A 144,179-nucleotide genomic window follows, 5' to 3' on the forward strand; every position below is an offset into this window, starting at 1 on the left:
CACAGTGCTCCCGTCTCTTCTTTCATATTGTTTTAGGGCAAAAAGTTACTGTGTTCTTGATATGGAAGTGAATAAGATTGACAGGTTTATCTAAAAGCTGGGAGACTGCCTGCAAAGTTTACTCCCTTGGAATATTAAAAGTGCTGTTTTCTAAGATTAAACCATCTGGTTTTGCCTTTGATTGATTGATTGATTGATTGATTGATTGATTGATTGATTGAGCGATAATTATTTCATTCATTTATTCATTCATTCATTTGTGTTGTCTTCTACTGGTTGAGACACTTCTGTCCCTAATGATAGTTACAAACTTTTCTGGTCTGCTTCCCTCTTTCTTCACACAGCTGCCAAGATTGCTGGCCTCTACAATGACTCCGAGCCGCCACGCAAAACCATGCGCCGTGGAGTGCTGATGACTCTTCTCCAGCAGAGCGCCATGACTCTTCCATTGTGGATTGGGAAGCCTGGAGAAAAGTAATTGCTGGGAAGGTGTGGGGGGTTCTGAGCACCTGAAGTCCCTCTTCAGCCATGGATTAGACCCGTTTGTCTGGTTTTTTATGCAGGCCACCTCCCCTTTGCGGTGCCATCCCTGCCTCTAGTGATTATGTGGCCAAACCAGGAGATAAAGTGGCAGCTCGTGTCAAGGCTGTTGATGGGGATGAACAGTGGATCTTGGCTGAGGCTGTGAGCTACAATCATGCCACCAACAAGTAAGTATTCGTGGGACTAGGATAGTGGCATTGAGAGTCTTCAGGTTGTTGTTTTTTACTTTAATAGACAGTGTTTTTACGTTAATAGATAGTGTTTTGGTAATTAAGAACAGTAGTTGTTTGTCTTGGAAACAGTCATTTTGAAGTATGTAGATATGGTAGGTAAAGGCCATCTTGGTCTAATGATTAAGGTGCTGGATTAGGAGTGTCACACCTGCCTTGAGCACAGAAGCCACCTTAGGCCATCATTGTCTCAGTCCAAGAAAAAGACAGTGGAAAACAACTTCCAAAAACGTTGCTGAATGGGCTTGCCCATATACCGTATTTTTCGGAGTATAAGATGCACTCCCCCCCCCCCAAAAGAGGGTGGAAATGTTGGTGCATCTTATACAACGAATACAGCCATTTTTAGCCTCCCGAAGCCCCGCCCTGCTCGTCCTATTTTTGCAAAAAACGGGGGCGCTTTTGCCCTCCCCCAGCCTTCAGGAGCACTCTGGAGGCCTCCCAAACCCTCTGTGTGCCCCGTTTTTGTTTTTGTTTTGCAAAAGCAGGCCTGTTTTTACGAAAAATGGGGCGCAGAGAGTTTGGGAGGCCTCCAGAGTGCTCCTGGGGGCCGGGGAGGGCAAAACCCTTTTTTTCTTACTTACCTCTTCGAAATCCTGGTGTGTCTTATACGCTGGTGTGTCTTATAGTCCGAAAAATATGGTAGTCACCCAAAGTTTAGATTGGCATTAGATTGTTGTGTGGTGTGTATGTGTGTATTCAAAACCAGTCTGTCCTGAAAGAGAATAAATTTGGCAGTACTACAGTATGTGTGGGTGTGTGCACGCATGGTGTATATGGATACTTGATTTCCTTATTGATAGGACCCGGTTCGTGCAAGTTGAAAGAAAAGTTTCCAATTCCATCTCCTTAAGTACAGGTTCCCCACAGGGTTGTGTCTTTTGAGTCTGTTACTGTTCACCTAGATGACTCATGACTGCTGTGCCAAGTCTGCTATGAATCATATTGTGAAGTATGGATGACACGGCAACGGTGGGTCTTATCTGGGATGACAATGCAAATTCTTATAGGGAAGAGGTGAAGGTTTTGGTTGATGGGTGCAATAAAATAACCTGGCTTTGAATGTTAACAAAACAAAGGAGATCATTGTTGATTTTAGAAAGAGATGGCATAATCATACTCCACTTTGTATCAAGGCTATAGCTGTGGAGGTGGCTCAATAGTATCTGGAGGTGCAGATAATCAACAATCTGACTTGGTTTCTTCATACGTTACTTTAGTGAAGCTTGCAAACCAGTGTCTGCATTTCCTGCGTCTGATGAGGAGAGCACATCTTTCTCCTTTTGTCCTGGCCACTTTTTACAGGAACATGCTTGAGAGCGTTTTAACAAACTGCATCACTGTTTGGTTTGGTGGCCACAATGCCTCAGCTAGAAAGTCCATACAGAAGTGGTAAGGACAACTGAGAAGATTATAGGAAGCTCGCTTCCAATTATTCAGGATACTGCTTATAAGCACTGTGCACTTAGAGCTCAGAGCATTGTTAGAGACCCCACATATCCACTTTACAGTCTGTTTCTGTTGCTTCCCTTGGGCAAGAGGATTCAAAGTATTTCTAGCAGGACTACCAGATTCTATAACAGCTTTGTCCCTTATGTCATCCATCTTTTAAATTCGTAAGATTCGGGGAAGGTTTCTGCCATGTATATGTGTACATCTGAACTGGACTGTGACGTTTCTTTGCATTATACGTGTGTGTGACTGTGGGTATATGCATAATGGTTATCTTTTGAGAGCTGAATGCAACAAAATTTCATTTTAATGTATGCTGATCAGTGTATATTTAAAGTGACAATAAAGTGTGTTTTTTTATTCTATGTGCTTCATGCCTGTTGAGCCTAAACTATTATATGAATCGGTGCAAGGGTCCAAAAAGAGATTCTTGTCTGAGAAGTCAGAAATGTGTTGCATTGATTTTGAAGACATGGGAAAACCATCTTTTTTTAAAAAAGGCCTTCATAGACCGTGTATAGGTTTTCTATGTCATCCCAGATCTTTTCTTCTTTAGCCTTCAACTGCCACCATTTTCTCAAGTTGAAATGGAATGATCCTAAGACAGGATGAGAATAGGAGAGGGCAGAAAAGAGAAAATAAGTTGATTGACAATTTAAAATCATTGGTTTTCTGGGATCCTTTTTAGTCAGGAACCCCAATTTTCCTAACCTAAATGTTGCTAACAGAGGCTCTAAATTTAGGTTCCAAAGGGTTTTTTGTTTTTGTTTTTTAATGAGGGGAGTGGCTAGTTAGTCCTGCTTAGTCATAGCCTTTGGTCTATCAGTCATGTCTCCCCATGCTAACATAAGATTCTTATGTGCTAAATCATTACAATGTTAAAGAAGTCAGTACTAACCCATTCTGCAGGTTACACCTACTTTGAGGAAGGTCTCTTTCCTTTCACTGCAGTACCAGAAATAGCTGCAGAGCTTCATTGAGACACATGCTAACATTTGCACAAATAATAGACAAGATTCTGTGCTGGTAATTGTTATTATTGGTTATCTTTCTAGGGTGCATTAACCACATTTTTCTGGCAGGTTGCAAAGTTTTACTAGCATGCTTTAACTTCTCACTCTAATCTGAAGAAATAAATGAACCAAAGGAAGGTGGGTTTTGACCTTTTAACTATCTCATGGACATGTTGTGTGAGAATTCATCTTGGTTACTTTTTCTCTGGGGGCATTCCATTTGGATTTCTTCAAACTCTCATTCAACATTTTCTCTTCTTCAGATATGAGGTGGATGACATTGATGAAGAAGGAAAAGAGTAAGTGATTATAGGGATTATTAAAGGCAGAGGTATGCCTTGTCAGGCCCAGGACCTAGAAGCTTTGAAAGAGATTTTCAAAATACTTCTCAAAATTTCTAATGTGATTAGGGGGAGAATTAAATATATGTCAGTAGTGCATGCATATTCACTTTATTTAACCTTAATTATATTTATAATTAAATGAAACGTATGTATATTTTATTTAATTAATTTCAGTAGGCACCTATCTCAATCAGTGACTCTGGGCGGCCTACATCAAAAAAACATTAAATAATCAAGAATAAATATATATAGCTGTTAAGTAAAACTATTGCAATAGATATGGGGCCCTTAACACACTTGGGGACCCAGGCCCCAGTACATAATCAAGTCTTTGTGGCCTTGTGAGAGTCCAGCAAGGTTGGGGTTATCCTGATCTTTGATGGGAGAATGTTCAGAAGAGAATGTTGCATGTTTTGGCCTTGAGTGTTCCCCAGTCTGCTTCCTGAAATTCACCTGTGTCCCTCAGCCCTTCCCCCCACATATTTTGGCCCTGAATTATGGGGCTTTTGTGAGAAATCTGCTCATCTTGACTTCTGCTTTTCCACAGGCGTCATACCTTGAGCCGACGTCGCATCATCCCTCTGCCTCAGTGGAAGGCCAATCCTGAAACAGACCCCGAGGCCTTGTTCCAGAAGGACCAGTTGGTCCTGGCCTTGTACCCACAAACCACCTGCTTCTACCGAGCCCTTATCCACGCTCCACCTCAGCGGGTAAGGAAGAGACTGTAGGAGTTTTCCTCAATAAATTGCTTCTTGTCCTGCCTTCAGGTGCTTTGAAGAATAGCTTGACTTTCTCTTCTTTGTGGCAACCCCTTGTCCTCCAAACCAACTACCTCTGAAAATTCTTTATAGAAAATTGCTCTGAACTTATTTGTTCTCTCACCATCTCATTTTGCCAAATACAAAACCCTTGATGTTTTCTTCAGCACTGGAATTTCACTTGATCAGTGTTACATTGCTTTATCCCTTAGTTATCATATTCCTGGTTTAGCAGGAATATCCGTCTCTGTCTTAAATTAGAAGTGCAGATAGAAAGGAAATAGATTTGAAAGTCAAACTTTCTAAGAAAAAAAAAAAGAAGCTAAATCATAATTAGTTGAGAAGCAACAATGGGAGATGTTGCATTCTGGATCAACAACAATTATTGTAAATGTGTTGAGGCATAATGGTGAAGTAGCTAAGTTGCTAGTGTGTGGAAGGAAAAATATTTTATTATTTTGTAATTATTAAATAATTAAATTAAATATTAATTAAATAATATTAATAAATAAATATTAAATAAATAAATAAATAAAAATATTAAATAAATAAAATTAAATAATTATTAAATCTGTGAATGCAGAGGTATATAATTGTAGTTGCTACTTCATTACATGTTACGCATTACGTGTTTTATGGTAATTATGAAATTTGGGATATAACCTTCAAGAGATAGATAGATAGAAGACAGATAAGACCTTTCCCGAAAATAAGCCCTAGCTTGATTTTTACATGTGTACCCAATATGGCTAGGTAAGGTCATGCCCACTCGGGTTGCACCTGGTTGCACGGGGTGAGGCGCACAGGTAAAAATCAAGTGGGGATGGGGGGGGTTGAGCTGCTTACCTTCAGACAGTTGCAGCCAAGCCTCGGACACTCTGACACCTGCCTCGCCTTTCCGGCCCACTTCTGTGGCTGCTTTCTGCCGCTTGTGTGCATCATCCCCAGCTTCCATTTCACCATCAGGGGCCTTCTGGAAAGGCCTTTGAAGCTGAGAAACAAGCTCCGGATTGATGCCTTTGAAGGCCTCTGACATCTAAACAGAGGCTGGGGGCACTGCGCGTGTCAATCCGGAGCTTGTTTCTCGGCTATAAAGGCCTTGCCTGAAGGCCTCTGATGGCGACGTGCGCGAGCAGCAGCAAGTGGCCACAGAAGAAGTGGCCGTCAGCCACAAGGGCTCCTGCTGGGCGGGGCCGACGGTGTTGCCGCTGCAAGGTGAGACAGTGGAAGACATCTCCTGAAAATAAGACCTGGTGCCTCTTTTGGAGGCAAAAAAAAAAGACCAGTCTTATTTTCGGGAAAACACGATAGATAGATAGATAGATAGATAGATAGATAGATAGATAGATAGATATGGAGAGAGAGAGAGAGAGAGAGATGAAAGAGATGAAGTTGGCAAATGACTGTTACAAAGTCATGTATGAGAGTCCATGTTCTTTGTAGCTCTGGATACAGGAAAACAGGAACATCTCTGAAAATTTCCCCAATCCATTCATAATTAGGGTCTAAGAAAGCTTTTGTTTGTATTAGTAAGATGCAATTTTTAGTAAGATAGTTCAGTGCTGCAGGACTGAAATGTGGAAATAGCCAGAAAAGTGTGGGAAAGAACAGGAAGAAGGGAGATAGAGACAGATGAGGTAAGGAGAAGACTGAGAAGAAAAGGAAGCTGCTTAATAATCTAGTGGAGAGGATGAATGAATGGCCATCCCTCTGTAAGAGGTAACTAAATCCATTTTCTCTCTTGGCCTCAGCCCCAAGATGACTACTCAGTCCTCTTTGAAGATACCAGCTATGCAGATGGCTACTCTCCCCCACTCAATGTAGCTCAACGCTACGTTGTGGCTTGCAAAGAAACAAAGAAGAAGTGACTTTGCCCTGCATCTGCAGGTTGGTGTGGAACAAGATCTATCCCAGTGGACCTCTGCAGAGGGACAATAAGTGAAGTAGGAAGCAACAGAAACCAATCAAGAGCAGGAGTCTAATTTATTAACCTAAGAAGCTTGCATTCCAATACAACACAGGCAGAGAAATAATTATATGATTGCTTCCAAAAGTTAAAGACTGTGGCAGGAATCGATAGTTGCTTTGGAAGCAGCAAACTACAATTCTTTGAGTAAAGAACAGACAATTGTTTGTTATTTGTCAGTTTTTGTTATTTGGATTTTTAAACTTGCAGCTGTTTTATTTTATTTAGGCTGCCTTTTTGGCATGCCTCAAATTAATGAAGTGCTGCGTACTTTACATTCTTTTCCAGTTCTTTTTTTCCCCTGTATTAAGAAGATTGCAAAATGTCCTGTCTTGGAGAAAAGATTTGGAATTAAATCCAGCAATTGAAACATAAGGACTTGACCTGAATTTGTGACTTTCTAAAGGAAAGTAGGAGAGGATTTGGGTTTTTTTTAAATTTCATTTTGGGGTGAAAAAGATGACTGGGACTACTGGTCAGCTATAGAAAATAATTTTACTAATTGTTCCTATTGCGCAATTTCCTATTTTATTCATTTCACCACTTGCAAAAAAAATTAAATCAAAGGGGTGTTGTTATTCTTATGTGACTAGAATTCCAATAGAATCTTTTTTTAAGGATTGGAACATTTTCAAAACCCGGGGTGGTGACTTGGAACTAGTATCAAAACAACAGATTACATAATTTTATTTTATTTATTGCATAAATTATAACATTTAAACCACATAAGAATAAAAATACAAAAAACAAAGTAGAAAAGAAGTAACTACTAATCAAAAACATGTTTTGAAGAAGAAGAAAAAATCATAATGCATTCAATAATAATTGCTGTCTTCAATAGAAATTATACAATTGATAGTTTTCTGAAATATATCAAAGCAGAGCATATCTATATAACATTTTTTAAAAAGTTATTGGTAAGTACAAAAACCAGATAATAGTGGCTCTCAATCTCTAGAATTTTCACCGGGAAGAATTATGGAGCTAGAAATTATATTTCCAGAAATAGGGACATTATAAACATTTGATTTCTTTCTTCTTTTCTGACAGTTTTAGTAGAACCCTTAAGTGGCGTAACACCATTCTCCATCTAATGAGACTCAGTTTGCATCCTAAAAATTTTCTCTTAGTTTCAGATAATACTACCTAACACAGATTAGATATTTTTTCCTTTCACTTCACCATTTTTTAAAATTAGACTTCAGAATATTGTGATGAAGTGTTCTTAGAAACTTAAAAACTTGCACTTGTGTCATAAAACATTTTGGCCCAATAAAAATAGTCCCAAAGATGCTTTTTAAAAAGATTATTGGACTTCCTTAGTTTTTTTTTCCTTGAAAATGTTTCACTTCACTTCACTTCAGAATTGAAGAATCCGCTTCTCGGATGAGAAGCGAAACGTTTTCAGGGGAAAAAAACCCCAAGAAAAATCCAGTTGCTTTTTGAAAAGCATCCTTGGGACAACCATGACTTGGATGATTAAAAATCCATAGATATTTTTGCCCAATAAAAATATTTATAAATTTAGGGGGAAATGGGAAAAAGGACAGCATTGTTTCTTTTTAAAGAGAGATGTTTATGCAAATATTCAAAAATGAATTCTAGTTGGTGTCAGCTAGAAATGTCTTTTTACCTACCAATTTTTGAAGTGATTTTTTTTCTTTAGGAACAGAAACAATAGCTGTCGTGAAAACGTTTTATGTGACCCTTTGTTGATGAGGAAATTGGAAAAAAAAAATGCATAGCACAATGTTCCTCAATAAATCAAGCTTGAACTCAGAATAAACAAAACCTTACCAAATAAACCTGGGCCTGCTATCACCTTTCAGTTTTCTTCTGTTTCAGGAGGTTGTGAGATGATAGGAAAGGTTGGGAGGGAAGAAGCGACCCAAGGTTGCTCCCTGAATAAAATTAATCAATAGACCACCAGGTTGAAAGGCTACTGCTGTTACTGTATTGCTGACTTTGGGACTTTTCTCTTGGTACCACATACCAACTTTACTGCCTACAACTTTATATGCTTTCCTTTGAGAGCTATTTTTTTCTCCCCCCCATTGCTTGATTCCACAATGAATATTCTCATTTCCCATTGTGTAGGTAAGCTCCGTGCCTTTCTGCTGGGAATGAACTTTATCCAGTGGCCTCTTAAACTCATTAAAGTCCATGAAATCTTTTATATGGTTTGCTGATTAACTCAATGAATTATATTAGGAAGATTTGGGCAGGGACTTTTCCACAGGTGCACGAAACATTTGCTAAGCGTCAGGTGGTCACCCCCTCACTTTGATCATTTTGCCTTGTGTGTAGCAATGGTTATTACGATTGGACAGAAGGGAAGAAGATGTCCTACAAGAGGGAGAAGTGTGAGGTATTATATTTAGCAGTTTGAAATGTAGGGCAAAGATAAGAAGAAAGGAGATTCATGGCTTGAAAGCATTACCTCAGAAGTACTTTAGTGACCTCAGGTTGTAAGCAGCCCTGAGTTGGAAAGAGTCCACAGCACATACATTTAAATAAGACTAACAATTACTAGTAGTGCTAGTATCACTCCCTCTGTTTTTATTAATGTGTTAGTGACAGTCAGCTCAGCTTTTCAAAAGTGTATTTCTTTGCATCGGCTAGTATTAGATTGACATATTGTTAGGTAAGATACTGATATGAAAATTAAACTTCTGATTCCTGGATTCTCTCCCACGTGCAAATTGATGCAGAAACTGCCTACTTTTCTTCCTTGCTACACAGATTTGCTTGCATGATGGGCCCCCCTTCTCTTTATCTTACAGTAGACACTGGTCCATAGCTGGCTGGAGAATTCTGGGAGTTGAAGTCCAAAAGTCTTAAAGTTGTCAAGTTTGAAGACCTCTGGTTTAAGGGCTGATATTATTCACTTCCAGGTACCCAGCCAAGCAGAGTGGCAAGCCCTGTCCCTAGTAACATCCTCCTAGTTGTTCTCTCATTTGTAAGAAGCCAGTAGCTGTATTAACAAAATATACTAAGCTGACTTCAATGCCCGATGATCTCAAAAGAAATAAAATATTTAGCATCACCCAAATATAATTTGCCTTTCTGTTTACTCTGTTGAATAAAGCCAAGTTTGGGAATTATAAACAATGGTTTATAACTTACAAGTAATGTTAACATTGTAGTTAGCAAACAAAACTTGGCTTCATGTAGTGTGCAATAGAGCCAGTATCAAAAAAAGAAAGGAACGGGGGGCGGGTGTGTGTGTTTCACATCTATTGTCCTTTCTATGTAAATATAGTCCTTGACTTACAATCTCAATTGAGTCCAACATTTCTGCTGCTAAGCGAGACAGTTTCTAAATGAAGTTTGCCCCATTTTATGACCTTTCTCGACAGACTTGTTAAGTGAATCACTGTAAGTGTTAGTCACACGGTTGTTAAGTGAATCTGGCTTCCCCATTGACTTTGCTTGTCAGAAGGCCACAAAAGCTGATCACATGACTCCAGTACATTGCAACCGTCATAAATATGAGTCAGTTGCCAAGCATCTGAATTTTGATCATGCGACCATGGGGATGCTGCAACAGTTGCAAGTGTGAAAAATGGCTACAAATCATTCTTTTCAGTGGCGTTGTAACTTCGAACAGTCACTAAATGAACTGTTATAAGTTGAAGACTATCGGTACTAGTTTGGTTCCAAAAAAAGAGAAAAAAAGCAAACTGGGAAGAATCAGCTAGAATGAAAGGCAGAGATTTTATTACAGTGGAGAGTGTCACTATGAACATCTCGCCTGGTGCTACCAGTCCTTAAGATCTAGAATAGTCCTTTTTCCTCTTCAAAATTCCTTCCTCAAAGCCCAACTTTGGTTTTTGTACAGCCTCCTAGTCTTCATTCCTAACGGTAACCCTCCACTCCAGTAGTGAAATGTAAAATTTGTTACTACCAGTTTTGTGGGGATGGCTTTGGGGGGTGGGTGGGTGGGGTGGTAATATGACTGAGTGGGCGTGGCCAACTTTTTTTTTTTTTTACTTTTAAAACCATTTTTTCTACAACCTCTGGATGAAGATTTTTTTTCCTTGTGCTAATCAAACTATGCTGAAAATGAAACTGAAAGTAAAGCAGCCTGTTTGCTGTTTGCTGCAAAATTGCTCAGAGGCAGAGGGAGATTTCTTTTTCTTCTTTTCCTCACCAAAAAAGGTAGGTGCGTCTTATACTCTGGTGCGTCTTATACTCCAAAAAATACAGTAACTGCTGGGAGGCAGGGGCCAAAGAGGGGGGGCCAGTGGGTGGGCAGGGCTACATTTGGTGTATAAGACACACCTAAATTTTCACCCCCTTTTAGGGGGGGAAAAGGTGTGTCTTATACTCCGTACAGTATGTACAGTGCATTCAGAAAGTATTCAGAGCTCCTTCACTTTTGTCAGTTTTGTTAAGCTGCAGCCTGATTCTACAGTTGTTGAAATTCATTTTTTTCTCATTAACCTGCACTCAGTATCCCATAATGACAAAGTGAAAAGAGAATTTTAGAAATGTCTGTAAATTTTTTTTTTAAAAAAAACTGAAATATCACATTGGCATAAGTATTCAGACCCTTCACTCGGTACTTTCTTGAAGCACCTTTGGCAGTAATTACAGTCTCAGGTTTTTTGGGGCATGATGCAACAAGCTTTGCGCAAATGGATTGGGGGATTTTCTGCCCTTTTTCCTTACAAATCCTCTCAAGCTCAGTCAGGTTGGGTGGCGATTTTTTAAAAAAAATTAAATAAATTTACAGACATTTCTAAAATTCTGTTTTCACTTTTTCATTTTGGGGAACTGAGTGTAGATTAATGAGGAAAAAAATGAATTTCAACAACTGTAGAATCAGGCTGCAGCATAACAAAATTGTCAAAAGTGAAGTTGGTCTGAATACTTTCTGAATGTACTGTAAATATGAGGACCAGTTGTTACTACCACTGTTCAAGCACTGTCATAAGTTTGAATGGTTGCTGAATGTCATTAAATGAGAACCACCTGCCACACTAAAAATAGCAAACCTTTTAGAATTCAGAGAGTTATTCTGACTATTTAAAACAAAAAGTATTTACCTTAATATTATGGTGGAGCATTAAGCATCATATAAACCAGGCGTCCCCAGACTTGGCAGCTTTAAGACTATGCTATGCTGGCTGGAGAATTCTGGGAGTTGAAGTCCACAAGTCTTAAAGCTGCCAACTTTGAAGACCTCTGATATAAACACATTACAGGTAGTCCTCCACTTACAATCACAATTGAGCCCAAAATTTATGTCAATTTAAATCAAGTTATTTTTGCTCCATTTTACGACCTTTCTTGCTACAGTTGTTAAGTGAATCACTGCTGTTGTCAAGTTAATAACATGATTGTGAAGTGAATCTGGCTTCCCCACTAACTTTGCTTGTCAGAAGGTCACAAAAGAGGATCACATGATTCCGGGACACTGCAACCGTCATAAATATGAGTCAGTGTCTGAACTTTGATAACATGACCATGAGGATTCTGCAATAGACATAAGTATGAAAAACGGTCCTAAGTAACTTTTTTTAGTGCTGTTGTAACTTTTGAACAGTCACTAAATGAACTGTTGTAAGTCGAGGACTTCCTGTACTTAGAAAAGTTCTTCAATCATTAATTTCTATCTTTAAATGAGCCTGGTACTGGAAAAGAGGTCTTTATTCAAATTTTATTTTGTTTGATTGAAGCTGAAACTATGTTATGACATATTAATGATGTTTTAAAAGGTGTAATTAAAGCATCTACTTTTCTATTTTGAAGAAAAAGCACCTGGGACCCCAATCCTATCAAAAGCCTTCCACCTCACTTTTCCATTTGTTCCTAAAAAATGAGAGCAGCTCTACCAAGGGCTATACAATTCCACAGTTGCTTTTCATTCCTTCTCAAATAAGTACTTTAAGCATACTTTTAAGAATTGAACCATGAAGTGAAATTTGATCCTTGCAAAGAAAAGTTGGAGCCTGTCAAAAGCTTCTGGCTTAATTTGGCCGGCTCCTCTTTCAATTTGCAATTTGGATTTGGACTCCAATATGGCTGTGGGCCATTTCTGTGGTTGAACCGCAGTGGGAAGATTTCATAGTTTTTTTATTTCCTTTCTTGTTACACAACTCTTGGTTATTGGCCTTTGAGCTATAATGATGGGTGTTAGCTTGCCTTTTATCATACTGAGATGTTGTAGATGCTCCAGTTATACCTTAGGGCCTGGGTGGAAAAAGGAGAGCTACTTGCTGAAAGATTGAAAATGAGACAAAGGAGATAAAAGGTTTTGCTCACTTCAGCCCCAAGTCTGGAAAAAAATCCCTGACCACACCAACCAAAGGGAAATAGAACTGAAAAGTAGGAAAAGAAAAGCAGCAGGGAAAATCTAGCAATATCTTGTTGGAAGCCATCACAGACAATTTGTCTTTTTCACACTTGAGCTTAGCCTAAAGTTTGAGAAGCCGTATATACAAAGTCATATACATTTCACTTGCAATCCAGTTCAGGCTAACGAATAAAGAATATTCCTAACTAAAACAATTCACCAATGGTTAAAAAAAAAAAACATTTTGAAACACCTGGGAGAATTAATCTTTTGGCTAAAACCCAGAGTACCAGTATAGGTAGTCCTTGTGTAATGGTGCTATTTGGGACTGGAAAATCTGTCATTAAGCAATGCGATCGTAAGTTAAAAAGCCACCTGACTGCACCATGGAATAAGGGCAGTTCTGGCAGTCTTTGCATGTAGGAAGCCAGCAGGAAAAGTTGACAATCGCAGCCATGTGACTGGGGATGCTGCAATGGCCATAAAGGCCATGAGGTCCAATTCTAACTACCACTTGTTCAGCACCATCATAAGTTCAAGCGGTCACTGAACTAGGGGTTGTTAAATGAGGACTACCTGTACAGCTTTGAGAGTGAGGTTTGTTTTAAAAAAAGTTTGTTTAAAAAGAGCTTCTCCTTTTTCCTGCAATTATAAAGTCTGCCTTTGTTTTCTGATCAACTAAGTGTTGATTCATTGGTTCCAAAAGGAATTGATTGACTGGCTTGTTGTCCAATCCTGACATTGTGGGCCGAGAGAGAAAGTGACTGTCTGGCATAAGGAACCTGGCCTACACCATGAGTTGTTCATATTTATTTCTTTACTAGCTGTACCCGGCCACACGTTGCTGTGGCCCAGTCTGGTGCTTCCGCTGGGCTAAAAGAGTGAGACTGGAGTTCCAAGCTCTCCACGAACATTTGGTGGGCGTGGCCAACTTGACGTCACTCACTTTCATCAGTCACATGACAGCCCCGAGCCACACCTACCCAGTTGGTGATTAGGGCAGAGAACTGGTTGCTAAAAAACAATGGGAACCACAAAATCCTCCCTCTCTGTTTCCCCCTCTCTCTTTGTATCTCTCTATGTCTCTCTCTCTCCCCTGTCTGTATCTCTCTGTCTCCCTCTCCCCCCCTCTGTATCTCTCTCTGTGTCTCTCTCTCCCCCTCTCTCTGTATCTCTCTCCCCCCTCTCTGTATCTCTCTGTCTCTCCCCCTCTGTATCTCTCTATGTCTCTCTCTCCCCCCGTATCTCTCTATGTGTCTCTCTCTCTTCCCCTCTCTCTGTATCTGTCTGTCTCTCTCTCTCTCTCCCTCTCTTTGTATCTCTTTCTCTCCCCCACCCTCTCTCTCTGTATCTCTGTATGTGTTTGTCTCTCTCCCTCCCCCCCCCTCTGTATTTCTCTATGTTTCTCTCTCCCTCTCTCTCTGTTTATCTCTGTCTCTGGCCCGGCCTCTTGTGCATCCCCCGCCATCGCCCTTACCTTTTAAGGCCAGGCCTTCGCAGCTCTCCGCACCACAGCAGAAACTCGGGGGGGCCCCTCCATCCTCCCTACACAGATGTTCTCTGGGGGCTCGGCGGGGAGACACATAGCAGGGAAGGGAAGGGGAGGGAGGGAGGGCATGTGGCGGGGGTTTGAGGCTGATTTGGGGCTTCCCGCTCGAAGGAAGAAAGCGGCAAAGCCAGGAGTCACGCACACGCCACTGGACCCCTGCTGTGCAGTTCTCCTCCCCCGCCTGCCAAGGGCAGGGGAATGATTAACCCCCCCTCCTGCGCGAGCTGCACTGGCTCCCAGTGGTCTTCCGGGTGCGCTTCAAGGTTTTGGTTACTATCTTTAGAGCGCTCCATGGCTCAGGACCAGGATACTTACGAGACCGCCTCCTGCCACCAATAGCCTCTCACCGACCAGTTCGCTCCCATAGAGAGGGACTCCTCAGGGTGCCATCGGCCAAACAATGTCGACTGACTGCCCCCAGGGGGAGAGCCTTTTCTGTGGGGGCACCTACCATCTGGAACGGGCTTCCTCCGGAGTTACGAAACATCCAAGATTTACGCATATTCCGCCGTGCCCTGAAAACATTTCTATTCCAACAAGCTGGTCTGGCCTAACTCTCCCTTTTTAATTGGCTTTTAAACTGGCTTTTAAATTGGGTTTTAAACCTCTTTAGATAAATTTGGATGTTTTTTTAATCTTTGAGCCTAAATTACTTAATCTGTTTCTAAATAGTTTTTAACTTCTATATGTATTTGTATTTATTATGGCTGTTCACCGCCCTGAGTCCTTCGGGAGTAGGGCGGTATACAAATATGAAAAATAAATAAATAAATAAATAAATAAATAAATAAATAAATAAATAAATAAATAAATAAATAAATAAAATCCCCCGCTCTTCCAGGTGAAACAGAGGGCCATCCATCCTCCCTCCTGGCCGTTTCCGCCCCCCAAAGCCTTCCCAGAGCCCCTTTTCTGGCAGAGGCCAAAATTTTTGTGTAGGCTTGTGAACTGCCAGAGTGCCCACCTGGGAATCAAAGGTGGCGCTAGTCAAAGGCGGCCCCCGAGGCTCCAGTTGCCTCCATCTCCCGCTCACCGACCGGATTCGCATAGCGCCGGTTAGCGGCTGGTCTTTCTGACCTCAGGGCCTGTGGTAGCACTGGGCCAGGCGCGATTCAGGCCAGGCGAGGGACGGAGGGTTCCCACTCGGTGGATCCAGGCAGCCTCGTTGCCAGGTGTTCTTTGGAGGGAGCCCCGGGAGCGGCTGGTGAGGGGGATGGGCAGCAGCGGCAGGCGACGCTAGTTCGCGGGGCAGCCGGGAGAGGGGGAGGTCAGAGCCAGGCTCGGGCGGGCCCTGCCCAGCCCTAGAAGTGCCGGCTGCGAGGGTTTCCCGGCGGAGAGCCGGCTGCCTATCTGCTGAGCCTGGTGGCAGGATATGGCCCTTGGGCGTCTCTGCCTTCCAAATGCACAGTTTCTTGGAAGCAATATGGAGAGTCTAAATATAAGGAGCAGAAATTTGTTGAGCGTAATCAGGGCTGGGAGGCTGCCATGTTGGTTTTTCGTCCAGCAGATGGTGCTGTTTTTCAATGTTTGTCAATGTCTTTCAATGTTTTTCATGTTTTTACCTGTCACAGATGTGACTTGTATATAATATAGGTATATAAAAACACACCTGTAGTCGAATGCAACGATGTGTCAAAATTTGAAAGCAATCGGTGAAGAACTTTCGGAGATGTGCAGTTAGGTACAAACGGACATTTACATTTTTATTTATATAGATTCCTGCAATGTCTAATTACAAGAATCTCGCCAGACTGACTGCAGTCTCTTGAGAACAATCAGATGAGGCTTACTTGTAAGGGAGGTAGGGCCTGGGGCATTTTCTGTTGTGCAAGGACTATAAGCTTGGTCCTCACTTCATACCTCCCCCAATTCTAGCTGCAGATTCCACCACAGGGATTGACCCAAAGTCACCCAGCTGGTTTCCATGCCAAAAGTGGGACTGGAACTCATAGTCTCCTAGTTCCTAGCCTCATCCCTTAACCCCTAGACCAGAGTTCCTCAATCTTTCCAGCTTTGCAGACCAGTGGGGGGAAAGGAGATAGTTCCACGTGAGTGGCAGGCAGGCATATGCACATGCAACTCCATTTGTGTAAGTGGTGGTCACATGTGCCCATTGCTCATGCAAATGGAGCATGCACACATGGTCACCAACTGCTTGTGCAAGTAGGGATGCGTGCCCTCCCCCACCACTTCCCTGACCCGGTTCGAAATGACTCAAGGCCCGGTAGTGGGCTGTGGCCCAGGATTTGGGAACCCCTGCCCTGAACCAAACAAAATATAGATACGTACATAAATCTGTCTTGCATTCTTCCCTTTGGGATAGTGAAGGCTATGCAAATCACATAAAGTAATTAAGGAACAGTAAGCCAAAACAAATTAAGAAGATAAAAGGGAAAGGAAAGACACTATGTTTATATCACCATGATCTACTGTATCCTTCCATACCATCCTACAACTACAATTGCTTGTGAAGTGCAGTCACATCTATTGCCTTTTGTTCTTTAAACTACTCTGCTTTCTCCTTTTTTTGAGAATGTCATCAACTCTATCTCCATCTCCATGCATGTGCTCACATAGAGTATCTGTCAGTGCCTTTGTAAAGTTTCCGACAGATGCCCTAATTAATTCATGAGCCATGATCCAAACTTCAAAGGAAATATAGTGATTTATTAGGAGCAACATTCCGGCAATACTCGGATGCAGTCAGGACTGATCCCACATAGATTTACGTTCCCCTATGACCCCATCTCTCCCCTCCCCCCCCGGCCATGTTATAAATCACATTCTCCAATTAACCACTTTGGCTGGCTATGAAACCTAACATCCTCCTTCTGATTGCGGTCAGAAAAATGTATGGAATTCACTTCAGTTCTCTCTCTCTCCTGCTCATGGCAACTTGAAAGCTTTGCAAGTTGACAGCCTTCTTAAAGAAACAATGTTTTTCACAATGGGAGGGTGTGTGTATGTGATCTCTGGAAAATAAGGTTAAGGAAAGAAGACAGAGGGGAGGGGGAATCATTTGCTTGGATTAGGAGAACAGATATATTATTGGAGCTGAAATATGCATTTCCCTGTAGTAGTGGGACTACAATGATAAATACCATTTCTTTAGGAGGTGCTAACAGGTGTGATATTTGGCAGTCATGAGCTCTGCTCCAAAGCATCCCATATTGTTAGTGTCTCTTCCTCAACCATATTTATAGGAAAACTCATGTTTTCAATTTGGATCCAAAGCATGGCAATCCCTACTGTCATGAATGAAGGCAAATATATGTGTCCCAGGATAATGTTGCAGGGTCCAATCTGGATCTGTCACCAGGACCAGTGATTTTGTCTTCCGAGCTTTCAGACTCTGCTGGAGCCCATCTTCAGGGAACTTCTCTCTAGCAGAGAATGTGTTGCTCGGTGTGTGTTATACCACAATATACCCAGAGGTGAAATCCAGCAGGTTCTGACAGGTTCTGGAGAACCGGTAGCAGAAATTTTGAGTAGTTTGGAGAACCGGCAAATACCACCTTTGGCTGGCCCCAGAGTGGGGTGGGAATGGAGATTTTGCAATATCTTTCTCCTGCCATGCCCACCAAGCCACGCCTACAGAACCGGTAGGGAAAAATTTTGAATTTCACCCCTGAATATACCACAATACGCTTTACAATGTATGATCAAAACACAGTATTTCCTTCATATTGGTATTCACGTTTGTATTCAGTCCATATTAATTCAGCACTTATTTATTCTTATTTACCCCAATCATGTCCACAGACATTTTGCCTTCTGTCACCAACAGACCACAAACTACCCACTACTCTTCTACCAGTGTCTGTCTTAAAAAAAATTTCCATTGGTTTTCTATATATAGTAAGGTATACAAATCCATCTAGTTGCTCTTGTGTGTGTGTTTTTTTCTTTTAAGTTCTGTCATCCATCATAATGGTCAATTAAGACTTTCACTTGACATGTTTACTAAGGGAGAAAATCTCTATTAGCATTATCAGCCTTGGGTGGCACACATTCCACATTTTTTGCTCAATGATCATTTCATTTCATTCATACTTTATCCAAGATGCCACATGCGCAACCAAAATTTCTCCAGGCGTGCTCTTTTATGCAAGCTACAGTCTAGAGCACAGGTGACAAACTCATGGCGTCATGTTGCTGTCACGTGATATCGGGATGTTTTTCTCCTTCGTGGAGCTGGGGTGGGTGTGGCCTGTGCGTGACGCATCCGGCTCGTGGGCCGCCAGTTTGACAACCCTGGTCTAGAGACTACCTTGATAGCCTATATACTGTTGGGCTGTATAGTACCATATACTATCAACTAGGAGGCATATGCAGTGTACTGACATACATTTAGGGCACATATACAGAGTGTGTAGGATTTTTTTTTTAATTGTGAGTGAGAGAATGCAAACTCAAGGAGCATCTCATTTGCATCTTGAAATTCTCATTGAAATATTCATTTTGTGCCACTGTGAATTGGTTCTTCCAGTCACCAGCAACTCCTAAATTGAGGAAAAATAATACTCAGCATAACTAAGGAGTCCTTAGTACTTGTTGAGCTTGCTTGTTTGCTTGCAGGTATTTCATTAACCAACTAAGTAACATAGTTATGTTGCAATAGAATATATGTAGCTCATGGTTCAATTATGAAACCTTTTGATGGTTTTGGGGCTAGGTCGGGCAGACATTTCACTACCCAACTAAGAAACATATGTTATCCACTATTTCAACATCACTATATTTAAAACTGGATAAAATAAAGTTGGATCCATAACATACAGTATGTTCCCTAGAGATAAAAATTAGCAGAAAATGGGCAGAGGGGAAATAAAAGACTGATGTACAACATACTGTGTATTTAGGAGAATGTAGAAGCTAGCACGAGGCAAGCAAAATCGCAATTTCTCGCTCCCCCCTCCCTTTTTTTTTTCCATCTTGGTTAGGGTTGTCAGATCTTAAGATCTGACTTGTCTGTTTCCTACTTGGAGATTTCTGTAGAAGCAGAGAAATCCCTAGGAAAAGGGTAAAAAATATGAGAACCATCTAGTTGCTCAAGTCCCCAGCCACAACCTTCGCTGAGAATGGTGCATGTTAATCTTCCCCAAGCCATTGTACTGCATTGTCAATTGTTGTTATTCTTTCCTGAAAGTTTGACACTTCCACATCTGCAAACTGCTTAGGTTGGTGAAGATTGTTGTGCATATAACATCTACATATAAACTACTGAAGTTTGCAGACGACACAACAGTGATTGGTCTTATTCGAGACAATGATGAATCCGCATGCAGACAGGAGGTTGAACAACTAGCCTTCTGGTGTGACCGGAACAATCTGGAACTGAACACACTCAAAACCATAGAAATGGTGGTAGACTTTAGGAGAAACACTTCCATACTTCCACCTCTCACAATACTAGACAACACAGTATCAACAGTAGAGACCTTTAAATTTCTAGGTTCTACCATATCGCAAGATCTAAAATGGACACCTAACATCAAAAACATCATCAAAAAAACACAACAAAGAATGTTCTTTCTGCGCCAACTCAGAAAGCTCAAACTGCCCAAGGAGCTACTGATCCAGTTCTACAGAGGAACTATTGAGTCTGTCATCTGCACCTCTATAACTGTCTGGTTTGGCTCTGCAACCCAACAAGACAGACACAGACTTCAGAGAATAATTAGAACTGCAGAAAAAACAATTGCTACCAACCTGCCTTCCATTGAGGATCTGTATACTGCATGAGTCAAAAAAAAGGCTGTGAAAATATTTAGAGACCCCTCATATCCTGGACATAAACTGCTTCAACTCCTACCCTCAAAACTACGCTATAGAGCACTGCACACCAGAACAAATAGACACAAGAACAGTTTTTTCCCGAACACCATCACTCTACTAAACAAATAATTCCCTCAACACTTGTCAAACTATTTACTAAGTCTGCACTACTATTAATCTTCTCATTGTTCCAATCACCCATATCCTTCCATTTATGACTGTATGAATGTAACCTTGTTGCTGCTATCCTTACGATTTATATTGATATTGTTTCCTGTTTGCTTATTTATACCCTATGACTATCATTAAGTGTTGTATCTTATGATTGTTGATGAACGTATCTTTTATTTTATGTACCAAGACAAATTCCTTGTGTGTCCAATCACACTTGGCCAATAAAAATTCTATTCTATTCTGTTCTGTTCTGTTCTGTTCTGTTCTACAAAGAGCCTGCAATAATATTTGCCTGCAACATCATTACATTTCCATGCTACAATTATTGTTGACCTCTCTCCCACCTTCTTTCAAGTGGTGATATTAGAAGTAGGAAGCTTGACTTCAAATTCCATAATCCCTGACTGGCACAACAATTAGCCCTGATAGCTGGAATTGCAAATCTAACACATATGGAGCTTGTCAGGTTGGAGAAGGCAGCACTACTATTTCATCCTTTTATGAGCATTAAAGATGCAAATTTCACTTCATGCAGTCCCAGTTTGGTTGATTCATAGGTTTACCTTTCCTCATGAAAGGAGAGATGGTGTGATCCATAAAAGAAATGGGAACACTTGTATAATTAGATATTGGGTTCTGACTCATCTCTTTGAAGGAGATGTGGTATGCAAACTTCTTAATTTTTTCATCAGCTGGTTTTTCTAGGAATTCCATTATCTTTTGAATCTCTTGTTCTAGATCCTACAAACAGTGCAACTATCAAATAGCGAAACCAGGAATTTTGCACTAGGTAGAGCGAGACGTCATTAAATAAATTTTGTCTCATTTTACAACCTTTCTTGCCAATTGAATCCCACTTTCTTGACAAGTATAGTGGCACTTTCTTGCCACTTGTTAAGTGAATCACTGCAATTGTTAAGTTAATAACAGTTGTTAAATGAATCTGGCTTCCCCAGTGACTTTGCTTGTCAGAAGGCTGCAAAAGGTGAACACATGACCCTGGCACATGGCAACCATCATAAATACATGCCAGTTGCCAGACATTCGAATTTTGATTGTGCTAAAACGGTCATAAGTGTGAAAAATGGTCATAAGTCTTTTTTTTCAGTATTGTAACTTTGAATAGTCACTAAATGAACTGTTATAATTCAAGGACCAGCTGTATAACGAGGTATTAAATGAATTAAAATATGCTATGCATTTTCATCTCCTGCGTCGGATGAGGAGAACACATTTTCTCCTTCTGTCCTGACCACTTTTTACAGAGCATGATTGAGAGCATTTTAACAAACTGCATCACTGTTTGGTTTGGTGGCTGCGGTGCCTCAGCTAAAAGTCCATACAGAGAGTGGTAAGGACAATTAAGAAGATTATAGGAAGCTCGCTTCTCGTCATTCAAGATACTGTTTATAAGCACTGTGCGGTCAGAGCTCAAAGCATTGTTAGAAACTCCACACCCCCACTTTATGGTCTGTTTCTGTTGCTCCCTTCTGGGAGGATTTTTCAAAGTATTTCTAGCAGGACTACCAGATTCCATAACAGCTTTGTTCTTTCCCATCCTTTTTGTAAACTCGCAGGATTATTTTTTTTCTGCCATGTGTATGTATACATCTGAACTGGACTGTGATATTTCTCTGCGTCATAAATGTCTGTGTATGTGGATATATGCATAATGGTCATCTTTTGAGAGCTGAATGCGATGAAATTTCATTTTAATAAATGCTGATTAGTGTACATTTAAATGATAAAGTTTTTATTCTATCCTAAGCTATCCTTTGCACTTAGAAAGTATTTTCTCAAAACTCCGTATTATCTCTCATTCAGAAGGGAGTAATTGTAGAGGATACGTTTTTCCTTTCTCATTGTCTAGAAGGCATCTTTTGCAATTAAGCCATAAATCTGGCGTGGAGATGTAATCAACTTAAACCTCTCACAATCTTCCACCTACAAGCCTGTTTTTCCAAATTACCAGAGCATAATTAGAATTCTTCACATAAGAATTTCTTATAAGAATTTCTTGTTAATATTTTTAAATTCAATAAAGTTTGTTTTTTAAAATTAAAAAAAAAGAATTCTTCACATAATTAAAAAGGCATTTAGCTTCAGGATAGCTGCCATGGCATGTTTTACAGCATTTTGTGATCGGTCCCCACATGTATCTTTGATTACTGAAAGTTGAAAATATATGCAAGACCTAGACAGAACAGGAGGAGGTCTACACCTTGTATCAAATTCTTAATGTGGGGAGAAGAAGTGGACAGTGGAGTAGCAGAGAATAACAGTGTTAATAGAAGGAGCAGAAAGAGTTTTACCTCTTTCATATCTTCATAAAAGAGGCAAAGAATCCTGTATTTCTCCCTGATGTCTCACCAGTCTTTGACATGATCAAATCAGGATCCAAAAGACACTGAGGAAAGAAAGAATGCTTGTGAATGATGGGAATTGTAGTGCAACAGCATGGAGAAACCTACATTTTGCTTATATTTACTTTGGTTTGGTCATCAGGAGTATGAAACAGAACTAGAAACTCTAGTATAAGTTCATAGTCAACTTTATACAAAGAATCATAGATTTACATGAAATTATCTGCCAACTGAAAAGGAATGGGTAAGGAAGAGATGGCCCAGATCTGATCTTCGCATTCACAGAACTTCAAGCTGTGAAACCTGTCATTAGTAGAAGACCTCAAGCAGCTTCCCCCACAATGGTACCCTAAGAAGCGTTAACCCATCCCTATAATTTGCTCTGCTAACTCACTATCATACTATCTCTTGAACTTAGCATACTAAGGACAGTTAATATCCAAGCTCAATGCCTTGGAAGGGTTTACTATCCACTTACCATTTCCATCCATAAATTTCTCCAGAAATTCTTCCTATGTTCCAGGCTCTGAGTGCACTTTTGCCATTTGGTAGAAGTAATAAAATGAGACAGCCACATCTTTGGCATTTCTGGCTACATAGATTATCTGTTGTGCATCAAACAAGAATGCTAATTAAGCTGATCTGTTTAATAGCAATAGTGCTTAGACTTATATACTGCTTTACAGTGCTTTACAGCCCTCTCTAAGTGGTTTACATTTCAAAGGTAGAGTGAAAGGACAAGCAGAAGGCTTTTCTCCAATACAGGTAGTCCTCAATTTACAACCGTAATTGGAATCTCGGTTGTTGTGCAAAGTGGTTGTTAAGTGAGACACCAGTGTGACTGCTTGGCTCAACAATCGCAATCCTGGCACTTCCACTTGAGGTAATTAAGCAGAGTGCAATTCTTTAAGCAAAGTGCAGATGTTCCTCTGGAGGGGAGGAGACTTTTGAGGCCCACAATAGGCTACACCAGTGTTTCTCAACCTTGGCAACTTTAAGATGTATGGACTTCAACTCCCAGCATTTCCCAGCCAGCTATGCTATGCTATGCTGACTAGGCAGTCAGCTATGCTGATTGGGGAATGTTGATAGTTGAAGTCCATACATCTTAAAGTTGCTAAGATTGAGAAACGGCACCAACATGTAGAAGCCTGCTGTAGCTGTGAGGCATCAATGGGTTACAGGGCGCACCAGTACATGGAAACATGCTGCAGGCTGGGAGGCCAGGGCCCGGTCCCCACCCCACCAGGTCCAGGAGGCCTTATCTGTTATAGGGCCCATCAGTGCAGGCAAATTGCTCCAGTTATCTTTGTTTTTTCTGTAACAAGCATGGCCAGCCTCTACAAGAGACAGCCTTCCTACCAAGGCCGTCTTGCATCATACGCAAGCATATGCTATCCTCACAATATTTTTTGGAAGGCTTCCAAATGGATTGCCAAAATGGTACCTGCTCTCACAGTGCTTTGGAAGCCTCCCTTTGAGAGGAGAAACTCAGTAGGAAGGCTTCCGCTTTGTAAGGCTTCCAAACCATTGTGAAAATGGCACACACTTCCAAAATGGCACAAGGTAACATGGTTGGGTAGGCCGTGCCTATTGGCCATTCCCGTCAACAACTGCAGAAACACTATAAATTTAAGTGAGGCAATTTGAATATGCTGGTTGGTGGGCACTGTAACAGATAAGGCTTCTGTTTCATTTAATGACCGGCTGACAGGACTCCATCAGAAGTGTAACACCCAATCTTTATTAACTATTAGCAACGATGTATATGAACAGAACAAAACCCGCGCTTGACATCTCTTTTATACTAACCAGCTGACTATTAGAACCAATCAGCACTGAGCTTGCAATAACCAATAGGAATACCCCAGTAACATAACATAATATGTAACACCCCTTTCCACCTAGATGAGCAGTCGCCGACGTCAGGCGCATGCGTAATCGTTTAGGTAGGCTGGTCTACGCCGGACTCTCCCTGATCGTCTAGGCTCCACCCCTATTCCAACATCCGGCGGTGAATTTGAACTCTCCTCCCGAGCCCTCTCACTCCTTGGCGGCTGGCTATCTGCACGCCCTGCATCCCCGGCTCGGTCTCCCCTAACCGGCGAAGGTAAACCCCCCTCGCTCTCTTCCCCCGGAGTGGTTGGTCTGTCCTCCTGAACTGACTCTGGTTGTCCCTTCTCGCGCCTAACCTCCTGTGGGGTGGGCTCCCCCGTCCCACCCTGCCAAGCCGCTCCCTTCCTTAGTGCCCGCAGCTGATCCTTGTGTCGCTTCCAAATTCTCCCCCCCTCGATTTCAATGTGATAGGAACAGGGTCCTGCAATCCCAACCACTATGCCTGCTAACCACAATGGCATTCCCCCATAATTCCTGGCGTATACACGGTCCCCGATAGCGAAGGAACGGTAGTGCCTCAGTGCGTCTAAAGGCTTGGCATGGCCATACGTGGGGTGTAAACGATCTAAGGTTGTGCGGAGCTTCCGACCCATTAGGAGTTCGGCCGGGCTCCTGTTAGTTGCTTGACACGGCGTAGTATGTTGAGCTATCAAATATTCCTCCACCCGCTCAGCCCATGACCCGTGCCCACTCTTCTTAAGGGCATCCTTCGCTGATCTTACAGCCCGTTCCGCACAACCATTGCTGGATGGATGAAACGGCGAGACTAAACAATGCCGTATGCCTCTGTGAGCCAAGAACCCTTCGAATTCCACGGCCGTAAATTGCGGTCCGTTATCGGAAACGATGCTGTCAGGCAGCCCGTGTGTAACAAATAATGACCGCAATGCCTTGATGACAGCCTCAGCCATGGTCGACCGTAAAGGGACGACTTCTACCCACTTTGAAAACGCATCGGCGAGGACCAGGAAAGACTGGCCCTGCATTGGGCCAGCGAGGTCAATATGTAATCGAGACCAAGGTGCCCCTGGTGATTCCCACACTCCCGGGGGGTCTTTTGGCGGCATTGGCATGTTTCCCTGACATTGCGAACAGCCCGCAACCCAGTCAGTGATGTCACGATCCAATAGAGGCCACCACATATAACATCGTCCCAAAGCCTTCATCCTAACCACCCCCGGATGGCCCCGATGTAATTGTTTCAATAACGAAGAACGAAGGGGAGGTGGGATGACCACTCGATGGCCCCACAAAAGGCAGCCCGCTTGCGTAGACAGTTCCAGGCGGCGGCTTGCATACGGTTGGAATTCTGCAGAGAATGGCCCTGGAGGCCACCCTCTGGCCATCCAGTCTAACACCTGCGCCAGAGTAACGTCCTTCGCGGAGAACTGTGCGACGTCCAAAGCGGTGAGTAGCAATGGTGAATCTTCCAGCAGGAAAACCGATGATACAGGGACAGGGTCCTCGAGCAGATCAGGGCTGGGGCAACGGCTCAAGGCGTCCGCGTGTGCGAGGTCCTTGCCGGGGCGGTGAATAAGACGGTACGAATATGCAGCCAAGAACACAGAGTAACGGGTCATCCGGGGAGACAATATTTGAGGAGCTGGGCGATCGCCTGATAAAATGCCTAATAACGGTTTGTGGTCAGTGTACAAAAGGAAAGGTCGCCCATAGAGGTAGTGGTGGAATCTTTTGACTCCAGCCACCAAGGCAAGAGCCTCCTTATCCAGCTGAGAGTAGTTACGCTCAGCTGGAGCCAAGGTTTTAGAGTAATAGGCAACCGGCAGCTCCCTTCCGGAGGGAAGGACATGGCTCAACACCGCCCCCACCCCATAAGGGGAAGCATCACAAGCCAAGGTCACCGGCAGGTGTGACGAAAATTGGGTAAGTACAGAGTTGGAAGTTAGTAGGCGTTTGACGGCCTCAAACGCGTGAGCCTCGCGGGCACCCCAATGCCAAGTCACGTTGTGGTTTAACAGACGGTGAAGAGGCTCGGCAACGGAAGCTTTATGCGGAATAAAAATTGCATAAAAATTTAGCAATCCCAAGAAGGATTGGAGGTCAGCCTTACATTTCGGGGGAGGACAGTCCATGATAGCCGCAGTTTTAGCTGCCGTTGGATGGATTCCTGAGCCATCTACCAGGAACCCCAAGAATTCCACTTGGTGTACAGTGACTTGGCATTTATTTTTGTTGACTTTGAGGCCTGCAGCGCTAAGCTTCCTAAGCACCTGCCGCAAACGGTCCAGCAACTATGAAGTCGAAGAAGCCGAGATGAGAACGTCGTCGAAATAGGGAATGACCCCGGGGATGCCGTGTAGCAACCGTTCCATCATGCTCTGAAAAATCCCCGGGGCGACGCTGACCCCAAATTGCAACCGACGACACCGGAACGCCCCCCTATGGGTCACGATTGTCTGAGCATCCGCTGTCAGGTCATCGACTTTTAGTTGCTGGTAGGCTTGGGCCAGATCCAGCTTGGCAAAAATTGAGCCCTGGCCCAAGGAGTGCAGCAAATGCTGTACGACAGGAACGGGATAAGCGTGCCCCAAAAGAGCGGTATTCAGGGTTGCACGGTAGTCAGCACAAATACGGACCGAGCCATCCGCCTTAATAGGGGTCACAATCGGTGTTTCCCAACGTGCGAATTCGACAGGTTCTAACACCCCCTGAGAGATCAATTTATCTAGTTCTGCATCAACCCTCGCCTGTAATGCAAAAGGTACACGGCGAGGTTTCAACCGTCTCGGGGCCACGCTTGGATCAAGGCTAAAGGATACTGGGGGTCCGTTATAGCACCCGAGTTTGCCATCAAAAACAGTGGGAAACTCTCGAGATAGCCTGTCTAATTCAGAGGATTGGATGGCATTCACTCCCTGAATAGTCAAACCCAGAGCCTGGAACCAGTTGAGCCCTAATAGACTAGGCAGTGGCGCTTCAACTATAACCAATGGCAGTCGGCCAGAAAATGCCTTAAATCTAACTCTGAACTGCCCACACCCCAGTACTTTGATGGAATTCCCCTGATAATCCCGGAGAAGAAGATGGCAGGGGTCCAGGCGGCGCTTTGAAATATAAGGCACCAAGCGCTTAATCGTACTCCAGGAAACGATGGAATTGGCCGACCCAGTGTCCACCTCCATCCTACATGGCCGGCCCTCGATGGTGATTTCCACATTAATTTTCGGGCGACCATCCGCTGGGCCGTATTTGTGTTGCGCTGGGTACACTCCATTAACACCCCCAGCCTCTCGGCTCCACTCCGAACCCATGGGACGGCCCGCTCCCCGTCTGCGCTGGCCACGCGAATATCCTGGAGGGGGTGGAGCTTTCTCGGTGAGCGTTGAGGACCGGCACACACGAGCGATGTGGCCGCGGCGCCCACACCTATGGCACGTAGATTCTTTAAAATGGCAGCTGGCTCTCAGATGATTTCCTCCGCAACTCTGGCAATCCCCCGGAGGCTGTTTAAACTGTCGCAAAGGTCGCTGCGCAGTTTTGATGCGAGCTACGGCACCCTCTCCCTCAGAGTAATAATCATCACTGAAATCAGCCTCATTGTAGTGAACCTGCTCGCCCGATGACTTACTAGGGCATTGTCCCCGGGGTAAATCTGCCAGCGATAGAGTGGCCAATTCGGCGGCGCACGCTTCATCTAAGGCTTCCTGGAATGAGAGGTCCGATTTAGCAATTAAACGGCGCTTAAGGGCTTCATCTCTCACCCCGCTGACTAATCTGTCCAGTAGATAATCATCCAAATTGTCAAATTGACAGTGCTGCACCGCTTTCCTAAGGGCAGCCACATATTGACTAATAGACTCGCCCTCAGCCTGGTCTCGATGATAGAAATGCTGACGGCGAGCTATGCGGGATGGCGCGGGAGCATAATGTTTTTTTAACTTAGCCAGGAACTCATCCCAGGAGCCTGCGTGTACTGACAAGGGGGCCATTAGCGTCATCGCAGTCTCGAACATTTCTGGCCCACACAGGCTCAGGAAATACGCCCTCCTCCTTTCATTGGACAACTCACGGAAATCATTTGCGATTAAGAAGCAGTCGAATTGTGCTACAAACGCTTCCCATGACTCAGTAGTAGCATTAAATGGAGCGAAGGTCTGAGGCGATGCCATTTCTCCTCAGCTCTGACTGTGAAGAGAGAGGAAGAAAAAAAAAAAACGCTCCGAAATGCCGGTCAACGATGATTCACAGCCGTTGGGACCCTTAATTACCTATTTCCGAAGGGCCTTTTCAGGATCCCATCCTCGTCGCCACTGTTTCATTTAATGACCGGCTGACAGGACTCCGTCAGAAGTGTAACACCCAACCTTTATTAACTATTAGCAACGATGTATATGAACAGAACAAAACCCGCGCTTGACATCTCTTTTATACTAACCAGCTGACTATTAGAACCAATCAGCACTGAGCTTGCAATAACCAATAGGAAGCAGACTAAGGCCTCTAGAACTGTCTCAGCTTTGCATGCACTGGTGGAATACGTTGGAACTGAGATGGGCAGAGAGATAAGCAAGTTGGGGCATTTGCAGTATTTCTGCAGTTGAAAGGAAAGTGCCCAAATTTCCATCACATGACCATGGGGTTGTAACTTCAGGCAAAGGAAGTCTCTTTGTTCAGCACCATCGTAATTTTGAGCAGTCATTAAATGCATGGCTGTAAGTCAAAGACTAGTTGTATGTCCTTGCATTCAATTTATTGCTTCTTCATGTATTAACATCTTTTTTTTTCTCACATTGCAATTCTTTTCTAGGAAAGATTTGGGGAGGAAGTGGACAGGAAGGTGAGTCTTAATTAGACATGGATGGGGTGCTTCCTTGAGGAGTTCAAGGCCTGGAAAGGGAAAAAGAATAATTGAAGTGACATCTCTATCCTGTCTCTATCATTAGCCTATCCAAACCAGCTCTTCTGTGGGTATCAGGGAAGAGAAAATGTTCCCAGTCTGTATTATATGTAGAAAGAAGGATGACCCAATGTATCACAAGTTTTCTAATCATCAACTAGCATTAGGAAAAGCTACCAAAGATGTCTGCAGGCAAATTGTCCAGTTTATATGGTTTGCATCCTCCCTCATCTCCACAGCTGGGATTTTGATTCCAATATCAGGTATGAAAGACTCGGACCATACAAGAAGTTCCAATTAAACTGATTTATTACTCATGCATCTATGTACAGAGCTTCCCATACCCCAACTTTTTTTAGCTTATATTCAGATGCATACACTAATTTTATGCATACACTCTGTTTATATTAAATTGCAGACCAGCGCCACTGAATGCAGTTAATTTTAACAGTAAGCAAGACCAAGGACATTTATAGTGTAAGAACTTAAAGAAAATATTTACAAGAAAATTGAACTCTAACCTACACTGTTTCCCCCAAAATAAGACATCCCCTGATAATAAGCCCAATCAGGCTTTTGAGCACATGGCAATAAGCCAAGCCCTTATTTCGGGTTCAACAAAATATAAGACAGGGTCTTATTTTTGGGAAAACATGGTATGCATATTTGCAGATGAGTTTTTCAATGTGAAATTTAACTGTTCCACTTCTGAACTTTCAGAATTATAGAATGAAAGAGTTGGAAGGGACCTTGAAGGTCTTTTAGTATGAGAGAATGTGGTTCTTTGGTCGGTCTCTCATTTTATCTCAACATCCTTTCTGTCATTTTTCTTTCCTAAATAAAACTAGGAAAGACAGAAAGTTGGAACAGCACTCATTTATTACACCACAGTGCAGTTACAAATCGTCCCAAGTAACACTGGTATTTCTTGTAGAATCTAATGCTTAGCAAACTGCTACTAATATACATGTTCTTGCAAAAAAGAATATTAATAAAATATTAGTAGAAAAATATTTGTGTATATGGATGATAGAAAACTAAGGGCAATAAAACCTTGAATGCAAATCAGATGTAATATAAGTAGCTATGTCTCTTTTCAGGCATATATAGTCAGTCTCTCAAACAAAAGTTTGTTTTTCAGCTGCCTGGAATTTAGTGTCTTGTGTGTATTGATAGAACAAAGAGAAAGTAGAGATTTAGAAATTATCCACACATGAATGCCCAGAACTTCTATTCTCTGTTTAAGAAAATGCAGCCAGAGGCAGCACTCACTAGACTTGGGGTATGTTGAGCTCAGTAGATCATCTAGATGTGCTTGGAATTCTTCCACTTCATCGTAGGTTTCTGCAAAATACTTTATCAAAGAGATAAAGAGAGAGATCAAACAGATCAAACAGAGAGCGCCTCTTCTTTTTCTGGCTTCATTTTGGCTGTGAAAGGGTTAAAGGGGAGGACAGCATTCTGAGTAAACAGAACTCTTTTCATCCACAGTCAAGAGATTTGCCACACAACCCAGCAACTATCTGGATTCATAGCCTAGTGAGAGTGGCAGCTGATAGTAGCACCCTCAAACACTTGATAACATCTCATATATAAAGATAGTCATGTCATCCTGGACACAGAATTGAATTATCCCATGAAGGAGCTGGATAGTCAGGAAGACATAGAAAGGAACAGAAAAATACAGCACTTCTCTAATCCTGTTGTCCAAATTTGTTAATGTTCTACTCTGCTAGCCTGACTTCTATTTACAGGACGGATATGAAAAAAAATGCTCAAAGATAATCAACTTTACTTTTTAAGCACTTTTTCCTTCTTCAAAGAAAACAGCACTAATCACTCAATTCCTGTATGTATTTCAGATATTTGGGAGATCTAAAGACATCCCGTTCCACAAGTCCCGGTTCAAAATGTCTGCTCTATATGACTCATATCCCTCCTTCCTTTTTCAGAATGCAGCAAAGCAGGTTGTATCTCAGCTGTCCAGAAATAACTACGATATCTTGGCTTGAATGTACCTGGCAAGCCTCCTGGCTGTTTTTGACTTTGGAATGGGAGCAGAGACAAGGTCCGGGGCATTAGAATAAGTGGGAGAGCAGTAGACCTTTGGCTTGAAGTGGGAGGGACTTTTAAGTATTTAAGAGGAATGGAATTCAGCCCTTCTGAACAAACAATTTTTTTTAACTTAACATTGTCTCTGCATTTCAACAAAACAGCTCTTCTTCCCAAATCTCATCTCTATAAACAAGTTGTGAAGCTTCTTCATTCAGTCCCAATCAGCAGACGACCATTAAATGTTACCAGCAATGTATATATTTTAACCTTAATCAAATAAATCAATTTTATATATCCTCCCTTTATTTTTTTTTAATATAGTAACTTACAACATTCACTAAAAATGTGAATTCACTAAAAAAAATGAAACACCGCTGGGAGGGGGCAAAGCCCTACTAAGCAGGTATATACAAAAGTATGAAGGCTATTGCTTAACGCATTGTAAGCCACCCTGAGTCTTCGGAAAAGGGCGGCATAAAAATCGAACAATAAATAATAAATAAATAAATAAAAATAATACAAAAGACTTCTTCTTTCTTTATCATATCTCTTCTTTATAAATATATCTTTAAAGCCTGGTCATTCATCCTAGTAAAAAAAAAAAATCTATCCAGGGATATTAGAAATAACAACATATAGTATATGTTAATCTTCATTATATAAATCCATTTTGTGTTTCTTCTCTCTACTTTTAAGAATCTTGATCTTTAATCCCTTGAACAAGTGTCTCACAAATTGATTTCTTATCATTTTCTCTTTTTCTTTTCCCAGAAACTGCTTCCTAAATTCAACACAACTTTTTTGTAAATCCAAGATAAGGAAGTTTACCAAGTCATCCTTCTAGTTTATTATTTATATGTGTTTAATTTAAGACATTATTAACCACTGAATTCTTCCACAGTCAAATATATTGTACCTTTCTGTATCTCTTCTCCCTTTATTATAATCTTTAGTTCTTTTTGATTTCCTGCACTCAAACCTCAAAGTCCTTTTAAAATATGACATATCATATTTTTTTTCTAATCAACAATTCTTTTCCAAAGAAAGATGTCAGTTTGTTTTAAATCTTAATGTATTTTTATAAATATTTAAAACTATTAACTAAAAGTTTTCCAACTAAAAGGAAATATTCTTATAATTAATTTCAAAATCTTTTTTCAAGTTCATCTGGTCCCTTAAGCAACTATTTTCCTCTTAAAAATTTGCTGTGAATGATTCCAGGTTTGCTTCTAATATTTTAAATTGTACATTTAACTTATAAGACCAGCTCAGTTTTCTACAGGTACTCTCAATTTATGACCATTCACTTAGCAACCATTCAAAGTTATGACAGATTTATCTGGGATTACCATGACCCATATAGGTCTGTCATAGGGGGGACATGCTAGCACTATTCCAGTATTTGAGGGGCTGCCATAGAGAAGCGGGGGGTGAACTTATTTACCAAATCACCTGTCGGCAGGACAAGAAACAATAGATGGAAACTAATAAAGGAGAGAAGCAACCTGGAACTAAGGAGAAACTTACTAGCAGTGAGGACAATTAACCAGTGGAACAGCTTGCCTACAGACATTGTAGGTGCTTCATCACTGGAGGTTTTTAAGAAGAGACTGGACAGTCACTTCTCTGAAATTGTACAGGGTCTCCTGCTTGAACAGGAGGTTGGACTAGAAGACCTTCATGGTCTCTTCCAGCTCTATTTTCATTGATGTTCCAGACACAAAGTTCAACCTGATGAACTCCCCCATAGTCATGTGACTGAATTTTAGGCACTCAGCAACCAGGCCACATTTTTGACTGTTTGTAATGTTCCATAGTGACTTGATCACATTTTATAATGGTTCTGCTGAAAATTGGCCTTTACTTTCAGTTTTTAGCAAAGTTGCACCCATTGCAAACTACTGTATAGGTTTGCTTAACAACTACAGTATTTGTTTAACAACCACTGTATAAGTGGTCATAAAAATTGGGTCATCAAATGACAAACATATTTTTTGTCTGTGATGGGCAGGTTCTATTACAATTGTAATTTGAGAATTACCCTGTATATGTTCCTCTTCCATTTGCTGAGATCATTTTCCTGGGCAGGCAGTGTTTTTGGTTTCAGATAGGGAAAAAAACAGAAATATAAAGCAGGAAGGCATGTTCAAGGTTATATGTTTCTTAAACATGATCAGATTTCATGAAGATGGAAATAGATTATAATTAAAAGCTTAAGTCGTAAGTCACATAACACTTATTTACTAAAATTCTATAAGACCAAAAGAAAATGAGTCACGGGACAGTTTCAGATGACACTTTTATTCTGCAGTTGTTTGCCTGGAACACAAATTCCAATGTAAAATCTGAATGATGTCAATCCACTATTTTCCAGTATTTGCATTTTTGCAAGTAATCTTCCAAGAAAGTAAAGATGAAGTAGTGACATTTCAAGGAAGGAAGGAAGGAAGGAAGGAAGGAAGGAAGGAAGGAAGGAAGGAAGGAAGGAAGGAAGGAAGGAAGAAAGGAAGGAAGGCACAAGCTACATCCCTTTCACAAATGTAAGAACTAGAAATATAAGAACTTAAACGTCTGAAGTTTTGCATCCCAAGGAAAGAGGTCAATGATTAAAAAGGAACAATATCATAAATAAAATGCAGATTGGAGTTCATTTTTGTTCTTGGCATGACTTTGATATTAGCTAGGTCTTTCCATCATTTGATGGGGGCACAGTGGCATCTTGTCTCGGAGTACATCTATATACAATCTCAGCATCTTCAACTAGTCTCACAGGTAACAAAGCAGATCCTCACTAAAATAGAAAAGAGATTAAACAGAAAGTAAATTATCTATAGGAATGAAGATTATGAGATTGTATCAAAGCACAAAGATGGGTTTTGAGGAAGGAGTTTTGAAAACAAAAAGTGGCCATTCTAGATTTTGAGGAATGGTGACAGCAGGCAAGATGCTCATAGCTGAGATTTCCTACTGTAACAAAATCTCTGCATTTCATTCTAGTTATTGTAATGCTTTGCAGTTTGCTAGTTCTCTTTTTTTAAGACCAATCACTACTCAAAGGGCAAAATGTGTGAAACCTACTGTTCCTTCTTCTCTCATTACTGGCTCCATTGTGCACTGTAGGAAGGCAGTGTTTTTTATATAAACTACAATGTTAACATTACTCGTAAGCCATAAACCATTGTTTATTGTTTCCAAACCTGTCTTTATTCAGCAAACTAAACAGAAAAACCAAACCATATTTGGGTGATACTAATTATTTTAATTATATCCTATTTTTCAAATCAATGGGCATTTAATTCAGTTTGGTGTAATGTCTTAATACAATTAACGGCTTCTTACAAATAAGAGATAATAACAATGAGGAAAATGAAAGTAAGAACACAGCTTGCCATTCTCTTAGGTTGAGTGTCTAAATATGAACAATATCAGCCTATAGTGCTGGCCTGATAGCCTTAACCGAGATAGTCCTTGATTACCAACGCTAATTGGGATTGGAAACTCTATCATTAAACAATCCGGACATAAGCAAAAAAATGCACATGATCATCTGTTATATCTTTTTCCATATCATTCTAGCCTTACAAACTGCAGTCACAACTATTAATTGCCCTTTGTTCTTAAAACTGAAGGTAGTCCTTGACTTACAACAGTTCATTTAGTGACCATACAAAGTTACAACAGCACTGAAAAAAAATAACTTATGATCATTTTTCACACTTATGACCATTGCAGTGTCCCCATGGTCACATGATTTACATTTGGATACTTGGCAACTGGTTCATATTTATGAGTTTGCAGTGTCCCTGGGTTCATGTGATCCCTTTTTGCGACCTTCTGACAATGGGGAAGCCAGATTCACTTAACAAACCTGATACTAGTTTAACAATTGCAATGATTCACTTAACAAATGTGGCAAGAAAAGTCATAAAATGGAGCAAAACTCACTTAATGAATTTCTCAGTGAGCAACATAAATTTTGGGCTCAATGGTGGTCATAAGTCGAGGACTACCTGTACTTGCTTAGAGCAGGAACAAACATGCTACTGAAGCTCTACCTGCAACATAGCAATAGCAATAGCGCTTGCATTTACATACTGATGCATAGTGCTTTACAGCACTCTCTGAGCGGTTTACAAATGTCAGCATATTGTCCCCAACAATTTGGGTCCTCATTTTACCGACCTCGGAAAATAGAAGGTTGAGTCAATCTTGAGCTGGTCAGGATCGAACTCCTGGCTGTGTGCATAGTTTGCTTGCAATACTACATTTTAATCACTGCACCACCACTGCTCCAATATACTGTATATTATATCTGGAATAATGTGATTAGTATGAAAGACACCATTTTTTTAGGATGTGCTAACACCCTAAATGTGACATTTGGGAGTCATGAGCCCTGCTTCAAAGCAGTTGTGTTACTCTGTCAGTGTCTCTCTCTCTCGACCAGATTTTCTGGAGACCACATGCTTTCTTTTTGGATCCAAAACACTGCAGATCCCTACTTTCATAATATATGATCTAAGTACCTCACTGTACAGTATTCCTTTCACACTGTATTAATATTCACTTTCATATTCGGTCTGTATTCATTCAGTACCCATTCAATCTTGATCCTATCAGGCTGGAACTATCACTCCTTGTCCTATCATGCACATTCAGAAATATCCTACTCCCACTGCATTGCTAATTTCCATTTTCATATAACAAAGAAGGCAGAACCCACTATTATTCACATCCATTCTGGCTTCCTTCAAAAAATATACTTGCTCCCAACAGATCACAAACTTAAAATAATAATATAATGGAATAGGAATAGGAATAGAAGAGGACTAGGACTAGGACTAGGACATGGACATGGACATGGACATGGACATGGACATGGACATGGACATGGACTAGACTAGACTAGACTAGACTAGACTAGACTAGACTAGACTAGAATAGAATAGAATAGAATAGAATAGAATAGGAGCTGGAAGGGATCTTGGAGTTCATCTAATCCAGCCCCCTGCTCAATCAGGAGATCCTATACCATTTCAGACAACTGACTGTCTAGTAGTCTCTTCTTTAAAACCTCCATTAATGGAACAGCCACGATTTCTGAAGGCAAGTGTTTCTATTGGTTAATTGTTCTCACATTTTAGGAAGTTTCTCCTTAATTCCAGGTTGCATCGCTCCTTGACTAGTTTCCATCCTTGGTTTCTTGTCCTGCACTCTGATGCTTTGGAAAATAAGTTGAGCCCCTCTTCTTTGTGGCAGCCCCTCAAATTCTGGAATACTGCTATCATGTCACCCTTAGTCCTTCTTTTCTCTAGACAATCCAAATCCTGCAACCGTTCTTCATATGTCTTAGTCTCAAGACCTTTAATCATCTTAGTGGCTCTTCTCTGCACTTTTTCCAAAGTCTCAACATCTTTTTTGTAATGTGGTGACCAAAACTGGGTGCAGTATTCCAGGTGTGGTCTTACTAAGGTTTTATAAAGAAGAACTAATACTTCACATGATTTTGATTCTATGCCTCTGTTTATACAACCAAGGATTGTATTAATTTTTTTGGCTGCCGCCACACACTGCTGGCTTCTCACTGTTTTTCTATCAGCATCTGTCTTAAAACTTGTTTTTCCATCTTTACTAAGCATTCTGTGAAAGTACAGAAATTCACCCATAGTGTTTTTTAAAATCATGGGTTTGGGCAATTAAGATTTTCACTTAAAGTGTTTTACTAAGAGACAAAATCTACATTAGGGTTACCCACCTTGGGTATACCTGTGCCACGTGTCATATTCCCTGTTCATGGGAAGAACAGTAATCAGTTTAGACACATTTTGGTCAGGATACCACATGAGGAGCCAAAATTACTGCAAGCCCACTATTAATGCTATATGTACAGCCCATATACTGTTGGACTGTCATCCACCCCAAGAGATATAGGTAGTATAGTGACATATGCTCAGAACACATAGAACATTTCTGTGGAACATGTTGGGTGAAAGAATACATACCCAAGTAGGAAAAGAACAATCATATCTCTGTTCGAAACTGCAGCGTAGTTCCTTTCATTTGCATCTTGTAATTCTCATCGAAACGCTCATTTTGTGTCACTGTGAATTTGTTCTTCCAGTCACCAGCAATTCCTAAATTGAAGGAAAAATAATAGCCAATATTAGTTTCCTTGATGTTTTCTGAGCCTGGTGGTTGCTTGCAGACATTTCAATACCCAAATAGATAATGTTTTGAATATCGTTATTTTGCAAGAGAAGACAATGATTTGAAGCTCAAGATTGGAGTCTTTTGTGTTCTCTGAGCTTGGTTGCTTACAGACATTTTATTACTCAATTAGGTATCACATATTTTCTATTGCAACAGGACTATATTCAAAACCGGATAAGGTAAAGTTGAATCTCAGCATGGGATCCATATATAGCAAAGCATTTGTTGGATCTCAAAAACATTAAATAACTCAGATTTCACTGAAGGTATTGCCCAAATCTCTTGAAATGTTGATAGGCTCTCATGAGCTTTGGGATGTTTTGTAGGTTTGCATGACATTTTTGGTGAAGCCTTGAGAGTTAGTTGCAGATCTCTATCTACGTTTAAACTATGTACTAAAACCTGGTGGCGAGGTGTTTATGTTTATATGATGACACATATTACCGGGAAAAGTTATAATTTTGAAATACAATTTAATAATTGTAACCTAACATATGACGGCTGGAAGAATAATACAAATTTTTCTTTTCTCTCTCATCTTTTAGTCTCCTTTACAGTCAAGGCCACTCTTTCGGGCATAGTTGGAATTGGAGTAAGGCCTGTTTCCCCAATCCAGTCCTTTCTTTTTTGCTTCTAACCTGAGTGGTAGACTCTAAAACTCTAAGTCAGAGTTCCCCAACCAGTGAGTCTTCACGAGAATGTATATTTAATAATGTATAGTCTACATTTAATAATGAAATTGATCTATAATTCTTTATTTGTTGTAAATGTGATTCTTCTTTTGGTATAAGAGTTATATATGCCTCCATCCATGAGTTCGGGACCTTGGCTTTTACTAATAAGTCATTAAATACTTGTAATATCGTATTACTTAATACATCTTGAAACCTTTTATATAGTTCTGCTGGTAATCCATCTGGTCCTGGGGCTTTGCCATTCTTCTGTTTTTTAATTCCCTCCATCAATTCCATCATCAATATTCTTTCTTCTAATGCCTTTTTAATTTTTTTTGGAATTTTAGGAATCATCGCTTTTTCTAGGTATTGTTCTATTTTCCCTTCTGGCACCTTCTCTTGTTGATATAAACTCTTATAATATTTCTCAATTATTTTTTTCTTTTCCTCATTTTAATAACATATCTTTCCATCTTGGTCTAGTAATTGGCTAATCAGTTTCTTTTCTTTTTCGTTCTTCATTTTATATGCCAACTATCTTCCTGGCTTTTTCGTATTTTCAAATAAATTTTGCTTTGTTAATTTTATTTTATTTGCCAGTTCTTCATTTTCTATTAAATTCAATTTATGTTTTTGCAAGTCCATCAAATTCTTAATTTTTTTGTCCTGTGGATTGTTATGTAGATCTTTCTCTAATTTCTTATACTCCTCCTCCAACTTCTTTTGAGTTTGTCTATTCTGTTTGTTCCTTTTTCCTATGTATGTCACTGCCAATTCTCTTATATACGCCTTACTAGTATCCCATACATTTTGTAGTGATGTATCTTCTTTTCTGCTTTATTTAAAGAAAAAGATTAGTTCTTTTACCATATATTGTAAAAAATCCTTTTCTTTAATAAATTTTGATTTAGTGTCCATCTCATTCTTTTTCTCTGCCCCTTCCATGTCATCATTATTGGATTGTGGTCTTCCCATGTATTTGCTTCTATATCAATCTTATTTATCTTAGATATTAAGTCATATTTATTCTTGACCATGACATGTTCCTATTTGAGTAGAATGTATACTATATTTAAATTTCTTTTTCTCCATGCATCTTATAAACTTAATTCCTCTGTCATTATATAGAATGCTTTAGGGAGCGTCTTTCTTAATTTTTTGTTCACTTTTGTCGATTTATAGTCTAATTCATTATTAACAATTGTATTGAAATCTCCTGTTATACAAATATCTTCATATTCATATTCTAATATTTTCCTGTCTACTTTTGCATAAACTTCCCCTTGGTTTTCATTTGGAGCATATATCCCCACTAATAATATTTTTTGTGGTTCATTACTATTTCTACCATTAATATTCTTCCTTCCTCATCTTCAAATATTTGTTTAGACTGAATTATTTTTTAATATAAAATGCTACTCCTCTTTTGCTTTGACAAGCCAATGTTGTATATAATGTTCCCAATTTTGTTTGTTTCAAAAGTTTTTTATGTTGTTTTCTAATATGAACTTGTAAGCATATAATTTCTAGTTTTTATTTCTCTAATTTATTAAATATTCTTCTTTTTATTGCCAAATTTAGTCCATTTATATTCATTGATATTATTTTAATTTCTTCTTCCATTTCTTATTTATTTACTTGTTTTGTAGATCTAGTCGTTCTTATCTCCCTTTGCTCTTTAACTTCTTTTGCTCTTGCCCCTTCTCTTATCGCTCTTTCTTCTTATTCTTTGGCTGCCTCTTTTGGTTGTTCTTTTTTCCCCTCCTGTCGACCATCCCCTCTTTCTTCACTCAGTCTCTCTTCCTCTTGAAATCCTATGTACTGTTCGTAAAATCTTTCTGCTTTCTCTATTGTGTCTAATCTGTGTCTTTGTTCCTGTCAATTCACCAATATTCTTTCTGGTACCAACCATCTAAAATTCACTCCTCTTTTGATCAAACATTTTGTAAGAAATTGATATTCTCTTCTCTGCATTCTTTCTAGAGTCTCAACATGGTTTTTGAGATGTTCATGTCAAGGGCCCAGGTATAATCTTCTCTGATAATGACACATGTTAATCTTCCCCAAGCCATTGATTGCATTATCAATCATGGTAATTCTTTCTAGAAAGTCTTAGAGTGGAAGCCCATACATGTACAGGTTCTCAGCTTGGTTGCGCATGTACCATCACAAAGAATAGCCTATTTGCTTACAACAATATTATTACATTCTCATAGTACAATTATTGTACCAAGGGAATGTAATATCTATCTGAGACCAAAAATGTCTATCTCATTTTCTCTCTAGTTCAAGATCATATTAGGAGCAGAAATCTTGACTTCAAATTCCATAATCCCTGACCAGGAGAGCTAGTACAGGTGGTCCTCAATTTACGACCACAACTGAGCCAAAATTTATGTTGCCAAGTGAGACATTTGTTAAGTGAGCTTTGTCCCATTTTATAATCTTCCTTGCCAGAGTTCTTAAGTGAATCACTGCAGGTGTTAAGTTAATCACACAATTGTTAAGTGAATCTGGCTTCCCCATTGACTTTGCTTGCCAGAAGGTAGCCAAAGGTAATCACATGACCCTGGGACATTGCAACCATCATAAATATGTGTCAGTTGCCAATCATCTAAATTTTGGTCACATGACCATGAGGATGCTGCAATGGTTGTGAAAAATGGTCACAACCATTTTTCATAACTCATACTCCATCCAGTCCCACTTTGGTTATTTGATAGACTCACCTTTCCTCATGAAAGGAGAGATTTTGTGATCCATTACTGAAGTGGGAATGCTTTTGTAATTAGCCATTTGGTTCTGACTCATCTCTTTGAAGGAGGTGTGGTGTGAAATCTTCTTGACTAAGTTTTCATCAACTGGCCTCTCTAGGAATTCCATTACTTTTCGAATCTCCCGTTCTGGATCCTGTGTACAAAGCAACAATCAAGTAGTGAAAGTCAGGAATTTTGGATTAGGAAGAGTTTTGAGGTATGGGTATATTATGCTATATATTAAATAAAGTAAGGAATTTTTGGATTAGGAAGAATTTTGAGATGCGGGTATATTATGCTATATATTAAATAATTTAAATTAAAATATACTATCCGTTACAATTTGACAGCTATTACCTATCTGCTGTATAGTCGAGAATGTTTATTTCCTTTTAATACTTTGCAGTTAGACACATGTGCATGTAATTTTTAGCCATGAGTTTCCATTATGAGCCAATATTGAGGTTGACTCAGTCTTCCATCCTTCCGAGGTGGGTAAAATGAGGACACAAAGCAGTATACAAGTCTAAGTGCTGTTGCTATATTATTTAATGCCATGTATGGCTAACCAAAGTTTAGCCTAGAAGAAAAACAAAACTAGCCTGAAGAGATGATTAGCATGGAGGAAGTGAGAAGAGAGATGGAAGTAACTATCTTGTATTTAACTTTGGGATGGCTCTGAGTTAGATAAAGTAGGCCTATTGAAATTAGTGAAATAAGCCATGGCTTTTAGTTTCTGTGGGCCTACTCTCAGGCATGTCTAAATGTAGATCAAGTTCAAGGCCTATCTTTCTACAGATACATAATTAGGAAAAGAATCTGAGAAATGTCTTGCCGGACAATTACAAAGTAAAATAAGTATGTGGAAATAAAAGAAAACAAGTTTGAATGGATGACAACAATTTTGCATTCTTCATCTCCTATTTGTAGGTTTTTCAGGAACATCTAATTAAAATCAGAATGCTATAGTAAGGGATCTGTTTGAGGAACTGGGAATTTTTGGCCCTGGAGATACTACAGAAGTCCCATCCTAGTCCCCCCTATGCGCCATTCATAAGACTTGTAGAACAGGAGATCTAGGCCCCATAACTAAATCTTAATGTGGGAAAAGAAGTGAAAATTATAGTAGTAATGAAGGTTAATAAAAGAAGCAGAAAGAATCTTGCCTCTTTCATGTCTTCATAAAAGAGGTACAGAATCCTGTATTTCTTCGTGATGTCCCACCAACCTTTGACGTGATCATACCAGGATCCAAAAGACACTGAGGAGAGAAATAGAATGCTTGTGAATGATGGGAATTTTAGTGCAACAACATGGAGAAAGCTACAGTTTCCTTACTACTTATTTGGTTCAGACACCAGAAGTATGAAACAGGACTAGAAGCTCTAGTAGAAGTTGATAGTCAAACTAAAGAACCATACATTTACATGGACATATCTGCCCACTCAAACAGAAAGGGTAACAAGAAGAAGAAAGTCCTGATCTGATCTTCTCATTTACATAATTTCTGTGAAACATCTTACTAGTTCCAAGAGTTTCTACTAGGCTTCCCACAAAATGTCACCCAGCCCATTATTTGCTTTTTTAGCAACAGGTAATAGGAACAGTATCATATTTTGAAGTTACCATATCAAGGAGGGTTAATATCAAGCTCAATGCTTGGAAGGGTTTATTATCCACTTACCATTTCCATCCATAAATTTCTCCAGAAATTCCTCCCATGTTCCAGGCTCTGGGTGCACTTTTGCCATTTGGTAGAAATAGTAGTATGAGACAGCAACATCTTTGGCGTTTCTGGCCACATAGATAATCTGTTTGGTGACAAACAACAATGTTAATTAAGCTGATAGTGCATTTCATTTCTGAGGACACAGTATGGAATGATTTGAAGATCTTTACTCAATATGTTCTTGCATTCAATTGACTAGTTCTTCTTGCATTAACAGTCACATTTTTTTCTTACCTTGCAGTTCTTTTCCAAGAAGGATTTGGGGAGCATTTGGACAGGAAGGTGGGTCTTGATTAGACATGGGCGGGGTGCTTCCTTAAGCAGTTCAATGCCTGGAAGGGGAAAAAGAATAATTGAAGGAACTTCTCCCATACTCTCCACCCCCACCCCCACTCCATTAGCTTATCCATACCACATACATTCTGGATGAATTTGCTTGCAGATATCTCAACTAGCATTAGGAAAAGCTTTGGAGATGTCTGCAGGTAAATCTTTTATATTATTTGCATCCTCTCCCATCTTCACAGTTGGCATTTCTATTCCACTGTCAAGTGTGAAAGACTAGGACCATACATAAACTTCCAACTAAACTGCTTTATTTCTTATGTCTATGCACAGGTATCTACTCAACTAACGGCACTAGATTGGCACTAGATAAAGGCCAACAGAATTCAAGAAGGCTTATGTGTGGTTATGCTCTCTACATGGGGCTCCCCTTGAGGAGCACCTGGAGACTCCAACTGGTGCAGAGTGCGGCCGCACGGGTGGTTATGGGAGCGACGTGTAACACCTGTAACACCATGTAACACCTCTCCTGCGCGAGCTGCACTGGCTCCTGGTGGTCTTCCTGGTGTGCTTCAAGGTTTTGGTTACCACCTTTACAGCACTCCATGGCTTAGGACCTGGATACTTACGGGACCGCCTGCTGCCAACAGCAGCCTCTCACCGGCCAGTACGCTCTCATAGAAAGGGGCTCCTCAGGGTGCCGTCGGCCAAATAGTGTCAGCTGGCGGCCCCCAGGGGGAGAGCCTTCTCTGTGGGGGCACCTGCTATCTGGAATGAGCTCCCCCCGGAGATACGGAAGATCCCGGATCTACTCACCTTCTGCTGCACCCTCAAGACCTTTCTATTTCAACAGGCTGGCCTGGCCTAACTTTTTCCTTTTTAAAATTGTAAATTTTAAATTTGTCTTAACCATTGCGGGTGTTTTTAATTTGTCTCGGGCCAAATTATTTAATGTGGTTTTATACTGTTTTTAAATTTTGTAATCTATGTGTTTTATTTTTGGGCTGTTCACCACCCTGAGTCCTTCGGGAGTAGGGCAGTATACAAATCTAATAAAATAAAATAAATAAAATAAATAAATGTCCATTTGTGGCTCTGTAGAGACTCTAGGCTGATACCTCTATTGAATCTGCCCCCAGGTTCTGCGACTCCTTCTCCCACATTCATCTCATAGACTAGACTTCCTCCTCCATCCCTCTCCTCCCAAATTGCTGTCTAGAGGGGAAGACATCTATGATGTTTTACCTGTAGGGACATCAGGTACAGCAAATTCCAGGAAAGGGACTCGCATGTAGATGGGTTGAACTCTGCATTTTTCCAGACTGCCTTCTTTGTAGATCATGTCTACAATCTCACTGACCCAGGTGGTACCTGAAAGAGCATAAGAAGGTTGGATGTGCTGAACCAAGATCATATTACAAGAAGAAAACAGGTTATTGCCTAAACCAATACATGATTCTTGTTATAGCTACTACAAGTATACAATGGCTGCAGAAAGTCTACACACACCCCTTTTAAAATGCCAGATTTTTGAGATATATAAAAATCAGACCACGCTAAATCACTTCAGAATTTTTCCACCTTTAATATAACATATAAACTGAACAATTCAATTGAAAATCAAACTGAAATCTTTCAGGGAGAAAAAAATAAAAACAAAAACCTAGAATAATGTGGCTGCATAAGTGTTCAAACCCGCTTATGAGTAGGGATGTGGCTATGTTCAGAATTAATCAATCATATTCATATTATGTTAAATAGTAGTCAGTACACATCTGCTATCAATTAAAGTGGCTTTGATCAAGCCCATATGAAGTTCAAATGTTGTAGTGGGTTTTTTTTTCTGATATTTACTCAGTTACAGCAAAAGCCATGGTCTGCAAAGAACTTATAAAGCATTAAAAGGATAGTTGCTGTTAAGCAGTTCGTTCTCCAGAAGTCAAATCAAAGCTGTCCTAGAACATTGAATAATAGAGTTGGAAGAGACCTTGGAGGTCTTTTGAAGGCAAGAAATGTTTTCTCTGGGTTAGCTTTGCCAAAGTCTCCAGAAGGACACATCTGGTGAGAGAAATCAACCAATGGAACAATTTGCTGATCTCCAAGGGCTTTTCCAACTCTATTCTGATTGAAATTGATTGTATCTCATTGTTGGAAGGTATCACTCAAGAGTAGAGTACAAAAAATGTCCAAAGCATTGGATATTCTATGGAACATAGTGCCATGGAAATTTTTTGTACAAAGCACAATGAAGACAGTCATCAACAAGTGTAGAAAACATGGCACAACATTGACATTACCAAGAACTCGATGCCTCTTCAACATTGATGAAAAAACAAGAAGAAAACTGGTTTAAGAGGCTGCTAAGAGGCTTGCAGCAACATTTAAGGAGCTGCAGGAAGTTCTGGCAAGTATTGGTTGCATACTACTTGTGGTGCAAACACCACACTGTGCACCACCAGAAGTACATCATCCCCACAGTGAAACATGGTGCTGGCAGTATTATGCTTTGGGGTTGCTTTGGGGTTGCTGAAATTGGGGCTTTAGTCAAGGTGGAGGAAATTATGAATGGTTCCAAATAACAGTCAATTTTGGCAATTAATTGTCAGGCCTCTGCTAAAATGCTAAAGGTGAAGAGAAATTTTACCTTTCAACACGACATACCATACGTTTAAATCAACAAAAGAATAGCTTCACTCAAAGTTTTGGAATAGCCTGGACTGGAATCCAATTGAAAAATCAGTGGGGTGACCTGGAGAGGGCTTTGCACAGGAGATGCCCCTGCAATCTGACCGATTTGGAGCACTTTTGCAAGATTGGGCAAAGATTCACAAGGCAAATGAGCCATACTTATAGGCTCTTACCCCAAAAGATTGGATACTGTCATAAAATCAAAGGGGCTTCAACAAAATATTAGTTTAAAAGTGTGCAACCACATTATTGTAAGTATTTTACTGTTATTTTTCTCCCTAAAATATTTCAGTTAGTTTTTCAATTAAATTATATAGCTTATACAGATAGTCTTCAATTTACAACCATTAGTAACCTTTCAAAGATACAACGGCACTGAAAGTGACTTATGACTCTGTTTCACAATTAAGACCATTGCAGCATCCCCATGGTTACGTGATCAAAATTCAGACACGTGGCAACTGGCATGTATTTATGATACGGTAGTTGCAGTGTCCCGGGGGTTGGGGGGGAGGTCATGTGATCACTTTATGCGACTTTCTGACCAGAAAAATTAATGGGAAAGCCAGATTCACTTAACAACCATGTCACTAATTTAACAACTGCAGTAATTCATTGAACAACTGAGGCAAGAAAGATCCTAAAATGGAGCAAACTCACTTAACAACTGTCTTGCTTAGCAACAGAAATGTTGGGCTCCAATATGCTCATCATAGGACTTGAGGACTACCTATATGTTATGTTAAAGGTAGAAAAACTTATAAATTGATTTATCCTGGTTTGATTTTTTATATCTTAAAACCTGGCATTTTAACAGGGATGTGTAGACTTTCTATAATTACTTTATTTTCTGAAGGTGTTTTCCCACTTAACACTTCATTCTTGAATTGTCATGAAATTATATTGGAGTAAAATTGTCTGCTCCAAGTGCCAATCAGGAGTGGCAGAATATTCCTATCCATCTAAAATGGCACCTAAAATGCTTTTCTGATCCTGCCCTTTGGTAATCCACCAGACTTCACTTCCAGTGTTACAAATGAAGAAGTAAAATAGATTTTTTGCTATCACAGATTAACCTGCCTCTCTTCCTATAAATCTACTATAGATGCAAATGAGATGAAACAAAAGCAATGGAGGACGATACAGATCGGGCACCAGGCAGAGCAAACTTCATGCTGATTCAGTTTTCTTCCAGGTCAAGGATGGCAGATAGCAGTTCAGATCAACAGAAGTAAAAGAGTTTATTACTGTTAGGCCCAAGCCTAAAGACCATCCAGTGAAATCCAATCATGTCCAAACCTGCATTTGCTTACAGCTAATGGACAGAATCTTGCCAAACTAAAGTAATAATCTTCTAACCTACTACATCTATCCTGAAAATTTCTAGTGTGTGACTATCCATGAGTATGAACTGTGGTGGCGCAGTGATTAGAATGCAATACTGCAGGCTACTTCTGCTGACTGCCGGCTGACTGCAATTTGGCAGTTAACCTCTCGCCAGGCTCATGGTTGACTCAGCCTTCCATCCTTCTAAGGTTGGTAAAATTAGGACCCAGATTGTTGGGGGCAATATGCTGACTCTGTAAACTGCTGAGAGAGGGCTGTAAAGCACTGTGAAGTGGTATATAAGTGCTACTGCTATTGCTACCCTAAACATCTTCCGCCCAACCTAATCCATTTTGGAACTGAATAATAGAATAACAAAATAACAGAATGGAAAGGGACCTTGGAGGTTTTCTAGTCTAACCTCCTGCTCAGGCAGGAGACGCCATACCATTCCAGACAAGTGGCTGTCCAATCTCTTCTTAAAAGCCTCCAGTAATGGAGTAGTCACAACTTCTGAAAGCAAGCTGTTGCACTGGTTGATTGTTCTCACTGCTAGGAAATTTTTCTTAATTATAGGTTGTTTCTCTCCTTGATTAGTTTCCATCCGTTGTTTCTTGCCTTGCCTTCTGGTACTTTGAAAAATAGCTTGACCTCCTCTTCTTTGTGGCAGCCCCTCAAATGTTGGAACACTGCTATCATGTCACTCCTAGAAAGGCCCAGAAGAACCTACACAGTCTCTTAATCTGGGCCCTTGTCTGGGAAAGCTCTGCTTTGCCAAAACGCATATCCACTGATTCTCCATGTGCACACTTCATCTATCACCTTCAAAACTAGAGCTTGCCCTACTCCAATTTTGTGAGGTAGAGGACAGAATATTCATCTAAAATAGTGAGAAAATTTATTTCCACATTCCATTTCATGACATTTTAAGATAACCAGTGTACCCCATTTAAAGTTTGAGGAAATGTTTTATTTTGTTTAATCAGCCTGTTTAACACATTTGGAAAGTTTTCGTCAGTTTAAATAAATTAAACCTTTGTGTTTAGAATTGGCTGTTCTGCCTTGCATCTGTCCCTAGTACAACTAGAGTAATCTTGGCTGCTTCTTCTCCCAAATTTTGGCCTGAGCAGAAGAAAAGTCCAAAACCCAAGATTTTCTTTAGGATGAACAAGAAGTGATGGTAATTTATTTGTTTGTTTGTTTGTTTGTTTGTTTGTTTGTTTTATTTATATGCCGCCCTTCTCCGGAGACTCAGGGCAGCTTACAATGCATTAAGCAATAGCCTTCATACTTTTGTATATATCTGCTTAGAAGGGCTTTTGCCCCCCCCCCCAAGCGGTGTTCTTTTTTATACAAAGTCAGCTTATTGCCCCCACAAACCGGGTCCTCATTTTACCTACATCGGAAGGATGGAAGGCTGAGTCAACCTTGAGCCTGGTGAGAATTGAACTCGCAATAATTGCAGGCACCTGGCAGCTAAATACTACTTTAACAGTAGTTTAGTCCACTGCACCACCAGGCTCCTAATAAGAGTGGGGAAATGTTCTTCTAATAAGTTTCCTGAGTTGTAAAGAAAGTGACCCATAAAAGTGATAATGATGACAGAAATGTATTTGCATAATACACTATGCGTGCATAAGGGTACCAGCATGCCTACTGTCCCTGTCCTAATGTTTTCTTTTATTCGTATCCTTTTCATGTATTTATAACTATGTTTACATTTGTATGTGTCATAAAATATGCTTGACGAAGTAAAATAAATAAAGTTAAATTTTGAAAAAATGAAAAATGCCTTCGGAAAACATTGTTTTTAAGTGAGGAATTGAGGTCAGGGAAGAGAACAGGAGGCCGGTTCATCTGTCTAGGACAGGGATCCCCAATCTTTATGGCTTGGTATCCCCGCAGGGGTGGGGGGAAGAGGGGAACTGGCCTGTGCAAGTGGTGGGCCAGCCCACTGCTTGTGTGAGTTGATTTGCATGCACACACTGGCCTGCCACTGGCAGAAGTCGAGCTGCATGCACGCCTAGACACATACACCGAGCCAACAGTTCACATAGCTCACTTCCGAACTGGCCACAGCACAGTTCACATAGCTCACTTCCGAACAGGCCTGGGGCTGGGGACCCCTGGTCTAGGACTATCTGCTTTTCTGGGCAGTCATGGGCAAAGCAGCTCTCCTCCTACTAGAAGTGTGATTTTTATGTCCCATGCACAGGAAAGAAACTTAGAAGGGAAGGTGGACAAGCAGGCAGTGGGAATGCATACTAAACACTCTGTTCTCCCTCATACACACCACTTAAAAGAGCAGCCTCTAGTAGCGAACAACAGCATATCAAATTAAACATTCCACCCGGTTTTCTTATCAAATGAGAGTTCTGCTAATAAATATTTGGAAATTATCCAGAGGTGTCCTGCTGTGAAGTCTTGCCTGCAAATTTTGTGCTGATTGTGTCTCTTTTTCACATGTATGTTTAGGCCACATATTAGCCAAAATGTATTTTAAGTGACAGATGAAACTGTCTCCATAACATATTACAAAATACTTCTGTTTTATATTAAATTGCATATGAGCTATGCTGAATGCACTTAGATCTGATTAACAGTAAATGAAGCCAAGGAGATTTCAAGAATTAAAAGAAAAAACATTAATCTTAAAATCAGACTCTGTCTAGCCTATGCATATTTTCAGATGAGGTTTTTAATGTGAAATTTAATTATTCCATTTCTGAACTTTCACTAAGAATGTGCTTCTTTGGTCAGTCTCTCTCTTTTTTTAATCTCAACATTCTTTGTGTCTCTTTTCTTTGCAAAATAAGACTAGGAAAGAAAGGAAGTTGGAATAGCATCCATTTACAGTGTAGTTCCAAAACTTTTCAAGCAACATTGATACTCCTTCTTGTAAAATCTAATGCTTAGCAAACTGTTAATAGTATACTATAATTTAAAAACAAGATAAAATATGTTTTTGCAAAAAAGAAAATTAGTAGGAAAAAAAATACTTTCATGATGTAAAGCTAAGGACAGTAAATCATTGGGATGCAGATCAGATGTAATGTAAGTTGATATGTCTCTTTTCAGGCATGTATAGTCAGCCTCTCAAAGGAAAAGTTTGCTTTCCAGCTGCCTGGAATTTATTATCGTGTATGTTGATAGAACAAAGGGAAAGTAGAAAATTGGAAATTATCCACACATGAATGACCAGCACTTCTATACTCTGTTTAAGAAAATTAAGTCAAAAGCATCACTCACCAGACTTGGGGTATGTAGAGATCAGTAGATCATCTGGATGTGCTTGGAATCTTTCCACTTCATCTAAGACTTCTGCAAAGTACTTTATCATGGGGACCCCCTTAACAGAGATCAATGGAGGACGTGCCTCTTCTTGTTCTGGCTTCATTTTGGCTGAAGAGGAGAATGGCATTCTGAGGAAATGCAACTCTTTTCACCCAGAATTAAGAGATTTGTAACCCAATCCAATAGCTGTATACAGAGCCTAGTGAGAGTGGCACCCGATAGAAGCACCCTCAAAAGTTTCAGGACAGCTGACATATAGAGATAATCTTGTCACCCTGGACACAGGATTGAAAAGTCAACTGGAAGAGATAGATAGTAAGGAAGACATAGAGAAGGAATAGAAAAAAATAAAGCATACCTCTAACCTTGTTATCCAAATATGCTAAATTTTCAAATGTTTTCCTAAGAAGCTGCTAATGTGATGTCTATTTACTCTTGATGGAGTCATGGGAAGTGTGAAAAAAAATGTTCAAGGGATAATCAAACTATAATCAAATCAATCTTCACATGCTTGCCCCTCCTTTAAAGAAAACAGCAGTACTCACCAATTTGTATCCACAGATATTGGGGAAGGAGGGGTATTAGAACAGCCCCTTCCTTCACAAAGAACCCATACGTTCTGGTTTAAAACTTTTGTTTTGCATGACCCACATTCTTCCTTCCTTTTGCAGAGTGCAGCCAAGCAGGAAGAGTCTCAGCTGTCTGAAATATTTACCTTGGCTTGGATGGAGCTAGCTGGCCTCCTGGTAGTCTTTGGCTTGGGAACTGGAGCAGAGGCGGATTAAGTAGAACAGCAGAGAAGCTTTAGCCTCTACTGAGAGGAACAGCGACTATTTAAGAGGAACTGAATTCAGCCTTCTGATCCAGCCAAATAGGGAGGGCCTTGCCTTTTGAAACACATGTTTTGTAATGCTTGGCACAATCTTTGGTATTCGGTTGGCTGGAAATCAATTAAAAAAAAAAAGTTGCTGGCATTCAAACTTGCCTGAACTTCTTTTCCTCTCAAAGACATGTTATTAATTCCAACTTTGTAAGGTTTTAAATTAGACACTATCCTTATCTGATCAGTCTTCAATCTTCCCTTTACCTAGGAGGAAAACACTCCCACCCCCCCACCCCCTGCAGTCCTGCTTTCAAATGATGCTTTCTGGACCTTGATTAACAAAGCACTTCATTTAAGTGACTTTGCACAAAACCCGAATGTCATTATTATGGCTTAATAGAGTTGGACTTGCAACTTTGCACAGAAAAAGCACATCACATTATCACAAGCTCAGATGCTTATTACTTATTTATTGGAGGGCATTTATTTATTAGCATACTGGTGGTCAGAACTCTAGCATTAATGAAACGGTTTTCTTTGATGAATTTTGACTGGAATTCAGATTTGGTTCTTGGCCCCGTATATAATCCACTTCCATTAATATTTTTTCCTGAATTTCAAGGTACGAACTTAGAGAAGTGAAGGCAAGTACTTGGATTTACTCCTATTGGGTGTAGCTAGACATTCAAAGGCAATCTTAGAAAAACATTAACTTTTTTGTCTTTCTTTGTTAGATGTGTTGAATAGACTTGTTCAACCTGTATATTAATGAACAATCAGGAGTTCAAAGAATATCACAGGTCTCTATCAATCTCCTTCTTAGTAAAAAAAAAAAAAAGTTCTGATATTTAAAATGATTAAAACATCATCACACTAAAAGCAGTTTTTAATTGCAAGATTTACATTGTAAAACTAGGTAGGATTAATTTATATTAATTAACTACAGGTATACCTTAGAGTTTGATTCAAGACCGCTACAGTAAAGTGAATATTGCAATAAAATGACTTTATTCAATCTTTTTTAAAAATATTATTTTTTATTTTATTTTTTTATTTTTAACACATTTTTTTAATTTTGTTTCTCACTGAATTATTTTGTTTCCCAGTACATATTTACACCGGGTCTGAATTTTGATCAGGTGACTGTGAGGATGCTGCAACAGTCGTAAGTGTGAAAAATGGTCATAAGTCACTTTTTTCAGTGCCGTTGTAACTTTGAACGGTCACTAGATGAACTGTTGTAAGTCAAGGACTACCTGTATTTTATTGCTAAAAAATGCTAATCATCATCCGAGCCTTCAGTACATGATAATCTGGTGGAAGGTCTTGTAAAAAAAAACGCAGTAAAGCAAAGCACAATAAAACAAGTACTGTATGCCTAACCTATAAAAGAGAAACATGGGGTTGGATCACATAGTCTTAATATCTTTAAACTTTAACCTAACAGCCAAATATAAGAGGTGAGGAGAATCACTCAGAAATTGGGAGGGTGCCTGATCCATAGAATCCCTTTACATGTACTCCTTGATTTACAACCAAAATTGAGCCCAAAATGTCTCTTGTTATAGATTGGCCTAATCTGTGTTTGTGAGGGAATAACTGGAAGTTGGAGATAGAAAGCTAAAGATCCTGGAGATAAGATTCTTGGCTTTGGTGCCCACAAATGAATTATATATTCTAAAATATCAATGACAGCACTATATCCTGGTTTTACCTTTAAAGCATCAATCAGAAGACACCTAAGCAGTAGTGGATTCCACTTACCTTTGCTACTGGTTTGGGGTCGAGCGCACGCACATGTGTGCTTGCTTTGCTTGCGCGTGGCGCTTCTGTGCATGCAGAGCATCTGTGATGACGTCCGAGCAGATGGGCGGAGCCTCCCGCCGCCGCCACTACCGATTCCCCTGAACTGGGGCAAACCTGTAGAAACCCACCACTGCACCTAAGCCTATAAACTGAGAATAGTTTGTGGAAAATGTCCTTACTGGGTAGAGTAAATGGATACTTGAACTGGAAATTAAGGGCAAAAATGGTTGCACCCCTGTTTGTTTTCTAGAGAAAGTAGAGCTCTCTATCCCAGCTTAGCTTTCCTAGACAGGTGGGAGACATGCCTGGCGAGTTGCTAGATCCTGTAAAAATATCTGCAAAGAATAACCATAATTAGCTTTCAGAAATGGTGATCTCCAAATGTGATGGACCAAGGAATTCTGAAATTCTCAGCCAGCTTGGTTGCCTTTCTGGGTGTTGGCTTCCCATATCGTGCATGTGCTACAAAATTCTGGATATGTTCAAGCCTGTATTGTGTGAATAAAAGTTGCAAAACGAAATATTTATCTTACTGCATTTGTTAGGAATTCTTTTTAAAGTGATCCAGATGGTATTAAGTAATGATCTGACAAGAGATTTGCTGAGTCACTGCAAGGAGATATCCAGGTACAAATAGTCCTCAATTATGACCCTAATTGAGTGCTAAATTTCTGTTGCTAAGGAAGACAGCTGTTAAGTGAGTTTTGCTGCATTTCATGACCTTTCTGGCCACCTTTGTTAAGTGAATCACTGCAGTTGTTAAGTTAGTAATATAGTTGTAAAGTGAATCTGGGTTCTCCATTGACTTGCTTCTCAGGTGGTCACAAAAGGTGATCACGTGACCCTGGGACTCTGCAATCGTCATAAATATGAGTTAGTTGCCAATTTTGATCATGTGATCATGGGGTTGCTGCAACAGTCATATGAAAAACAGTCATAAGTCACTGCTTTCAGTACCATTGTATCTTTCAACAGACACTAAATGAACTGTTGTAAGTTGAGGACTATCTGTATTTGGAAGATAAAATTATTACTTGGAGTTCTCATTGTGTTTGTTAAGTCTTGGGTTGTTGTTTTTTTTTTTCATTAAAATGTGTAAGCTACAGAGAGTAACTTCTGTAATTGAGACATCAAACAAGCTAGCTAAATACTATAAATATATAAAATCAGACTCTTGGAAATGGATGCCAGCTGGGTAAGTCCTAATGAGGTACCTGAGACCCCAGATTGAGAATTCCTTCAGAGAGACTGATGGTGATATTGATGAGGTATTTAATGGGGACTTTTGATTAACCACTCTGTCATGTTGCACTGACTATAGCAGTATTTCTGAACTTCAGCAACTTTAAGATGGGTGGACTTCATGACTGGCTAGGGAACTCTGGGAGTTAAAGTCCACCCATCTTAAAAGTTGCTGAGCTTGGAAGATGCTAGTGTAAACTCACCCTTCCCTATGATCTGAATTACAGGGAATTATAGAGAGGGCAAGAAGCAGGAAGTACATAAACTAATTTAAAATAGCTTCTTGTTGATTACAAATGTGATGTGTAGACGAGAATTGCTTGTTTTGCTGATAAAAAAGATTGCTTATCTTGCCAACAGCAAATCCAGTGTTCCTAGAATAAAAATATTGTTGGGACAACAATATCACAGTCCAACAAACTAGCATTTTCTTGGGGGGGGGTGTATTATACAATGCTAGCAAGGATGGTATTTGGAAAAATGATTGGGATTAGGAAAGGGATCCATTGTAACCATTAAGTGCTTATCTGTTGCCCAAGATGTGTTTGCCTAGTTGGGCAATAAGTTAGATGAGCCAAGTCATTTTGTAGATTTCTAAGGACCTTAGGAAATAAAATACTTCATGGCTGCTTAGGCACAAATTCGTACATTGACCTGTCAACAAAAACTGCTCAGTATGGAGGCTGAACAAATTAGGATCTGATTAACAAGATCAGTTTTGATGAACTCTTGCAACTACTTGTAAACCATGATTGAAGAATTCGGTCTATAAAAATATTACTTTGCAATACATGTAGTTCAAGATGAGTCAGTAATCATCATAAGCACTTGGTTTTAGAATTTTGCATTCATTAATTTGCATTTTGTGATGTCTACACAAAACATTTATCTTGCTGAAAACATCTTTACTCTTCAGCTACATAAGTTTGTACCACATTCCTCTATATTTGGTCATGTTTCCTGGGAAAGTTAAAACAAGTATTTTCCTGAAGAAATTGCTGGAAGTTTGCTGAAGGTGTCAGATTGCATCATGTTTAGCTGTTAAATCGTCTTTCTGTAATGATTGCTACTTGGCCCTGCCCGAGCTCCTCGACGTGATAGCCATGGTGGCAGTTGATACACCCAGGCTTATGGTCATGGGTGATTTCAACTTGCCGTCCATCGGTGAAACGTCTGAGATGGCTCGGGAGTTCATGGCTTCCATGACGGCCATGGACCTGACCCAACTAGTTCATGGCCCCACCCACAGGGGAGGACACACTCTGGACTTGATTTTTGTCTCTCGCCAGTGGTTGAGTGATCTTATTATAGGGGATATAGACATGGAACCCTTGTCATGGTCAGATCACTCGCTCCTTCGCCTGGACCTTCGAACCGCTACACCCCGCCGCAGGGAGGCGGAGCCCCAGGCGCCTGATGGATCCTGATAGGTTCCAGATGGAGCTTGGGCCATTTCCTGAGGATCTAGCACATGACTCGGCTGAGGACCTGGTAGCCGCCTGGGATCGGGTGGCTGGTGGGGCCTTGGACCGAGTCGTGCCTTTGCGGCCTCTGACCTGGTGCCGATCCTGCGCAGCTCCTTGGTTTACTGAGGAGCTGAGGGAAATGAAGCGCCGGAAAAGACACCTGGAGAGCGGTTGGAGGGCCAGTCTCGCTGAATCTGATCGAACACTGGTAAGGTCGCATATTAAGACCTACCTAGTGGCGATAAAGACGGCAAAGTTTAATTACTTTTCCGCCTCTATTGCATCATCAGGGAATCGTCTGGCCGCCCTGTTTAGGGTGACCCGCTCCCTGCTCCATCCGGGAGTGCGGGAGGATCCCCTGGAAGGCAGGGCGGAGGATTTCGGACAATACCTGTATGACAAAATCGCTCAGATCCGGGGGGATTTGGACTCTGACTGGGTAGATCAGGGCAGGGTGATGAGGAATAGTCTTGAGAATGTTATCTGGGAGGAGTTTGATGCTGTGACTCCCGATGATGTGGACAGGATTTTGGGGAGACTTAGTACGGCCACATGTTTACTGGACCCGTGTCCCTCCTGGTTGGTACTGGCTTCCCGGGAGGTTACACGAGGCTGGCTCCAGGGTATTATCAACGCTTTGTTGAGTGAGGGTTACTTCCCCGCTGCCTTGAAAGAGGCGGTGGTGAGGCCTCTCCTCAAGAAGCCGTCCCTGGATCCGGCAATATTGGCCAACTATCGTCCTGTCTCCAACCTTCGCTTCATGGCGAAGGTTGTTGAGAGTGTGGTCGCGCGACAGTTTCCACAATTCCTGGAGGAAACATCTTATCTAGATCCGTTCCAGTCGGGTTTCAGGTCTGGGCACAGCACGGAAACGGCATTGGTTGCGTTGGTTGATGATCTCTGGAGGGCTCAGGACAGGGGTTGCTCCTCTGTTCTAGTCCTGTTAGACCTCTCAGTGGCTTTTGATACCATCAACCATGGTATCATGCTGCACCGGCTGGAAGAGTTGGGGGTGGGAGGCACCGTATTGCGGTGGTTCTCCTCCTTTCTCTCCGACCGGTCGCAGTTTGTGTTGGTAGGGGGGCAGAGGTCGACCTCGAGGCCTCTCGTCTGTGGAGTGCCGCAGGGATCGGTCCTCTCGCCCCTTCTGTTCAACATTTATGTGAAGCCGCTGGGCGAGATCATCCGTGGCTTCGGGGTGAGATACCATCAGTACGCTGATGACACCCAGCTGTACATCTCCACCCCAGGCCACCCCAACGATGCCCTTGAAGTGATGTCTCAGTGCCTGGAGGCTGTGCGGATCTGGATGGGGAGGAACAGGCTCAAGCTCAACCCTTCCAAGACTGAGTGGCTGTGGCTCCCGGCATCCCGATATAGTCAGTTGACTCCATCACTGACTATTGGGGGCGAGTCCTTGGCCCCCACAGAAAGGGCTCACAATCTGGGAGTCCTCCTGGATATGCAGCTGTCCTTGGAGGAACATCTGACGGCTGTAACCAGGGAGACCTTTTATCAGGTTTGCCTGATTCGCCAGTTGCGGCCCTTTCTTGATCGGGATTCCCTGTGCACAGTCACTCACGCCCTCGTCACCTCTCGCCTTGACTACTGCAATGCTCTCTACATGGGGCTCCCCTTGAGGGGCACCCGGAGGCTCCAGCTGGTCCAGAACGCAGCAGCGTGGGTAGTGATGGGAGCAGCATGGCGCTCCCATGTAACACTGCTCCTGCGCGAGCTGCACTGGCTCCCGGTGGTCTTCCGGGTGCGCTTCAAGGTGTTGGTTATCACCTTTAAAGCGCTCCATGGCATAGGGCCTAGCTATCTTCGAGACCGCCTGCTGCTACCGACGACCTCCCAGCGACCCGTGCGCTCCCACAGAGAGGGCCTCCTCAGGGTGCCATCAGCCAAACAATGTAGGCTGGTGACCCCCCAGGGGGAGAGCCTTCTCTGTGGGGGCACCTACCCTCTGGAATCAGCTGCCCCCAGAGATAAGGAGAATCCAAGACCTCAGTGCCTTCCGCCGTGCCCTTAAAACCCACTTTTTCCAGCAAGCCGGGCTGGCTTAGGAAGAAATTTTTTAAAATTTCTAAATGTTTAATTGGTTTGTGGTTTTTTAAATTTTGGGCCAAATTTATATAGATTTTAATTGTTTTTAATATTTGTATTTCATGTTTTTAATTCTGGCTGTGCACCGCCCTAAGTCCTCAGGGAGAAGGGCGGTATATAAATTGAAAAATAAAAAATAATAAATATATATATATAAACCAGCAATTAACTGAATTCTGTGCTAATTGTAGAGGCAGAGTATTCCATGCCAGACAGATTTTTGCTTTGTTTTTTGTTTGCTGAAGTTAGATTTGAAGTGGCTCAACTGTGGTTAATAATTAATAATTATTTGACTGTTAAATTGCAGTATCTGAGTAAATGTGAAAAAAAAAGATTAAAGTTTTAAGTGATGTAAAAAGTACTGGAGAAGAAAATTCCATCAAAATGCAAACTTGAAGAGAATCAGCTACAAATCCCATCCATTTGTTGTAATTCAAATATATTTTGAAGAATTTTTTTTAGACTAGCATTTTTTAGGTTAAGGATTTCTGTACGCTATCTGAGTTAGTATGATGTAATTGCTGGATCAAGAGCCTGGAGATGTTGAGTGGTAGTTTTGTCAATGACCTTGGTTCAGTCTCTCAATCTTAGGAAGAAGACAGTAGCAAATCATTTCTGAAAATAAAAACTGCAGGGATTTAATCCTTTAGCCACCAGGAACCAGGTTGCCTCAATGGACCATAACAACTCTTTGCATCCAGCCTCATTTTAATGCTATGATGGAATGTTTCATGATACACTTTCTAGCATTTTACCTGAAGTTTCCCTATATCTTACTGTTGTCAAAGTTGTTCTGTTGAAAGGAAGAGTAGGGAATAATTTAAAAAGTAATATATTAAACTACTGTATGATTGTCTAAAATTGTGAGGATGAAGCAGTTTCTTTTGAAAATCTTGAGCTCCCTCTAATGGCAGTTTTTGAATCGTATGAGGTAAATATATTAAGGTTTCTTTAACTTGGTGTCCTCCAGAAATATTAAGTTAATAGTCTCATAATTTCCACTAGGGTGACCTTTTTCTACAAATTATGGGTGTTTCAGTGCAGGACTTCAGCAAGGTACTAGTCCAAGGAATCTCTTGCATAAATAACCGTCTAAGCATCCTTAGAAACAAACAGGAATATTTAAAAAAAAGACGATTTGGAATTATAGATTACAGATCAGTTGGTATGCAAACCAGAGCTGTTTGGTAGGATTAGGATTTATTGTATTGTGCAACATCCCCTCCCCAAATGGGTTAATTCAGTAACCAGGTTAAATGCTTAATAGGTTAAATACAGTCAATGACTGCAGGAACACAGTTCAATTTCACTTAAATGCAAGAAGAGAATTTCTCTGCAAGAAAGCAAATTCTCTTTCAACAAACCAAATGAGTGCCAACAGAAAATGCAGAATTAGTGCGAAAAAGCGCAGCTTGGAGTAAATATATTCTTGACTTTTATGAACCATCATCTAGTTCGTTTCTGCAAGGCCCACAGCCTGAAGTTAGTCTGCTCTTCAGAAACCGCACACACAAGGCACTAATTGTGAAAGTTCTTTATTCTGAAGTTATTTCCAAAAGGATGCTTTTTTCAGGGATTCCATACTTTCAAAGACGGATTTAAAAAAATGTTGGTGGGGAGTTCTCCCTTATCATTACAAAGCCAATACAGAGGGGGGGGGGAAAGATCTAGAACAAAAACTGCCACAAAGTGTAGCCTTTCATCTCCAACTCTTCTGAGAGGACCTTTTTCATTTCAGTTTCAAAACTCCGCCCACATTTGATAACAGAGTCACAAAAAATATATTCTTTTTTGTTCCTATCTAGAGGCCAAATATTTTCCTTTCTTAGTTTTATGTTCAAATAGTTTTAGGGAGTAAACCACCCTGAAAGAGTGGAATATAATTCTAAGTAAATAAACATAGGATTGAACCATTTCAGAAATGCAGAGCTAGAAGGTTAAGGCAACATCTGTTTTCCAACCCACACCCTTCACCTCTCTAATCATTCCCTCCACCAAAAGGCTATGCTGGAGGTAGAAAAAAATTCTCCTGGAGAATTTTTCACTCTGGATCTCCTTCCAGACGAGGCTGTGTGGATATTGTCTTTCTTCATGACATTTTAGAAATATTGTAAGTTTTAGAGCCTTTCATCATCTCTGATAATTTTAATATTTGATGGTGAAACATCAGCTTGGTCCAGCTGTTATTTTATAGTGATTTTACTGTACTGCAATGTAGTTTATTTTTAAATTCAAGCCTTATTGCATTTAAAAAAAAAACCAAAAACCTCCACTAATAAATACTTTCAAAAATAATAATAAATAATAGTGCAGTCTTCCTACATCTGCTATCTTTCTATGTGCTGGATTACATTCCCTCCAAGAGGCTATGTTGGGAGGTACAAAAAATATTTTTTACTCATAGAATCATCACTGGATCTCCTTCCAGAGGAGGCTGTGTGGATATTGTCATTCCTCATGACATTTTAGAAATATTGTAGGTTTTAGAGCCTTTCATCATCTCTGATAATTTTAATATTAGTTGATGGTGAAACAAGCTTGGTCCAGCTTATTTTGTAGTGATTTTACTGTACTGCAATGTAGGTTTTTTTTTTTAATTCAAGCCTTACTGCATTTTAAAACTAAAAAAACAAAAACCTCCACTGATAAATACTTTCAAAAAATAATAATAGTGCAGTCTTCCTACAACTGCTATCTTTCTATGTGCTGGATTACATTCCCTCCAAGAGGCTATGTTGGGAGGTACAAAAAAAAAGTAATATTTTTTCCCATAGAACCATCACTCTGGATCTCCTTCCAGAGGAGGCTGTGTGGGTATTGTCATTCCTCATGACATTTTAGAAATATTGTAGGTTTTAGAGCCTTTCATCATCTCTGATAACTTTAATATTATTTGATGGTGAAACGAGTTTGGTCCATCTTATTTTGTAGTGATTTTACTGTACTGCAATGTAGTTTTTTGTAATTCAAGACTTACTGCATTTAAAAAAAAAAAACCTCCACTGATAAATACTTTCAAAAAATAATAATAGTGTAGTCTTCCTACAACTGCTATCTTTCTATGTGCTGGATTACATTCTCTCCAAGAGGCTACGTTGGGAGGTACCAAAATTCCCCCCCCCCTATAGAACCATCACTCGGGATCTCCTTCCAGAGGAGGCTGTGTGGATATTGTCATTCCTCATGACATTTTAGAAGTATTGTAGGTTTTAGAGCCTTTCATCATCTCTGATAATTTTAATGTTAGTTGATGGTGAAACGACAGCTTGGTCCAGCTGTTATTTTATAGTGATTTTACTGTACTGCAATGTAGTTTTTTTAAATTCAAGGCCTTATTGGATTAAAGAAAAAACACTGATAAATACTCTCAAAAAATAAGTTCAGCCTTCCTACAACTGCTATCTTTCTATGTGTTGGATTACAACTCACATCACCCCAAAAGCATGACCGTGGTGGCTAAGGTTAAAAATGCAATTCTAGACATCTGCAGAGTCCCAGATGGGGGAAAAGCTACAGCAATATAGTGAAAAATGGATGTGCTTTTTCTTTTACTTTAAAGCAGGGTTTCTCAACCTTGATCAATTTCAGATGTGTGGACTTCAACTCCCAGAATTCCCAAACCTGGGCACTGAAGTCCACATACTTGAAATTTGCCACGGTTGAGAGCTCCTGCTCTGAAGGCCCAACACTGCCTTATTTCTTTAAAAAAAAAAAAAGTAATTTGGCCCCCAAGGAAGGAAGGAAATTTCACCCCAGATTTCCCAAGAAAAGAGGAAAGGAAAAACAAAAGTGCCGTGGAGAGTGAAAGTATCTCAAAAAAAGTATCTTTGGAGAGCCTGCCATGTTGTCTTTCAAAATAGATTAGCTGATTTCTTTGCCTTGGGAGGATTGGTAGAAATGAAGAATTGCCACTGAAGTAACAGGTTGTTGGATTTCATTCCAAATCAGACTCTTGCACATAAGAGATTTTTATTATTATATTATTATTATTATTTTAAAAAGTGGGAAAGGTCAGCTTTCCCCACTGCAACAGCATAAGAGTGGGGAAAGTATTACTGATTTCTTTCTACATATGAACAGTGTAAAAGCAGAGTGCCCTGTCCTGCAAGGAACAACATGATGGCCCCAGACTTCTCTCATCAAAACCATCCCGACTTTACCCACATGTGCCACAGAAAGAAGTGAAGAAAGTGAGAAAAGCAGTTTCTGTCCAACACCCCACCAAAGCATGTGTTCCAGGGAACAAACACTGTTCTGCTTGCTAAGAGCATCAAGGGGATACCCAATCTGGTTATCAAATGTTTCTTTCCCGCTACCAAAGCTCTGCAGGAGCCAGATCTAAAATTAGGACCACGGGGCTAACGTGGCCAACAAGTTACCAGATGTGTTTCTGGGGGCAGCCCTGCTTTTCAGCCCAAAGCAACTCATGGTCAGAGGACAGTGTGGGCATCTTGTCCCAGAATCCTTTACAGCATTTACACAATTCATAGGCCCTGTTGTGCTAGCATTCTCTGCCAGGCTGTATGGAATCCTGAAATGTGTGCCTCTTGGACCCTACCTGTGATACAGAACCTGGTGAAATAATACAACCACGGGAATCCCTTCCAAATGTTGTGATCAAAGTGTCCCACTCACCCATCCCATGTTCCTTCTGAAATTACTTCCCTACCACCCAACATGTCAAATTGTGACATGGATAGGATTCTGGAGAGGATCAACAAGGCTTTCTGGGTTATGAGGGTTTATCATGTCCAGACCTCCACTGGACTCTCTCAAGTGGATCCGCTGATGGTACATCATGCTGTGTCTCCGCCTAAACCTCACTCCGCATTCACCACACTCATAGGGTCTTTCTCCTGTGTGAATTCTTAGATGCCGAGTGAGATGAGACTGTCGTCCAAAACGTTTTCCACACTCGGTACAAGGATAGGGTCTCTCACCAGTGTGAGTGATCCGATGCCGAGTCAGATGGGATTGCCGACTGAAGGTTTTCCCACACTCGGTGCAAGGATAGACCTTGGTTCCCAAGTGGGTCTTCTGGTGTCTTGCGAGACTGTAGAGATCATGGAATATTTTCCCACACTCCATGCACTGATAAGCTTGCTTCTCAGTGTGGGTTCGCTGGTGAGCCGCCAGCTCTGATGGCCATATGAACCCCTTCTCACACTCTGTGCAGAAGTAGCGTTTTTCCCCTGTGTGGATACGCTGATGTGTGGCGAGTTCCGACGGCCATCGGAATGCCTTGCCACATTCTCCGCAGAGATGGCGTTTCTCTGCCATGCCAGATCGCGGGTAGGGAGGGTGATGAGGTGGCTGGGTGTTGCTGTTCTCACAATCAGCAATGGGAGACAAACTGTTACCTGCGTGGGTCCTCTGATGGGCTGCCAGCTCCGAGGGCCACTGGAACCCTTTCCCACACTCAGGACAGAGGTAGTGCTTGTTCTTGTTGTGAGTTTTCTGATGAGTAGCGAGTTCAGAGGGCCACCGGAACCCTTTTCCACATTCAGGGCAGAGGTGAGGTTTCTTGACTGTATGAGGTTTTACCATATCACCATTGGGAGGGGCTTTCTCAACTGTAAAAATATTCTGGGTTATATTGAACTCGGAGGGCCACTGACACAAAGTGTCAGCATCCATGGTGTAGTGCGGCTGTTCAATGGCATGGATTCTCTGGTGGATGACTAGCTCCGTGGACCACCGGAATCGCTTGCCACATTCGGTGCAGATATGGCATTCCTCACTCATGTGGGTTTTCTGATGCCTGGTGAGATGTGAAGATCGACCAAACTGTTTACCACACTCAGCGCAGTGATAGGATTTGGGCCGGGTGTGGACTTTTTGATGTAGGGCCAGTTCTGACTGGCAGCGAAATCGCTTCCCGCATTCAATGCAAGGGTGGCGTTTCTCTCTTATGCGTATCCTCTTCGGAGCCAAATGCTGCACTGCTCCATTGGGTCTTTCTCCAAATCCCACCTGGGGATCTGCTCTGTTGGGAGTCTGGGCACCTGCTTTGATGTGGGAATAAAAGAAAATACAAACTGTTTATAGACATCATGTAGCTTTGCTGACTCAATAAACCATGATCAGCCAACTTATATTCATATGTGTGTGTGTGTGTGTGTGTGTGTGTGTGTGTGTGTAGATATATATATATATGCATATTCTTTCTAGCCAGGTTTTATCTACGTAAGCTAAGTTGTTCTACAGCCCTGGTTTACGTAGGTAAAACCTGGCTAGAAAGAATATGCACATAAAAGCCTACGAAAAAGAAAAAGATATATATGTGTGTGTATGTGTGTGTGTGTGTGTGTGTGTGTGTGTTTTCCTTTTCTTTCGTAGGCCTCCATGTGTTTCTCTTTAGCCAGGTTCTTTCTACGTAAACCAAGATTTTTATGCAGCCCTAGTTCAGTGAAATCACAATCCACTAGTTTCTAGGCTTTTTTCAGGCAGTCAGCAAGCACCCTGCTGCCTGATTGTGATTTCGCTGAACTAGGGCTGCATAAAAATCTTGGTTTACGTAGGAAGAACCTGGCTAAAGAGAAATATACATGGAGGCCTACGAAAGGAAAGGAAAACAAACCTTTACTGGGAGGTTACATAGGATGAGGGTGTGGTTAACTGATGAGAACTAATATGTCTGAAATAGATCTATCTTAGTCTCTTTAGTCTCCCAATCGGCAGCAGGGTGCTTTCTGGCTGCCTGAAAAAAGCCTAGAAACTAGTGGATTGTGATTTCACTGAACTAGGGCTGCATAAAAATCTTGGTTTACGTAGGAAGAACCTGGCTAAAGAGAAATACACATGGAGGCCTACGAAAGGAAAGGTAAACAAATACTTTACAGGGAGGATACATGGGATGAGGGTGTGGCTAACTGATGAGGACTAATAAGTCCGAAATAGATCTATCTTAGTCTCCTTAGTCTCCCAATGGGCAGCAGGGTGCTTGCTGGCTGCCTGAAAAAAGCCTAGAAACTAGTGGATTGTGATTTCACTGAACTAGGGCTGCATAAAAATCTTGGTTTACGTAGGGAAAACCTGGCTAGAGGAAAAACACACATAAACCCTATGAAGAAGTAAGAAAATAGATACTATACCTTTACAGGGAGGATACATAAGATGTGGGTGTGGCCTACTGATGAAAGCAAACGAGCTAGAAATGGATCTATATAGGTCTCCAACCTAGCAGGAAGAGCATGCTAGCTGTTAGAAAAGAAAAAAGCCCAGAATCGAGTGGATGTGATTCTACTGAGCTGGGGCTGCAGAAAAACCTTGGTTATGTAGAGAAAACCTGGCTAGAGGAAAAAAACACACACACACACACACACACACACACACACACACACACATTTGTTTTTGTAGATTTTCACGGGTAGATGTATGCAAGTTTTAGTGTATTTGGATCTTTTCCCGTGTAAGATTGAGAGTATCTTGGCGACGTTTCGACGAGGTCCCACTCGTCATCTTCAGGCTGGTGTCTTCGGCTTCGAAGATGACGAGTGGGACTTCATAGAAACGTCGCCAAGATACTCTCAAGATACTCCCAAGATAATCTTACACAGGAAAAGACCCGAATACACCAAAACTTTCTTGGTTTTGAGACACCACATACTCCAATAAGCACTTCCATGGAAGAGCCTTTTCTTTTTATTTTACACAGCAGATAATGTCCCTGCTAAAGTGGTCTCCTCTCTCAGATTTTCTTAGCTAGCCCTTCTCAACCTAAATCTATCCAGATGTTTTGAGACTTCATTTTCTATAGGAGAGGATTTATTGCAGCACCTGGCTCCTCTGCTCTAGCTGTGAAAGCTAAAGAGGAGTGAAGCTTGGTTAGTATTTTAGATAGGAACTGTAAACTAGATTAAGCAATCAAAGGTCATCACAGAAGAATGCAATGATGGGCCATTTATCCATTAAATCGCCACGAGTCAAGCTCTGCTTGAAGACTTCACCTTATTTCTTTTGGGCCATATTGTCAGAAACTCTAGTTGTAATCCCATAATATTTGGGATAACAGAGAGATCTGGTAGTGCCATGGTTAAAGTACAGTATTGTGGGCAAACTCTGTCTACAGTCTGGAGCTTGATCCTGATGGGGCTCAAGGTTGATTTAGCCTTCCATCATTCCAACATCGGTAAAATGAGGACCCAGATAGTTGGAGGCAATGTGCAAATAATGCTGACATTGTAAATCACCCAGATACTGTTATAAAGCACTATGGGTTGGTATATAAGTCTAAATGTTTTTGTTATTGCTATATTTAGGTCTCCATTTACATTATTCATTGTAATAACATACCTTACATATGATAATAACATGTAAACAGAAAGGTACAATCTGAAGTTTTATCCAAAGCAGGGACAATAGCATCTACAGCAAATGTGACTGATACCCAAACATGCAACATCTGGTATCATCACACAAATGACCCAAGTAAATATTTGGGTTAAGACATCTGATATAAATTCATAAGTCAGGACATTTGTGTGATGAAGTTTATCTCACACAAATTATTAGTTATTTCCTTGCAGATGCTACAAGCAAAGAACTAGTGGCTTTTTAGCTGTGGTTGGGATTCTAACTCCCATCTTCCCAGATCAAAGGTCAGGAATGATAAGAATTGTATAGGTAGTCCTCGATTTACAATCACAATTGAGCTCCAAATTTCTGTTGTTAAGTGAGAAGTTTAGTGACTTTCCCATTTTACGACATTTCTTACCACAGCTGTTAAGTGAATTACTGCAGTTGTTAAGTTAGTAACCCAGTTGTTAAGTGAATTTGGCTTCCCCATTGACTTTGCTTGCCAGAAGATTGCAAAAGGGGATCACATGACCCCGGGAACACTGCAGCCATCATAAATATCTACTAATTGCCAAATATCTGAATTCTGATCATGTGACTGTGAGGATGTTGCAAAGGTCACAACTGCGAGAAATGGTCATAAGTCACTTTTTTCACTGCCGTTCTAACATTGAACAGTCACTAAATGAACTGCTGTAACTCGAGGACTACCTGTAGTTGATAATCAAAAAGACAAGCAGTTCCCCCAAATGATTTAATTTTCAGTCTGAATAATTTTTATTAAAAAGTGATTCCTCTGTTCCTTATAAAGACAGCCAAATTTTGCTAGCTTCAAACACTATAATTTTCCTCTGTCCCATGTACTTATTCCAGAGTAAAACATCACTGAATTAAAAAAAAAACTTGTTGCTTAGTCTGCATTAACTAATAATCCATATAATTGACAATTAGCATTTATTATTAAGTTGACTAAAACAACATAGGCCTTTTAATTGGCGAAATAGCCTCTTTGCTACATTTAAGGCATTTTCCCCAAAGTACAAGCCAGTGTTACAATTCAACCAGGCAGCATAAATAACAGTACATCTGGTTTCTATCTTTCAATTATGCTCATATTGTTATTATTGTTGTTGTTACTATTATTAAAGCATATATTTCTAGCTCCTATCATTATGATGATAATATGATTAAGCAATGCTGGAAAAATTGTAGAAACTAGACATAGATGGCTGTAGGGGTCTGCAGTTTGCATTTGTGCAGGGATTTTCCTATCTTGGATGGTAAACCTCAGATAAAGAAGGTTATTTGCACGTAGGCATTAAGACCCTAACTCTGTAAATAAGAGGAACAGCAGGAGAGGAAATGGGATATATGTGTATTAGACTTTAATTAAAGTCTAACATTATAAGTCTTAAGCAAAGCAGTAATGGTTAACCAAAGACTCTAGTTACCTGGAAGATTCTGTAGCCAATGAGATGCTGCCAAGTACTCTGTAACTTGAAAGTAACAAACTATATAATGTCACTATGTAAGACAATAAAATCACCACATACATCCTCAACCTTTGTTTGTGTGTGGTCATTCTACAAGTGGCGCCTGAACAGGGACCCTTACTTCGTCCAGCAAGGACTTTGGTGCACCAGACAGCCTTTGTGGCTTCTTCAACCATTTAAAGGTTTCTGTAAGTAATGGGGGCCTCGCTTTCTGAGGGACAAAGAAAGCATGCTGAAGAATTAAGCTATTTACTTAAGAAAAATCACATTGATGTGCCACAAAGCAGTCTCTTAAGGCTGGTCCAAGAGATTGCAAATAAGTGTTTATGGTACTCAGAAAAGGGATCTTTAAGATTATCTGATTGGGAAAAAATTGGGAAAGTTTTGCATGCTGAACCAAGAGCTAAGGTAGAGATTTTGCAGGTATGGCATTTATGTAGATATGCAGTGGAAAAATTTGGAAATACTGAACTGTCTCTTTTAACTCCTTCACCTCCAAGTTATTCCAATGCTGTTGTCTGTCCTCCTTCCTCTCCAGAATATGTGATTCTGCCTCCTTCAGCTCCTACTGACACAGGTCAGATTGCTAAACCTTTTAACTCTGTTGTTCAGTCTTTTCAGAAGATGGTGAAATCCTGTAAACAGGATTCCTTCATGCCTGGGGAAGAAATTGCTGAATTATTGTTGTCTGTATGTCCTGTACAATATCATCAGGGCCAGGGCCAATTGGCAGGACAGCAGATTGCAGAATGGGAAGGACTGCCTTATCAAATTTTAAGAGAACTAAAAAAAGCTATTACTGATTATGGTATTAGTGGTAATTTTACTAGAGGCTTGGTGAAAGGAATAAAAAATGGATATAATATGATTCCTGAAGATTGGAAGCAAGTTTTCCGAATGATGTTGACTTCAATGCAATATGTTGTTTGGGAAAGTGAATTTATGAGACATGCCCAAGCTACTGCTCTGGGAGGTGGGGGAGCATACACGGTGGAACAACTCTTTGGCTCAAGTCAATTTGCTTCAATTCCTGCCCAAACGGTGCTTCCTCCAGCTACCTTCTCATAAAAAGGGGTGCTTTGTAGTCCCTGGTGTTATTGATTCTGATTACACTGGAACTCTTTATTCAGGCTTGGGTGAATCTTCCTAAAACTCTTTCTGATCAATCGTCTATTGCTCAATCCTCTCTGTTACTTCCTTTCTTAACTCTCTATTTGAATAAGCAACCTTTTCAAGGGTTACTTGATACTGAAGCTTGGTAAAGCATACAAGAGATTCAATTCTCCACAGCAGCTGGTAAGTCCTTTGCCCTGCAACCTTATATTTTGTTATTCATACTAATATTTGGGGTCGGGACCTCCTTTCTTTTTTAAATACAAAATTGATTTTGGATGATGGCTCTTCTCCTTAAGTGGCTCTCTACAGTCCCCATGTGGTATTTTTAATAATAGCATGCCAACCAAACGATATCATTGGCGTGTTTTACCACAGGGCATGCTTAATTCTCCTACTTTGTCCAGTATTTTGTGGACAATGTACTGCTGCCATTTCGTGAGAAATTTCCATCTTATTTGGTTTATCATTACATGGATGATATCTTAATAGCTGCTCCTCAGTTTGATTCTATAGCCCTTCTGCAAGAATTAAAAACTATTGTTGCACAGAAGGGGTTGTTTATTGCAAATGATAAAATTCAGAAAACTGAACCTTACTTATACTTGGGTCATAGGTTACTGAAAGCTTCTTCCATTCCAGTATTGCCTGACTTAAAGGTACAAAAGTCTTATACTTTAGTTCAATGGCAAAAGTTGGTAGGCATTATTAACTGGGCTAGGCCTTTCTTCTGCATAACAACTGGTGATATGTTACCTCTATTCCAACCTTTAAAAGGAGCACAATCCCCTAGTGATACAGTTCATTTGCTGAATGATCAAAAAAGGTGCTTACAGCTCATCTTGGACAAAGTTAAGCAACAATATGTTGACGGAATTGAGTCAATAGAAGCAGGACTGTGTTTAGCTATTCTTCCTACTTCTCCATTGCCTACTGGGTGTTTATATACCATTAAGAGCACATTAAAAATAGCTATTCATGAGTGGTTAAATGTATCTGTTACTCCACCTAGAAACATTATCCTTACCAGTCTGCCTTAGAATTGATTATAAAAGGCCAAAAGCGTGCTTTGCAACTGATTGGACAGGATTTGATAGGCATTGCCTTCACACATACAAAGATTGAGCATGATCATCTTATGATGATATCTGAAAGTTATCAGACTGCCTTCTCCAATTATCTTGGAGAAGTTTTATATTCATTACCAAAAGATCCTAGAATTGTGGTTACTACTACTCTAAACCCTTTTTCTACTATTTTTGTCCATACTCCTTTTATTGATGCTCTGACAATTTTTACAGATGGTTCACCAAAAAGAGGGGTGGTGGTCTGGCATGCTGACTCTCAATGGCATTCAAAATTCACATCAATTCAAACTTCCGCCCAGCGGGCTGAACTTGCAGCTCTTATATTAGCTTTACAACTTTTCCCTATGCAATGAATTAATCTTGTGGTTGATACACAATATGTCTATTTAGTTATACAATCTTTGCCATTTTCTTATTGTGCATTGTCATTAGATATAAATTTGCTAGCCTTGTTTTTGTCTCTTAAGCATCATTTGGAGAATCGACAACATCCCTTATATGTGGAGCATATACGCAGTCATACTCCTTTTAACAATGCCCTAACTGAAGGTAATCGCATTACAGATGAATCCCTTAAGGAAATTGCTTCTTTATTTTCTGATCCAGTGACTAGTTATTCATATTTTTACAAAAATGCAAAATCTTTGGCAAAACAGTTTCATATTCCTTTGGCGCAGGCTTGGGACATTATACGAACATGTCTCTCCTGCCAACAGTCAGCTATTCCGTTCCCCAGTGGGGTCAACCTTAGGGGTACCTCTGCCAATTTACTTGGAATTATTTAACTCTTGTAGATTCTTTTTCAGATGTTCCTGTTAATGTTCATTTTCATGCAATAGAACCACTGATAAGACTGCTAGTAAAGTATCATCTTGCTCCTAATCCTGAGTAATGACCTTCACCAATCACCTGGAGACAAGTGAAGGCCACAACATACCAAGCTCAACAGCAATTGGCTCAAGCTGACCTACCTCAAACTCCTGAAAATCTAGTTGCTTCTGTTTTTGCTATTACAGCTAATTCTGTCACAATTCTTTTTTGTATTCTCGTCTTCTCTTAGTTCTGTTACTGCTTTGAATAACACTCAACCTATACAACTTAATCCTAAACTTAATTCTATTCATTGGCGTTATCTTCATACTAATCAATATACTAGAGGCTTATGTTTTTGCTGTTATGCTCACCGTACTTGGCTTAAGAATTGGAATGATTACCCTAAGGCTCGACATAGTTTATCTAAAGTAGGGAATTATAGTTATTGTACTGATTATTATTGGCTCTGGGGTACCTTTAATTCTTCTTTGTATGGACCTAATATTGTGCCTGAAATGTATCCTGATAATTTTCCTATTTTTAACGCTTCTGATATGACTGATACTGGATCCATTTGTGCTGGCTGGCAAATAAAGGACGCTAATATGTGGTTCTTTTTTGACAAATATGCAACCAACATACACCCTCAGAATTACCAGTGTGCTGCTATTGGCTACTTTTCCCTACCTGTACAAATTGGCATTTCTTCATCTTCTTCACGACAACGACGTTCTCCATTAGGTCCTACATGTAATGATGAAGTTATCATTGATACACAACTGTCCTCTCTAAATACCTTTGGTCGTGCTGTGGCTGGAGCTATTACTGAGGTGATCACCTTAGGGGCTTACCCTGGAATAATGGCTCAGAAAATAGACATTCTATCCTGGGTTTAACATGTCGCCTGGAGAAATCAATTAATGCCACTGCTGCTATTGTTCGTGAATTCCAACATGAAATTGAGGACCTGAATCAGGATGTGCTCCAGCAACGTTCTGCTATTGATTATTTGTTAGCACGACAAGGAAATTTTTGTAAACTTGTTGACCGTCATGGATGTGCTGTTCATTTTCACTCTTTGAACAGAACCATTGAAGATGAACTTGCTAAACTCCAATCATATTTTCAGAATAATGTTCATGCTTAAGCAATTGTTTTTTTATGCTGTGATTATTATTGTCATGTTAGTTGCTTGCTGTTGTTTCATTCAGTGTATTCCCTCATTAATTACTATGTTTCGTCCTACTCCTCTCTCTCTGCCTCCTCATCAAATGCGATATATACAAAAATCTTTGTCCCCTCAAAATTAAATAAAAAGAGAGGATATGTAGGGGTTTGCAGTTTGTATATGTGCAGGGATTTTCCTATCTTGGATGGCAAATCTCAGATAAGGAAGGTTATTTGCACGTAGGCATTAAGACCCTACCTCTGTAAATAAGAGGAACAGCAGGAGAGGAAATGGGATGTATGTGTATTAGACTTTAATTAAAGTCTAACATTATAAGTGCTTAAGCAAAGCAGTAATGGTTAACCAAAGACTCTAGTTACCTGGAAGATTCTGTAGCCAATGAGATGCTGCCAAGTACGCTGTAACTTGAAAGTAACAAACTATATAATGTCACTATGTAATTCAATAAAATCACCACATACATCCTCAACCTTTGTTTGTGTGTGGTCACTCTACAGATGGCTGGAATAGATTTCCAACAGTTGGAATTACAGCTAGACCTCGACCACAATTGAGCCCAAAACTTCTGTTACTAAGCGAGACATTTGTTAAATGAATTTTATCCCATTTTACGACCTTTCTTGCCACAGTTAAGTGAATTGCTGTAGCTGCTAAGTTAGTGACCCAGTTGTTAAGTGAACCTAGCTTCTCCATTGATTTTGCTTGTCAGAGGGTTGCAAAAGGGAATCACATGACACTGAGACCCTGCAATCGTCATAGATGAGTCAGTTGCTAAGCGTCTGAATCTGGATCACAGGACCATGGGGATACTACAATGATTGTAAGTATAAAAAAGGGACATCACTTTTTTTCAGGGCCTTGTAACTTTGAATGGTCTCTAAATGAACTACTGTAAGCCGAGGACTACCTGTGCATCATCAACTCCCTGGCTGAAATTTTGTCAGCTACTCCCCCACAAGACTGTCTTGTTAAATGGAAGAATTGAAAGCTTCTTGTTTTCACCATTATCATGCCAAAGAAGCCCATGATTGCTAATCCATTAAAAAGAAAGAATACTCTACTTGTCTGGTACACAATTATCAAAATAAGATTATTCAGATGCAGAAGAAAATCTGAATTCATCTGCTTCATCGGTAAGTACTAAATGAGCTTGAGGGCCATTAAGGACAGCAGTCTTTAGGCAATTAGCAAAAACCAATGCCTTTTACTAATGAGAGACAGTGTTTTGGAGTTCAGAAAACCGTAAAGACTTTTCATTGCTATAGCCAAGGTGGCCAGCCTTTTGATAGCTGAAGCCTGCCCTCAGAATGGGGTTGGAGGAGGGAGATAAGATCACAGCAATTCAAAATAAGTTGGGTCAGGAGCCCTTATTCTGAAGTAGAAAGCCTCATCCTCCTTGCAGGATTTCTTCCTACATGCTGCTGTAGAAGGAAAGGTCTCGACTCACCTGAACCTCCTCCTCCTCTTGCTTCATCTGCAGAAGAATCCCAAGTGGCTTCTGTGTCAGAAGAATCTATGCAAGAAAGGGAAAAATCCAACTCTAAAGCTTACTTGAAAACATGTCTCAGGATTTGTAAAGAATACTCACCAACACAAGACACTTTTTTAGATCTTTTAGGAGGAAAGCTGGCAAATCAAATCTTTATTATGGTCTAAGATCAGCATATTGGAAAGCTGGCAGGTTTCTGCCTGATAGCACTGGTTAGCCATTGTATTTTTCAGACTCTGATGGGATTGTGGAATCCAATGCCAAGGGCACCATAGGAATAGATTGCATTATCCAGGGAAAATGAACATACATTGTTCCAAATTCACTTCACTGGAGTTCCATGAAAAAAAACAAGGTGTCTATGTGGTTTAATTGTAGCCCAGTTGAAAAAGAAAATTGCACCCCAAAGCAAAAAAATATTGGGAACAGATAAGGGGATGGCTGTAGGAGATAACAGGAGAACAAATTGAATTTAAAGCTGAACTATTTTTATTAGGAATGATTAACCAAAAGATCAAGAAGTAACTCCAATGCATTATTATACACATAGTAACAGCAGCGAGAATTGTCTATGCCCAATGCTGGAAACTAGAAAATATACCAGCCAAGGAGATGATTATATACAAGATACTAGAATGTGCTGAGATGTATAGGCTCACGTTAGAAATGAAAGGCAAGGAAGAAGCAGAATTTTATGAGGTGTGGGATAAGTGGTATAACTAGTTAGAATAGAGAAACAAGAATGTAGGACTTCCAGTTGGCGTCGCGGGGATCCAGACGGTGGAATAGCGGGGCTCTTAGGAGCCCCGCAAAAACCCCATCAGTTATGCCACCACTGGCAAGTTTACGGACCTACCCTGTCCTGGGGGAAAGAGAGGGACCCCTCGGTTGGCCAAGAGGAACAGGCAGGTTCCTCGGGGCCGGAGGATTACCCTCTGTTTTGGCGGCGGCTCAGCAGCAGCCCTGGTGGCTGCCTCGAGGCTGTGGCAATCAGGAAAAGTGATGTGCAGGAGGAAGAAGTGAAGAAATAGAGCAAACTGTTTGGAAACCGGGTAAGTGATTTAACCCAGGCAGGAACAGCACTTAAAAATGGATTTCAAAAAGAGAGCCCCTAGCCTTAAACAGCGGCTACAGACTCTGGGGGCAAGAAGATTTAAAAAGTTATTTTGCTGGAGGAAGAGACCCATCTATGAACTACCCTTATTATTGAATGCCGTGGAATGGCTGTTAGTTGGAAATTGTAAACTTTGAAACTCTTTGTCATTGAAATGGATTACTTTTGGAGAGATAAAGAGGGAAGAGGTGGTAAGCAGAAATTTTTTGAAGCAACCGGGAAAGCTCAGCGGAGAATTACAGCTAAAATGGAGTCATGCCATAGAGAAGTGAAAGTTTAAACCTGTGGATTGCTTTTGAATTAACTCAGACACAATGTATCTTATTACCTAAATTATTATGAAAATAATTAAGGAGCTCTAACTTTGGGGATTTTTAACTTGTTTATTGGTGGTATTAAGGAAAGAAAGAAGAAATAAGAAACAAGACGGAACAATTTAAACTATCTAAGTAGACGTGGCAGAGGAAGCTAAAATGGTTGCCTGTTAAGAAGTGAAAGTGAAAACTGTGGACTGCTTGCTACTTAAAGGAGAAACTTTGACTCTTGCTTTCTCAATTGGATTGTTTTGAAGGAAAACTAAAAAAGTTTGATTTTAGATGTACTTATTTCGTTTTTAGACTACCTATGGATAATTGGAAAGAAGGAATTAACTGGTCAATTAAAACTGTTGACTAAAGGCGAGGCAACAAAAGGAAAGGGCGTAAAAACGGAAGAGGACATGACAATATCACATAGGCAACAAAAAAGAACTAAACTCTTTAGTCTTTATAACTTTACTGATATTGGAATTGAAAAGAAGGGGGAAAAAATTTGGGTATCAAGATGGAAAATATTACAGTCTGATTAAAATGGATGTAAATGTTTTTTATGCAATTGATGTTTAAATAATATAAGGAGATTTCCTCTTCCTTCTTTTACTCTCTTTTTTACTTTTTCTCTTTTTTTAAAATTTATTTTATTATTCTTTCATTTTATTCCTCTCTTCCTTTTTTCTGTTCCTTTGTGGAATTCTTTTTTTTAATCCTTTTCGCCATATCTTTATCTTTTATTTTTTTTATTTTTTTATTCTTTATTATTCCCTTTTCCCTTTCTCTTTCCTTTTTTACTTTTCATTACTATTATTAAGAGAAGTGATTTTTAAGGTGGGAAAAATCTGATTTTAGAGAAACTATAAGAAATATAAAGAGTATGAATGAATTTTTGATTATTAATAAGAATTATTGACAGATTTAATGATTACAGAAATTTGCTTTTCTAAAGGGTCTAAAATATTGTTTTTTACAGAAAATAAGAATTTTTTTTTACAGAAAATAAGAAAATGTTAATGAAGCCTTTAACAAGAATTGTTTATAGATTTTATTTGGCTGTTCACCACCCTGAGTCCTTCGGGAGTAGGGCGGTATACAAATTCAATAAATAAATAAATAAATAAAATTTTAAATTATTTTCAAAGCGAGAAATGTTATTATAGAAAAACTACAAGAAATTTGAAGACTATGAAAGAACCTTTTAAGTATTAATAAGAGCATTATGGTTATAGAAAATTGATTTTAAAGTGGATTACAATGTTGTTGTTGGGGTTTTTATTATTTTTTTGTTTTTCTCTTTAAAATAAATAAGAGAATGGGAACAAATTTTTTTTTGGAATATTAATAAGATTTTCTTATAGATTTTACAATTATGGTAAATTGTTATTGATCAGATGATTAAAGTTAAATTGTGAATTAGTTACATATAAGGTTAGGAGTGGCGGAAAGCATCCCTGGAGAATAGATGATTAGGCTGGTAACCAGCCCAAAATAAACTTAGGAGGAGCGGAGGAGATAAATGCTGGAGAGCAGTTAGAGCCAAACTGTGAACCAGTTAAATATGAGGTAAGGAGTGGAGGAAAGCACCACTGGAAAACAGCTAATTATGCTGTGAACTAGCCAAAAATAAACTTAGAAGGAGTGGAGGAGATAAATGTTGGAGAACAGTTAAAGCCAAACTGTGAACCAGTTAAATATAGGGTAAGGAGTGGAGGAAAGCACCACTGGAAAACAGTTAATTAAGCTGTAAACCAGCCAAAAATAAACCTAGGAGGAGTGGAGGAGACAATGCTGGGACCAGTTAAAATAAACTGTGAACCAGTTAAATATAAGGTAAGGAATGGAGGAAAGCACCACTGGAAAACAGCTGAAAAGACGTTATCCAGATAAAAATAAAACTAGGAGGAGTGAAGGAGAAAATGTTGGAAAGCAGTTAAAACCAAACTGTGATTCAGCCAACAAATAAGGTTAGGAGTGGAGGAACATCGCTGGAAACCAGTTAATTAAGCTGCAATGTAGCCAAAATAAAATTAGGAGTGAAGGAGATATCTTTGAAGAATAGTTACTGATTTTGAAATGTTTTTTTAAGAGAGGAATAAAATATTATGTGTTGATTATTAGATGTGATTTAAAAGAAACTGACTTGATTTGGGTCTTTGAAGTAAGGAGAATATATGAAATACTGATTGTTAAAATGATAAATGAATATTATAAAGAGCTGTTTAGATTTGAAGTTTAAGATTTAGGGTGATTACATAATAGAACGTTAAATGTTAGAATAAGATGTTAGATTGAATGACAAAAATTGGGTTTAGATTTTTTTCTTTTTTTTTTCTTTTTTTTTAAAGATGTTAATTGATGAAATTTGGAATTTATACTTATTTTACACCGGACCAAACCTTTGCTCTAAAAAGATGTTTTATGTTTTATGTGAAAAATAAATTTTAAAATTTTTTTTAAAAAATGTATAGGAATAAATGTAAATATCTGTAAGAGACATATGACACAGTACTGTTAAAGAATGTTTATTGTTATGTAAATTGAAAAGAAAAAGAAAAAGAAAATTGCAGGAATATAATTGGTTTGCTATGTGCATACCATAGACCTCACAAATCACCTATTTTCCTGTCCTTGTCTTGATATGCATTTATCATAGTTTAATCCCCAACCAACTTTCAATTCTGCTTTATTAATTCTATTGTTCATACAAAACAGTTTATTATACTTGAGAAGGATGTCTATGGATATTCTCAGTCATCCAGGTCAGGGTTGTCTCGAAGGTGCTTTTTAAAAAGGCAACTAGACTATGTTTTTTTTTCCTTTGAGGAAGATGATGTTTAGCTTCTTATCCAAGCAGCTTCATCAGTTTTGGTTGGATTTGGGGGTGGGGGGGGTGCGGGAAGGATTAGTTCTGACAAATGTTGGGCAGAGGTGCAGAAGGATTGTATTTCTTTGCAGTCATCTGATCATTAGCACTTGGTGTGGAATCTTTTTGGAACTGCAGAAAGGATTGCATTGTAGAGAGGAGATAGACGGTGTCGTATCCCTTCCCCTCTGTTGAGGGAGAGCGGTTCAATTCACACATAGCCTATTACCCCTCTTTCAAACCAATGGTCCTCTCTATTCAGAATGTGGACTTCCCAAAGTAGAGACCATCTATGATAGAATTGAACAGCGCTCTCTCAACAGAGGAAGAGGGATACCACACCATCTATCTCCTGCCTACAACACAGTTCTTTCGGCAGTTCCAAGAAGATTCCACACCCATTTGCACTCTGATTCAGATGACCTTGAGGGCACAGATAAACCCCAAGCGGCCTCAACAGCTCTCAGAGAAAGCACTAACCACCAGATTATTGAAAAGAAATACAATCCTTCCATTCCTACCAAATTTCCAGTCAGAACTAATTCTTTCATTTCTCCCTGCCCGCCCAATCGTCCAGCCAGAATTGATGAAGTTTCTTGGGTGAGAAATGAAACGTCGTGTTCTTCCTCAAAGGAAAAAAAGAGTCCACTTGCCTTTTGAAAATGCACCTCTGAGATTTAAGGAAGATATCACAGAAGACTATGATTTTGTCATATAAGAAGAAAAAGAACAGAATTTAAGGCTCATTGCTTTGACAGGTCTTCAAAACAATGACTATGAATGATGGCATCTGGAGGACACTGGATTGGAGAAGCTAATAGCAATAGCACTTAGACTTGTATACCGCTTCATAATGCTTTTACAGCCCTCTCCAGTGGTCTAGAGTCAGCATATTGCTCCCCACAATCTGAATCCTCATTTTAACCTTGGAAGGATGGAAGGCTGAGTCAACCTTGAGCCTGGTGAGATTTGAACTGCCGAATTTCAGGCAGCTGCCAAGCAGCAGAAGTAGCCTGCAGTACTTCACTCTAACCACTGCGCCACCATGGCTCTTAAATTGAGCTATTCTTAAAAATATACTTAGTCATCTGTTAGGATTTATATTACTGTATAGATTTTAGGTCCTAGCTGTTTACCATTTTATATAATCCTTGCACGGTGGGAATGCATACATCAATAATAATGCATTTAGAGAAAGAAGCAATTCAAAGCACTAAGTAGGTGGATTGATAGATCCTTACCAAGCAAACATATGTCTCCATCAACCTGCTGTCCAGTTTCCATGCATATATCTCCATGCTCAGTATCTGAAAGGACTTGGTCTTCATTAGGAAATGTCACCACTACCTCCTCAAATAAGTCAAAATCCTGAAGATTCATCAAAGAGGCACAATTAAAAAAACTAAAGTTACTAAACTAAGCACGCTTAGAAAAATAAAAATAAACATTTCCTCTCTGAAAAAGAAAATAAAAGGTGTTAAAAATTTGGATGCAGCGCTCCTAGAGGGTCTCTATTTCCTATACAGACCTGGTTGTTTGTCAGGGGGTTGGGGGAATATTTACATTTTATTTTAAAATTCCGTATTCCTGGGTGGGTTTAAGTAGATAGTAGTTGGCCATCTGCAAAGGATACTGTAGTAGATTCCTGTACTGAACAAGAGTTGGATTAGATGTTCTCCAAGATGCCTACCAACTTACCTTCTAGGAAACTAGGGAGGATTTTTTAAATAACCCACCTCACAAGGTTGTTGTTCTAAGAAAAAGAAGAAGCATTACTGTATGCATGCCAGCTTGAGTTGTTCAAAGTAAGTGAGGAATATCAACATAATCATAATTGGTGATAGAATAGAAGGTGACAAACAGGGAGAAAGCAGAACTACTTAACTCGTTTTTTGCAACTGTCTTTATACAAAGGGAAAAAACAATCCAACCTATCAAAAACAGCACCACAAAAACAGATTAGGAACAGAAGTTAAAATAGGGAACAAAATGGTAAGTGAGCATCTGTCTACCCTAGACAAGTTCAAATCACCAGGACCAGATGGATTACACCCCAAGGTTCTGAAGGAACTGGCAGATGAGATCTCAGAACCACTGAACTATATCTTTCAAAGATCCTGGAGCACTGGGGAACTGCCAGAGGACTGGAAAAGAACTGATATAGTTCCCATCTTCAAAAAACAGGGGGGGGGGTACTGTTTTAGGCTCAGTACTCTTCAATATATTCATCAATGATTAGGACGAGGGGAACTCATCAAATTTGCCGATGACATCAAGTTAGCAGGAATAGCCAACACTCCAGAAGATAGGCTTAAGATACAGAAGGATCTTGAGAGACTTGAACATTGGGTGCTATCTAACAAAATGAAATTCAATGGTGAAAAAAGTTAGGTAAGAAAAACAAAATGCACAACAGGTACAGTATATGTGGTACCTTGCTCAATTGTAGTAACTGTGAGAGGGATCTTGGAGTCCTAGTGGACAACCATTTAAATATGAGTCAGCAGTGTACAGCAGCAGCTGCCAAAAAAGCCAACACAGTTCTAGGCTGAATAAACAGAGGAATAGAATCAAGATCACATGAAGTGTTAATACCACTTTAAAATGCCTTGGTAAGAGGAGGAGGAGCTGATGTTGCGACGGAATGGTTGGAGGATTCCTGGGCTCCAGGATCGCCGCTGAAACCCTCACTGCTGGACGGTCCTTTTTGGACCTCACTGTCTTATTTTGACTGTGATAGTGGAAGGCACATCCTGATGATCCCAGGGACACCGCAAAGTCCCTGGTTGATCCGGGAGAAGCCTTTTTTCTAGCAGCAGGGTGGCAGCCATTGTAGCTGCTGAAGTTGGGACAGCTCAGGAAGTGACAGCTCAGGAAGTGACAGTGAGTCCATGCGGTGAGAGACTTTCAATTCAAATCAATATAAAGAACACCCTGAGGTTGAAGTGGTAATTAAATTGGAGATAAAAGGAAATTAAGCGGCGAAATTAAACTGGAGTTATTTTTTATTCTCAAACCATCTACATTGGTGGAGCTTTAAATTTTTGTTTTGTTTTTGACCGGGACTGGATTGAAAAGGATTGACAGAACTGAGAGTTTAACATTTGTAAGCCTTTGTGCCTTTTATTTAAAATATTTTCTTCTTGGGATTTAACTTTTCTTTTTCCTTTTTTGAAGATTGTTTTAATTTTTCATTTGCCATTTTAGTGACAAAGAACTTTCTATATTATATTAGCGGGGAAGATAGGAGTGTGTGAAATACTGCCATCTACTGGACAGGAAACTTTGTTATTCTTTTTTATTTAAGTAGCAAGTTGAAACAATTGTATTACATTGTTGCTACAACTCAAGGACTCTGAACTTTCTTGCTAATAAGATTGTTGGAAGCACATCTGAGAAACTATCAGTACTGGAACTATCTGTATTGTTTACTCAGGTGCTCTTCAGGGAACTATCAGGAGTCTGAGGCAGAATGAGAGAGATTTGTTAATGCTTAGGCAGAAGTACTGCAGAAGAAATTGAAATCTTTTTCTATTTTCTATTACTTTTTTTTTTGTTCCTGTTAAGTGATAACTCTCTGTACGCTTCCCCTGCTTAAATATTTCTGATGGATTTTCTTTTCTTTGTTCATATATAACCGAGTTGGATTAAGGTGTACAAGTGCCTGAAGATTGATTTTCGATTTTTTTTTAAGGGTTGGCTTTTTGGCCTTCCTTTTTTTCCCCACTTTTTAATTTGACTTTCCTTTAGCTTATTTTTATTGACACTGGGATTAATTCAAGATTTTTTTTCTTTCTTCAAAGTGGATTAGGGTTTTGAAGAACTTGAAGAATTGTTTATTTTTCCTTTTTCCCTCTTTTTTTTCACATCCTTTACTTTTTTGGCTTTTTCTTTTCTTTTTTTTTTTGTTTCGGCCTTTGGTGACTACTGGACAGAATGAGTAGAAAAGTAGTGACAGTTGGATCCTCCTCAACTATGCCCTCCTTGTTGCCTTCTGGAGGACAACAATCAATTCAGACAATGCTTCAGCAGGAGAAGGATAAAGAAAATGAGAGAAAGATACAATATTACAGATGATTCTTCAAACAGCCCAGAGGATAGAACAACAATTCAAGACAGATGAAAAAGTGGCGAATATACAGCAAATGATGTTGAAATATGAAGAGAGATTGCAAAAGCTTGAGAAAAATGAGGAGCAAAAGGAGGAAAAAATTAAAGATATAGATAATAGATGGGTAAAAGTTGAACGTGACAGGAGTGGACTAATTGGATGGGAGATGGACAGATCAGAATTTTATCTCAGATTTCAAAATGTAGAAGAAGAGAAAGGAGAGAATTTGGCAGAAATAATGATAAGAATGTTGGCTGAAGCATTAGAAATTACCAAGGAGATGATGATGGATGGCGTGGATGAGATATATCGAGTCTACACTAGGTATGCAATGCAACAAGTTACCACGAGAAGTGCATATAAGATTTACTAAGAAATCAATTAAAGCACAAATAATGCAGACTACCAGAGAAAAAGCATTTAAGTATAAGGAGAAAGAAATTGTGGTTCTGAAGCAAATACCAAGAAAAGTGAGAAAGATGAGGAGAGAATACCAATTTTTGACTAAAATATTACTTCAAAAAGGTGTGAACTACAGATGGCTGGTACCAGAAGGATTAGTGTTAACGTGGCAACTCCAAAGATATAGAATAGATACAATAGACAAAGCAAAAGCATTTTATGCAGAATTTTTCAAAGAGAAGGAAATGGAAATGGAATTCCAAACGACAGTAGTGCCAGTAGAATTTCAAGAAGAGGAACTAGCAATGATTGAAAAAGCAGAAGGCGCAGTAGGAGGGATTGTGGAACACAAAGAACAGCGTGAATTAAGATCAACTAGAGCAGTAAAGCCTGCATATAAAGTATGACTATGGAAGAGAGAAAATTGATTTCAATAAATATAAATGGACTTAATTCAATTGTTAAAAGAAAAGTATTTCACAAATTAGAGAAATTAAAATTTGATATAATTTGCCTACAAGAAGTATGTCAGCTTTGGAAGCCATATTAGGCCGGAAGCTCCAATGCTGCCACCTTCTCATGTGTGGGAAAGTAGGAGAGGGGATTTAGGAGAGGGGGTTAGTAGACATAGCAACATTCTTCCTGTCGGTCAAGGTCAGAGCGATCCAGCATCTGGAGGAGTGGTCAGGGAACTGGATCAGGATGGAACGGATGTTGATTGGAGCATGTGATCGACTGGGTGGAAAAAGTGGATGGTTTTGAAAGCTTTGACTTACTGAAGGAAAACCCGGGCTTTTCAGATTCGGGTTTTCCCAGATGTGCCAGTTTGCCTATTCTAGTAAAGAGAATTTTGGAAAATGCTTGCTTCCGCATCTTTACTTGGAGTTGGGGGGTTTTCTGAAACACTGACAAAGTACATATTAAAAAGCAACATGAACAGTTTTGGGTACATTCAAAATTAGGGAAAATCTTCACATCATTTCCAGAATGTAAAAAAAGAGGAGTGGTTTTATACATTAGAAATGCAATACCAGCCCACCTATGGTGGGAAAGAGGCAAACCCTCAGCACATTTTATGAAACATCATTTGAGAGGAGTCCTGATTGAGAGTTGGATGGAAATTAGGAAAACATATTATAATAAGGTACCACTCTGGGTTTCACCTGTGGAAGCTGTGATCTATCTGATTCTGTAAAAAATTGACCTACAAAGAAATATTAGATAGGAATGGGAAGTTAAAAACAAAATTGTCACTTCAGGAACAAGGAGTGAACCTAGACTGGTGGATGTACATGTAAATTAGTAGTAAGTATATGAAAGATAGACAGAGACTTGGGATTAGCCGAGAGGTGCAGATTCTAGATAGGATACTATTGGGGGTGGATGAAAAGGTGTTATCTAGATGCTATAAATTCTTTATGGCTATGGAGGTAGGTAAGGAAGGTGCGAAGACTTCAGTTCATGCTTGGGAGAAGAATCTAGGTTATTCAATAGAGCCTGAGAGGTGGAACGAAATCTGGACTAAGAATATTAAATTAACCCGGTCAATAGGATATAAAGAAAATATATATAAAATGGCATATCGATGGCATTTACTGCCGGCTAGACTCGCCAAAATGTTCCCTGGAACACCCTCAGTCTGTTGGAAATGTGGTGTTAAAGAAGGCACATATTTCCACCAATGGTGGACCTGTAGAGAGGCAATGAAATTTTGGAAGAATATTCAGAAGTGGCTTAATGAGATGTTGGAGCAGCGTATACAATTGCATCCTGAGGTATTTTTATTAGGGATAAGACCCGAAAATGTTAATAGAACAAAATGGTACCTGCTGCTACATATAACAACAGCTGCAAGATTGGCATGGGCCCCAATACTGGAAGATGGATGTTAGCCCACCCAAACAAGTAATAATTCAGAAAATAATGAATTGTGCGGAATCAGATTGGCTTATTATGAGACTGAAAGGACGAGGGGACAAAGATTACTATATATCTTCAAGTCAATGGTATAATTGGATGTCAAATCGAGCTGCAAATAGAGGTATCTGATAAGCATGTCACTTGGTATATGTAATAGACTTTTGTAGGTTACCCTATATATGTAATGGGACAATTTTATTTCCTTCTCGTGTTGTGATGTAGACTGCTATAGATTTAATGTTTGTTGGATGTATAAGATAAAAAAGAAAAAGAAAAAAAAAAGAAATGCAATACCAGCTGAACAAATATATGCAGACGAAGAAGGAAGAATTCTGATGGTGGAGATAACAGATAACATATGAAAGTTCTTTTAGTAGCAATATATGCTCCAAATAATAATCAAAGTGACTTCTATAGAAAATTGCACATGAAAATAATTGAACTGGAATATAATAATATTTGTATGATGGGAGATTTTAATGGTATAGTGGATAAAAATTTGGATTATAAAACACATAAAACAATAAGACATAATAGAAAGATATTACCGAAATCTTTTTTTAAGATGACTGAGGAATTAAACTTAAAAGATGCATGGAAAGATAGAAATGGAAAAAACAGACAATATACTTTTTACTCTGATAGACATTCATCTTGGTTTAAATTAGATATGATATGGACAACAATGGAATTGACTTTGAATATAGAACAAATTGAGATAGAAGCAAACATTTGGGCAGATCATAATCCAGTGACAGTGAAATGGAAAGGACAAATGAGAAGATTTAGATGGACTTTAAATAATACTATATTAAAAGAAAAGGACTTTGTACAGAAAATGGTGAGAATTGGCTCTCTTCTTCAAGGAGAATAGGAAAGAAGATACATCGATGCAAAATCTTTGGGACACAATGAGGGCCTATACTAGAGGTTTGATAATGGACTATACAAGGAAGAAAAATGTTAAGAAAAGACAAACACATAAAATATTGGAAGATGATTATAAGAGAATTGAAAAAGAGCTTCAGAAATGTCCACATAAAAAATACGTTAAAGTGAAAATGGATACAATAAAACACAAAATGGACTTACTGGAGAAAGAAGAATTAGCCCCCAAAATTAGAAGCACTAAACAGAACTACTTTGAGAACGCCAATAAACCAGGAAGATGGTTAGCATATAAATTGAAAAAAGAGAATCAAGAAAAATAATACAATTAATTGATGACCAAGGGCAAAGTAAATTTGGAAATAAAGAAAAGAAAAAAAATTATACAGAATTACTATGGACAATTGTATGAGAAAGAAAAGATAGAGGAGGAAAATGTGACAAGATATCTTCAAAATGCAAATTTACCTCGAATTCCTAAAGATATTGAGGAGATGTTAGAGGGAAACATAACGATGATTGAATTAACTGAAGCAATCAAGAAACAAAAGAACGGGAAGGCACCAGGGCCAAATGGTTTGCCAGCAGAATATTATAGGACATTGCAGGAATCTTTAAGTCTCCCATTTTTAGAAGTTATGAATGAAGTGATGACAAAGAAGGAAATACCCAAGTCATGGACTGAGGCATATATTACATTGATTCCTAAGGAGGATACAGACCCACAATAAATCAAAAACTATAGGCCTATATCCCTGCTAAATTCAGATTATAAAATCTTTGCTTCAATATTGGCAAAAAGACTTAAAAGACACCTAAATAATTTTATACATTCAGATCAAAATGGATTTCTGCCAAAAAGACAAATTAGAGACAACATGAGAATAATTCTGGACACTTTGGAATACTATGAAACCCATCCTGAAAAGCAAATGGCTTTGATATTTTTAGATGCACAGAAAGCAATGGAAATTGGTGATTTATATTGCTTCAAATGGAACAGATGGGCTTTGGCAGAAAATTCATTCAAGGAATAGAAGCTATATATCATAAACAAACGGCAAAAGTAATGATAAATGGAGAATTGACAGACTCTATTGAGATAAAAAAAGGTACAAGACAAGGATGTCCATTGTCCCCTCTGTTGTTCATATTAACATTAGAAGTGCTAAATAGAAATATCAGAGAAAAAAAAAGACAAAGGGAATGAAAATTCAAAAAGAAGAATACAAATTGCAAGCATTCACAGATGACCTGGTCTTTATTCTTGAAGATCTATTAACATCAATAAATACATTGATAGATAAAATTAGAGAGTTTGGGAAAGTAGCTAGTTTGAAAAATCAATAAAGACAAAACGAAGGACTTCCGGTTTGCTTCCTGTCGCCGAAAGACGGTCTCTTTTCGGACTGCCAGCCTAGCTGCCTGTTAGAGCCGCTTCGAACAAGACAAGCGGCTCGGAAATTTCCGAATCCAGAAGGAATCGTGAACAGAGTCGGAGAGAGGCAGGTAGAGCCCCTGTGAGCCCCCAGATAGCACCCCTTCGCTTCTGGGGAGGAAACAGGCGCGGCTCCCTATTTAGCTCTCCGAGACTCCGGACAGCGAGGACAAATCTACATATTGTAGAACAAGGCGGCAGGACCAACCTTCCTATCGAGAACAAAGCGAATCCAAATAAACAGGGTGAAATAAGAACCTGAACTACGAAATTGCAAGTATTTACTAGCCCTGTAATTAACTTTAAAACAAAAGAGTGAAAGTTGCTTGAGAATGGCGCCCGGCTTCAGCGTTAACGAGAGCTGAAAGCGAGAATGGATTTGTACAGCTACTTCAACCAGCTACAAAGTAGCATTGCCTGTAACAAGTGAAAGAAAAGGGATTTTCTTTTAAGACAAGCCTGATTCTGATTCAATTTCATCTTTAATTTGACCAAACCTGGGGGAATTTTTCAGAGGATTCTGTGGTGGAGGAAAGGGAAAAAAGACTTCCTTTTTTGGAAAAGTTAGACTACGTGGCAGCATGGCTTCTAAGCGGACTAAACAGGATGTGAAGGTGGCGGGGGGGATCCCCCACACACAAGCCTCAACAGCAGCCTCCTAGCCAGCAGAGCCGGAAAAAAGAGATTGATCTTGAAAGCCTAAAGGATTTTATTGCTCAGACTTTGATGAGGCAAGAGGAATGTTTGGATGAGAAGTTTAAAAAGTCACAACAGGAAATTAAGCAGGAGATGAAAGAAATTAAAGAGGTGGTACAAGAAAAATATGATAAGGTGACCAAAAAATTAATGACTGTGGTGACTGGATTGTCAGAAGCAATTATTAAAACTGATGAAAAAGTGGAGGAATTTAGACTTGAGGTGGATGTTAAAATTAAGGAGGCTGATTATAAAATTTCTAATGTTGACAATAAAACACAAAGATTGGAAAATGAAATAACAATGATGCAATTCAGGTCTATGGAATTTGCTATAAGGCTTAGAGGCTTAAAAGAGAATGATAGGGAAGATTTGAGAAAGATCTGTGCTGATGCACTAGCTGTGTTGTTAAAGATCAGTTCTGAAGAGATTTTTTGCAAAATGGACAAGGTGTACAGAGTGAATTCCTAGGTGGCCAGACAAAGACAATTGCCTAGAGATGTGGTGATATATTTTACAGATAGAAAAATAAGAAATGATATTCTGCAAAAGTCCTTTGTCTCTGCTGTGCAAGTGGATGGAAAAGAAATTGGAGTTTATAAAGAATTGCCACCTAAGATGTTAAAAGATAGGAAGGATTTTGAATTTCTAGTGAATGAATTAAAAAAACAACAAATCCCATTTAGGTGGGATGCTCCAACTGGCATAATTTTGAGGTTTAAAGGAGAAAGATATCGATTAAATACTCTTGAAAAGGCAGAAGAATTTTATTCTAATTTTTTCAAAGCGAGTTCACCATCCCCACGTACATCTTCTGTGTTGGAGACAAAGGAGAGTGACAAGGAGAGGCAATTTCAGCAAGAGATCGATGAGCAGTCTAAGCAGTTGGAATTGGAGGCAATGGAAATGCAGGGAGCTACAGGAGGATTTCTGGATGCACCCTTGATAGATCTTCCCTCAGAAATTGTAACTGAACCACCTAAGACTACAAGACAAGTAGCCTTGGACCTAGCCCGGATGTGTGAAGCCAAAGATCAGCACATAACTCGAGCAGTCGCTAAGCAAATTAAAGAAAAGCAACAACAAGAAAGGGCCAAGCCACAGCAAGGCAAGAAAGGAGTTAAGGGCAATATACAAGAATGTGAAGCCATGGGAGGAGCAAGGCCGAAGACTACCAATTTGGACAGCCTTCAGCATATGTTCTTATCACTTCGAGAAGATTCAAATGACAACTAAGTTTTTATCTTGGAATGTGAACGGATTAAATTCACCACAGAAAAGGAAGAAATTATTTAATTACTTGAGACAATTTAACAACGATATTATTTGCTTACAAGAAACTCACATTCGAATACAAGACCAAAAATACTTGATAAACTCAAGATTAGGAACACAATTTATAGCCTCGAACTTGGAAAAAAAGAATGGTGTAGTGATTTATATAAATAAAAGACTGGCAGCTAAAATTGTAGAAGCAGATGACTGTAACAGGTTTATAGCAGTTGAACTCTACACAGCAAATGGTTCAACTCTGGTGATTGGAATTTATGCCCCTAATCAACAGCAAGAAAATTTTTACAAAACTTTGCATTCCAAAATATTGCAATGGGATTATAGATCTATTATAATTATGGAGATTGGAATGGAGTAATTGACTCCAAAATAGATAAAAAGAGCTTGGCAAAGTCAAGGATTAGATTACCACAGACTTTTTTTTGATATGAAAGAAGATTTGGAGTTAAAAGATATTTGGAGAATACATAACCCAAAAGATTTGGACTTTACTTTCTTTTCAGATAGACACAGATCCTTCTCTAGGATTGACTTTATTTTATTATCATCTGATTTACTTGTAAAAACGAAAAGAACAAAGATTTTTCCAAGGACTTTAACTGACCATAGCCCGGTATGGATAGAAATTGAGATGGGAAAGAGCGAGAGAAGATCATGGAGAGTAAATGAAAATTTGTTTAGATAGGAAAAGAATATAACAGAACTTAAAAAGCAAATGAAAGAATTTTTTGAAATGAACTTGAACAAGGTACCCCTATTGAAATTTTGTGGGATGCGAGTAAGGCATATATGAGAGGGGTACTCATCCATATGAACTCTAAACACAAATTAAATCAACAAAAGAAAAGATCTGAAATGGAAGCAGAAATAAAGAATAAAGAACAGATACTTATAAAAAATCCAACAGACGAAAGAATACGAGGAGCTATAAAATTGCTGAAAGATCAATTTCAAATGCTTATGGCAGAACAAACAGCAACAAATTTACAATTTGCAAAACATAACACATTTTGTAACGCTAACAAACTGGGCAGATGGTTGGCTTATACATTAAGGAAGAGGCAGAGTACATGGGTCATTGATAGTATTGATATTGGAGGGAAGGAAATTTTTCAACAAAAACTAATCAAAGAAGTTTTTTTAGACTATTATACCAAATTATATGCTAAAGATGATATACAGAATGGACTTATAGAGAAATATTTAGAAAAAAGAAGAGTTACAAAAATTTCTAGTCAACAAAAGGAGAGAATGAATTATCCTATAACTGCTGAGGAGATTATTGCCACAATTAAACAATTAAAAACAGCTAAAGCACCAGGTTTAACTGTGGTATATTACAAAACTTTACAAGCAGAAATGATTGAACATCTTAAAGATCTGTTTTGTAGTATACAACAAGGGGGTAAAATACCCCCATCATGGAAAACAGCTTATATTTCATTGATACCGAAAGAGCAAGTAGGTCCTAAAAAACCTGAGAATTTTAGACCAATATCTCTTCTGAATAATGATTATAAAATATTTGCAAAAGTATTAGCCAACAGGTTGATGCCAGTTATTCAAGAGGCGGTTCATTATGATCAAACGGGATTTATAGAAGGCAGATATATGAAGGATAATGTAAGGCAAATTATAGATTTATTGGAATATCTTGAGAAGAATAAACAGATCCCTGCAGTGCTGGTTTTCTTGGATGCGGAGAAGGCCTTTGATAGAGTGGATTGGAACTTTCTATTAAAGACTTTAAGAAAGATGGACTTTGGGGACCAATTTATACAGGCGGTTTCAGCAATTTATCAAGAACAAATGGCACAAATTATTATTAATGAAAGTTTGACAACAAATTTTAGTATTGAAAAAGGAACAAGACAAGGTTGTCCGTTATCCCCATTGTTATTTATTTTAACATTAGAAGTCTTGTTGAACACAATACGGGACTCGAATACCTTGAAGGGAATAGTGATAAGGCAAGAGGATTACAGAATAAGGGCATTTGCAGACGATCTGGTTGTTACCCTAACACAGCCGATGGAATCAATAATCCAGATGAAAGACATTATAGAACAATATGGTATGGTATCAGGATTTAGATTGAACCAGAAAAAAACTAAGATGATAGTCAAAAATATGACACAAGATTGAAAACAGGAACTTGAAAGCAAGGCAGGCTTTGAGATAGTACCAAAGGTTAAATATCTAGGAGTTCAGGTTGCAGAATCAAACATAAAACTGTTTCAAAATAATTATGAGGTGTTGTGGTGAGAGGTACAAAAAGACATGGAGACTTGGAAAAAACTGCAGCTGTCTTTACTTGGAAGAATAGCAGCAGTTAAGATGAACGTTTTGCCAAGATTTCTTTTTTTGTTCCAAATGATTCCAGTGCTTAAAAGTGATAAACAACTGAGAGAATGGCAAAGTGGAGTGAATAAGTTTGTATGGAATGAGAAAAAACTGAGAGTTAAGTTGAAAATTATGCAAGATGTCCCAGAAAGGGGAGGTCTTAAACTTCCAAACCTACAATTATACTATGAAGCAGCAGCTTTGACGCAAGCGATTGGTTTGGAAGGAAAAAGACTGGAATACTGAATATAGAAAGTTATGATCTTGAATTTGATTGGCATGCATACTTATTTTATGAGAATAAAGTGGATAAAGTATTTAAAAGCCACATACTTAGAAATTCCCTGATGAGAGTTTGGAAGAAGCACCAACTCAAATGGGATTATAAAATACCACTATGGCTGGATCTTGGTCATATCTTGTGGAATACAAATATAATGTCACTCGGGGGGGGGGGGTTATACAAAGAAGTTCTTTTTACAGATGCGGGCAGATGGCAACTGAAGACATTAGAAACGCTGTTGGAAGAAGGGATTAATTTAACTAGGCTACAGTATAATCAGCTTCAACTGAGATGGAAAGAGGACCAAAAAACTGGTATAATGATGTATGAAGAAGAATTGGTTAGACATATAAGAGAAAGGTCCAATGCATATTAAAAGGGTTTATAATGTTTTGCTAGAAAGGGATTCAGAAACTGAATTGGTTAAAGATTGTATGATAAAGTGGGCACAAAATTTTGCAGAACCAGTGATGTTGGAAACATGGGAAAAAATATGGGTTCAGAATGTTAAATTTACAGAATCGCAGAATTTGAGGGAAAACTTTTATAAAATGTTTTATAGGTGGCATTTAGATCCTAAGAAGTTATCGTGTATGTATCCTAATGTTCAACCAAAATGCTGGAGATGTGATTGTTTAGATGCTACATATTATCATATTTGGTGGACATGCAAGAAAGCGAAGGCTTTTTGGATAAAAATCTGGTGGGTGATGCAAAATGTTTTAAAGAAAAAAAATCAATTTTCTCCACAATTGTTTCTACTGGGTATAGTTAAGGGTTTTTCAGTGGGTGAAACAAAATTGATATTGTATATGGTAACAGCAGCAAGATTGTTGATAGGTCAGTATTGGAAAAATGAAGCTATGCCCACTATTGAAGAATGGACTTTGAAGATGGCTAATTTTGCAGAGATGGCGAAGATTTCAGCATATCTAAAAGATCGGACTCAAGAGACTTATGTATGGGAGTGGAAAAAGTGGATAGATTATGTGCAGAATAAATATCAAACTAGGAAATATCAGATAGCTTTTAACTGAATGTATTATATAGAGATAGAATAATTGAATTTTATGAAGATTTGAATAATATACAGGGGGTGGAGGGGTTCAAGTTTTATAAAATGTGACTTTGATTTGGATCATATCTTGTGGAAGTCCTGGGGGGGAGGGGGGGTTAGGGAGGGCTAGGGGGGTTAGGGAGGGTTAGGGGGAGGAAACTGGGGTGAAAATGTAATTGTAAAACTTTTCAATAAAAAAAAAAAGACAAAACGAAGATTTTGACTAAAAATATGTTGGTAAAGCAAAAAGAAGAATTGGCGGATATATCAAAGATGCAGGTTACAAATAAAGTTAAATATTTAGGGATATATTTGACAGCAAGATGTAGCACGCTTAAAGAAAATAATTATAATAAACTTAAACAACAGATAGGGACAGATTTGGCGAAATGGGAAAACTTGCAGCTTTCTTTGATCGGAAGGATATCAACTATTAAGATAAATATTTTGCATAGAATTTTATATTTGTTCCAGACAATTCCAATTAGATTGGGGAAATACTTTTTTGAAGAATTGAATAAAATGGTGTTAAAATATATTTGGCAGGAAAAGAAGGCGAGAATAAAATTAAAGTTGTTACAAGATGCTAGAATGAGAGGAGGTTTACCTAATTGGGAACTTTACTATCAAGTGACAAGTTTGATGTGGATTAAAGAATGGATAACATTAAGAAATATTAGATTATTGAATTTAGAAGGTCATGATTTGTGGCATGCTTTTTTATGGTATAAAGGAACAAAAATACAGGAGTATTTTAGAAGACATCATATGCATGAGGCTTTGTTATTAAATTGGGAGAAGACTAAAAAATCTTCATTTTTTAATCGCATTGTAAACCGCCCTGAGTCTCCGGAGAAGGGCGGCATATAAATCAAATAAAAAACAACAACATTATTTGAAAATTCCAGTCTGGGTATCGATTGAAGCATTTTCATATTCAGTAGTATTTAGAAGGGAACAAATTGTTAGATATAGTGAATTAATGGATGAAAACGGTGAACTTAAATTGAAGCAAGAACTGGAAGAACAAGGTTTTAAGATGGATTGGTTTTCTTATTTGCAAATACGTTCTAGATATGAAGATTTTAAACAAGGAGGTTTTTATAATGTTATGACCAATTTAGATATGATCTTAACGGGTTCTGATGACTATGTAATTAAAAAATTATATGGTTATTTATTAGAGGTAAAACTGGAAGAAGTTAAAGAAACAATGATAGCATGGGGGAAAAATTTTGGTTATGGGATTGATTTAGAGAAATGGCATAAATTGTGGTTGCAAAATTACAAAATGACAATGTCTACAGCATATAAGGAGAATTTGTATAAGATGTTTTATAGGTGGAATCTACCCCGGACGAGAATAACCAGAATGTTCAAGAACAAATTGGAGAAATGTTGGAAATGTCACCAGACTCCAGGATCATATCATCATATGAGGTGGACATGTGCAGAAGTTAAAAGATATTGGACCAAGATCCACACATGGTTGGAAAAAATGACAAAGAAACATATTGACTTTAAACCAGAGATATTTTTATTAAGGATTTTACCAGAAATGTATAATAGAGAACTGAGATATTTAATTGTGAATGTTTTAACAGCGGCTAGAATTGTATTTGCTAAAAATTGGAAAGGAGAGAAGATACCTACTGATGAAGTTATTAAGAAAATTATGGAATGTGCTGAAATGAGTAAATTGACATTTGAAATTAGAGAACAGGAAGACAAACAATATTATTTGATATGGGATTTGTTTTACCAATGGCTAGATAACAAAGCATGGAGATGAAGTATGAAATATGAAATTAATCTAATGATAAAATATATGAAGTGTTTTCTTATGGGAGTTAAGCCTTTGTTAAATAATTGCTAAATGAGAATAATAATATAAAGGGATATATAAAACTGTCGAATAAGAGAAATTAAATAATTTGTAATTTTGGATATGGGATTATGCACAAAAGAATCTTAACCGATTGACATACTTTCTGAGATTGTATTGATTGATGGTGGTTTTATGTTATGTTTTGTTTTAAATAATTTTTTTTTTCAAAAATAAATGCTTTGGTAAGGCCACACTTGGACTACTGCATCCAGTTTTGGTCGCCACAGTGTAAAAAATATTTTGAGACACTGGAAAGAGTGCAGAGAAGAGCAACAAAGATAATTAGGGGACTGGAGGCTAAACCATGTGAAGAACAGCTGTTATGGCCTGCCATATTTGGACAATGAGGTGGAACTTGGGCCAGCTCTGGAGTCTGGGGAAGGCTCTGATGGATGCTCTGCATTGGACGCAGAGATAGAGCCAGGGCCGTCCAACATTTCCCAGTCACCGGAAATGCAGCTGGCTTTGGAGGCTGAGATAAGTGGGGAGGAAGAATAGCTGGGGCCTGTTCCAGGTGAGCGTATGCACAAAGCCGTTAGGAGAGGAGAACAACTGAGGACAAGGAGTCGACTTGGGAAGCAAGGCACATGTGGACGCTGAATAGCCCCTGCCTGGCTGGGAATAAATAGAAGGAAAGGGGAGTTGTGGTCATAGGAGACAACAGTTCGTAGTTCTGAAGACTTTGGCTCATTGTGTTTCGTGCCACAAAGACTGCTTGCCAGAACTTACTTTGCAGCCTTTCGTCTGGGAGCTCAGGCAAGGAACTGATAAGGTCTATACTGCAGTTAACTCCTTGAAGGACTAATGCCTGGACTTTTCAATGTGTGAATGCAATTAATTCACAAGAGGAAAATAAAGAGGAGTTTTTCGTGACAAGAAGTCTGTTTCTTGTTTCTGCTTAGGGTGGGTCAGAACAGGCTGCAGGAACTGGGTATGTCTAGTTTAATGAAAAGAAGGACTAAGAGTGACATGATAATAGTGTTCCAATCACTCAGGGGCTGCCACAAAGGAGAGGGAGTCAAGTTATTCTCCAAAGCTCCTGAGGGCAGGATAAGAAGCAATGGGTAGAAATTAATCAAGGAGAGAAGAAACCTAGAACTAAGGAGAACTTTTCTGACAGTTAGAACAATTAATCAGTGGAACAACTTGCCTTCAGAAGTTGTGAATGCTCCAACACTGGAAGTTTTTAAGAAGAGATTGGATAACCATTTTTCTGAGGTGGTGTAGGGTTTCCTGCCTAAGCAGCGGGTTGGACTAGACCTCCAAGGTCCCTTCCAACTCTGTTATTCTGTTTTTTCTGTAATATAAATTATCCCCATCTCACAGTATTCTGCTTTTGTTGCTATTCAGAATGTACTTCATTTGCATTTTAGTATCATTCACTGATGACAAGCAAAAGACGTCACAAAGTTTTAAATTTTTAATTTTAACATGGTGGCTCAGTGGCTAAGATGCTGAGCTTGTCGATTGAAAGGTCGGCAGTTCAGTGGTTCGAATCCCTAGTGCCGCGTAACGAGGTGAGCTCCTGTTACTTCTCCCAGCTTCTGCCAACCTAGCAGTTCGAAAGCATGGAAAAAATGCAAATAGAAAAATAGGGACCACCTTTGGTGGGAAGGTAACAGCGTTCCGTGCGCCTTTGGCATTTTGTCATGCCGGCCACATGACCACGGAGATGTCTTCGGACAGCACTGGCTCTTCGGCTTTGAAATGGAGATGAGCACCGCCCCCTAGAGTTGAGAACAACTAGCATATATGTGCGAGGGGAACCTTTACCTTTACCTTATCATTCACTGATGACAAGCAAAAGACATCACAAAGTTTTTAATTCACATTATTCAATGCAGTTTCGGCACATGAAATCTTCTCAGCTGGAGAACCAAAAGCATACATGGTTTTTCTTCTGCTTTTCTGTTGTATTAACTTTTGTTTTTAATATTTTCTCTAAACCAGGAATGTCAAATTCATGATGCCACGTCATCACATGACGTATCATGACTTTTCCCTCCTTTGCTAAACTGGGGGTGGGCATGGCTATCACATGACACATTCAGTCTGAGGGCTGTGAATTTGACACCCCTGCTCTAAACCTTTTCATTAAACTTGGAGCCAATAAGAGCCAACAACAAAAATAAGAGAACCCCACGAATCAGTTCCCATTTGGATTTTTCCACTTCCATTTTCAAACAGGAAAATCAAAATGAAAACCTCTGTGGAAAAAAAGACATTCAGAAGGCAGCATCATTTCCTAGCGATCATATTTTATGCAGTTCTGATAGTTGTAATTGTATGTCCATCCACTGAAAGCCATATTTTCAAATTGGCTTTCAATACCTAAGGGCACTTCTGAGTGTTCCCTCCAACACAGAATCTGCAATGCCTCTATTAAATTAAGTGAAATCTCAGAACACCACAGTCTCCTGAAACTTTTAGCTTTTGACTATAAATTGATAAATAAAAAATATTTTTTTGAGACTTGGTTCAATTGCAGTTATGACTTTTGAGTAACTATTTCTTTCTGTTGATCCTTTTAAGACAAAAGTGCACAACAATCAACTGAGGGCCAAGGCATGCTAAGTTTGTCCTTTTATTGGCATTTTAGGAGCTGAGGCCAAAGCAAAAATTAAATTTCAATCAGTGGAATCAAATTTCAAAATAATCAGTCAAATATAGTTGCGGCTTCCACAAATAATAAAGACCGAAATTCTAGAAATGCTACAAGAATTAAGAGAAACTCCAAAACCGCATGGGTTTTAGAATTCAGGAAAGATAACAGTCTGGGAATGATGGGGGATGCAACCAGTCTGAGGAGGCTGAGATTGTTGTACAGTATGGAAACTACGTTAAACACTTCCTCAATTGCTTCTGGTTTCCATAAAGAAGTTTCAATTAAAAAATCATGAATCATGACTTTCTGCTCCAATGTCACAATTTATATCAATGACAATTTTCTGATTAGAGTTTATATTTCTGCAGAAAGGAGCTCTTAGAAGAAACCTAATTTAACTTCTTAGCAGAAGAACCCTTTGTTTCCAAGCTGCAGGGCTACAGCTTCCAGCATCCTTTGTGTAGTGTTCTGGAAATCTACTGATGCAACCCTCTTTGTGGAAGACCAGCATGACAAAGAGGAAATAAAGAGACAGGGGGAAAGATGTTGAAATGCCTTAATTTAAAGATCCGTAAAGCCTATGAGATTTTAGTGGACAGTTTAGAGATTTGAGGAGCTAAGAAAGAAATGAAAAGAGGTTCAAGACAATTTTGTTCTTAAAAATTATAAGCATGATGATGATTTAGAGCCAGCAGTATCCCTGATGCTTGAGGCAATCTCTAAAAACATCTTGGGGATGGGGGGAAAATGCATAATTTTTCCTGATGAGAGAGGGGAGAATTTTGCCCAAACTCATTCCAGTTGAAGTCCCTTAGCTCTGGCATCCCAACTATTTTTATAATTGCTCAGATGTTAAAGAAGAGGCCTAATTGCCTGTGAAAACTACCGCCTCTGCTTCTTTCTTTCCTCTCTCTGCAGGGACATCCAAGAGTGTAATGTATATCTGATGTGACCCTTTCCTGCACTCTCCTTCTGTGGGGAAAGAAAGGAATTCAGAGCTGTGTGATGTCCTGGCATGTGAACCATTTCAATCTATTACCAAAATGGCAGAGAACATGGCAAATAATAGGGCACTTTTCCGATGGCATTTGCCACTGACAAGACTTGGAGAGATGTACCCGAACAATAGCTCAACATGTTGGAAATGCAAGAAATCCCAAGGAACATATTACCATCTATGGTGGACATGCCTGGCAGCAAAAAAATTTTGGGCAAATATTAAGAAGTGGATGAAACAAATAACAGACCAATAAATAGAAAGAAAACCAAAAACATTCCTATTAGGAATCTTTACAAGACCATATTCCAAGGAAATAAAATATTTGATGCTACACATCTTAACAGCAGCATGAATAGTATATGCAAAAAATTGGAAACAGGAAAGAACTCCAACTGAGGAAGAATTAATAGATAAGATTTTAGAATGTGCTGAGATGGATAAATTAACTAAAGAAATTAAAGAAAAAGAAGAGACAGATTATTATAGAATAAGGAATAAATGGTATAAATGGCTTAAGGCGAGAAATAGAAAATTAGAAGTATAAAATATATACATAACAAATGTATGAAGCGGAATAAAAATGTATTGATATAATAAGAATATAGAAATGTATAACATTAAAGATATAATTAAAATATTTACATAATAATTGTAGAGAAATGTATAAAGTTAAGATTGTTAAAGCTAAAAAAAAAATTTTTAGGGGGAAAGAAAAAAGGACAATGGGGGGGAAAAAAAGAAAAAAAGGAAGAAATGACGATATAGGGGAGGAAAAATAAAATAACAGAAAGAAGACCACGAAGACACAATGCTTAAAAGAGATAAGATATGTATATGTTGTATGTTATATGAATGTCATATACAGTATATGTTATAATAAAATTACAAATTAAAAAAAAATAGGGCACTTTTCCTAGGAAGCTGAGCCTTCTTCAGAACAATAATATTGGCTTCTGTGAAAAAGTTAACAATTCTAAGTTTGATGTATATTGAAAATCAAACTCTGAAAATTTTAAATTTCTCTGAATTTATCAAGTTTGAATGCAAGTAAAAAGATAATTTTTACACTGCTGGAAAGAAATGATCACTATAGCATATCTGCAATCTGGTCTAGTCTATATAGACGAGGAGTAGGCAACCAGCTGCCTTCCGGATCTTATGGACTACAGTTCCCACAATTTTTGCCATTGGCCATGCTGACTAAAGATGACTTGAGATCCAAAATATCTGAAAGTTTCCTTGTCTTCACAATACAGAAGGAGACTTTTGGCGGTTCACTACTTTTGGTAAAAAGTTTTGCATCCAACTTCTCTAAATACAAGGATCAAACAAAAGGTAATGAGAAAATCCTCTGCTAGTAACTTCAGAAAGTTGATGCAACATAAAATAGCTGAAAACTATTAAGCCTACAGTCCTCTAGATACGTGAGTGCTTTGTTTACCATTATGCCAAGGAATATTATTATTTTTATAGTTTGTTGCACGCTACCCAAACGTTTAGGCTGGATTTGGCATTTTTATCCATCTAGTTCTCAAGGATGAGGACATTATTTGTATCCAATCTTATTTTTAAAAATAACTCAAGGTAGTGAACATACCTAATACTCCTTCCTTCTACCACAGTATTTTCCCCACAATAACCAGAGACTGGTCTAAAGTCACCTACTCAATTTTCATGCCAAGAAGGGACTAGAACTCATGGTCTCGTTTCTAGCTTGGTGCCTTAACCATTAAACCGAACTGGCAACCTATCTAAATATCTGCATCCAGTCATATTGCAACTCGCAAACATTTCTAGTTCAAAATGTAGTTTCCAATTTTGCTATAGTGGAGGCAGAAGCACCCATGAGTCATTTTAAATCCAGGATTGCAATTAATACACATTTGAAGGTTAAGACAAAGTTCTAAAGGGCTAAATAGTTCCAGAAATGTCATTTTAATCTCAATATGAAAATCAGGTGCTTCAACCAAGAGAGAGTTTCTTCAGATAGGAATTTCTGATTGGTCTCATCTCCCTGTTTAAGAGATGGGGGGTACTGTGTCCATAACAAACTTTCAAACAAGGACAGACAGAAAGCTAGCGAACCTCCATCAGCAAACCCATCAGCTTGGGCTGATGAAAAGACATGGTGAGTTGTAATTTAGCAGCACTGGGGTGGGGTGATAGTTTCCACACTGCTGGAAACCTCAGATGGGGTTGAGGATCAAGCCAAGACACATTGTGTTTTAAATGTGTTTATAAACACATTTTTATGAAAATAGCAATCTGATCCTGGAGTTATTTCTACCACTGGTTTACATCCCTGTAGGAAATCAGGGAACAGTTTGAAAGAAATAAAAAACTCCAGCTCATTCAGCCATTGCCAGAATTTTTTTCCCTATGCATATTTCCTCCCCGCTTTTTGCACAGGGGCTTGACTGTCTGCTATTATTTCCCCTCCTGCCCAACCTTCCAAGCTCATGGATTAAAAGCAGCAAGAAGTGAGGTGAGCATATGGCATCAGCAGGCCACAATTGGCTAAGGACAGCTGGCATTGCCAATAGATTGCAGTGTGATAGGGCTGCTAAGAAGACAGTGGATTGTAGCATTTCAGATTGCAGATGAGAGATCACCTTTGGTTGCTGCCCATAGATCTGCAAGTAAAACAAGCCAAGGGAGAAGTAAGGACAACCACCTCAAGTACTAACTGTGGTTTGGTGTGGTTGTCTAAAGCTTGCTATAGAACAGTGATGAGGAACCTTTTAGACACAGAGTGCCCAAACTTTACACGCATGCATGCCCAAAATAAAAGATGTGCATGTGCACGTATACACAGACATGCACATGCACAGACATGCATGTGCAGCAGAGATCCGAAGACCAGCTGGCCAGCGGGAGATGGGGCATCCCAACACCGGCAGCGTGACAAGAGATAAGATCTTTTTCTTTCATGAGCTTCTGTTTTGCCATTTGCAGGGAAAAAGAAGCTCACAAAAGAAACACCACGGAGATCTGACCTGGGTGATGGCGCGTGTGCCAGCAGACAGGGCTCCATGTGCCACCTCTGGCATGCATGCTATAGGTTCGCCATCATGGCTATAGGAGGAAATATTTAAAAATGGCATTCATCTTGCTAATTTGGAGGAGCCATAAACCTGCTGAGACCTCCTCAGACTGGAAATTGAAAGAATGAATTATATTTCTTCAATTTTATGGGTGCTTTATTTTATTGCTCTGTGATGTTTTATGGGGCAGTCATTGAGATTTGTATGCTTTGAAAGGTAGTTGGAAGATAGTATCACAAAGTCTTCATGAATAATAATTGCGCAATTGCCACCAGCCAAGTGTGAACATCTTTTGCTCCAAAAGGAAAACATTTTGACTCTCCACCCATTTCATTTACTTCCCATACCTGCTGCAGCTATCCTGTCTCAGGCACTTGTCTATCCCAAAGTCTTCCCCCCAAATAATATAGCCCAGTAATGGTGAAGCTTTTAGATACCAAGTGCCCAAAGTGCGCGGGCATGCCCAAACTGAAAACTGCATATGCACACACATACGTGGACATGTCATGCACAGACATGCATGCACATGTGCAGCAGAGATCTGAAGACCAGCTGGCTGGTGGAAGGCGGGGCATCCCAACACTGGCAGCATGGCAAGAGGTAAGATCTTTTTCTTTCATGAGCTTCTGTTTCATTGTTTGCAGGGAAACAGAAGCTCACGAAAGAAAGGCCACAGAGATCTGACCTGGGGCGATGGTGCAGATGCCAGCAGAGGGCTCTGCATGCCACCTCTGGCATACGTGCCATAGGTTTGCCATCACGGATATAGCCCAATAATGAATCTTAAGAATATATGTGAGGAAAAGAAGGGGGACTGAACCATCTTACCTCCTCTAGTCTTTCTGCTTCATTCTGCTTGGCTAGGAACTCTTCTGCTAGGGCCACTGCCCGTGCACAAGTCTCTGGGCTACATTCCCATACCTGACTTCGGATTCCAGGAGGGAGAACAGCCAGGAACTGCTCCAAGATTAGGACGTCAAGAATCTGTTCCTTAGTGCGATTCTTTGGCTTCAGCCAATGATTGCAAAGCTCCCAGAGCTGACCACATGCCTTTCGTGGACCCTCAGCATCCTGGTAACAGAACTGCCGGAAGCGCCGGCGAGCAGTCTCCAGGCTGAAATTGACTCCTCCAGATAAAGGTGTCCGTGCTTTGCCAATACTCCCTCTATCTGCACTAGCTGGGGAACGCTGAAGGTCCCGGTGGCTCTCTTCAATGAAAGATGCTCCCCATGAGGACGAAATATTCCCTAGTTGCTCCAAAGTGGTTGGGAAGGCCTCTGGTTCTACCTCTACTGCAGCAACTTCCACTACTTGAGTGATATTGGAGGTGTCTGCTTCTGGGGATATTAATGGTGACTCTATAATTTCAGGGAGGAGAGGCTGTGAAGTTTGGGACACCTCCTCCCACTGAACCTCCCAGCGCTGTGGTTGTACTGCCTCTAGCTGCACTGATTCAGCAGTTAGTGATGTCTCTAAGCCTAGCAGCTCTTCAACTGTTCCAGTACACACCACAAAGAGGGAGCCATCTCCATCAGCTGCTCCCACTGCCTCTTGCTGAGGACCTCGTGGATGTGCCTCCTCCTCCTCCTCCTCTTCTTCCTCCCCTTCTCCGTCGTCCTCTTCTTCCTCCTCCTCTTCTTCCTCTTCTTCCTCCTCCTCTCCCCTCTCTTCCTCTTCTTCATCTTCATCTGCCTCCCCTTCAGCATCTACTTCTACTTCCTCAGGCTCTTCCTCTTCCTCTTCAATTGTGATCTCTGGATACATCTCCTGCTCAAGCAGCACCTTAAAATGGAGATCCAGCTCTCTTGAACCCTGTATGGACTCCATTTTATCTTCTAAGAGGTAGACAGACTTGTCCCAATTGTAGACTGAGGTCTGGCCAGTGATACCCCAAGTCTCACAGGCAAACATGGTGGGAAGAGTCTTCTTCTTCCTCAAATTTTGACCATGAGCTTAGGCCAAAGTTTACCAACAATTTCCAGGAGGCAGAGAGACTGTTGTCAAGGAAACTGCTCTGTCACAGGATTCCGCCATACATCAAGAGGATTTTGTTTTTCCAAATGAGTACTTTCTCCCTAAAAAGACAAAAAAGTAAACAATCACCTGTGATTGTCAACAACGTAAGATTAATCAAATTCATATTTACGTAATTCATTTCCATATAAAGAAGAAAGCTATTTCTGAGGAAAAGCGTTTTTTGTACAGCTTGCTTTGGTTTAACTTAGGATGATAGATATGTTTCCCATGGCAAAAACCATTTTAGGAAAAAAATTACCCTGAAATGTAAAAAAATTACAAAAAAGACTTCACTTTTAAGAGCAGAACAGTTACCCCTTGTTTTCACATATTGCAATTATAATTTAATCATGCTTCAACCATTTAAACCTGCTTTCATTCACTGGGGCAGTTGTCATCAATCAGAAAGCTTCTATTGCCTAAAAAAAAACACAGGGCAAATTAAAGACTGGAAAAGTTTAAGATGAGTCAATGTCAAAGAAAAACCTCCCTTGTAACAGTTAACAACTCCTTCACAAAGGCAATGGGGAAAGGAGTAATACTACAGTGATTATTCTGTGCCTAATCTATTTTCGGAAAGGGAGGGGAGAAAGAGCAGAGGATGATGGTTTCATCCATGCAGCTCTCTCCCTGAATCTACACATTCAGAATAATAACTCTGTGGATTCTACCACTTCATAATCTGGAGGTATGATTAAGGTGCTGGACTAGAAATCAGGGGTTGGTGAGTTCTAGTCTCACCTTAGATTTGAAAGTCAACTCGGTAATTTTGGGCAAGACACTTTCAGTCCATCTCACCTGACAGGATTGTTTGTTCTGGGGAAAATAGGAGGAGGAAGGAGTATTAGGTATGTTTGCCATCCTGAGTTTCTTATAAAGTAATAAAGTTGGGATAAAAATCTAATAAATAGATCACATTACAGTATGGTTGTCTCCTCACTCTTTCACCATGCTAGAAACCACAGCTTAGAACTAATCTTTCTCTAATATGACAGTGTTTCTTGATTAAATGTTCTGGTTGCAGAAATCACCTAATATATTATATTCACCTCATTTCTGAAATCATGGAGCTCATATAACATTGTTCCATCTCCCCAGAAAATAGCAAAACTGTTCCACAATAGTTATCTTCTTTTATGGCAGTTCAAGGCTGTTTGTTTGCACACACTCACATAGGTGCTGATAAAATGAATAGTTTACCAAATCTATAAAGTAAAACAAAATGGCACAGCTGCCAGGATAATTTTAAACTATTCATTGTTAACCAGCAGAAAAAGTCAGGAATTTTCTTCTCAAGTTTTCTAATTTCGAAAACAGGGTGAAATAGATTTGCAATTCCATTTAAAAATCATTTATGTACAAAATCACAAGGATGCATTTCTCCCCACTCACGAAGATGTTGCCAGTGGCATATGGTGCCACTTGATCCAGAAGTGACCATAGAAAATTATTTATGTTTAGTTTCTCTACACTTGAGCTGATTTCACTGGTCATTGCATAGTTATAAGTAACAATGATATGCAGGAAAACATATGATGGTCAATGATTCTTTGGGGTGAATGTATCGAATTCTAAAGGATTCCCTCCCAAAACAATAAATTTGAAACTATCTTCATTTTCAACTACAGTAGTAATGAGTAAAATCTGAAAAAATTCCCTAATTTTGTATTTCAAAAATTGCATATTCTTCCCAATTGCTTCTTGTCACATTGTAAGTATGATTTATAACTTGCTTTTCCACTAAAGTTACTCAGTCAATATTAATGAATAAATTTGAAAAGAAAATCTGGACCAGGGCTCTACCTGTTCCCAATCCCAACTGAGACATCATATCAAATTTTTATAGTGCTCAAAGTAATCATTGAGACATTTAATCTAAAAGGGGGAAAAAAGCCCCTTCTTTCAAAAAAATGCAAATGATCAAACAATATAAAGCTACTATCCTATACAAAAGATATTATAAAAACAAGTAACAGCAGGGGCACTTTTTTGCCTAATCATATTTAGATTTACACATTTAAATGTATTGTACATGGAAAGGATATTTTTTTTCAGAATCAACAATTGTCAGAATTGGTTTACTGACTCTAATTTACTGGATGCAATCTCTGTTTGGGATTTTGACAAACAAGCAAAAATATCAAATAGATTATTTTCATTGATTTATTTTACCAACTCAATCATAGATTTCTGAGGCAAAGGAGTTTTTCACATGATATATATCTGAAAAATTCAAAATTCTACCCATTTTCCAAACAACACCAAGAGAAATATCTATCTCACAAATGCACCCCTTTCTAAAACATCCATAAAATGCCCTAGAGAGAAGATAGGGAGCAGAGGATAAGGCCCGCTGACCAATTACCAACCTCATCAATTGTGGATTTTTTAAAAATGTACCTGCTATAACAGCAACTCATAACAGCACACCATCTTTTTAATAATTGGAATAGAGGCTCTGATTGGTTCATTAGAGAAGTCACGGGCTGAAGAAGCAGGCAGATCCATTTACTGTTATTCCTAAATGTGCAAGCCATGTCACTTTTTCCCAAACGGGGCTCGGGGGCTTATAATATCACCTCATTGTTGAACGGGAGAACTTTCATAAAAAAAGAATCCTCCTCTCCTTTCCCCACTTCAGACGATGAGATCCCCTTCCTCCATTTTACGGTTTGCAAAACTCCTCTTCCTGTTCTCCCCCAAGCCAAGCACAGCTACCCCTAACTTTCCCCTTCCAACTTCGCTCATTGCACCTCCACTTCCTGTCACCCGCTTTCCAGGAGAACATTTTCTACCCCGCCCTCCCTTCTTCCTAAATATCAGCCTCCCCACCGCCACCATCACCCGCAAAGGGTTTTTCCCACTGCAAACCCCTTTAAGGGCCCCCCCCACCCCCTTTGCAAGAGACACGCACCCCCCACGGGAAGGACCTTGAGCCATTCATTCCCCAACCCCGCGCCCTCACTTTCCTCTCTGCTACGCCCACCCTTTCTCCTGCAAAGCGGGGCTTTCGACTGCCCTACGCCCCACGGAGCAAAGCCTCTCGGGGCGCTTCCAGCTCATCCGTTCCCCCCTGCATAGGACACCAAGACAAGGGGAATGCAGCCATTTTGCCTCTTTGATGTGGTTGGGGGTGGGAGGGGCGAAGAGATGGCTAAGCTTTCTCCCACCCAGCCACCCCTTTCCGACCTTTTGATATTATGCCCACCTTGAATGATGATAAAAGGAGCGCCCTCCCCAGCTAAACCCTTTACCTTGCCGCCTCCTCCTCCTCCTCCTCCTCTTCTCGCACGTGTCTTTTTTAGAAGGGAAGGCCCGCCTCTATCCTGTAACTCACCCTTGGGAGAGCTGGTCTTCCCTCTCACCCTCTTGCAGCAGATGCGGCTGCCTAAACCGGAGAAGGGGGAGGGGAGGGGTTTTAAACCCCAAACCTTTTTTTTTTCACCAGCCCAAAGGCGGAGCAGGAAGGCGCCGCCTCCTCTTCCTTCTTTCCCACGTGGCCGCCGGGCTATTAACCCTTTCTCCGTCCAGAGATTTAGCGCGACCCTCTCTTCCGTCTCCCACCCACCCCCGACACCACCCCACCACCAGGATCGGATTTTTATTTTATTTTTTTTTAAAAAGAAAATACGGGGGTTTCAGATCCTAAAGTGTGAAGCGGAAGAGTTTTGGAAAAATGACTCTCTCTCTGCAGACACCTGACTTGACAACGGAATAACCGTAGCAGGAGTAGAAGTAGTAATGACAACCATAATATCATGATCGTTTGATCATGGGTTATATTATATATACTACCACGGGATACACTATATACACTATTCCCAGATGTTCTGTCTCGTATTTTATTTCCTTTTGAGATTTCATTCAAACCATGCTTTTTTCATTTTCATCTTCTAAAACGGAACTGACCTTACCGAACTGCTGTTCCTAAAAATAAAATAAAAAAATAACCCCCAAAAACAAACAAGGATTTTTGTGGCACGTTGCGAGGTAACCATTAATTAATTAATTAATATTAATTCATTCATTCATTAATTTTAATAATCCTTTTCCGGAGAACTCCAGACGGACATCTAATGTTTATAATCTACCGATAGCTTTTTCTTCTGTAATTCTTTTTCCAGGTGGGAAAGTTCCGGAGAGGTACAAATGAAAGATAACGTTGTCTGGATCGCAAATAAAATTCTGGAAATATGCTGGGAATCCCCAATAGAGTTCCTTTTTGCCAATATTCTGAACCAGGATTAAATTTCTTTCTAGCGGTTTTGTATGGTTTCTTACAGCTGAAACTGAAAACACTGGGATTTCAAATAAACCAATTTCTCCCTTTTCAACGATACAAAGTTTAGATTGTAATTCTGAAAATAACGTTTTTGTCTTCATTAATTTCTGAAAGTGTTTGTGCATCAAGCAAAACAGTCTTTGGTCTTGTCAATGGGAAGCTTTCACACTTGGGCTCCCAAGTTACCACTAGAGCAGCGGATTTCCAAATGTGTTTTGGGGACCCTGGGGTCCCCAAGACACTTTCAGGAGATCCACAAGGTCAAATAAATATTTTTTTAAAATCTCAGTTTTAATTTGTAATACAGTAAATGTCAATACATAGCCCACATAAATCAAAGCTCTCTGGGGTCATCAGTCTTTTTTAAGAATGCAAAGGTGTCCTGAGAGGAAAATGTTTGCAAATTGCTGCAAAGATGTATTCCTTTCTCCTTTTGCTTGAATGGACATTATTGAGCTGACAACTCATTTTACTGGAGAGCAACTAAGGAGAAACTAAGGATTTGCACGCAGACCCAGAGACAGGTTTCTACACACATAAGATACTTGGTATCTGTTATAGCTGCAACATATAACAAGAACAACAACGTATTAAACTTATATGACACCAAACTCTCAATTACTCTCAAAATCAAGCAAAACATGACATTAAAATAAATAAAGCATTGTTTCTCAACCTGAGCTGCTTGAAGATGGGTGGACTTCAACTACCAGAATTCCCCAGCCAGCATGGCTGACTGTGGAATTCTGGTAGTTGAAGTCCACCCATCTTCAAGCAGCCAAGGTTGAAAAACATTGCAATAAAGGATAAAGATGAAAGATGGCAAACACAATTAAGTGAGGGGTCTTGCTCTCCCTCACTGAAGACTTAGATTGGCTGTCAGCAACCTGCGGCTCCGGAGCCGCATGCAGCTCTTTTGTCCCCCTGCTATGGCTCCCTGTCGGCTGAACCCACCACCGGATGGCTTTGCCCCCACAATCTCTTCCCAATCACTCCTCACCTGGCCTGAGAAGGTAAGGGTGATGGCGGGAGATGGAGACTCGCTCCATATTCCAGAGCGGGAGCTAAGTGCCCCTGTACTTTCTGACTATATATAGTTAGACTCTGTATATATATAAATATATATATAAAGAGAGAGAGAGAGAGAGAAACAGACAGAGAGAGAGAGATGAGAGAGAGAAACAGACAGAAAGATGAGAGAGATGAGAGAGAGACAGAGAGAGGGAAAGAGAGAGAGATACCTGTTTCCCACAGAAAAGAAAACACTGGGTGCAACAAAACCTGGGTAGGCGTGCCTGGGGGGGGCAGTCATGTGACTGGGTGGGAGTGAGTGATGTTGAGTTGGCTACGCTCACCCAGGTTTTGTGGCTCCCAGTGTTTTCTGTGGGAAACTGGTCCAAATGGCTCTTTGAGTATTTAAGGTTGCAGACTCCTGACCTAAGTGAACCTTCTAAACAGCACCAGAGTGGAGGCCTTTATTTTGCTCTTCTCTGGCGTTATCAGTTGAATTCTGATAGGCATTACAATTTGCTGGAATGGTTCTTGTGAGAGAAAGGGCCAATGGTGAAATGTAAAATTTGTTATTATCGGTTTTGTGGGCGTGGCTTGGTGGAGGGGGGTAATATGACTGAGTGGACGTGACCAACTTTTTCTCTTTTTTTTTCTTTTAAAACCATTTTTTCTACAACCTCTTCAGCTGAAGAGGTTTTTAAAAAAATGCTTTTAAAAGCCTCTGACATCCCAGCTGACTTGCCTGATCGGCAGAGGCTTTTCTTTTTTTTAAAAGCCTCTGAGGATCCCAGCTGACTTGCCTGATCAGCAGAGGCTTTTCTTTTTTTTAAAAGCCTCTGAGGATCCCAGCTGACTTGCCTGATCAGCAGAGGCTTTTCTTTTATTTTAAAGCCTCTGACGATCTCAGCTGACTTGCCTGATCGGCAGAGGCTTTATTTTTACTTTTAAAAGCATTTTTTCGGCCAAAGAAGTTGTAAAAAAATGCTTTTAAAAATAAAATAAAAAGCCTCTGATGATTGCGTGGCTCAGCTGGGCATGGGGGTGGGGAGGGATTTTTGCTACTAGTTCTCCGAACCACCCGCCGCCATCGCTACCGGATCGGGCAATCCGGTCCAAACTGGGAGCATTTCACCCCTGGAAAGGGCCCATGTGTATAAGAGGTTCTTTTTGGTTAGGCCATTACTATTCAGAAAATGGCAGCCTAATGGCAGCAGAAAATGGTGACCCAGTGTTGGACAGGAGAATAAGGACATGATCTCTCACTTATGTCCAGTGTTTCAATGGCGAGCCAGGCTTGATGACCTCCCAACTCCCTTGTGGTTCCTACCATGATATGAAGAGAGCAAACATCTCTGTGGAGGACATCCCTGGATTGAGTAGCTGCTGCACTTTAGTGCTAGTGTCAGCATATCTCTCTGAATAAGGTTTTCCATGTAATAAAACAAGACTGCCACATTAGGACGCTGTTGCAGAAGCTAAAAGATGTTGAAAGCAGTTTTTCCATAAATAACCCATTGTACTTAGAGGTGTCCCATTGCTGAAATTGAACAGTGTCTGTGTATATCTCCATCTTGTTCTTGTCCTCAGCAGGAATGTGAGGCAACTATAATACACACAACGAATATAGCATTCCCAGGTCCAACAGAAATTACTGTCCTGTACCTTTTAGATGATAGTTAGTCAGTCAGTCAGTCTCTCTCTCTCTCATCTTCTATCATCTGGAATCCATTCATCCATTTTTCTATCCTTCTAATAGAGGAAGGGATATTAACAATAAGGGAGCCCTCACTAATTCACATGTCCCCTGATGTTGCAAGACCTGCTGGCATAATCACTCTCCTTCAAACCTAGAAAGCAGGCAATGGCAACCCAGAATGAAATAAACTGTCTCAAAGAGAAAAACAAAATATAAAAAATCCCCCACCCCAAATTGCAGGTTGCTAAGGTTGTATTATATTATCCGTATTTCAGTGAGGTTGTTTTTATTGTTCTGGTGGTCCTGCTTTTTCTAGTGGCAACTGGAACAGAAAAAATGTTGACATTTGCAGGTTTGCATACATAAGAAATGTCCCTCCCTCTCATCTGCATACACCGGAGAAAAAACAAAGGACAATTAAAAAAGAACTGTCCTTGCTAAATAGAAACAGATGGATAAAAATACAGGTTGCAAGCAACCATTCATTTAGTAATCATTCAAAATTACAGTGTTATTGAAAAAATAATTGGTCTTATAACTGATTCTCACACTTGCAACCCTCACAGCATCCCCAGTCATATAATCAAAATGTGGATACTTGGCAACCAGAATGTATTTAGGATGGTTGCAGCATCCTAGAGTGATGTGATTTCCATTTGCAAACTTCTGACGAGCAAAGTCAATGGGAGAAGCTGGATTCGCTTAACAGCTGCAGCAACAAGGTCATAAAATCAGGCATGATTCATTCAAATACTGCCTTGCTTAACAATGGAAATTCTGGTCCCAATTGTGGTCATAAGGTACAAGATTTTTGCACAATCAATGATGTGCAATTGTAACTTAGCTTGTACATCCAGACCTCAGGGCTCTCTGTTTCTCTTCCCCACCACCCCAAGCAACATTACTTCCAGGCTGAATTTGGGAACCCAATTGCGGTTTGCATGTTTATTTCTCTTACTACTTTTTATTATTTCAAATAATTCATTATGCGGAAAAACTACTTTTCAAATCATGGGTGTTCTCAAGAGTTTGAACCAGGAAGCACTGGAGTTCCAGATGTGGTTTCCTCTTTCTGCAGATGTGATTTGTACAACTTAAGTTTTCCAGGGGTTAATATGATAGAGGGCAAGAGCGAGCCAATGGGCTGGGAGAAGAGCTAAATTCCTTCCTGTTCCATCTTCTGTGGTGATAGGAATCAGGTGTTCCAACAGGAAAGTGGGAACCTTATGTGTGAGCAACTCTGGAGGTGAGTTTAAAGGGATCTGGAAGACGACAGAAGAACATGGTTTCAGAGGAGAACATATTCAGCTGAATAATTGAGAGACAGGCCAAAATCTATTGAAATCAGGTGATGCTGATTCCATGTGGCTCATTGTAAAGCATGCGTACTTTTAAAAAAATTACTCCTTCCCAATCTCTTAGCGTCTCCCAAACATACCCATTGAAAAGTAGTCTAAAACAGTGTTTCTCAACCTTGGAAGCTTGAAGTTCTGGGAGTTGAAGTCCACCCATCTTCAAGCTACCAAGGTTGAGAAACACTGGGCTAAAACAAGGGCTAGGGAAGTTTGATTGGATAGCTAAGCAAGAAGAACAGGGACAAAAAGAACTATGTGATATCTAGTTTTATCCAAAGTGAGTCCTGGATTTATAACCTTCCTGTGAATTGCAGGTCAGAATGAAACCAAGATGAATTTTTTACTTCAGTTTTCAAGCAAACCTTAACTGGATTCCAGAGATATTATGAGGAATAGTTTGGATTTTGTTAAGAGTGTTGAAAGCATCTTAATCAAATTCCTTCAAATATCACAAAACTCCAAATTCTGATTTTGAATTAGGAAACCTAAATGAAAGCAAATTTGAACTTTGGTTAACTGCTTTTGTTTGTAAATTTCAAGTTAACACTTGGTATTTGTGACAGCTGGAATAGATTTGGTTGACTCCCTGATCTATACAATAAAATTGTTTATATTTCATAATTGGCTTTTGTCAGACTTCCTTTTTGGATAACATTTTATTGCCTTAAAATCTCCGGATGAAAAACAAAAATTTTAACTGATTAATTATAAGTATTTTAACTCATTCACTTCTGGTACATTTTTATACCAACAATGCAAGTCTTGAAAAGAAAAGTATTCTTCATTTTTGTTTGATGCAGAAATGTTAAATTTACCTGTAATTAGTTATTAGATAAGTAGATCTTAGAAAAAGTTTTCCATAATATGTGAGACAGAAAGAGGTAATGCAGGTTAATTTCTTTCTGTATTTGCTAGAGAAAGGGAGTCTTAGGAAGAGAGACGTGCAAGGAGAGGTGGTGCCATGAGAGTGAAAATGGCAGTGGACATTTGGGACCCTTAAAAGTGCCTCTGCACATGGAATCAAAAGAGAAGAACAAGGAGCAGCAAACTTCAATATAGGAGAAGCTCCAGAAAAAGCAGGACAAATTCCTTGTGTCCTTCATGTGGGAAAAATCTTGAGTTGGAAGTCGTCTCCACTGCTAAAGGAAGAGCCCAATGTAGGAATGATCCAGCATTGGGAAATTCAAGGCCAAAACCCAGAACAACCCCTCCATTTTGGATGCAGGGGAAGGTGGACAATAGCATTTGAACCATGGGAGGACACATGAGCAATTCTAGCTTCTTTTGAACATGTAGCCTATGCCTGTCAGTGGTCTAAGGAAGAATTAGTAGGCCAGCTTTTGCCAACTTTGAATGGGGATGCCCTGGAGGCCTACCTTAGTGAGTTTGGATGTTAGCAACAAACAGGACTATGGGAAAGTGAAAGTCACCATCTTGAAGAAGGAACCTGTGGCTACTGAAAAGCAAAGATGACACTTCCGATATCAAGGAGCCAGGGATCTAGGGCATGCTTGCAAGAGGCTTCAGGAGCTTTGCTGTCAGTGGCTAAGGTTGGAGAGTTGCATGAAGGATCAGATCTTGGTTGATCTTGGACCAGCTCCTGACCACCTTGCCCCAAGAGATCCAGAGCCAAGTGTGGGAATGTGTCCCTGAAACCTGCAGCCAAGTAGTGACTGTAGCCAAAACTTTTCTAGCAAGGCCTCAGAAAAGAGAGAGGCAGGTGCTGCAGGTGAGGAAATTTTCAACTCTTTATTGGCATCTTAAAAGTTTCAGGTTTGAACTCAAGAGGGCCTTTTTCCCTTGTTCCTGGTTATGGAGGAGTGAATTGGTTTTCCCCCAACTGCTACCTGACTCCCGATCAATTCCTGGTAACTTTATGGACGTGACATTTTCTTGGCAATAGCATGGAATAATTTCTATTGCCTTCTTTTGAGATGGTTTTTCAACATCCCAGAATTTTCGAAGGGTTTCCTCCCCAAATATTAACCAGGTGCCTGGTTAAGTTGCAGATCTTTTAAAAACCAGCCAGGATTAGGTTAAAATCACCTCACAATTAGCCATGTTGGCTGAAGAGTGTCCCAGTAATACTTAAAGGGCCACAAATTTTACATCTTTTTCCTCCTCATTGTATGTAAATTCAAGTGGCATTCCTATTCCCAAACATACAACATTCAAATTAAAAATTAGTGTGAAAACTCAATTCTGATAAGGCAGATGAAACCTGCTGCCTTTAACTTATTTTATTTGGGTCTAAGACAGTAGTGGGTTTCAATTTCATCCGCTACCGGTTTGCCCGATGCTTCTGTGCATGCATCCTGGGGTGAACCTGTAGCAACCCACCACTGGTATAAGATCAGAAATAACAAAATTGTAGCCTAGAGTAGGAAACAAAACAAAAAAATCTTGGAAAATACAAAGGCAAATTACTCCCATATTACAATATTGCTGGGAAAGGAATTGAATGCATCCATTGAATAACTCAGAGTTGAGTTTGAATCAGAGATTTAAGGTTTTTACTAAATTTAACTGTTCTGTGTAAGTCAGCTCTCTTAGCAAAGAGTTGTTTAATGGATGCAATGGAAGAAGGAAATTAGAAAGGAAAAGAAACAGGTAAACACCGTCTGTCCTTATTTTCATTTCACCATGTTCCTTTGTTTTGCCTTGTGGTAGCTTCAACTCATGGGATGTTTGCATCTATCTACCCACAAATCCCTTTCATGCTGGGGTTTTTGGAATGGGCCAATGGAAGCTAAATCTCAGATTTTGTGTGTGAATAAAACAAAATTGCTGAAGAGTTATAATTGGACAAGGATCAAACTCCACATTCCTGAGATAAAAAGTTGGTGTGTGGTGCAAATAAAATAGCTGGATGGCTGCTTTGAGAACAAAAACAGGAGGAAGGAATTCTAAGTGCCAATGATAATAATGTTATTGAAGCTTTTTGGATTTTGGAAATAAATTTCTTAAGGGCACAGGAAGAAGAAATAACTTTGCAAATATTTATATAGTACATATTACATAATGTACAAAAGTAGATCATTTGCTTTGTGCATCCTAACCTACAAAATAGAAGGTGGGACAGCATTAAGAGACTGGTATTGAGATGCCCTAAGATAGAGACAGGGACAGCCTCAAGCTCAGTTGCCTAGGAATTAATGGACCTGATTGGCTTCTATGAAAAAACTGAAGCAGACAAGAAGTTAAGCTTGGAGGCTGCCCAGAAATCAGTCTGCCTGCTTGCACTAAATAGGAAGACAATGTTGGCCTTGAGGTTTGGCCTCCTGAAGCTTCTTCAAGGCTGGCCCTCTAATTATAAACACATGTTTGGTAGGCAGCATTGTACAGCATTGTGAGTTTATGTCAATTAACCATTTGCCTCAGTTCTGGGATTCAAATAATTTAACAACTGGTTCTCTGCCCTAATGATTTCTTCCAACAACCAATTTGCCAAACTGCTCAGAAAGTTAACAACTGGTTCTCCCGAAATAATGTGAACTGGCTGAATCCCACCACTGATTTGCCTCTATCTATCTATCTATCTATCTATCTATCTATCTATCTATCTATCTATAAAAATTAGATACAGTACCACCCACCCACATGGATGGCTGCTTCAAGAACAAAAAGAGGAGTAAGGATTTACCCCTCTTTTAGATTCAGTACCATCCATCTCACTCTCAGATATTTTTTTCTTTTGTTTGCTTATGAGGGGTGTCGGAAGAAAATCTAAAGCTCTTATAATTCCTAATTTTCATAGGCATACCAAATCTTTCTCCAACCCAAAAAGACATTTATTCCCACTCCTTAAGTTTGTCAGCTAGAACATGCAGCAGTATTCCTCTACTAACCCAGTTCTTCCGGACTGAATTGATCTCATCTTGCCATTTCAGATGCCAGGACCATGGAAGCACATGAATGCTAGGAATGCCCGAGAGGCACAGCTGTTTCAGTCAAATACTAGACTCCCCTTCAGGGAGACCAAGCAGGGAGGTAGTGGGGGATACTAGCTCAATGGGCGAGTGATTCCAATATTTCTATGTTCTCTGGGGATGGGATCTGAAGTCTTGCCTTTGTACACTTGTCTGCACATACCTATTTATCTTATAAATGATGGAGGTAATTCTTTAGGGTAGTGTTTCACAATCTTGGCCATTTTAAGATGCTAGCTGGGGAATTCTGGGAGTTGAAGTCCAAGCACTTTAAAGCAACCAAAGTTGAGAAATGCTGCTTTAAGGGCTTTGCAAATGATTCTGCAAAACTTATAAGGAGGGACTTCTTTTTGAATAGTCTGAGAACATGTGAGTAAACTGCCTTTCATTGGTCAGGTTGTGATATAGATGTGATGTAGAGATAACCTTGATTACAAGAAAGAGCATAACAACCCAATATTGGAAGGGGAATGGATAGCTGGATAAGTCTTGCGTGAGATGAGGCTCTTGTGATTGAAATAAATTAAACCTTTATTTTTAAAGATCATTTGTCTTTGTGGGATATTGGTTTACTTCCAGCATTAGAAAGGCATGGCCACCTGTGGCTTTGTTACCTTTTTCCTTCTGTATAGCTTAGGGTGGGCAAAATATGCCAGCTTCATACAAAAAGATTTTTCCCTCCTTTATTTGGGGCAGTGTGCTCAGGAACCGAATACAGTAACGCTTTTGTTCTTCTCAGGAAGAATGTAAAAATAGGAATCCGCACCAGCTACATTCTGTGTGATTCATTTGGGGAATAACAGTGCTATATTTCACATGGTCTATTCTTGATTAGAACTGCACTTCTGGTGATAAAGATGGGAATTGAAACAAGGTTCTCCATGACAGAAATCTCTGGCAATCAAAAATCCAAGCATGGCAGTCTTTATACAGGCCAATGATGGGGAAATTTATGTCAAAAGCAATATTCTATCATCCTTCCTAACCCTTCTCCTTCTTTTCTTCCTTCCTTCCATGACTTTATCTCACTCTTTTCTTTCTTTGTCCTTTCCTCCTTTTCTTCCCCTTTATTCCTTGTGAAGCAATCTGACACATGACAATCTGAGAGTCTCATTCACTATTTTCTGCTTGTGGCTTAAGCAACTGTAAACAATCTACCGTGGATAGTTTGCTGGGTTTTTTATTGCAGAGAAAGTAAGGCTATCCTTAATTTATGACCATAATTGAGCTGGCGAGAATAGCTCATTCTTCCCCTTGTTTTAACTCCTTGAATGAGGGCCTTGGACCAGGAAAGCAGTATTCCAAAATAATGTTATTGGCACAGCACACAATTCTAGGTACATATCTAACAGAAAGCATAATAATCCATTAGTTTCCTAAGGGAAATCTGAGACCAGCATTTACATCAACAACACCCCATTGATGAAGCATTCTATTTCTTCTGATGTTTCTTGCTCTCTTTATCTATGTTAATCTGATCTGCTCTGAACTCTTTTCTTGCTGCAGGGTTCTTCCAACACACAAACTACATGGGACTCTTCAGCAAAAGAAAGGGGCTCTGTGGATCTGGCAGGCAAGATCCTTTTGTAAGAGTAGGTAAGTTAGATGGTGGAGTATCTTCTAGCCTGATGCTCTCCAGATATACTGGACCACTGCTTCCATCAAATCCTGAGCTGGATTGAAATCCAGCAATGTAGATTTTTCTTTATGCAAGAAGAATCCAAAAACCTGCTTTAGGTTGATTGGCTAATAGCTAGAACACTGTGCTCCAAATCATAAAATGTCTTTGGTGTCCAGCTTTTGGGGGGAGGGGGCTTAGGCAAGGTTTCCTCAGGTCCCCATCTGTAGTATGGGCAAAATATTGTTCTGTCTTGGAATAATTGAAAGAATAACACCAGAATAACATATGCATTTTGAATAGATACTATATAAGCCTGATATTCAAGTTGGTCCACAAAGCTCTTGTGAAGATCTTGGATCACTCACTCTTTCTAAATCTCTCTCCTAACTAGGTTGGTGTGAGAATAACTACGTATCTGACTGAACTTTTTGTAGAAAAAAATATTCAGCAGTGTCAGTGTAATAAACAAATAATTGAATAATATAAGGGCCTTCCTGGATTTATGACCATTTGTTTAATGAAGTTTAAAGTTATGATAGATTTGGAGAAAGTATTTATGACCTCTCCTCTAAGTTACAATCATTGCACCATTGAGCCAGGATAAAATTAAATAAATTTTATTTACATTTAATTTTAATCAAAAGACACAGTAGTTATTATGAGTGCTGTTCAATTAAGTATTGAATCGTCATTACAATTTGGAAAGATTTCTGAGGTCTGCATCCAAGATTTTTGTGGCCTGGAGGCACCTCTGTGATCCCTTAAATTCTGCATCTTCAATCAGGAAGCCTACATATCCTCCAATGCCAGCATGGATAGTTCAAATAATTAAACAGGTAGAGTCAGCATAGATGACTTTCTTAGAACTTTAGAACCAAAGATTTGGGAGGTGTGGGAGGAAGATCGTGGACACAATTGTATGCCCTGTTTGTAAACCTATCATTCAGACCTTTAAATTGTCTTGGAAAAAATGTATTTGGGCATTTATATGTCATTGCAGGATTTCAAATCATTCAGAAGTAGTTTTCGTCAGCATGTTTTGATTCTTTGAAGATTTGTTTTGAAAATTCAGATTGAGTCAGATCCACACAGAATCTCTGAATTATTCAGCCAACCCTATTGTTTACTGTTCTAGCCAGGATGAACAGTGAATTGGCAAGAGGTCTGCATCAATTGAATTAGTCTTCACTTGATGAAATATGGGGATGGTTGTGGAAGAGGATTTTCTTTCAAAAAGAAGGAATTAAGCTTTAAGGTGTTGCAGATAGTTGTTCTGGCCAACTGAAAGGATTATTATGTTTACTCTTCTGAAAATGTTTAAATTTGCTGCTTTAAATAATAAACATTCTGATTAGTGTCTGATTCTAAGGATCTGGGGCTAGTATGACTTCAAATTAATTTAAAAAATGAAAGGCATTAAAATGTTTTGTGTACCTGGGACTGAAAACAAATTAATATTTAGAGCTGCAACACCACTATGCATATTTGTTCAGTTGAAGCTAATATCCCTTTTCCGAGAAAACCATCCTGAAGCTTTGAAGGAGTTGCTAAGTGCTCAACACTGATTAGTAAGTACTGTGGTTGTCGTCCCAAAACTTTCTAAAGCCTTTCAGCACTTTTTATTGTATAAACGATGAACAACAAATGTGTGATTTGTTTTGCGCTCAGCCTTAAGATTGTTTACGTTGAGTGCATGAAAGAATAAGGGACAACATAAACAATGGTAAAAGAGTAAGTCTGGCATCCCAGGAGAATTAAGTTCAAAGGCTAGAACCTATAAAATAAATTTTATAACATTAGTTTGAACTGCATTATCCGAAGCTTGTCAAGATTGCTAGAGGACATTGTATTGTGCTGGGGTTTAGACTGCATGGGTTGTAGTCAGTGTGGAAAGAAAAGCATTATTCCTAAATCTAAGGACAAACATAGAAATCACAAAAATAATTGTTGAACACCCGTAATCGGGAGACAATTTTGTGACCTTTATTTATACCCTTCTACAATCTAGATCCAATCTAGCATTAATTTTCTTCAAAATTAACCCAAATACATTTAATAAGAAAAGAAAGTTGTTTTTCAAAAATAACTTTATCTGGTTGGGCCAGCCTCAAGATTCACATTCAGTAGCTATAGAGCAGCGGTGTCAAACTCAATTTCATTGAGGGCGGGATCAGCATTGTGGTTGTCCTCCAGGGGTCGGGCAGAGGGGCATGGCCAGGGTGGTTGCAGCTGACTGGGCATGGCCAGGAGGCATGGCCAGCTTGATGTCACTCACATGGGTGGTGCCTATGAGGGCCAGGCGGGGTTCGGAAGGGAATCCAGGCGTCTCCAGTGAGTGGGGTGGTGATGGGGGCAGTGGGCGGGAGGTTCTTCCTGTGGGATGAGGAGATGAGGCAGGGGGTGGGGCGGCTGCAGTCAGAAACTGTCGGATACCACGCACTTGCTGCCCTTTCTGCATGTAGTGCAGGGGGTAGTGGTGCACGCTGTGGCTCTAAAACCCACTGCTACCACCAGGCTGGCTGTCCAAGCAGCAGGGAGAGATGGAGGGGAGGCATGTGATGCGGATCGCTGGACGTGCTTATTCTGTCCTACTGTCTGTTTTGGCTTGCAGTTGGAGAGCAGGTCGCCACTGGTCATCTTCTGCTTGGCTCCCTCATGGGTCTTGCTCTTGGCCTGCATGTGAAGTGTGTTCCTCTCGCACACCCGAATGCACCTAGGCCCTGCTGTGGGTGGCCGCCACCGCTGCTCGGCAGACCTGCCCAGTCTGAAGGAAATGAAATGGCCAGCTAGAAAGGCTGAGTAGAGGTAGTAGAGCATGCCCAGGCCCAGCAAGAAAAAGATGGCCACCACAAGTGGGAAAAGCCAGATCCCATTGACGCCATGGCCGCTCATGCCCAGCAGAGATGGGAGGAGGAACATGACGATGGCCTGCACGAGCTGCTGGTGGCCTCATGACGATGGCAGCGGCATGAACCTGCACGAGCTGCTGATGGCCTCAGTGGTGGCAGTGGCCCACAGCGGTGCTGAGGTGCATTGAGGGCCCAAGAGGAATGCGCTCCATGTGCAGGCCAAGGGCAATACCCACGAGGGGGCCTAGGAGATGACCAGTGGTGATCTGCTCTCCAACCACAAGCAAAAACAGATGGGATGGAGTAGGCGAGCCAATGGTGTCTGGCAGCAGCTGCCCCATCCCCTGCCCCACCATGTCTCGGCCTGCAGCAGCGGCAATACCCAAAGTTAGAGGCACAGGGGAGAGGCATGTGGTCTGGCCTGTTGGATATACCAGGGAGCCCCCTGCGCCATCCCAGCCACAGGGGATGGAGCCGGCATGTCCAGTGGTCCGAATAACATGCTTCCCCCCAACTCTGCCTGCTGCCGGTGCCACCACTGCTGCCACCACACCTGCTTATTGGAGGGTCAATTGTGGACCCCTACTGCCAGACACCTTTCCCCATGCATGTGCACACACACACAAACCTGAAAGGCCAAAGATGCTAGTGTAGGTGCAGCTCTTATCTGCAACCTGGTGGCATCAATGCTGGTATGGGGTGGGCCAGGCCAAGATGATGCTGGCCCAATGCCTCCGGTGCCTGGAGGCCGTGCGGATCTGGATGGGGAGGAACAGGCTTAGACTCAACGCTTCCAAGACCGAGTGGCTGTGGTTCCTGGCGTCCCGGTATAGTCAGCTGGTTCCATCGCTGACTATTGGGGGTGAGATCCTGGCCCCCTCAGAGAGGGCTCGCAACTTGGGTGTTCTCCTGGATGCACGGCTGTCTTTGGAAGATCATATGATGGCTGTGGCCAGGGGAGCTTTTTATCAGGTTCGCCTGATACGCCAGTTGCGTCCCTTTCTGGACCGGGATAACCTGCGCACGGTCACTCATGCCCTCATCACGTCCTCTCTGGACTACTGTAACGCTCTGTACATGGGGCTCCCCTTGAAGAGCACTCGGAGGCTCCAACTGGTCCAGAATGCGGCCGCGTGGGTGATTATGGGGGCGACTCGTCGCACCCACGTGACACTTCTCCTGCGCGAGCTGCACTGGCTCCCGGGTGCGATTCAAGATGTTGGTCACCACCTTTAAAGCGCTCCATGGCTTAGGACCAGGGTATATACGAGACCGCCTTCTGCCATCGACAGCCTCCCAACGGCCAATACGCTCCCACAGAGAGGGTGCCATTGGCCAAACAATGTCAACTGGCGATGCCCAGGGAGAGAGCCTTCTTTGTGGGGGCGCCAGCCTTCTGGAATGAGCTGCCCCTAGATGTGCGTATGATCCCCGACCTGCGCACCTTTCGTCGCGCCCTGAAGACCCTCTTGTTTCAACAAGCCGGGCTGACCTAACATGAATACGAATTTTAATGGGTGTATGTTAGTTTTTAATTTGTGGGCCAAATTTTTGTATACTTGATTTTAATAGTTTTTAAATTTTGTAAATTTTATGTGTTTTAATATGGCTGTACACCGCCCTGAGTCCTTCGGGAGAAGTGGGGTATAGAAGTCTAATAAAAGTAAAGTAAAGTCCTTTGCACACATGCACACGCCGGGATAGGATGGGCCTTGCCTGTGTTTGCGTGTGCCTGTCTCCTCTTGTGCACATGCAACCTGCTCGGATGGGGTGAGCCAAGCCTGTGTGTGAATGCACCCACTGCCTCCTGTGTACCTGCACAGATGCTGGGATGGGGTGGGCCAGGCCGAAGTGATGCGGGACAGCCCCTTACAGTTTCCAGGATGGCTGCGTGGGCCAGATCTGACCACATTGTGGGCCAAATGTGGCCCGTGGGCCTTGAGTTTATTACCCCTGCTATAGAGGAAGCTTAGCCTATATTCAAAACGATAAATGAGTAAATGTGTTATTCATTAACTCTTTTTTTTAATGTTACATTTTTGTTTCTATGATGTCCTGTCTTGCTGGGGAAGTCAGAACATCACAGTGGCCTTTTGAGACTTTCAGATGTGTTAAATCCCATCCTGTATCACAGAATTGGTGAGCAAACATAGGGGAAGTCAAGAGGTAATGGTGACGGATCTCAACTAGGATCCATCTGGTAGATTCTTTGGGTTTTTCTGCCCTAATCTAAGAAGGAGAGCCAGTATTTTTTTTTTTTTTTTTTTACTATTCTTTTAGTCAATGGTGGCCAAGAGAGGTGGCTGAACTTGTACTTCTCAAATGTCAGAACTACGGCCAAGCGATTACATTTTTATGGTTTTCCTTGACAAGTGGTTTTATAAAATATTATGATTTGCCCGTGAGTTATTTCCCATAACCTCAATTCAATGAATAATAATTATTTCCTGATTCTTTCAAAAAATACAGAAATATGAAGCTTTTCCTAATATTTTGATACTTTTTTCTTCCAATTGATGTTTGAAAGTAGCTGCTCAGACATCACCATTTGAAGGCCAGGTTTCTGTGCATCAGATTGAAAATGGGAGAATGATGACAAGAACTTAATTAAGCCAATAAAGGAGAATATTTGTAGCTCAGGGTTGAAAGAAGGGGTCCTTGGTGCGCTCTGAGCTTGCTTGTTTTCTTGCAGGCATTTCTGATGATGATGTTTCTGATGATGTTAACTATTTATTTATTTATTTATTTATTCAATTTATATGCCGCCCCTCTCCGAAGACCCAGGGCGGCTAGGTTGGATAATGGAATGTCTGCAAGAAAACAAGCAAGCTCAGAGAGCACCAAGGACCCCTCACTTAATTAAGCCTCAAGATTCTTGGGCAACCTCCAAAATTCAGTGCAATGTCCCAATCGGGCCCCTTTTTCTAACCCCAATGTGGAAGATGAAAATTAGTGCAAATATAAACTCTTAACAGGCACTGCCCACACATTTAGTAGGTGTGCTCAGTGCTGACAGATTAGTACAGGTAGTCTTTGACTTACAAAAGCTCATATAGTGACAATTCAAAGTTACAACAGCACTGAAAAAAGTGACATGATCATTTTTCACACTTGATGACTGTTGCAGCATCCCTATGATCACACAATCAAAATTTGCATGCTTGGGAATTGGTTCATACTTATGACAGTAGCAGTGTCCCAGGGTTTTGTAATCACTTTTTTGGCGATCTCCTCACAAGCAAAGTCAGTGGGGAAGCCAGATTCACTTAACAACCATGTGACTAATTTTACAATAGTAGTGATTCACTTAACTGGCAAGAAAGGTCGTAAAATGAGGCAAAACTCACTTAACCGTCTCACTTAGCAACAGAAATTTTAGGGTCAATTGTGGTCAAAAGTCCAGGACTACCTGTCACCAGAAGCCTCCCTAGTCCTTTGAGCACTGCTTGACTTTAAGGTCTTTAATCCCCATCCTCAGCACAACAAAATCAAAGGTGAGGTTAGCAATGGAGACACATTTCTGAACACTACTGCATCAGTGTGCAAAAGAGCGAAGGGTTGAGATGAGCAGCAGCTGCAGATCATCTGTTCTGGTATTTACACCAAATGGAACACAATACTGATTTTTATCTCAAAGATATTGGAGTTAGCCACAACTTTCTAACCACAGCTTCCTTGGAATTTTTACACAAAACTCTAGCCAACTAGCCCAGAAGTCAAAGAACGGTCTAATCTTTTCCCACTTTCGGTGATGGCTCACGTACGTAGCATTCATCCTATTTCCAGAAATGGATGTGTACAAAATCTTTGTGAACAAATTATCAAAATTGGGAATTGCAGCAAATCAAACCAAATTTCTTTGTATTAAATTGGAAAGTTTGTGTGCAAGATTCTTGGAGTGTGTGAATGTTTCTTAAAAAGTCGGTTGTCGTCATTGGACCTTGCTCTAGTATATAACTTGAGTGTAGCGTAGTGCTTAATCTTTCTTCTAACCAATGATGGTTAACATTTTTGGTATTGAGTGCCCAAAGCGTGCGCGAATGCAAGCGCTCATGCCCGAACCCCCAAAATGCATTGCAAGCACTCCCGCGCATGTGCCCTCCATGCATGTGCATGTATCCCCATGCATGCGTGTGCATCCACACACCCTTTTGGTTTCCAGATTGGTGCAGGAGGCTTTCCAGGCCCAAAATGGGGCACGGGGCCCTCCTGGGCCCCGTTTTGGTCCTGGAAAGCCTCCTGCACCAACCTGCACCCCTGTGCATGTACCCTGCCTCTCTGAACATCCGCCCACCCCCTGTATGCGCAGCAGAGACCCGAAGACCAGCTGGCCAGTGGGAGGCGCGCACACATGCACAGTGGATCTGGGCTGGGGCAACGGCTGGCGTGCCTGCAGAGAGGCCATAGGTTCGCCATCAGGGTTCTAAGCCATCACACCAAATGTTTAAACTAACAAATTGTCCTCCCACTCTGCAATTTGAGCAGTCTGGAAGTCCTTCCTCAGTGTAAAAAAAAACAAACCCCAAGCATCATCCATACCTGCTTTTTAAAATTTGATGCTTGATAGGGATCTTAACTGTAATTCCTGATATCTAGGTTGAAGATATCTTCTGTATGAAAAACCGCTTGAAAACTCTGGAAACTTCATTAATCTATTCTTCAAAGTAATCTACTTGGTTATTAAAAGCTGACTATAGAAACATATGTTTTTCTCCAGGGGAGCTTCAGCTAATTTTTCTTACATAAAATATGAACTTACTTTCACATCATCCATACTAAAATCTGCATCATAGTAAAGTGAATTCTTATACAAAATCTTATATAGACTGTGCAAATAAAATACACTTGCACATATTTGGGGGTCCTTTTGTATCAATTACAAGTAATTGGAACACAATCCTGGAGTTTCATCTTTTGATTACTATGAGTATTACCCAAGTATCACTGTTTTTTCTTCTCACTTTGATTTTTTCTTACAGAGTTTAGTTCCAACTATAAAGAGCCTTGGTGGTGCAGTGGATTAAAGTGCTGTTAAGTAGCACTTAGCTGCCAGCTGCCTGTAATTACTGAGAGTTCAAATCTCACCAGGCTCAAGGTTGATTCAGCCTTCCATCCTTCCGAGGTAGGTAAAATGAGGATCTGGATTGTGGGGGCAATAAGATGACTTTGTATAAAAAGAACACCGCTTGGGGGGGCCAAAAGCCCTACTAAGCAGGTATATACAAAAGTATGAAGGCTATTGCTTAATGCATTGTAAGCCGCCCTGAGTCTCTGGAGAAGGGCGACATATAAATTGAACCAATAAATAAATAAACAATAAATAAATAAATGCGCTAAAAGGATGAGCTTAATGCCCCAAATTAAAATAGTTCCTTGCATACCATCATGGACATTTTTTTAGGCCACAGAAAAGCAAACCTGTTTCAGGTTTGTCTTGAGAAAATGTCAATGCCTCACATTTATGGTGAAAAATCTATCATAGCCTTTCCAAACCTGATGAGCTATAATACCAATAAGGTGCCCACTATGAAGGAGGCAGCTTATATAATTTCAAGACAAGGTGGCAATGATGATGCTGGGCTTTTGCTTCATGACAAAGAAATGATCTCAGGGCAAGGAAGATAGATAGAAGATAGAATTTTTTATTGGCCAAGTGTGATTGGACACACAAGGAATTTGTCTTGGTGCATATTCTGTCAGTGTACATAAAAGAAAAGATACGGATTATGTTATGTAACAATAAATCAGTCTAGATGATTAAAAGACCCTTTACCTTTTTATTAATTATGTTCTAATATCTCTCAGCTGCACTAATCTTTGAAGAGCGCTGCCAGCTCTGAAGCTGAAGCCATCTTTTTGCTATTACATAGTTGCCATGAACCCTGAGAGGGGGGAAGGAAGAGGGGAAGTAAATAGACCGGCTAATAATCAAAACAAAAAAATTTTCTTGTGGGAACCAAGGTCATCTCAACAGATGTCAGTTGAAGGAGGAAAGGAGTGATCAAGCAGCCTGCCAGCTACTTTCATTAGATAATGTGATCAGGGACATCTGGGAAACGGAATATTTGTTGTTTTAGTTAGGTGAAAACAATGGAAACTTAGAATTTATTTTCACCGGCTATGCTGATACGATGTATCCAATAAACATGTTCTTTGAGGAATCTACCTTGGAGTTCTGCTTTTGGCGGATGCGTTACTTGGAACGCTGACAGGCACATTGTGAAAATAAGGCAGTCTGAGGAAATGGCTCTAGTATAATTAAAAGACAAGTTTTGCTTTTTTACTAATAACTAAAAAGCTAGCATTCCATATCTGGTATTCACCTGTCTTTTTTTTTTTTTAATGAGTAATAGACAAACCTTGAGAGATCACTGAATGGGGCACTGTATATCTGCAGCAATCAGAATGTGAAGAAGACACAGAAAGGGCTGTATTTCCTGAGAATGTTCAGGAAAATAAATCTATCTCAGCATCTACTTCTGTCTTACTATCACAGCACCATTGAGTGTCCTGACATACAGCATTCTTGCATGGTATGGGAGCAGCTCTGTAGCGGACAAAAAAGCTCTACAGAGAATCATTAAAACTGCCCAGATTATCATCGGGCTGCAGCTACCAGCCCTGGACGACATCTTTGAATCTCGCTGTTTGAGGAAGTTGCATAACATTCTCAGAGACTCTTCCTATCCTGCTTACAATCTTTTTGGACTGTTGCCTTCTGGCAGAAGATACAGAACAATTAAAACTCGGACCACAGGCTTTCTGCATAGTTTTTATCCCAGAGCTATAACTGACCTCAACAATGAACTAAAGGGCCACCATCAGTGAGCTGTTGGACAGTATTACTTGGTCTGTTGTGTGGATGTTTGGGTGGTTTAGGGGTGGGGAATTGTGGTGGGTGGGAGTGTGTTTGGGGATTGTTATGTGTGTTGGACCTGGTCTTTGGGTGTTAAGTGAATTTCGTTGTATGGGTATACTGTGTATATACGTAAAATGACAAAGTTATTATTATTAATCAAAAAGTGAACTTTATTTTTAGGCAATAATTCTTAGGTACTGTCATGGCCCATTGGAGCCCAGGTCCAAGGAGGAGATGGAGCCAGGGGCGATAGAGCGGGATGGCACAGTCCCTATGGCCCAGGAGAAATGACCTGGGGAAGAGGACGAGGCAGTCCCGGGTCCCTTGGGCTTCCGAAGAGTAAGCAGGGAGAAAGAAAGGGTGCAGGATAATCGAATGAGGGGGAGGGAAAGGGCAGTGGAGCAGAGGAGCAACGGAGAAGAGCAACTGTCTTCATCGCTGGATCCCCAGTGTAGAATGGAGGAGTAGTCAGCGAAGGGTGGCCCAACTACTTGGGAGGAGGACACCCCACCCCTCCTCACAAGGCTCACCTGGGCAATAGTATTTAGGGAGGAGGAGTTTTTGCCAGGAACAAGTGTTTTTTTTTTTTTCCAGATTATACTCCCCAGCTTTGACTCAGACCTTTTGCCTTGCTGTCAGCACTGCTTTATCTTGCTTTGAGGACTGATTTTGCCTTGCTTTAAGGACTGTTCTTGTCTTGTCCTAGCCTTAAAGACTTTACCTTTGAAACTGATTTTGTCTTGTTTGGACTTTTGCCTTGTGGCCTGGCTTGGTAATCTATGAACTGTTGTTTGGGAGACTGAGGGGAGAGCCTTACTGGTCAGTGGAAGGTCATTTGTTTAACCATTCCCAAGAGAAATAAAGACCCCTCTGGAGGCCTTCCTAACCGTGACCACCTGGTTCATAACAGGTATTTTTATCTTCTAGCAGATTATGTTCATACCAGATGCTTAACCTGGCTCTTGAATTAACCCATTATTTGGGTTACTGGAACTTAATCTAATTAAATGAGTGGGATCCACACAACATGTAAGCAACTGCCAAAGAGTAACGAAACTTAAGTGTGCTGAGTGGTGCAATACCTTGAGTGTTCATTGTCTTGATAAATGTATTCTGTCAACATGGCTACCATAATTAATTACAAGAAATCCCTGGTCAGGGTTATCATGTCATATGTCAATAAAAAGGGTAAAGTGCATTAAGTGCCATCTACAGATTCCCTCCAGCAAAGGACTCTAACTCCTTCCACCTCTTCCCATGACTCAGTGTGAAAAGCATTAAAAATGTAGCAGCGTTCTCCTCTTGAAGTACCCAAGAATATACTTTTTGAGATATTCTTTGCTGAATGTGAGGAAAGAGTGTTTTGCCAGTGTTGTCGCTCACAAAGAAGAAAGAGGCTGAGGTGTGCAAGTAGATCAATAAGATTATTGACAATGAAAAGGACCAGATGGAAGGTCTGCGATCAATCCCCCTGTGTATTCATGGCCATCCCTAAGAATCGGCCAAAATAAAGTTTACCTAACCTGCAGGCCAACCAATTGAAATCAAACCCAGCCCTGTTGTATATATTCCATGTCACTACAAATTTAGGTTGACAATATTTCCATTTATCAAAGTTGCAATTTTTAAAAAAAGGCAAAATACTTCACAGCAGCTTCCCCAAGAGGGGATCTCCATCATTTTAAAGATTTCAACCCTCTGCTAATACAGACTGGTCATCTTCTCTAAAAAATACATTGCTTTTGCTTCACGACAAAGAAATGTTCTTAGGGCAAGGAATACAGGTTGTGTTATGTAACAGAAAATCTGTCTAGATGATAGAAGACCTATTACATTTTCTATTAAAAGAGAGAATGAGGGAGGAAGGAAAAGGAGATAGAGAAAGAAAAAAAGACATCCAACTGGTGCCACCACAATATTAGTGGTTTAGTATTGTCCAGGTAGTCAATTCTAAAGGCTCTGCACCTTTTTAGAGTAATCAGTTTCGTTCTACTGTGACTCTCTAGTTGTAGAACACAAATTGATATTGTGGAACTGCCACCTTGTCTATCCTGCTGGGGATCGACTGGATTCTATCTAATTAAGCCACATCAACAGATAAACCTCTGCAGATATTGAACCAAAGTTTATCTGTCATCTGGCTCAATATGACACTAAGCTAAGTGGTGGTCTGGTTCCATGCTTTGGCCCTTATTGAGCTTTCAATGCTGGGAAACACAGTTTTCTTTCCTTCTGGGAAGATCTTGGCTAAGTAGTGTGGGTTCTCCGATGTCGAACCAGGTGTGAATTCTGACCAAACTTCTTCCCACAGTCAGGGCACTTGTACGGTCTCTCTCCTGTATGCGTGATCTGGTGTCGGATGAGATCAGAACTCCAACGGAACTTCTTCCCACATTGGCTGCACCCATACGGACGGTCTCTGGCATGGGATACTCGATGCCTGGTCAACTCTGAGCTCTGGTAAAAACTTCGGCTGCACTGAGCACATCGGAAAGGTCTCTCTGAGGCATGGGTCCTCTGATGACGAGTCAGCTGGGAAGTATGACCAAAACGTTTGCCACATTGAGGGCACTGGTGGGGCTTCTCCCCAGTATGGATCCTTAGGTGGGTGAGCAGATGTGAGTTACGGCTAAATGTTTTCCCGCATTGTGAACACTGGTGAAGGGACTTTCCTGTTGGGTGAGAGCGTCCAAAAGAGTTGGGGTGTGCAACTGGATTCTCTCTTATGTCTCCACATCTCACTTCAAATTGTTGACTCATCCGTTCAACACAATTCTCACCCAACATTTTCTCCCGGGAATTCCCAGGTAGCAATCCCATTTCCATTGTGCTTCCAGGCAAAGAGTGCTCCTCTCGGTTTCCATTGGCTAGTAGGGAACCTGTCAAAAGAAAAGAAAAAAGTCTTTCATAATGGGCAGATGAGTCTGACAACATGCAGCTATCAACATAAGACAAACAGGCACAAGTAGTCCTCGACTTACAACCAGTCATTTTAGTGACCAGTTGAAGTTGCACCAGACCCCCAAAAGCTACTTGTGATCTAGTTTTGAAGTTCTGACATTGTGCTCTTCTGCCAACATGCGGCTGCATTTTGGGTGCTTGGCAACCGGTCCGCATTTACGGCTCTTGCAGTGCACTGTGGTCAGATGGGCGATTTATGATGGTTTTGCTGGAAACCAGCATTTACTTCTGGTTTCCAGCAAGAAACGGTTGATAGCTAACAATAGATTCTTCCCACAATAGCCGTGACATTCACCGAACAACCCCAACAAAAAAGATCGTAAAACTGGTCACATGGTGACTCTGCTTTACAACCATCATGACTTATGACTGTAATTGCCAGGCTCAATGATGGCTATAACTTGCAGGTAGTCCTATAACTTGAGGACTACCTGAATGCTCTCCAACTGTGTCAGTTCTTGTAATTTCTGTTTGCAAACTGATAGCTTATATTTTATCGTTTTAGAAATGATGAAGCTGGGCAGTTACTTTGGATCTTTATAACCTCAACAAAAATCTTGTTCTGCTATTAGCACAAGTGTTATACTGACTCTTGGCTTTCCCTCAGCCCATGCATCTGGACTGCCTGCCTTCCACCCCTGCACCTCTGCCTCCATCTGCTGCTGGTGCCGCTGCACGAAATCAAGCCTCCTGTAGCTGCCCACCCACTCTGGCCTGACTTCGCTTTCCCGCAGCCCCTGCAGTGTGTCTAGACCACCTCCCTCCCACCTCTGACTGCTGCTTGGACAGGTAATCAACTCACCTGCACTGCTTGGGCTGCGGCTATTGATGGACCCTGCAGCCTCGATGCCTTCAGAGCTGGCCATCCCCCCCCAAACTGATAACTATCTTAACTGGGGCTTATTTTGGAAGTAGGGCACACTAAAAAAATCAGGCTAGGGCTTATTTTCTGGTTGGGTCTTATTTTCGGGGCAACACCATAGTTTGAAGAAATAAGGAAAGAGTATACAACCTTGTCTTACTCCTTCCAAACTTCCACCAAGTTCCATCCAGATTATATCTTCCTGGGCTGTGTAGGAGGTTTTGCAAGAAAACAATGAGACATTCTAAGATTGTTGTTTTCCTAAGAACATGCCATAATTTGACATGGTTGACACAATCCATGCCATTTCTATATTCAATGAAGCATGTATTGATTTATTTTTGGTATTCTTTGGCTTTTTCAATTATTCAGCATGCATCAGCAATAATATATGTTGTTCCTCAGTCTTAGAATCATAGAATTGTAGAGTTGGAAGAGATCTAAAGGTCATCACATCCAACCTACTGCACACTACAGGACTTACTACACCATCTCCAATAGATGACTAACAAGCCTCTCTTTGAAAACCACTCTGGCAGTAACTTATTCCACTGAGTGAAATGTCTAATATGTCCAATAAATGTAATATAACTAATATTTATGTCTAATATGTGCATATATATATATATATACACATCCTTGAGGTTTCGTCTTTTTAGATATAGTTTTACCCTTTGGAGCAAGTAAGAATGAGCCCAAATAGTAATAGGACTTAGTGCTTTATAGCACTCTTTAAGTGGTTTACAGAATTAGCATATTGCCCCCAACAATCTGGGTCCTCATTTTATCAACCTTGGAAGGATGGGTCAACCTTGAGCCAGTCAGGATCAAACTCCTGGCAGTGGGCAGAGTTAGCCTCCAAAACTGCATTCTAAGCACTGCGTCACCACAAATCTTCTATAATGTGACAGCCCTTTAGAAAGTTGAATACAACATCATGTTGCTCTTATCTTTCTCATCTGCAAGCTAAACATACCTAGGACTTCTAACTGTTCCTTATAGGATTTGGTTTTCAATCCTTTCAACCTTCTTGGAAGCCCTTCTATGGACTTGCTCCAGTTTATCAATTTTTTAAAAACTGTACGTACAGAGCTGAATGCAGAACCCCAAGGGAAGCCTGACCAAAGCATAACAGACTGAGACAATTACTTCTCACAATCTGGATTCCATCCTCCTCTTGATGCTCTTCAAGATGTTGTTGATATTCTCTGCAAGCTGCATAACACTGTTGAGATTTGCTGAGCTTATGATCCACTAGTACACCCAAGTCCTTCTCACATGTGCTGCTCATGAGTCATTATTTTCTGCATCCTATGTAGATTGTCCTTAATTGAACAACTGTAATGGGAGCCTCTATATCATGACGCTCATAAGTTGAGGCAGCTCAACCCGATTTTATGATGATCGTAAAGCGAATCTGGCAGTTGTAAAGCAAATCTACTGTCAGCAACGGGTGTTTTTTGCCAGCAAAAAAGCCATAAATCACATGACTGCCGGTTCCTACTAATGGCTGTAAATACGGTCAGTTGCCAAGCACTCAAAATTCGATAATGTGACCATGGGTGGATAGGGAAGTGGCTGTTTGTAACTATGAATCGGAGTTGTAAGTATCTTTGGGAGAGTCCATTGTCACTTTGAATGGTTGCTAAGCAATCAGTGATAAGTGGGCTAGCTTTATATGTATTGACCATCCTTCCTAGCTTTGTATCTTCTGCGCATTTGGTAAGTATTCCTTGGACTCCCACTTCCATGTTGTTTATAAAAACACCAGAACCATCCAAGACACAGCCCTGTGGCACCCATTCAGAATGTTTGGACCATTTTGTAGATAAGGATGCTCTGAGAGATTTTAGTCAAGATATACTATATCCGCAGCATTTCCCTAATCAACCAGACCAGTAATTCAGTCAAAAGGAGATTGTTAATCTGACATGACTTGTTCAACATAAATTCATGTTGGCTCCTATTAATTAATAAATTCCTATCTATGTACTCAGATGTGCTCCCTGATAATCTGCTCAAGGATCTTGCCCAGTATTAATGTCAAGTTCATAGGCCTGTAGTTTCCTGGGTCCTGCTTCTTTACAGTAATTCTTTTCCAGTCTTCTGGGACCTTGTCTATTCTCCAGATGTACTGAAAATTACAGAGAATGGTTCTGCAAATATCTCTGCTAGTTTCTTCAATACTCAAGGGCAGGGCCCCCCAATCCCTGGGTCATGGACCCACAGTACCAGTCTGTGGCCTATTGGGTTGCACAGCTGGAGGGGAGTGGCAGGTAAGCGAGTGAAACAGAATCCATTCTCCCTCCCCCAATGGAAAAATTGTCTTCTACGAAACTCGTTCCTGGTGCCAAAAAAAAGGTTGGGGTGTGTGTGTTTCCCCAGGGTATAAATCATCTGGTTCTGAAGAGTAACTCATTTAAATTAGCTAGGAATTCCCTCAGTTGCTCTTTGCTTATCTTGAGCTTCAGTTCATTACACCCCCTCTCCCCCCAAACGGCACAGTGTGAGCCAACCGAAAGTTCATTCAACTTCTGAGAAAAAACAAATACAACATAAAAGTTGAGTTATGCTTTCTATCCTCTTCCTTGACCATTTACCATTCTCTCCCTTCAGAAGATCTCCTGTCTCTTTCACTTTCCTTTTGCTTGGGACTTTCCTGGAAAAAAAAACAACTTTTGTTGTTTTTGGCATCTCTAACTAGCCTGACTTTGTACTAGGTTTTAGCTCTTCTCCCACTAAATCTGTAGTTTTTGCAAACTGCTTTGTATTCTTCTTAGGATATATTCCTCTCTTTCCAATTCTTGTACATTTGATTTTTTCCTTTAAGCAATTTTTTTACGTTCTGTGGAGATCCACTTTGATCTGTTCAGATTTTCTAATTTTTCCTTCTTGTATGAATTGTTTGGATTTGTACCTCCAAGATCACATTATCACAGAAGCTCCCAATCTTCTTGGACATTTTTCTCCTATACAATACCAAACTGTTGGATCTTGCCTATTATCTTACTAAGTCCAACAAAGCTTTCTCTCATGAAGTTTAATACTGAGGTACGACTGCAGTTTCTCATCATCACATTATCTGAAATTCCAGGACAGCATGATCTCTACCTCCCTGAGTTCCAATTACTTTTACTTCCTCGGCCATTTCCTCTCTTTAGTGGTCGCTTTTGACATTCATCCATAACAACTTTTTAATTTTATAGTATCTCTGGTTTCCTATCAGTCAGGTTCAGGACTTCAAAGTGCCTAATGTTGTCTTTGAAAATGGGACGCTTATGTTTAAGATCTTACTTTGAAAACTGACTGCCTTTGTTCTTCCACTTTAGCTTGAGCTGAATCTGTTCTGTGATTAGCTCCTGGTCACATCTTTGTTCTTCTAACTGAGCTCTTCCACCTCTTTATATAAAAAATAGAGTCAATTTAGTTTCTGTATGTTCCATCTGGTGATGTCTGCATACATAGACATAGTTTTGGTTGTTTGTCAGACTAATAGCTGATCAAAAATAAGTTGGTGTAGGATAAGACTTATTTTATTCCAGAGCATCTATACAGAGTACAAACAGAAGTAAATTTTAAAAATCATTTCCACAAATTAATTTTTAGTTCTTGGTTGAAGATTCTTTGGCACTTTTAACTCTTGGCCATGTAAGAGCAATGATTGTTGGGTTTGGAAAGCAAGAAGTAGAGAATAAATATACAAATTTGATTCCAAAAAGGGGAACCAGAAGCAGCTAACTATAGGCAAGAAATGGTTGAGGTTTGGTAGAATAAAAAGAAGAGATGCCTCATTTATGATTGATTTTGCTCAATTCTTCCTTTTTCAGATTTTAAACTTGTTCTATGAAATGTCTATTGTAATTATTAAGTTTCAAAAGAGTGGATTTAGGTTAAACAACTGCATCCAGTTTGCCCATAGATACAGGAATTGGAAATCAGATAAATTTACATTAAACTGTAAATGAACGTCTTGGAGATTCTCAGTCATCCAGGTCATTGTTGTCTCAAAGGTGCTTTTTCAAAAGGCAACTAGACTTTGTTTTTCCTTGAAGGCATTTTGCTTCTCATCCAAGAAGCTTCATGGGCTCTTCCAGGATGGTGAGGATGATGGAAGAATTAGATCTGACAGGATGGGGTGGTGGTGGAAGGATTATATTTCTTTGCAGTCCTCTGGTTGTTAGCACTGTCCCTGAGAACTCTTGAGGCCACTTGAGTTTGTTTATCTGTGCTCTCAGGGTCACCTGTATCAGAGGGCAAATGGGGGATGGAATCTTCTTGGAACTGCTGAAAGGACTATGTTGTAGGCAGGAGATAGGTGGTGTCATATTCCTCTTCCTCTGTTGAGAAAGGGCTGCTCAGTATGCTGCTTAACATAAATGGCCTCTTTTACATCTCTTCCAAACCAATGGTTCTCTTTATCCAGAAGGGCCACATTCTGGACTTTCGCCCCCAACATCCTGTCAGAACCCATGAAACTTCTTGGATGAGGAGCAAAATATCTTCTTATTCTTCAAGGAAAAAACAGTCCAGTTGCCTTTTGAAAAAGCACCTTTGAGACTGTTAATGAACAATTCTCTACTGTCCCTAGCTTGGATAATAAAAAGCCTGAGGCAGTTAACTGGAGGAGCCACAGTTGGGCCCAATTAAAAGTTCTGGAAATGGGAATTACTGGAGTTTTAACACGTCATATCTGGTAGGAGCCAGATCAGGCCAAATTAATGGAACACCCTTCATCTTTCTAATCCTACAATCACTTTAATGAGCCTGAATAATATGTACTGTTTTGAGTTGTATCTCAAATTACTGTCCTCTGTAGTCAGTCGATGAAGCTCCTATGAAAAGCGTAACTGACATATATCCTCCATTTATTTGGAATAGAAGTTCAACTCATCTGAAATGCATCTAATAGAGAAAGACAAACTTCTTTGAAAGATGCATTTTTCTTTCAAATGCAATACACACAAATGAGATCAAATGAGATAGGATTTAGATACAAAATCATTTAAATTTTGTAGTGGTATAGCAGTTTCAAGTTCTAGTCCTGCCTTAGAAAGCAGGCATTGGCAAACCACTTCTAAAAAACCTTGACAGGAAAACTATAGGGACTCATCTAGACATATGCCAAAAATCATGATTGACTCAAAGGCACACAAAAAAAAAAAAGTGCTATATTATTGGAAGAAATTGAATTTTAAGATTTATTTTCTTTTTTCAATTCAGCTCTCCCCACCCCCCCAACATCTGGGCAGAGTATATCTTCTTTAGAGTGGTCATGTGTAAGCTGCTCTATTGAGTGAAGTAAAAATGCTCAGATAAATGAGATAGATAAGGTAGATTATATTCTCTCTTCCACTTTCATCAAATTGCTGTCCCCTAAAAATGAAATATTTTTATCATATTTACTATTAAATAACATGGTTTACACAGAGCCACCAAATTTTTACTGCAAACATGGGCGCCCACTAAATGGAAGCAAAGCATTTAGAATTTTTAAATGAATATTCATATTCTCTGATAGCCAATCATTCCATAGATTTCCTTTAAAAAAAACTGTCTGAATTTCTTAGGTCAACTATCTTTCAGCTATTGCTGAACTACAAATTCCTGTCCCAACTCCACTGGCTAGAGATAATGGACAATTCCTCATCTGTTACAGACAAAATTTCCCAAAATATTTATCATTGATTTGTTTTTCTTATGGCAACTGATTCCCTTTGGCAGGAAAAATTCATAGAACATTCCTGCTTCTCTCTTCCTTCTTACCTGTTTCCTGAAGGCCTTGTGGTTCCTGTTTTGGGATGCAAGGCATCTTGAGAGCTGGGCCTGGGATAGGCTGGTTTAGTGTGGGATCGGATGAGGATATGTACTCAGGATGGGGCAGCAGTGAGGCTGAAGGATCCCATGGTGCTCCAGGCAAAATCATTTCCTGTGGGCTTACCTGTTCAACCTTGACCCGCACTGTAACCTAGCAACAAGAACAACAGTGGGTCACTAAGAACTTGGGGGAATCTACCCATTCCATTTACCTGTTTAAGCTTCGAATCTAAAAGAGAATAATTAATCAGCCTTTCAAGCGTCCATTGTTGTTGTTTTGCAATTCCCATTCCGAAAACTTTTCAAAAGGATACAGATCAATCTGATAGCAAGTCCACCTTATCTAGCACTCTATTCATTGGAGTAGCCAAAAGCCTGGAGTCTTCTGAAGGTTTTGGATTTCAGCTCTCATCAGTTCTAACCAACATGGCTAATAACAAGAGGCTGTGAGAACTGCCATTGGAGATGTTGCTTTTGGCTTGTTTCCCGCCAGAATCCACCTGCTTGCTTGCATACAAAAGGCCCTCCACAATTGATGAAGAGCCATTTCCAGCCTGAATATATCAGGAAGAAACATGGCTGGCTGAATGCAGATTCATTTATTAATAATGAGGAAGCCTGTCGTATGACCCAATCTTTTCTGCCCCTTTTGTATATAAAACAGGAAAGGTTTTAAAGCCTAATTAAAAAATAATTGATAAACAAATCAACACATTAAAAAAAGGCAATTCTGTTGAAATCTTGTGCCAATTCAAAAACTTTTACCTGTCTACCATCCTTCCTCTATGCTTGACTGAGCTGTTTCCCGCCCATTTATATTGCATGTTGCATTTGGCTATTTTTATTTCCATGAAACACTGATTCAATCATTAAAACATTGATACAATTCTCCTTTGCCTTGTGGGTGGGTGGGGGTGTGTGGAATGAGAAAACATATATTGGAGTGCTAAGGATGTTAGAAGTTTTCATCACAATGTATCGCCTAGAATCAAGATTAACCGTTCCCTTACCTGCTGCTCCCACATCCCTGTCTCTCGCCGTGCCATCTGGTATCCTTCTACCAAGGCCACTGCTTGGGCGCACGTCTCAGGGCCTCGTTCACACACCCAGCTCTGGATCTCTTGGGGCAAGATAGTCAGGAACTGCTCCAGGATAAGCAGTTCCAGAATCTGCTCCTTTGTGCGGCTCTCAGGCTTCAGCCAACGTCGGCAAAGTTCCCGGAGCCTCCGACAAGCCTCCCGGGGGCCTTCAGAGTCCTGGTAACGGAACTGCCGGAAACGCTGCCGTTGCATTTCCACATTGGCACCTGATTCCCCTCGCAGGCTGGAAGATTTGGATTTTCTGTGCTCATTCCTGCCACTTCTGGCATCCAAGCCATTATGGGGTGGTTGGGCTTTTCCAAGAGCTGGCATAAGGCGGCTCATCCACTCTCCTCTTGGCCACTGGCATGATTCGGCTGCCCGCTCAAAGGATGACAGGTAGGCTTCAATGTCATCCACAGGTGCAAGCTCAGGTAGCTGGAGATTGTTCCAGCCAGGGGCTGGGGGAGGGGCAGGCACAGGGGCTGGCATGACATCAGCAGGTGTCCTCAGGCTTTGCACCATCTCCTGGCACTGAACCTCCCAGAGCTGTGGAATTGGGTCGCTCCTCACTTGGGGAGGAGTTGCCCACCTCAACAGATCACTAATGGTGCCTGCTTGGACAACAAGAGGAGTCTTCCCCGGAGCATCCCATTCCCAACCAGCTTCAGGGCATGGGGGTCCAGGCTCTTCTATTTTCACTCTGGGTGCCATTGTTTCTTCTAATGGGTATAAAAAATGGAGGCCCAATGCTGGAGGAGGCACTTCCTGTGTGGCAGCCATCTTTTACTCCTGCAAGAAAGGAAGTTCTTGTCCTCCAAGCTTCCTGCAGATAAAAGTAGAACCACTAAGCCAGAGGAGACTGGGCCAAGTGAAAGAGAGCTTCAATGCAACGTGTAGTCCCAGGGAGCAGATAGATATAAGACACCCAATAGGAAAGGATGGACAATCTTTAAAGGTATCCTCCTGCCAGTGATGTGATGATTAAGTAAAAGGGCACCTCCCTGATACAGAAACGGAAAAAAATCATTAAGAATTATACTCAGAAGCATCAGACCCATTCTTAAATATCACTTTCGCAACCATTATTTGCCTACCACTAATACTGGTTTCACACCTAGGCAATGGCAATTAGGTGCTAATATACGAGGTTCAAACGATTACCTATGGACATTTTCTCTGGCAGCCTCAATCAAAGGCCTGGATAGTAATACAAAATGGTCTAGTTTTCTACAAAACAGTAACCTCCAGATGTCCTGGTTTATAACTCTATAAGACATCAAGAAGGGAACCCTGAATTAGAATATATTTGCTAACAAAAGGGAATGTAAGAATGTCCATTCTGTCTTCAAAAAGTCCATTGTTTCTGGAATTCTCAATACATCCACATTGGATAATACAATAATATCCAATCAGAAATCAGGAAATCATCAACAGAGAAGAAAGCAATGCATTTCCCCTCCTGTTTTCAGGAGCATATAAATTATTTATTGCTTTGGATTTCAATATAGAAATCACAACTAGTAAGTAGGACCTTTGAGAATACACAATAGGATAGAGAGCTATGATTCAGGATGCCAGCTCTGATCCATTCCTACCCCTTTGCCCAAAATGCTTGTGTGGTCCTCCCATTTCTACTCCACACTTTTGTGTGTTTTTCTGTGAAAAGAAGGAAATACAGAAAGAAGAAAATAAATGAATATAATTAGAACTAAAAGTAGCATCTGAATGCCCCATAAAAATCTATGAATGAGGCAGGGCTGTTTTGCAATAAACTCCTGTCAAGAAGCAGTTTTAAATACAGGTAGTCCTTAACTTATGATCGTAATTGTTCCTGGCAATTACAATTGTAAAATGGGTCATCATCAGCGACCAACCTGACTTTAGAATCTTCTTTGTGGTGGTCGTAACCGTAAAACCCATTGTTTGTCGTGGGCTGTTTTCTGCTGGAAAGGAAGTAAACTGCCAGTTTCCTGCAAAAACATGATAAATCATGGTTATATGACTGAGGTACTCTGCAAATGGTCATAAATGTGGGCCAGTTGCTGAGTGATCAAAATGCAGTCATGTGACAGGGGAATGTGACCGTTCGAACTCTGGAACTGGGTTGTAAATAGCATTTTTGGTGGGTGGGTGTCCCACGTAATTTCAAATAGTCACTACGCAGCCAGTCATAAATTGAGGACTACCTCCATCAAAATTCCTACACGTCATCCTAATTTGTTCCTTCTACATATTTTATGGAGTCTTCCTAAGTCTGCTCGTGCTACCATTTTTCAGTCAGTGGTGCTCTTCCTCCTACATAAATATCAGCATTCATAGCTAAGTATCAGAAACAGGGAATGAAAATAATCTCCTCCTTCAGGAATATGTCTAATTTCTGCTTAATGTCATTTTACTTATGTGACAGACTACAACTGTTTAAATTTCTTCAGCTTTGAAGCTAGAGGCTCCCAGCTTAGTTGTGTATCTGGTGTCTCTTCTGTCACATCCTGCAGTGAATCCCAGCAGAGAAGAGAATTACTTATGTTTATTATTACTGGAACTACAATTCAGCATCCACCGATTTGGGAATAAGCCTTAATGAATGATAGGTATATATAGGTATGCAGCAGGGGTGAAATGTTCCCGGTTCCCCCCTACCCACACCATGCCAAGCTGAGCCGCACGATCATTAGAGGCTTTTTTTTTTAACTTTTAAAAGCATTTTTTCTACAACCTCTTCCGACGAAAAAATGCTTTTAAAACTTAAAAAAATAGCCTCTGATGATTGTGCGGCTCAGCTGGGATCGTCAGAGGCTTTTCAAAGCATTTTTTTCTGCAACCTCTTGGCTGAAGAGGTGGTAAAAAAAATGCTTTGAAAAGTCTCTGACGAGCCCAGCGGAGTTGCCTGATCGGCAGAGGCTTTTCAAAGCATTCGAAAAAATGTTTTGAAAAGTTAAAAAAAAGAAAAAAGTTGGCCACGCCCACCCAGTCACATTACCTCACCACCACCAAGCCACGCCCACAGAACGGGTAGTAACAAATTTTACATTTCACCCCTGGTATGCAGGTATACCTATGAATGGATAAGTATATATAAAACAGTATTTTTCTAATTTAGCAAATTTAACAATTATGAGAGTTGAAGTCCACATCTTAAAGTTGCCAAATTTGAAAAACACTGGTATAGAATGTACTGTACTGTTTATTTGAATGGTAATATGAAAGTCCACTTTCACTTAAGCTCTCTCTCTCTTAAAAAAAGAGATACAGATCCTACAACATCTTGAATCTCCAAAGACCTATGCAAGGCTTCTCTTCGTAGACTTCAGTTCAGCATTTAGTATCATCATTCCAGATATTCTTCTAACTAAACTAAATCAGCTAGCTTATAAATGGCTCATAAGCTTCCTAAGAGACAGAAGCAGCAGGTGAAGCTAGGCAAAATCATATCAGATACCTGTACAATTAGCACAGGAGCCCCCCAAGGCTGTGTTCTCTCTCCACTTCTCTCTATATACCAATAACTGCATCTCAAAAGATCTATCTGTTACAGTACTGAAGTTTGCAGATGATACAACAGTGATTGGTCTCATTCGAGACAACAATGAATCTGCATACAGACGGGAGGTTGAACAACTACCTTTGTGGTGCGACCAGAACAATCTTGAACTGAACACACTCAAAACGTAGAAATGGTGGTAAATTTTAGGAGAAATCCTCCTATACTACCGCCTCTTACAATACTATACAACAGAGTATCAATAGTAAGAGAGCTTCAAGTTTCTAGGTTCTATCATATCTCAAGACTTAAAATGGACACCTAACATCAAAAATGTCATCAAAAAAGGACAACAAAGAATGTTCTTTCTGCACCAACTCAGAAAGCTCAAACTGACCAAGAAGCTGCTGATTCAATTCTACAGAGGAATTATTGAGTCTGTCATCTGCACCTCTATAACTGTCTGGTTTGGCTCTGCAACCAAACAAGACAAACACAATTATCAACGGATAATTAGAACTAAGGAAAAAAAATTGCTACCAACCTGCCTTCCATTGGGGATCTGTATACTGCATGAGTCAAAAAGAAAATATCTACAGACCCCTCACATCCTGGACATAAATTGTTTCAATCTCTACCCTAAAAATGACGCTCCACTGCACATCAGAACAACTAGACACAAGGACAGTTTTTCCCGAATGCCATCACACTTCTAAACAACTATTTCCCACAACACTGTCAAACTACCATGTTTTCCCGAAAATAAGACCCTGTCTTATATTTTTTTTGAACTTCAAAATAAGTGCTTGGCCTTATTTTCGGGGAGGTCTTATTATTTTGGGGTGCGTGGAGCAAGACGGGAATCCTCTTGCTGTCTTACCTGATTTCCAGGTCTGTTTTCCTAACCAGAGGAAATGGCAGGGAGGGACCAGCTGTGCATGGGTTTAAATATTTTTGGTGGCGGGTTTATTTTTTTTGGGAGGTCTTATTTTTGGGGGAGGTCTTATTTTCAGGGAAACATGGTATTTACTAAGACTGTATTACTATTATTCTTCTCATCCTTCCTATTACCTATCTCCTCCCACTTATGACTATAACCTTGTTGCTTGTATCTCTACAATTTATATTTATTTGTTTCCTAGTATGATTTGATTCAGAGGTGGGATTCACTTACCTTCCCTACTGGTTCGCAAATGTGTCTTCTAACACTACCCTCTTGGGGATGGGTGATTTATTTTTGCATACTATATAATCTTTTTGGTGTTTTCAATTATACTAACTGGCACGATATCCTCTGTGCAGAGTGGTGCAGGGTTGAAAGGGCTGATCTAGGAGCAGTATTAGCAGCTCACTGAATGATTTAGGGCAGTGTTTCTCAATCTTGGCAGCTTAAAGATGTGTGGACTTCAACTGCCAGGATTCCCCAGTCAGCCATACCAGCCAACTCTATTCTGGCTGGGGAATTCTGGGAAATGAAGTCCACACATCTTCAAGTTACTAAAGTTGGGAAATACTGATTTAGAGCTTTTAGCCCTCTCTTTGACTCATAGGATTGTTATGGGAAAAATAGGATGGAGTACTATGGATGCCACCTTAAATTCATCAGTGAAAAATAGGTTATAAATCCTATCAATATATCTTATAAATAAATCTTATTAATAAATCTGATAGTTCCTAATAAGGATGAAGTTAACCATGGAATACCTGCTTAGAGTCAGTATAGAATATGCTATGGTTGATCATTTATGGAATCATTAGGCACCTCCTAAAATCCATTTACTTTCTCTCATCATATAAGAACACATAGTCTTGCATAAAGTTAGTTTAGCATTTTATTCTAGCCAAGACCAGCTAGAAGTTGTTGTTGTAACTTCCTCCTTGTGGAAAAAGATAATCCTGAGCATCTTCCTTTAAAAAATTAAATAGAACACATGAAAGATGTCTTTCTCTACTTGACAGTTTGAAAAGTCACTAGGATCTAGTGAGGCTGATATAAAGTAGCCTTCCAACATTCCTTCCTGTGGACAAGGGCTGAAATCCAGCAAGGGATCTACTAATAGTACATCAGGATTCCCAATTCAATCCTTAGTGAATCCTATAAAAGTCAGCGTATGGAGAAATTCTTCTTCAGATGCAAACTTGCCCTACCTCAATCAGGATTACAGACTTAAGAATCTGATTTGACCTTTTAGTGGAAACTCTTTATCCCTTCCCAAGAACCCAAAGTGTACAAAAACATATAAATAATTTCCAAAGATCTTGGAGAAGGATATACCAAAAGGAAATATAACTCACAATATTGCACCCGGAATGAGGAGCCATTTCCTTACTGCTGTTAAACAATTGGGAACCTGAAATTCTTAAATCATCTGCAGGATGCGAAATAGCTACCAATAAATATAACTCTCTCCCTTATGCTCTCTTCTGGAACAGAATGGACTGGAACAGGTAAACAAATGATTTGATAAATCGTTTTTTTCCTGTATTGCTGCTTCTGGCATTTATTTATCCATTTATTCTTTTTGGCAAGACTGTAGCCTCATGGTCTGTCCTAGGACCCCAAAATGGAGCAATTTTTCTCCATTTTGGCCACTTTGAAGATGTGTGAACTTCCAACTCCCAGAATTACCCAGCGAGCAGACTGGCTAGGGAATTGTGGGACTTGTAGTCCACACATATTCAAGTGGCCAAAGTTGAGAAACACTGCCCTACAGAGTTACAATAAATCAAAATTCACAATTCTGGACTAGATGGATAATCACATGCTCATCTAGCAAATCTAGACTTTAGTAAGCCACACTGACTATATCTGCGTAGCACGCCCTTTGGGGATTTATACAATGCACTGAACCATCAACTTCCAAAATGGCTTGGGTTTATGTTAACTAACTACACTTCCAAACCCCAGAATTAGCTAAAGCATCCACTGTGTCTATAACTGACTTCACTAAGCATACCGTGAATTTAGCCATTGAAGTTAGGCTACTCAACTGTTCAATAGGGTACAATGATGGTTACAATAAAGCAGAGCCATTTTTTGCAAAATGGGTAGCTGTACACTTTTGATACTAAGTAAGTTTAAAATCATGCCCTTTTTCAGATAATGTGCCTCAGTTGCAGTCTGATATGTCACCTGAATCTGTAGGTCTCCAATAACTACCATTGTTTCCACCTGCCATAGAAACAGGCTGATGGAATGACTGCAAAGCAGAGTTGTTCTGACAGCAACATCTCTACTTTTCCAGCTTCTTTTCAATCTCTGTGAACATGTAGGGAATTAATTGGGCTCAGGAGGGAGGTGGGCAAAAATCCAGCAACCCCCCCACCCTGTGCCTCCAATCCCAAAGCCATTAGAAATTTTTATTCCATTTTTTTTAAGCTCAAGGAAAATGCATAAGTGCCTTATATATCTGCTGTGAGACTGTGTACTGCAGGGATAGTTAATTTGATTACCTCTGCATCGATCAAGATCTTAATTCCCCAATCATGTTTCAGGGTGACTTAAACTCAGCAGATCATACAGGCATGGTCTTATCTAGTATATTGTAAGGGCGACTCTAGAAAAGAGACTTTTATTTCATACTTTGCTTGTATGCATTTAGACCAAGCAAAATATGGGAAAAAAACTTTGATACCTTTTCTCAGTATACCTAATAGTATACTGATTTGGGAAGCGGTGAAATCCAGCAGGTTCTGGAGAACTGGTAGCAGAAATTTTGAGTAGTTCGGAGAACCGATAGAGGAAACTTTGAGTCATTTGGAGAACCAGCAAATACCATCTCTGGCTGGCCCCAGAGTGGGATGGGAAGGGAGATTTTGCAGTATCCTTCCCCCCCCCCGAGTGGGGAGGGAATGGGGATTTTGCAGTATTCTTCACCTGGAGTGGGGTGGGAATGGAGATTTTGCAGTATCCTCCCCCCCCCGGAGTGGGGAGGGA

At 40.1% G+C, this 144,179-nt stretch overlaps 4 protein-coding genes, 1 long non-coding RNA gene and 1 pseudogene across 18 annotated transcripts in view; 2 read left to right on the forward strand and 4 right to left on the reverse strand.

The window, feature by feature from the left end:
• Positions 1-6,681, forward strand: part of SGF29 (SAGA complex associated factor 29) — a 16,340-nt gene extending 9,659 nt beyond the window's left edge. The window contains exons 6-10 of the mRNA XM_034423409.2: positions 345-474; positions 564-710; positions 3,502-3,537; positions 4,130-4,292; positions 6,092-6,681. Coding sequence (XP_034279300.1) covers positions 345-474; positions 564-710; positions 3,502-3,537; positions 4,130-4,292; positions 6,092-6,208 — 593 coding nt within the window. The 3' untranslated portion in view covers positions 6,209-6,681. The remainder of the gene's footprint in view (positions 1-344; positions 475-563; positions 711-3,501; positions 3,538-4,129; positions 4,293-6,091) is intronic.
• Positions 6,682-29,063: 22,382 nt separating this feature from the next.
• LOC148113955 (uncharacterized) lies at positions 29,064-30,805 on the reverse strand. The gene is made up of 2 exons (XR_015733703.1): positions 30,498-30,805; positions 29,064-29,215 (listed from the first exon to the last, which is right to left on the reverse strand). It is a non-coding gene; the product is annotated as an uncharacterized LOC148113955 (long non-coding RNA).
• Positions 30,806-33,561: 2,756 nt separating this feature from the next.
• LOC117669171 (sulfotransferase 1A1-like) lies at positions 33,562-51,343 on the reverse strand. Of its 3 annotated transcripts, none has more exons than XM_060692753.2 (9): positions 50,958-51,343; positions 50,198-50,350; positions 44,180-44,305; positions 42,884-42,981; positions 42,605-42,731; positions 42,087-42,181; positions 40,894-41,074; positions 37,283-37,414; positions 33,562-34,071 (listed from the first exon to the last, which is right to left on the reverse strand). In XM_060692753.2, exons 2-8 carry the CDS (start codon positions 50,343-50,345, stop codon positions 37,302-37,304), a joined length of 888 nt encoding a protein of 295 aa, XP_060548736.1. In that variant the 5' UTR covers positions 50,346-50,350; positions 50,958-51,343; the 3' UTR covers positions 33,562-34,071; positions 37,283-37,301. The 3 variants fall into 3 exon arrangements, with proteins under 3 accessions (XP_060548736.1, XP_060548737.1, XP_087748037.1); XM_060692754.2 differs by having other exon boundaries at positions 50,788-51,288; XM_087891911.1 differs by lacking the exon at positions 50,958-51,343 and adding an exon at positions 50,601-50,790.
• Positions 51,344-59,204: 7,861 nt separating this feature from the next.
• Positions 59,205-105,910, reverse strand: LOC117669169 (uncharacterized). Of its 8 annotated transcripts, none has more exons than XM_087891904.1 (7): positions 105,778-105,910; positions 101,253-102,499; positions 78,698-78,824; positions 73,127-73,192; positions 71,178-71,234; positions 67,435-67,479; positions 59,205-63,693 (listed from the first exon to the last, which is right to left on the reverse strand). In XM_087891904.1, the coding sequence occupies exons 2-7, from the start codon at positions 102,333-102,335 to the stop codon at positions 62,366-62,368; spliced, it is 2,706 nt and encodes a 901-aa protein (XP_087748030.1). In that variant the 5' UTR covers positions 102,336-102,499; positions 105,778-105,910; the 3' UTR covers positions 59,205-62,365. The 8 variants fall into 8 exon arrangements, with proteins under 8 accessions (XP_087748030.1, XP_087748029.1, XP_087748031.1 ...); XM_087891903.1 differs by having other exon boundaries at positions 105,695-105,897; XM_087891905.1 differs by lacking the exon at positions 105,778-105,910 and adding an exon at positions 104,841-105,207.
• A 5,758-nt stretch (positions 105,911-111,668) lies between these two features.
• On the forward strand, positions 111,669-119,124 carry LOC148113956 (uncharacterized; annotated as a pseudogene).
• Positions 119,125-127,627: 8,503 nt separating this feature from the next.
• The window catches only part of LOC117669174 (uncharacterized), an 18,672-nt gene continuing 2,120 nt past the window's right edge, over positions 127,628-144,179 (reverse strand). The window contains exons 2-6 of one of the 5 annotated variants that reach the window (XM_087891908.1): positions 138,636-138,731; positions 136,690-137,762; positions 135,629-135,830; positions 130,016-130,072; positions 127,628-128,921 (exon numbers count right to left, since the gene is read on the reverse strand). In XM_087891908.1, the coding sequence (XP_087748034.1) occupies positions 128,290-128,921; positions 130,016-130,072; positions 135,629-135,830; positions 136,690-137,541 (1,743 nt within the window). In that variant the 5' untranslated portion in view covers positions 137,542-137,762; positions 138,636-138,731 and the 3' untranslated portion in view covers positions 127,628-128,289. Of the gene's footprint in view, positions 128,922-130,015; positions 130,073-135,628; positions 135,831-136,689; positions 137,763-138,635; positions 144,156-144,179 lie in introns of those variants that run through there. The other 4 variants (XM_034423413.3, XM_034423414.3, XM_087891910.1 and 1 more) reach the window with 4 other exon arrangements.

The sequence above is a fragment of the Pantherophis guttatus genome, chromosome 4, assembly GCF_059756535.1.
Source record: "Pantherophis guttatus breed Tessera chromosome 4, ASM5975653v1, whole genome shotgun sequence".
NCBI lineage: Eukaryota > Metazoa > Chordata > Lepidosauria > Squamata > Colubridae > Pantherophis > Pantherophis guttatus.

Coding starts and splice junctions, on each gene's coding strand:
- LOC117669169 (XM_087891904.1), bottom strand. CDS start 102,335: ATGTTTGCCTGTGAGACTTGGGGTATCACTGGCCAGACCTCAGTCTAC. Junction 73,193..78,697: donor TGGAGACATATGTTTGCTTG/GTAAGGATCTAT, acceptor TTTCTTGCATAG/ATTCTTCTGACACAGAAGCC. Junction 63,694..67,434: donor TTGGCTACAGAATCTTCCAG/GTAACTAGAGTC, acceptor CCCACATCAAAG/CAGGTGCCCAGACTCCCAAC.
- LOC117669171 (XM_060692753.2), bottom strand. CDS start 50,345: ATGAAGCCAGAACAAGAAGAGGCACGTCCTCCATTGATCTCTGTTAAG. Junction 44,306..50,197: donor CTCTACATACCCCAAGTCTG/GTGAGTGATGCT, acceptor ATGCTCTTTCAG/GTACCACCTGGGTCAGTGAG. Junction 37,415..40,893: donor CTCTCCTTTCATGAGGAAAG/GTGAGTCTATCA, acceptor CCTTCAATTTAG/GAATTGCTGGTGACTGGAAG.